Source organism: Tripterygium wilfordii, chromosome 15, assembly GCF_013401445.1.
Source record: "Tripterygium wilfordii isolate XIE 37 chromosome 15, ASM1340144v1, whole genome shotgun sequence".
Lineage (NCBI taxonomy): Eukaryota > Viridiplantae > Streptophyta > Magnoliopsida > Celastrales > Celastraceae > Tripterygium > Tripterygium wilfordii.
In genome coordinates, this window is record NC_052246.1 from 11,075,090 (window position 1) to 11,216,383 (window position 141,294).

At 36.1% G+C, this 141,294-nt stretch overlaps 15 protein-coding genes, 1 long non-coding RNA gene and 1 other non-coding gene across 21 annotated transcripts; 11 read left to right on the forward strand and 6 right to left on the reverse strand.

Moving 5' to 3' along the window:
* The first annotated feature begins 6,042 nt into the window (after positions 1-6,042).
* Positions 6,043-12,661, forward strand: LOC120016881 (protein ALTERED PHOSPHATE STARVATION RESPONSE 1). The gene is made up of 5 exons (XM_038869847.1): positions 6,043-6,442; positions 6,651-8,119; positions 9,108-9,319; positions 10,621-10,844; positions 11,161-12,661. The coding sequence occupies exons 2-5, from the start codon at positions 6,694-6,696 to the stop codon at positions 11,954-11,956; spliced, it is 2,658 nt and encodes an 885-aa protein (XP_038725775.1). The 5' UTR covers positions 6,043-6,442; positions 6,651-6,693; the 3' UTR covers positions 11,957-12,661.
* Positions 12,662-16,287: 3,626 nt separating this feature from the next.
* Positions 16,288-21,085, forward strand: LOC120017039 (protein disulfide-isomerase). Its single transcript, XM_038870087.1, has 10 exons — positions 16,288-16,533; positions 17,260-17,290; positions 17,400-17,687; positions 17,779-17,967; positions 18,082-18,207; positions 18,555-18,692; positions 18,786-18,905; positions 19,133-19,250; positions 19,913-20,025; positions 20,545-21,085. Exons 1-10 carry the CDS (start codon positions 16,361-16,363, stop codon positions 20,761-20,763), a joined length of 1,515 nt encoding a protein of 504 aa, XP_038726015.1. The 5' UTR covers positions 16,288-16,360; the 3' UTR covers positions 20,764-21,085.
* LOC120017040 (two-component response regulator ORR9-like) lies at positions 20,905-23,257 on the reverse strand. Its single transcript, XM_038870088.1, has 5 exons — positions 22,889-23,257; positions 22,580-22,683; positions 21,755-21,832; positions 21,593-21,660; positions 20,905-21,509 (listed from the first exon to the last, which is right to left on the reverse strand). The coding sequence occupies exons 1-5, from the start codon at positions 23,061-23,063 to the stop codon at positions 21,260-21,262; spliced, it is 675 nt and encodes a 224-aa protein (XP_038726016.1). The 5' UTR covers positions 23,064-23,257; the 3' UTR covers positions 20,905-21,259.
* A 9,232-nt stretch (positions 23,258-32,489) lies between these two features.
* On the forward strand, positions 32,490-38,269 carry LOC120016896 (delta-aminolevulinic acid dehydratase, chloroplastic-like). Its single transcript, XM_038869866.1, has 12 exons — positions 32,490-32,924; positions 33,229-33,340; positions 33,488-33,561; positions 35,055-35,123; positions 35,205-35,288; positions 35,389-35,458; positions 36,017-36,072; positions 36,450-36,571; positions 37,222-37,293; positions 37,382-37,463; positions 37,549-37,626; positions 37,843-38,269. Exons 1-12 carry the CDS (start codon positions 32,607-32,609, stop codon positions 38,008-38,010), a joined length of 1,305 nt encoding a protein of 434 aa, XP_038725794.1. The 5' UTR covers positions 32,490-32,606; the 3' UTR covers positions 38,011-38,269.
* A 332-nt stretch (positions 38,270-38,601) lies between these two features.
* LOC120016895 (IAA-amino acid hydrolase ILR1-like 6) lies at positions 38,602-42,470 on the reverse strand. Its single transcript, XM_038869865.1, has 3 exons — positions 41,931-42,470; positions 41,202-41,327; positions 38,602-39,667 (listed from the first exon to the last, which is right to left on the reverse strand). The coding sequence occupies exons 1-3, from the start codon at positions 42,417-42,419 to the stop codon at positions 38,876-38,878; spliced, it is 1,407 nt and encodes a 468-aa protein (XP_038725793.1). The 5' UTR covers positions 42,420-42,470; the 3' UTR covers positions 38,602-38,875.
* A 9,507-nt stretch (positions 42,471-51,977) lies between these two features.
* LOC120016087 (F-box protein 7) lies at positions 51,978-56,906 on the forward strand. Its single transcript, XM_038868680.1, has 11 exons — positions 51,978-52,139; positions 52,634-52,720; positions 52,833-52,939; positions 53,452-53,568; positions 53,651-53,747; positions 54,601-54,674; positions 55,155-55,208; positions 55,318-55,419; positions 55,580-55,638; positions 56,096-56,306; positions 56,526-56,906. The coding sequence occupies exons 1-11, from the start codon at positions 52,127-52,129 to the stop codon at positions 56,583-56,585; spliced, it is 981 nt and encodes a 326-aa protein (XP_038724608.1). The 5' UTR covers positions 51,978-52,126; the 3' UTR covers positions 56,586-56,906.
* Positions 56,907-57,564: 658 nt separating this feature from the next.
* Positions 57,565-61,051, forward strand: LOC119980101 (protein FAR1-RELATED SEQUENCE 5-like). 2 transcript variants are annotated; one of them, XM_038822761.1, is made up of 6 exons: positions 57,565-57,622; positions 57,653-57,714; positions 58,302-60,353; positions 60,483-60,543; positions 60,625-60,702; positions 60,790-61,051. In XM_038822761.1, the coding sequence occupies exon 3, from the start codon at positions 58,309-58,311 to the stop codon at positions 59,455-59,457; it is 1,149 nt and encodes a 382-aa protein (XP_038678689.1). In that variant the 5' UTR covers positions 57,565-57,622; positions 57,653-57,714; positions 58,302-58,308; the 3' UTR covers positions 59,458-60,353; positions 60,483-60,543; positions 60,625-60,702; positions 60,790-61,051. The 2 variants fall into 2 exon arrangements, with proteins under 2 accessions (XP_038678689.1, XP_038678690.1); XM_038822762.1 differs by having other exon boundaries at positions 57,586-57,719.
* On the forward strand, positions 59,569-60,324 carry LOC119979886 (protein FAR-RED IMPAIRED RESPONSE 1-like). The gene has a single exon (XM_038822506.1). It carries the CDS (start codon positions 59,569-59,571, stop codon positions 60,322-60,324), a length of 756 nt encoding a protein of 251 aa, XP_038678434.1.
* A 3,858-nt stretch (positions 61,052-64,909) lies between the features above and the next one.
* Positions 64,910-82,949, forward strand: LOC120016544 (protein transport protein Sec24-like At4g32640). Its single transcript, XM_038869370.1, has 25 exons — positions 64,910-65,204; positions 65,362-66,332; positions 66,815-67,042; positions 67,263-67,337; positions 67,508-67,606; positions 68,542-68,653; positions 69,378-69,505; positions 70,219-70,338; positions 70,631-70,711; positions 72,487-72,564; positions 72,675-72,767; positions 73,547-73,601; positions 74,698-74,774; positions 75,691-75,762; positions 75,851-75,934; positions 77,650-77,769; positions 77,883-77,951; positions 78,250-78,327; positions 78,448-78,586; positions 78,715-78,879; positions 80,215-80,360; positions 80,446-80,625; positions 81,243-81,331; positions 81,469-81,500; positions 82,261-82,949. Exons 2-25 carry the CDS (start codon positions 65,442-65,444, stop codon positions 82,365-82,367), a joined length of 3,318 nt encoding a protein of 1,105 aa, XP_038725298.1. The 5' UTR covers positions 64,910-65,204; positions 65,362-65,441; the 3' UTR covers positions 82,368-82,949.
* Positions 82,950-83,890: 941 nt separating this feature from the next.
* Positions 83,891-84,526, forward strand: LOC119979887 (E3 ubiquitin-protein ligase SGR9, amyloplastic-like). The gene has a single exon (XM_038822507.1). The coding sequence runs from the start codon at positions 83,891-83,893 to the stop codon at positions 84,524-84,526; it is 636 nt and encodes a 211-aa protein (XP_038678435.1).
* Positions 84,527-87,976: 3,450 nt separating this feature from the next.
* Positions 87,977-92,362, reverse strand: LOC120016258 (chlorophyllide a oxygenase, chloroplastic-like). Its single transcript, XM_038868940.1, has 9 exons — positions 92,184-92,362; positions 91,706-91,942; positions 91,425-91,529; positions 90,899-91,174; positions 90,424-90,571; positions 90,062-90,246; positions 89,840-89,952; positions 89,006-89,300; positions 87,977-88,593 (listed from the first exon to the last, which is right to left on the reverse strand). Exons 1-9 carry the CDS (start codon positions 92,259-92,261, stop codon positions 88,429-88,431), a joined length of 1,602 nt encoding a protein of 533 aa, XP_038724868.1. The 5' UTR covers positions 92,262-92,362; the 3' UTR covers positions 87,977-88,428.
* An 8,142-nt stretch (positions 92,363-100,504) lies between these two features.
* Positions 100,505-104,287, forward strand: LOC120016241 (TLC domain-containing protein 2). Its single transcript, XM_038868922.1, has 3 exons — positions 100,505-100,842; positions 102,779-103,056; positions 103,846-104,287. The coding sequence occupies exons 1-3, from the start codon at positions 100,590-100,592 to the stop codon at positions 104,155-104,157; spliced, it is 843 nt and encodes a 280-aa protein (XP_038724850.1). The 5' UTR covers positions 100,505-100,589; the 3' UTR covers positions 104,158-104,287.
* Positions 104,288-105,159: 872 nt separating this feature from the next.
* On the reverse strand, positions 105,160-107,281 carry LOC119979972. Its single transcript, XR_005463780.1, has 3 exons — positions 107,096-107,281; positions 106,810-106,854; positions 105,160-106,545 (listed from the first exon to the last, which is right to left on the reverse strand). It is a non-coding gene; the product is annotated as an uncharacterized LOC119979972 (long non-coding RNA).
* Positions 107,282-108,499: 1,218 nt separating this feature from the next.
* Positions 108,500-108,585, forward strand: TRNAM-CAU. Its single transcript is given in 2 exon segments — positions 108,500-108,537; positions 108,550-108,585. It is a non-coding gene; the product is annotated as a tRNA-Met (tRNA).
* Positions 108,586-108,689: 104 nt separating this feature from the next.
* Positions 108,690-114,379, reverse strand: LOC120016310 (filament-like plant protein). Of its 4 annotated transcripts, XM_038869023.1 has the most exons (6): positions 113,588-113,819; positions 113,184-113,257; positions 112,621-112,780; positions 111,093-111,282; positions 109,535-110,937; positions 108,690-109,403 (listed from the first exon to the last, which is right to left on the reverse strand). In XM_038869023.1, the coding sequence occupies exons 3-6, from the start codon at positions 112,729-112,731 to the stop codon at positions 108,996-108,998; spliced, it is 2,112 nt and encodes a 703-aa protein (XP_038724951.1). In that variant the 5' UTR covers positions 112,732-112,780; positions 113,184-113,257; positions 113,588-113,819; the 3' UTR covers positions 108,690-108,995. The 4 variants fall into 4 exon arrangements, with proteins under 4 accessions (XP_038724951.1, XP_038724953.1, XP_038724949.1 ...); XM_038869025.1 differs by lacking the exons at positions 113,184-113,257; positions 113,588-113,819 and adding an exon at positions 114,125-114,379; XM_038869021.1 differs by lacking the exons at positions 113,184-113,257; positions 113,588-113,819 and adding an exon at positions 113,826-113,949.
* Positions 114,380-131,988: 17,609 nt separating this feature from the next.
* Positions 131,989-135,048, forward strand: LOC119979888 (aspartic proteinase Asp1-like). Its single transcript, XM_038822509.1, has 10 exons — positions 131,989-132,170; positions 132,259-132,376; positions 132,455-132,614; positions 132,727-132,985; positions 133,095-133,234; positions 133,814-134,039; positions 134,304-134,355; positions 134,512-134,706; positions 134,804-134,864; positions 134,954-135,048. Exons 1-10 carry the CDS (start codon positions 131,989-131,991, stop codon positions 135,046-135,048), a joined length of 1,488 nt encoding a protein of 495 aa, XP_038678437.1.
* A 3,987-nt stretch (positions 135,049-139,035) lies between these two features.
* On the reverse strand, positions 139,036-140,017 carry LOC119979889 (protein ASYMMETRIC LEAVES 2-like). Its single transcript, XM_038822510.1, has 2 exons — positions 139,245-140,017; positions 139,036-139,138 (listed from the first exon to the last, which is right to left on the reverse strand). Exons 1-2 carry the CDS (start codon positions 140,015-140,017, stop codon positions 139,036-139,038), a joined length of 876 nt encoding a protein of 291 aa, XP_038678438.1.
* Positions 140,018-141,294: the final 1,277 nt, after the last annotated feature.

Here is a 141,294-nt window from a genome sequence, read left to right on the forward strand (position 1 = left end):
CAATTGTATCTACCTATAGAATAATACAAAGACGGTATATAAAGGCAACGGTACAATGGTTAGTAGTGACAATCTATCAGAATTAACCGTTGCAATGTACATGAAATATAACCGTTGCAAAGAAGACAAAGAACAATTCAAAAAATACAACAAGGATGTGTTGGTCTGAGATGGCCAAGAGAAAACTAACTTGGGCTTCTCAATAAGACCCGTACTAAAGAAAGTAAAGAAAACAACTAAAGCCCAACCAATAATTGGCCCACTAAAGAGTGCCCTAATCATCATCTTCATCAGCAACAAGAGATCGACATTTTTCATCCTCTTCTTCAAAGTTAACGCTTCTTCCGTTATCTAACAAATCCAAAAAGAAAAATGTCATGCTGATCGTTCAATGTACCTGTAGAATTTTCCATGATAAGGAATCCATATTGGGAATTTTCCTGGATAGATGACTTTCTGCGCTTAAGCTCTAGTTAAGTGGAATTTGCTATAGTTTTTTCGATTGTATTAAATTCATGTAATCTAAGTCTTTTTGATCTGTTTGTGGTTGCATCTCCTTGATGTTTATTAGAAATTTTCATCCCATACAAATCAACAATATTTGTCCACTTTGAGTTGTCCGGTTTCGTAGATACATCAGAGCCACACAACTTTGCCTTCCCAGGAGGTCAGCCATCCAATAGTTCTCTCGTAGAAGCACGCTTAACTGCTGAGTAACTACGGGATGAGATTCATCTCCTCTGAAAACACGTTGTTGATGGTAAGGGATTAAATTTATCTATATATGTTAACATTACCCCGCACTTGTGGGCCAAATAATACCAGAGCTAACAAGTGGACTGTACGGGTTAAGGTTACTTGTGGGTGGTCCGTCCATTGAACATTTGAAAGGCCCTACAAGTCCTCTGCACCTGTGGGTGGTCCGTCCATAAAAATATCTGAAAGGCTCAACAGGTAACCCAAATGGGTGGAGCTGCTCCGATACCATATTATATTTCAGTATATTGCGGAAGTATAATCAGGAAGATAAAAGATCAAGAAAGAGGATGACGAAGAAGAACAATAGAAGAAGGTAGCTGAAAGAGCATTATTCATTCAGCCTAGCCAATAACGGCTCTATTGTGTACAATATATAAGGGAACAATTTGAACAAATAAGAGCAACCACAATGGTGAATGGACAATTTGGCCATCAAATGTTTTTTGGAAATTGTGATTTGTGGAGTTTAATGAGGAATTGATGTGTGTCTCTCATAAGGTGCAATTGTTTTCACCTTCTGGCATGTTAAGTGTAGGCCAGCAAGAAAGGATGGGGATCAACCAAACTTCATGCCCCATACAATGCTTGGCCCAACAAAACAAAGTTAATAAATTGACATTGTTGTGCTGACCTTTTGATCCATGACCATCAAATTTAAGAAAAACACCACCCATGGCCAATCAAATATGAACCATTGCAAATGCTCTAACCAACGGTTACTCGTTGGTGTGACTAAAAGAACAATTAAATAGCATAAATACATATTTTCTTAAAACAAGATAATGGGCCGAGTTGATGTGGGTAAGATTAAAACACAAGTGAAAGGCCCAATAATGAGTTGATGAGAAACTTATCAAATGAAGCCCGGCAGCCCGCAATAAAAGAGCCCAAGTAGGCAAGAGTTGGGGCAGAGGGAGACTCCTTTGCATTTTTCTGTTCGTAAAAAAAGAAAATAAAATCACGAATAGCTCAAATAGAACTCATATGTGTGGTATCTCATAGATGACTCGAGTTCGAGTCTCTCATCCACTTCCCCATTATTGGAAAAAAAATATATATCAAAATTGCGTAATTCATCTCAATTTCTTAAAAAATGTGGACATTCTGCGATTTTTCAAGACATGTAAACCAATTGTTGTTGGAATCAAGAACATGTCTCTCTGGTCAAACTGCATAACTTTTATATATAAAGGCCTATCGGTATCAGACCTAGAAAGTTACACAAACTCTGCTGTCCCTAGAAAGCAAAGAAACCCTAAAAAGAAAAAGGAAAAATCATAAATCCTAAGAGAAGCACATGTGATGGGGTTGTGGTGTTAATGATTGCCTTCAGGAATGCAGTATGCCTTGGACGCATTTTTTTCCCCCCTTTCTTTTTACTTTATCAGCCTTGATGGGTAAAGCTTCCAAGACCCAGGTAATTCCCTTTTTACTTCTCAATTGGTACTATGCATTATGATTGCAAGCACTAGGGCTTTAAAAAATTAACCGGTAAAATTGAACCGAATGGTTAACTGACTGAATAGTCGGTTATTTCCAAAACATATTTAGCGAAAACCGAACGGTTAACCGATCAAAATAATCAAAATAACCGCCAATAATCGACTGCTCTGTATGTTAAATTCTTATAAAAAAACGACAGTTTGCACCCCTGATAAGCACAAAGATTTGGTACAGGGATTCTCCTATCCTAAAAGTTAGAACCCCATTTTAAAATCTCACAGGATAATTTATATATATATATAAATTCTCATATAAGGGTCTAATGTAAGAGTGTAAAATAATAGTTTATGTTTACACCATTGACTTGAAACATGTGGGACTCAAAGCAGTGGACCCCATTTGTCATCTCATTCATCCATACCATTAAAAAATCGCACTTATTTTACACCCTTACATTAGACCTTTATATGAGAATTCCTCTATATATACATAAATTATCCTGCGAGATTTTAAAATAAGATCTTAAAATGAGGTCTATTTTTTAGGGATAAAAACATTTCTTAAAAAAATTAGAAAAAATATATTTGTATTTTTATCGATATTAGGAACCCAACGACATATTTGTTATTTGAAACAAAAATCAAATTCAACATGAAAAGTGTATGATAATTATGGATCGGTGGATATAAAACAAAAAACATTTCATATACTTTTTAGATTGCATTTTATTTTTGTTTCAAACAAAAAAATATATCGTTGGTTTCGTAAAACCGATTAGAGCACAAATATATTTTTTTTTCTAGATTTTTAAAAAATATTTTGAATCATAAAAGTTATGATCTCATGAGAGAATTCTCATTATATGAATGGATTTGGTTTCCGGTTGGCCCTTGAGCAAATTACCAAATAAAGTCCCAACTTATCTCAAGTCTCAACCCATAATGTACGGACAAATGACGTGTGATCTCTATCCGGTGTTAAGGGTCTTGGAACATAATTTGAATATTAGTCCATTTTGAGCATCTATTCATATACACATAGGATTCATCGAATTCTATATATATATATATCACTTTCACAAAAACTATTTATTCTCTTACGCGTCTTTGACATGGTAACCAAGAATTTCAGAGCCAACCAACCAAAAGTTTGAATTCCATGCAAGAATTGAACTTTATTGAACAATTTGACGCAGCCTTGATTGGTTGAAAAAAATATAATGGTTTTCCATTCCAGAACTAATAATTCTTCTCGTCCAAACCATGTCTTAATTTCACGATTTCGACTGCTTCCATGCATTTATATTCACACATTGGGTGGACGTCGACCGTTGCGCCTATTCAACCTTCACCCTACCTTACCCCTCCCCGACAATCTTACAAGATTCGTGATCCACTTCTCAAGCAACTCATCATAGAATTTTCAGGATAATGATTTTAAAATGCATCCTATTAAGTTTAGGAACACATAAAATTATAAATTGTTCATCAGATTTTTCTACTAGTAATATGAGATGTTTTCTTAATAGCCGAACCCGAACCAAGAAGGTTTTTTCTTTTTTAAATGGGGAGGATTTAAATCTTAATTATCAGGATGATACATGTCATCCTTGAATCTGGACCAAGAAATTACCCTAATTCTTAATCATAAATCAATCCACTCTTTAATTATTATTTTTAATTTTCGGACCAATTCTCTAATTGTTTTTTTTTTTTTCTTTCTACATACCCAATCTCTAATTTTAATCTTCTATGGATTGTGCTTGTGTCAAATCAAGTTCTTTAGCATTCCATTGGACCGATGATAAAGGAAATTATTAATTGAGACACCCAAGGGTGTGAAAAGTATAACCACTTTTATAGAGTTACCAAAGCGTATGGTACTATTTTATTTAATGGACAAGGTGGGCCCTTGTCCAAATCTAGTTCGTAATGACTTAAGTGGGCTTCAGTGGGCCCACAAGCCCAAGTGGTTGGTCAGAATCAGCCCAATTAATTTCCTTTTGTCCTTTTTCTTTTCATACTACCAAAGGAGAAAAAGTAAAAGAAACCCTAATTAAAAAACAAAACCAACTCTTCTCTCTCTCTCTCTGAATAGTGGAATGGAGAATCTGATACTGAAAAATATTTGTTGTGTTTGTGTTGGTCATCCAATTGAATAATGAGTTTCCATAAAATCCTATTCAAAGAAACAACAAGGACCTCCTTTTATTCATTCAAGTCACTTTCCTTAAACAACTTCCCTTGTTAAATTCTTTTCAACCATGTCTCTCTCCAACAATCACACTATCTGTCTATGGGATTGGGGGAGGACCAATGCACTATGTACGGATTGTCAAAAAAATTTAGAAACAGTAATGATAGGAATCTCATTGATATCATAGTTATCCTAACTGCTGAGTTGTACGTATAAAATTTCATGTGCATCATGTGTGATATGTGGGGTCCACAAATTCACTTAAATAGTATTCATACAATTCAGCAGTTGGGATAACTGGGATACCAAATTGCTGAAATCTTTATCATTTTTCGTTTTGAAAATGTTAGAAAAATAATTAAATATGTAGTATTTTGTGTAACGAATACAACGATATATGTTTTGATCGAAACAAAAATCAAATTTATCGCGATCTGACATGAGAATTTTAGACCATCGGATATAAATTCAAAACATTTGACATTCGATGCTTCAATCGCTTTTAATTTATTTTTGTTTCAAACAAAAAATATATAATTAGATTCATTATTTAAATACTACACATTTAAAATTTTTAAAAATTATTTTGGTGCACCGATTGGGAGGATAATGCACTGGTCCTCCTCAGATCCATGTGTTTACATCAATTTGCATCTTTTAATTCAAGAAAAACAAACTTACTTTAACCTCAGCCACTGTGATTTTTATGGTACTGTAAAGTAGAAATGTTAATTATGTAAGGATGGATCATGGATGCTTTTAATTCAAAGAAAGTTTACTTACTTTTTACCTAAACCACTGTAAATTTCTTATGCCCAAACTAGAAGGTTAATTTCTTAGTTGATTCAACAAAGAATCACTTACTTTTACCTAACTAAACCACTGTAACTTTGTTTAATGCATGGTAGAATAGAAGGTTATAAATTATGTGAAAAGATGATGGTTTACCCTACCACACTCTACACATTTATTTTTCTTTCTTTAGAGGACATAGGATGCTCCCTCAATTAGGACCTGCCAATATTGTCCTACTAGCAGCCTGTCATAAAAATAAATAAAATAAATAAACAAATATGGAGTGATTATTTATTTATTTGGATCATTTATTAATTATTATCATGATACAAAATTGCCCTAATATTATATCATGATAACAATTATTTGCTTCCATAATTTCCCATGGAAGTTACCTAAATCAATATTCAAAAAGAACACAACTAATTCAATATTAACAGGCATCACCATAACCAAGATCTCTTCATTAAATCAAAATCATTTAGAAATCAAATGAGAAATATTTTGTATTTCTTTAGAATTTCAATTCGATAACATATAGATTTTAGTTTCTAACCATCAACTACGTGTTTTCTTGAATAACATTGTCCCCTAGTGACTTTGTAGTTAAACACGCTTCTGCGAGAGCATTATTGGGATGAATGACCTCTTAGAAAAAGAAAGTCGTACAGATTTGATGTATCCACAGGAATTGGACAATCAAATATGATAATATTGTTGATTTGTATTGGATTGTAAATTCCAATACAAACTGTATAATGCTGTCAGTAAAAATGGTAAAAATCTTACAGAGGGTAAAAAAGTAAAAAATAAAACGCAATAAACAAAAAAAGAGACCAAAAATGGAAGTAATAATGACCAAGGTCCGTTACCAAGGGGAGATAACAGAGAGCCCAATGCGCGCGTTCCTCGAGTCTTCCTCTCTTCTGAGTTCTGACTCCTCCTCCTCTGCAACTCTCTCTCCCTCCCCCTCTCTCTTCACAGAAGAAGAAGAGGAAGAAGAAGAAGACAGATCCCTCTCTCTCTTTCTTCATTCACTCTCTCTCTCTCCCTCTGACAGATCTCTCCCTCCCCCTTAACTTCACACATCTCTATGTACTTACTATTTAATATTTTACAGAATACGATAATAATAATTCACATACCAACCAAAAACCCAGCATATATCTCAGTTTTCATCAAATTCAAAACCCTTCTTGTCCCCTGCTGCTGCATGGATGCTCTTCTGTCGATCTCAACAACTTCAACGGTCAGATTTCACGTTCTTCTTTCTTGCTTCGAATCCCCATGTTGTATTATACATAATTGATAATTCATGGTGGTTCTCATGACTGATTCTTCTGTGTTAGGGTTTATTTGATTTGCATTCGATTTTTCACTCTCTTATAATCATCATTGGATCTACCGTCAATTACTGAACCATGATGCTTCGTGTTTCTCTGCATTTGTACGGACAGGCGGCACCATGAATGCTGATTTGGAACTTCTATTGTTGTTGCTATGGGCTGTGGAGGATCCAAGGTTGACGACTTGCCGGTAGTTACTCTCTGCAGGGAGCGTAGGGACTTCATCAAGGCCGCCTCCCACCACCGCTACGCTCTCGCCGCTGCACACGTTTCCTACTTTCACTCCCTGACCGATGTCGGCGAGGCCATCCGGAAATTTGTCGACGAAGAGCTCGTTATTGGTTCTGGGTCCTCGCCGGGATCTCCTGTTCTGACTCTGCCGTCTGACGAAGGGAAATCGTCTAAATCGAAAGACAAGAACAAGATCTCATCGTCTTCGACATCAATTTCACATTCAGTTGATAGTAATCATATTAAATTAGAAGACGAAGACGAGGAGAATGACATTGAAGATTCGCATTTGCATTTGTCGGACTCGGATTCGGATTCTGAGAGGGGTTCTTCTTCGGGTCACCTTCACACTGAGGAAATCAGCCCTGAAAGAGTGGCACCTCCCATTTCCATTGCTTCTCCTCCTCCTAATTATTTCTATCCTTATAGTTATCCAGTCTATCCTCCTCAAGAAGGCGGCTATAGTTGGGGTCCTCCTGTAGGTAATCCGAATCCATACATGTATTACATGAAAAAGTCTGCTACTCCGTCGCAGTCAGTGGTGTACGACCCGAGTACAAATTCGTACGCATATCCGGGTTCCTATGGCAATGGTGGGTTTTTCGGGTATCCAATGGGTTCCCTTCCGCCCCAGCCCAGTGGTTATCCGCAGCCAAGCCCAGAAAGGCCACCCCCACCTGCACCGCCGTCGCCTCCAAGAGTGTCTAATTGGGATTTTCTCAATGTGTTCGATACTTATGATGCTACTGGTGCTTATTCAGGTTATGGTTATCCACAGGGTAAATTCTCATCTGCAAGCAGTCCCGATTCAAATGAGGTGAGGGAGAGGGAAGGTATTCCTGATTTGGAAGAAGAGACAGAGCAGGAAGTTCTTAAAGAAACTCACAAAGCTAAGAAAAAATCCAATGAGGAAGTTTTTAATAAAAACAAAAGGAATATAAATGTAGATTCGGGTGAGGGTACTTCAAGGTCAATACCGATGCAAATGGGTAGTGGTGAGTTCACAGAGTCAGTGAAAGCTAAAGGGATTAAGAGTAGTAGTGGCAGCCTTAGCTCTGATACTCCATTTAGTCCCGATACTATTGTGTCAAGGAGCACTGAAGAGGAGTATGCAAAGAGGAAAAGTGTTAGTTTTGAGGTTGAGGAGGCATCGCCTGCAGCGATGGACGTGGAATCTTCAATGCCAAGTAGCGTAACGACATTGTCAGCCCATGGTACAAGGGACGTTCAGGAGGTTGTGAAAGAAATAAGAGATGAATTTGAGATTGCCTCTAGTTATGGCAAGGCTGTGGCATTGTTGCTAGAGGTGGACAAGCTGCCATATCAGCATAGGAGCCCTATCTTCAAAGGTACTGCTGTTTTGATCATTGTTTGGTTTAGCCTCTTGCTGTGTTTTGCTATTATTTTTCTGTGATTTTTCATGTTTCAAAAATTTGTGATATTGAAGATAGTTTATTTAAGTTTCCTGTTGATTGCATTGAGGGGGTCCTTTGTGAGCACAAGTGGAACTGTGTATTGTAACATGAGTTTGGCAATTGCATTCATAATGCATCTGGATGATGGAGTTTTTATGTCCTTCCATTAGAAGCACTCGCATGGGAAAGTTTTGGTTCATATGTTGAAACTAAGCACTTTCTTTAACACTTTCTTTAAAGAGGATATTCTTTTTCTTAATGAGCAATGTGAAACAGCTTTTAAAACAATATGCTAGAATTGTCGCATTAAACTGCATTTTGTTTTAATTCTATACTGGTCATAGTTTTTCCCATTTATTTTACTGGCAATGAAAGCCTGTCAATGAGGAACACTGAATCAAGGATTGTTAAAATGCTGGCTGTTCTTTTTTTACACTAGACATAATCTTAAGTAGCACATGCTGATGTACCTCATAGTTGGATTGTACCTTCCTCAGTAGTCAAATGTGATGTTTTACCTGGTTGTTTAAATCGGATGTCTATTTTGGTAAGATGGTGTCTACTATGGTAAATACAGTGAGATTTTTGAAACTAATCATTGCCTCTGTAGGATGGAGTTTACTAAGGTCAGAACCGTGAGCTTGTGAAACTAATCATGCCTTTACGCATGTGCCTGAGAACATTGGCCAACTCCTGACTTCTGAGGTCACTCTGGCTCTGCCGCACCCTCTGGGTTGTGAGACACCTGAGAAGTAAACATGATAACATTAGGCAGCAAAGTTATACGAATGTGTTACTAGACATTTTTCACCTGGAACAATTGTGGCTTCCATTATTACATAACCAGATGTATGTTTGAGTTTAATTTTTATGAGCACGTGTTACCGTGCTGCGTCATTGAAACTTATGCATCTTTATACAGTGATCTTTTCCAGGATCTTGTATTCTGTGGCACCTTCCATGTTATCTTCACATCCAGCCAGATCATCACTACGACTAAGTTCTAAGACAATGAAAATGGCCAAAGCATACTGTGGAGAGCCCGGGAAGGACTTCGATATCAAGTCAGGAAACCTTTCGTCCACGTTAGAGAAACTATATGCATGGGAAAAGAAACTGTATAAGGAAGTTAAGGTATTGGAGCTTTTCATTTTCTTTTCATTTTGACAAGGAACTAAAGAGAATGCAAATTATTTGTCCCAAGATACTGCATATTTTCGTGGACATTTATATCCTTCAGCCATCTCTCTCTATCATGAGGAGGGACCTTAGCATCTTCACAAGGTCAATTCATTGTGTTTTTGGTTTCTCAAGTTCGGATGACAAAATAACTTCTTGAATGTAGAGGCAAGGTTGCTTGCATCGACCTTTTTCTTACCTTCCTTAGTGTCACGTGGCCATGTATTTTTTCTCTTTGGTTTTGAATGCTCTGCAATGTCTTCATCATAGATTTCTTTACATGCTGCCCTTTTATTTACTGGCCTAGCACTCCTTTGCCATGTTTTTCTTTCTCTCCCTATATTTTTGGCCTTTACCCCCTATTTTTATGTGCAATCGTGATTGGCGTAAGACTAAATTCATGAAGCAAAATTTTTTTTCTCAGTTTTTTGAACTATAACAGATTGGTTTCATGGTTGCTATATGCTCTCTTTGTTTCCTACGTTTTCTCTTTAACAAGTGTACTAATAGTCCATGCACTTGAAATAGCAATTTGTTAGAAAATTGTCATTTTTTAATTTTGGGGAGTCATTTTCTGTATGTCAACTAATTCCCTATACCTATTAGTTTTCTAGTTCTTAAGTATCTGAAGCATATAATATTCTTTCCTCTATGTGATTCGAAGTTTTATCCTCTAAAATTATCAAATTATTATATTTCAAAATTCAATGCTTTTGCAGTTGTAAGGGAACTATTCTCAGTTGCTACAATTACGACATAGAAGTTTGAAGTTAGAGACTAGAGAGTTTCGGCAGCGAAAGCTTAAAAAGGTCTTGCCGTGTTAATAAACTTAATGGTGGTTGGACTCTAGTGGTCCCCCACGTTACCCCTGCCCTTCGCTGAACTCTTAAGTGGCTTGATTGACATAAGAAGACGCAGTTAAGGGCCTCAGAATGGGGTACCCCAGATTATTTGGAAATGTGTGATAAATAGTCTTCCATGAGCTAAATTAAGTTATATGAGTCATTGGCCTATTAATTATTTGGAATTTCTGATTCTTTAAAACCTCTGAATTTATTAGGAAATTAGCATTTATCACATTAGCATTTCTAGAGGGTGCTTGTTTTACATAAATTCTCATGGTTCTCGAATAGTTAAAAAAAACAAATTGATTTAGTTTTGTGGATATTCTGGATGTTTCAATTGCAGCTTCATTACTATATGATTCATTGATTGTTTGTTATTTTAAGTGTATTGGTGTGGCTCTAATATTGTAGGATGAAGAAAAACTGCGCATTATTTATGAAAAGAAGTGCAAAGAACTTAGAACATTGGATGAAAAAGGAGCAGAAGCCAGTAAGATTGATTTTGCTCAGGCTTCAGTGCATAAGTTGTTGACGAAAATCAATATCAGCATCAGAGGTGTTGATGCTATATCAAGGAGGATACACAAGTTAAGGGATGAAGAATTACAGCCCCAACTCACTGAATTGATTCGCGGGTATGAGATTATTAGTTTCTCGTTTGAAGAATAATTCAATTCAAGAGGCTTGCCTAGTTCTCCTCAGAAATTTCTACTTGCCTTTATAGCTGTTTTCTCATTTCCCCTTTTCTCTAAAGAATTGGAATTAAAGTACTAGGTGATACGACCACAGGTCCACAGCCTACTTTGGTGCTGCTTGGTTTGCAAACCATTTTATATTTTCTGTTTTGTGTCTGTTTTGCATTTTATGTTTTCCATGTTTTGAGCTTTGGCCTCAAAGTGCTTGATGTTTTGGAATTTTGAAGAGAATATTAGTTACTACTTCTTTCTGCAGATTGACGACAATGTGGAAGTCTATGTTCAAATGCCATCAGAAACAATTCCAGGCTCTAATGGAGAGCAAAGCTCGCTCTTTGAAAGCAAGAGGTGGCTTCAGAAGAGACTCTGGTATGAAAGCTACTCTTGATCTTGAAATGGAACTTTTGAATTGGTGCAACCGCTTCAACAATTGGATTAACACGCAGAAATCCTATGTTGACACCATAAATGAGTGGCTTAAAAGGTGCCTTCTGTACGAGCCTGAGGAAACCCCTGATGGAATTGTTCCCTTCTCCCCTGGCCGGATTGGAGCGCCTCCAGTTTTCATGATTTGTAACGATTGGTGCCAGGCAATGGATAGAATTACTGAGAAAGGGGTGGCAAACACGATGATTGATTTTGCTTCAAGCTTGCACCAGTTATGGGAAAGGCTAGATGATGAACAACGTCAAAGGATCAAGGCAGAATATCTCTCAAAGGATTTTGAAACACAACTCAGAACTTTACGAATGGAAAGGGAAAAAATGGAGACAGAGCGTGATGGGCTATCAGAAAGAACCGCTGTGTCTAAGGTTCCTTCTGGAAGTGGAGTTTCACCACTAGATGATCTAAAGGTGGATTTGGATTCAATGAGGAAGAAGTTAGAGGAAGAGAGAGCCCGGCATAAGGAAGCCATTAAACTAGTTCATGTTGCAGCATCTAGTAGTTTACAAGCTGGATTAATCCCTATTTTTGAGGCTCTGAGCAGTTTCACTTCAGAGATTATGAAAGCTCATGAGCAAATCAGGTTGGATAATGATAAAGACTCATAGGGAATTCATAATTAAATGTATCATCCCATAAGTTGTGGTCTTACAAGTACAGTAACACTCGGAGTAGTTGGAGATGGTGGAAGTATGACTATGAACAAAGTGCTATCGACATCTGCAGTGAGTATACTCTGCGTGGTTTCTCATTGAGCAGGTAACTCATCTCTTCGAGCTCCTATGTGCTCTTTCTCTGGTTGCTACTTCCGTTGTCAGACCTCCTGGACTGGACAGGTCTGCAACCATATTGCGAATGCAAACCTTGGGAGCCCGAGGCTTTCCTTCCTTGTACCCTTACCACATATATAGGATCATTGTAGAAGATGATAATGGAACTCTTGCTGACAGAAATTGTAAGTGAGAGGTACAAGTCGGTCAGGGAGTCCCAAATAGGGACTCAAATTTTCTTTGTTTCAATAGTATAGTTTTTGCTACAACTTCAAGTAGTACAATAGGACTTTGTATATATAGAAATTCATTTATTGGTTAATTGGTAGCAGGTGGATAATCTTATTAGTGGACTGTATGGAAGGAGTGTAGTTAGGTTTAGACTTCAGTTGGAACATGATCAAAATTTTGAGTGATATATTTTAGAGAACAAGATCTTGTTCTGTCTCTCTCTCTCATTCTTATATACTTGAGATATGTTTTGTGAAGTAGACAACAGTACAAAGATCTTGCATGAAATATGATGAACGACTTGTTTCTGCATGAGCTCTGATATTGCAATTACAAATGCTTTCTTGGGAATCAACTCTAGTTTAACGGTTGAGTGGGAGTCCCTCTAGAAGTTGTCAATTTGATTCTTACATACTTCGTATATGAAACTGGGTAGTTACCCCGCGCGTTGCGGTGGGTGTTTTAGGATGAAAATTTTACAATTCCCTGTCACACACCAAGAAAAAAACATGTGACTATGAAAACGATCTCTCTTTTTTTTTTGTCTTATTTGACTCCATCATTCTCTGCTTAGTGGCCAAGCTTGGATTCTCTTCAATGAACATGCTTGTTCTACCCATGACGCACAGTCCCCCTCACCTTTGGGTCAGAACGTGCAAACAAAAATGAGAATTACAGCACTAAATAATAACTCAATTTGAAATTTTAAATCATACCTACAGTGCACTCTCCTCACATCTGATTAGATTCCATGGCAACATGTAAGCAGCAATATAGCTCATAACAAAAGAAATTATTAACAAAAAAGTATTCCAGCTAATACCCTGAAGTGTTGGCAATTAGACCTTTGCAGTTATCCGAGAAAAATTGGCATACTCCAAATAAATCTTCATTCTTTGTTAATGATCTCATAACATGAAAAAGAAGATAAGAAGAACAGTTACTGGTTTTGATTTTTCTTGATTAGGTGACGGGCTTCTTCTTGAAACCCCTTTGAAACTTGGGGAATACACTAAAACCAGGAAGAAAGAATTAAATCCATTTCAGATCACGAAACAAACACAAACTAATGCTACTAACACAAATTATCTCACCTGGAAAGAGAGAGACATCTTTACTTAATCTGGGTAGATGTTTTATGCTATACTTTAGTTTACAGCATTGATGAAGAAAATCATATCACAAAAGAAAGAATAAATTGAAAAAAAAAAAACCGTTTTAGCTGCTTGTTTTAGAGTGGGCTTTGACCTCACTGGTTGTCCGCCTTACAAACCTGCCCCTTTTCCATGGTGTTGTTTTGGGAGTGTTGTTAACTGCTGTGAGTTATAAAACTGTGGTGCTGTGAGGTGAGTTGGAACGTAAAAACTGTTTGGCGCATCACTTTTAAAACTGTGGTGGGGTGCTGTGAGGTGCGTTTGACGTATCTAAATTACGGTTATATTAGATGACTAATAATATTAATATAAAATCACTTAACGTTTACATTATTGTACATTAATCTAAAATAAAATAATTGATCTAATTTGATTACGTGGGACAATTCAACATATATTGTAAGCTTTAGGGAGTACTGTGAGGTGAGGTGAGGTGCTGCGAGGTAAAAAGCTATGGTGCTGTGAGGTGAATTCTGTTGTAAAAGCGTTTGACGTGTCACAAAAAACTGTGGTGCTGTGAGGTGAGGTGCACCTGAACGTAATGCAAACACACTGTCAAACAGATACATTGTTGTTTGGTTGGGCGTCTATTGGTTAACGGTAAGACTAATAAATATAATTAGTTATGATTTCTTACTTTCATAGACTCTCTTTTTATAACGATAGAACCCTTAGTTATTATTCTTTGGATGTGTACTGTGTAAATCATCGGGACTATGCAATAGCCCACAAATCACGAAAACCAAACACGCAAATATTTATGTTTGGGCTCATGCCTCCAATAGATTTTAAACTAGTGGGAGAGATTACAGGACTCCTTACCACTAGGTCACACTATCAATGAATTTTCTTAGGGTTTTCATTTTTGTGGAGACTATTTGTTTTCCTAGTTAAGGTAATATGCGCCAAGGCCTGGGCCCGCCTCACATATTATTTATTTCAGGATAATATCTCATCTCCAAACTCGAACCCATTACCTCTCATCATGGAACTTAGCTAGGCTTTAAATTGTGTGTCATTTGTTAACGGTAAGACTAGTAAATATAATTAGTTTTGCAGGACTATAACCATATCAAATATAAATTCTTATTGATATACTTATAAAAAATGTTACAAATTATAACTGTTCGCAACGTTTTTTATTTTATTTTTTGGAAGTGTTGTATGATAGCTTCATTATTGACATCATTAAACACATTTTTCTCAATATATACAATCAAACTATCATTTAATAGGAATCTCCGTCCAACACAATAAATCGCACTACATCTTATTTATTGTGGTTTCTTTTTTGTACTATTGTGGTTATTTGTTATGCCCCACACCACAAAATGCGAAAGATTAACTGAATTGGAGGAACAATTTGTTGTTCGCGGCTTCGCCAACATGGAGTGGATGCTTCAGAAAACATGATCACAATGTGTAATCTAACACAAAACCAAGTTATCCCATGATTCATACATACTACACAATTTGGTGAATTAATCCCAAGAACTCCATACAATATATACTTATACCTATTATATTCGTTTGGATATATAAACGAACACTTGTTGAGCATGAAGTTATTTTCAAATCATATATATATATATATATATATATATATATATATATATATATAGATATGGTTTTTTAAAAAAATTCAGAGGCCCCTGGGGCCTATGTGGCTCCGTCCTTGGTGATGGAAAAGAGAATATCCAACTTACAAAAAAATATCCGAAAGAGTTCTAGCCGAACAGATGAGTCTTATTTTGAAGTGTTCTGTCAGTGTGTAATTTGTGTTCACTACAGTTTTTTTGTTCAATCTTAAACTTTTATCAAAATCTTTGGGAAAAAAGATAAGATAAATAAAAAAAAAACCTACATCACTATGAATTCAAGCATATTGATGATGTTAAAAACACAATAAAAGTTTTTGTTCTTGTCGTCCAAGAACAAATATAAAAAGAAAAAGCTAAATAATGGATTTTTTTAAAAAAATATGATAGACATGATTGTATTCATACCCAATAAATTAAGTAATTGAGACCCGTAGGCATTTGGGGCCAGCATAAAAATAAAGTACAACCAAAAAGATTAAAAAAACAAAAAAAAAATACAGAAAGACACAAAACACTCAAAAGCAATCGTTGGGCACTTCCGAAGACACCGTATTACACTGAAAATCATCAAATGACTGCCGAACGATCTTGATTTCTCTTTCAACAAGAGATGACGATCTCACTCAAATCTGAGCAGCTCACCAGTACAAGGAGTTGTCCACAGCCTTCAGTGTTTTTTTTTCAACCCTGTTACTCGTCCCAATGATCCCAGTCACTGAGGTGTATGGAGGAGATTAAAAGTGCAAGTGGGGCCCTCACTTACACTTTTAATCTCCTCCATACATCTCAGTAACTGGGATCATAGACAGTTGTTGGGACAAATAGCTTTTTCGATTTTTTTATGCTCCACAGAATCCAAATATTAATATATTACCTTATTAAACCATATTCAATATCTAAATATGTTTATATAATTGCCCTATATTTCTAGATTTATCATCCAAAATTTGAAGATATACATTCCTATATTTTCCTTGGGTAATTAAGCCTTCTATAACAGGATACCGTGACACTACATCTCCAATCAAATCACTCCACGTGGACATTAACGATTTCTGGAGCGAGTACTCGATATATATCTACTCTAGAGAGTGAAATCTGTAAATATGGACACGTGTCGTCACGTGGTAACGCCATATTTGTCTCGTTCTCTATCCGCTCACATATCTCCTTTATAAACCCCCAAACCCACGGACTTGACTCCCCACTGAGCACAGACACCGCAGCGAAAGCTTAGGGAGAGGAAATCTACGAAGATGGGGCGTAGGCTTTCGATTTGGTCCGCTGTCTTTGTTTTCGCTTTGATCGCTTCGTCGATCTCCGCTGAAGAGGCTGAATCGAAGGAGCATGTGTTGACGTTGGATCACTCCAACTTTGATGACGTTGTTGGCAAGCATGATTTCATCGTCGTCGAATTCTACGCTCCGTGGTATAATTGATTGATCTATTTTTTTCTTGGTTCTGGTTTTTGCGACTTTAAAATCTTCGTTTGATGGATTATCGGTTCTTAATTTTGCTATCTGATGGAGATGCGTGCATTTATAGGTGTCTGTGCTTGTATGATGTATCTATGTTTATGTATATGTATGTTTGCGTTCACGTTATGAGTTGCTATGTTGAATTGGATCTAGGATCTGGAGTTATGCTAGATAGCTTTTGTTGACTTCTCTATTGGAGGTGTAACTTTTGTTTTCATAAATGGTTATACCTTTTTTCCCCAATTTTCCATGCTGATTCTGTTTCGCCCTCAAATTGAATCATTCAATCTATTGACATGAAGGGGCCTAATTATTTTTTTTCCTCTCCAATTATGGGTACTTAACTTCAGAAGCCCTTGCAGGGGCATATGTTTTTTTTTTTCTTTTCTTATTTGTGAGTCAATATGTTTGTCGTGTGGATTTCCAAATGAGGGTGAATAGGATTATACTGATGATATATTTATGTGCAAGGAGTTTGCAAGCAAATCTATGATGTATGCATGACTGCAATTGCATCATGAGAATGATAGTTGTAAAACTACCCTTGGCGCCTCTGTAAAATACTGCTTAGTATTCATATGTTTTTTGTTGGTATTTTAAGTACTGTAACTCTGACCTAAAAATGTTGATCTTTCTCACATGGCTAATCTCGTTTCCGACCTTTCATTGTGTTATAGGTGTGGCCACTGTAAGAAACTCGCTCCTGAGGTAATTCATTTGGTCCATTGTTTATGTTTGGATTTTTTTTCATAGACTTGAAATTGTTTGAAAGTTAGATTGCATATTTGGCTAATGACGTACTAATATATTTTTGTAGTACGAGAAAGCAGCATCAATATTAAGTAGTCATGATCCTCCTATTGTTCTAGCGAAAATTGATGCAAGTGATGAAGCTAACAGAAAGATTGGTACCCAGCATGAGATCCAGGGTTTCCCCACCCTTAAAATTTTTAGAAATGGTGGGAAGGGTGTTCAGGAGTACAAGGGACCTCGTGAGGCAGATGGTATTGTTGACTATTTAAAGAAGCAAAGTGGTCCAGCTTCTGCTGAGATAAAATCTACTGAAGATGCTAATAAACTTATTACTGACAAGAACATTGTTATTGTAAGCTATCCTCTGTTTTTCTTATGACACTTTTTTATCAAATATTTCTATGGCTTTCCTTGTTATGAACGATCTATACATCTTTTTGCAGGTTGGCGTGTTTGCAAAGTTTGCTGGGGAGGAGTTTGAGAATTACACTGCTCTGGCTGAGAAGTTGCGCTCTGACTATGAGTTTGGTCATGCTTCAGATGTTAAGTACCTCCCACGTGGTGAATCATCTGTGGCTGGGCCTTTGATTAGGCTGTTCAAGCCGTTTGATGAACTTGTTGTTGATGTTAAGGTGCATACACTCTACTAGGTTTTGGATTTTTTTTTATAGTTGGGATTATTTTGTATTAAGAACTCCATGATACTGTGTACAGTGAACTATCTTAACAGTGTTATATGCCCCCAGGATTTTAATCTGGATACTTTGGAGAAATTTGTTGAAGAAACTACTGTGCCAACTGTCACTATCTTTGATAAGGACCCAAACAATCATCCTTTTGTTGCCAAATTCTTTAACAGCCCAAATGTGAAGGTATATGATCCAGCAGGCCTTCTCCTCTTTTGTGTTTACTAAAATTTATTCATTCGCTCCTGTAAACAAATGCTAATTTATTGCTTTGCAGCCGTGATATGTGTTGTTTTAATGAGATCAAAATCAAATTTTGTTTAATATAACCCTTTTTGGCTTTGTCTGTTGGGAGTGAATAGGGCTTGATCACATGAACCATGCATTATTCATTTATACTAATATAATATACACCTTACAATAACTGTAAGGTTAAGACAAAATTAGAATAATGTGCATGAAGATTAAATGTAAAAAATAATTTCCCTTGTATTAATATTTTACTCTGCTAAATATAATTTTCTAATTGGCAGGCAATGTTATTCATGAACTTTACCAATGAAGTTGCGGAAGCTTTGAAGACGAAATATCGTGAAGTTGCTGAGCAATACAAAGGGAAGGGCATAAGCTTTCTAGTTGGAGATCTTGAGGCCAGTCAAGGTGCCTTCCAGGTCAGTTTTTGTTTAGTCCGCCAGTGTGTGCTTTAGGTTGCGCTTGCAACATTTCCTTTTACATGTATTTACTCTAATTGTTTGAATGAACAGTATTTTGGACTCAAAGAGTCGCAAGTGCCTCTCATCATCATTCAGGCTAATGATGGTCAGAAATATTTGAAGCCAAATGTGGAGCCTGACCAGGTTGCTTCTTGGATAATGGAGTACAAGGTAAATACTTGTACTTGCTTAACTGGTTTGCAATGGAAAGAGAATTTCTGTCTTGGTTATAGATAGTTGAAGTTTACTTTTTGGTGATAATTGGTTGGCATTTCACTGGGTTTGTACATGTTTTTGGTGACACGAGTACTCCTAACTTCAGATAAAGCCTGGGGTTGGTTGCCAGTGTTAAGTTAACTATAAAAAATAAAAAAAAATTGCTCAAATAATATATGCAGGATGGGAATGTTCCACCATTCAAGAAGTCAGAACCTATCCCAGAAACGAATGACGAGCCTGTGAAAGTTGTGGTTTCTGAAAGTCTTCAGGACATTGTTTTCAAGTCCGGTAAAAATGGTGTGTGATTACTTCCTCCACTTCTAACTTTTTTCCTGTCTTTATTGTTCCTTTAGAATGTGGTGTGTGATTTCTGCAGAGTTCTCATTAGCCATTGATATTGCAAGCTTAGGAATTGCTTCTCTGATCAGTTTCTGTAGTTTTCTCCTTGAACTACTACTCCAGAAATTATAATTTCCTCATATATTGTTATCGCTGAGATCTATAATATTTTGAAGATAATAGTTAGGGAACACAAGATAATTATTTGCCTATCCTTCAATGTCATGCAAGTTGACCAAGGTTGGATGGGGATTGGGGAAGCAACTTAGCATCCATGAAATACGGCCCATGTAGTTGTTAATTCCAAAAAGACCATAAGCATTTCTTGATCTCTGATATCGCTGTGTAACTTTGGCCCTTTTAGATGTTGTCTATATGTTATCTGAGTTATGGGGTGTTGGCTCAGAGCCTCATAGTATTTATTAACTTTGTTGGACAGCTAATATTATTTCTGTGGAATGTCCTTTGATTTTTATTTCTAGGTTCCTTATGTAAGTTGAATAAATTTATTTATCAAGAAAATTTGATACTCACTGTGCTGTTGCAAGTTACAACATTACCAATGGGAGTACTAGATTCTTATGTAAAAAGTCTTGCATTCGACATTTTTTATTTTTCAGTTCTGCTGGAGTTCTATGCGCCATGGTGTGGACATTGCAAAAAGTTGGCTCCAATTTTGGATGAAGTAGCAATCTCATATGAAAGCGATCCCAACGTTGTCATTGCAAAGCTGGTAAGTTTTATTCTTGTGTCCAGGTTTGAACTTGTATCTTTTAAGTCATAACTCTCAAGTCATGCTCTGGTGCATTATTGTATGCCATAGACTGTTAATAGGAGGATGCATTGTCAGAACATCATTTCCTCATGTTAGCCTTGTTTGTGTTGGGACACAAATGCTACAGTCCTTTGTTGAAAGATTTAAAACTTGTGAAGTACTGAATTGATGAATTTTTTTTTAACGTGGCTCTACAAATTATTCTCCACTCTTTAGTGGTATTGGTCCTTGAAGTGAACCTCCACTCTAGCACCATGAAGAAGACTGCTATTTGGTTCCGAGAACATATTTCTTTAGATCCTAATAAAGAACTCTTTCCTCACAACCATGCATTCAGAAACATTATTAGATCTTTTTTCCTCGGTGTGAGATCAAAATATAATCCTTATTAAAACAGCGGTGCTGGAGATGCATTAGCTTGTCTTTTATGCAAGAGGAATGTGGTGTTAATGCACTTTCATTTTGGGTGATTTTCAGGATGCAACTGCAAATGACATCCCAGGTGATGCTTTTGAAGTCAAAGGTTACCCAACCCTGTACTTCAGTTCAGCTAGCGGAAAATTGACACAGTACGATGGCGATAGGACAAAAGAAGGTATCATGGAATTTATTGAGAAGTATCGGGATGATAAAACTGCTGCCCAGGAACCCATCAAGGAAACCAGCTCAGAGGAACCTGGAAAGGACGAACTTTAATATAGTTGCTATTTACAGTCTTAGATCAGTTTTGGGCAAACGATGTTAGAGTTGTTTAGCTTGGCCTAGCGGAATAATGTTTACTTCATCAAAACAATAAGTTATCGTAGGGGGAACAAAAAGTAGTAATGTGCTTCTGTGTTTTTTTTTTGTTACTCGTTGCTTATTGCTTAGCAGAATTCCATCATTTGCACAGTGATGAATGTGAGAAACTGTTTGGAATCGGAAAGTCCCCTATTCACATGAACCATGGAAAGAGTTCAGATTTTCAATTTCTTAGAACGTAGTGATGGTTAGTGACGACTGTGGTTACTGAATAAAAGAACCTTTTCCTTTCCTGAATTGCAAGGCTGCACCAGTTGCTCTTTCATTGCGCAATTTGTACTTATTTTCTGCATAAATTGTTGGAAGTTTTTGCATATTCAGTTTCTGAAATTATCAGCCACAAGCAGACACGATCCATGCGTGTATTAGAAGCAGAAAGCTAGAAGAAGTTTCATACAAAAGCAAGCCCTTGAACTTTAGGTCTCCGGTCTGTTATCTGTGGAGAAACTACCGCTTTCCTTTTACTAAAGTTACTTTGATTACTGCTCTTATTGCTGCTGTTGTCATTCTCATTTTGGCCGAAAGTGTCGGTGCTTTTACAAGCATTGTCCAGGGACTTTAACAGGTGAGGCTGAAGCTTCTCCAAATCAGATAACTCAACTGGTTTCAACAAGAATTCCTCTGCTCCTCCTTCCAAGCACCTATTATTATCCCAACCCATTAATCTATGTGAAAAAAAGTTCTATTCTTTATGAGAAAAATCAGAGGGGAATGAGAAACTCACATGGTGATTATGGATGGTATGTTATCTGATGACATCACCACTACTGGAATATCTTTCAAACAAGATCCCTGTACACAAATATTTTTACAGATACATATATATCCAAAACTTCCACATTAATTCAGTACAGTTTCTATGGGTTTTGGGGTGTTTTATTTTTACCTTGACTCGTTTCAATAAATCATAGCCATTCATCCCAGGCATACAAAAGTCTGTCATGATCAAGTTTACTCTACTTCCCTGCATTGACCATTCAATCAAATAAATCCAGAAAAAAATAAAGATTGAAAGTAGCAAAGAATGGGAAAAAAAGGAAATGCAGAAAATTAAATATTAAAAGATTCCAGCAAATGACAGTCTTGGTCCTGGAAGATCAGGTCCTTGGTGCAGTATGAGTCAATGGGAAACAATAATTATTAAAAATACAGGGACAACAATAGAATCTATGTGTCTGAGCAATGGCGTCACGACTCTCCATCCCAGGTGGTTCCCCAAAAGGTACCCTATTTCTCTGCTGCATGTGAAACTCCAGTGTTTTGTTTGGTTTGTGTTAGTCTTTCAGACTTCTTTTTCCTTTTTTAAAAAAAAAAAAATTCTTTCGTTTTGTTTTTACAGTCACATTGAAGATATGGGGACCAAAGACTAGTAATCTCATGATTTCTTACACCATAAATGATAACTGTGGCCTAAACCCTATATCATCCAGCTCCTCCATATTTCTTGCCTAGATACAAGATTAGTTCATGAAATCCATTTGCTGTTGAAGAGGTGATCATCAGATGTTAATGGGTGTTTGACAAAAAAAAAATGATTATATAAAACTCCTGAGAGATGGCCGCTTCAATTGCTGAACCAAACAAGACCTTAAATTGTGGGGCTTGATTATAAAATTGATTAGACTAAAATGTGAGTTGAAATGTTGATTATAAAACAAGTGAAATCAGATTGTTAAGAACTAGAGAGAGAGAGAGAGAGAGAGTTCCTTACCTCTTGTTGTATTGACTTGGAGGAAGAAGAGGGAGAAGCTGTAGAATCTTTGTCAAGAAGACCCAGGTACTCAAGAGCTTTATCTACTGAATCCACACAAGTCACTGCACACACATATATATATACACCCTCAAACACATACAAACTAAGGACTAAAACAATCAAACACCCAGAAAAATCTTGAAACAAATAATTAAAGTTATATATATGATCTGATGGATATATATATATATATACCCAGCACATAAAATGTTTGTTCACTGTAATTCACATCTTGATAAGAAAATTACTGTTGAAATTAACAAGTACCTTGATAAGAAGACACTCTAAGAAGTCTCTCCAAAAGCTTCCTTTCAACAACACTATCATCCACTGCCAATACATGAAAATGCTGCTCTTCTTGTTCTTCCTCCTCCTGTTGCTCTTCAACATGTTGCTGTTGTTGTTTGTCTGCAACATCCAAATGATCCAATACCAACTCCATTTGGTCAAAAAATAAGAGAGAGAGAGAGAGAGAGAGATTGTGGTGGTGGTGGTGGTGGTGATGGTGGTGGTGGTTGCCGTAGTTTTTATTAGAAGTAGGTGAGAAGCAACAAATGAGCTAGCAAGGTTACTGTCATTGTGTGTTGTGTTGTTGTTGGTGTTTTTTGTGCTAAAATGTGATCTCTTCTTAGATTCTGTATATAATACAACAACTAGTGTTGGGTACAACCACTCATATCATTCTCTCTTTCTCACTCTTTTGTTTTTTTGTATTATTTTTCTTGGTTTTGGACTTTGTTTGATTGCTAAGGAAAATCCGGAGATCTTTGTTTCCTCTATTTCTTCATCATACTGTTTTTCTTTTTATTTATTTGTTGGGTAGGTTTCATAATTGATATCCCCAAAGACTTTGAAAAAGTTGTGCTAACTAATTAAACTACTAATCACCCTTTAATTAGTTATATTTTTTTCATCATTAACTTAATTTCTCTACTCAGCTTTATTATATAAATATAATTTCAAAATTATTCATTTTTTAGTACCGAGAATGACACTCTACAAGTTTCTCCTTTAAACATCCGATATGGACCTAAACTTAAGCCGTCAGGACTGCACGCACAATAATTCCCCCCTGACAACAGAGACATCTGATATGGGTCTAAACTTAGGTTGTCAGGACTGCGTGCACAATAATTTCTCACCTGACAACACGATAAATGGGTCAAAACTTATAACGTGGCCGTAAAGATATTGTTCCTGGTGAGAATATAACTTTTACATTGGATGCTCGATTAATTTGTAAGTAATTCTTGGTTGGATCAATTTGTTCCAACTAATATGTAGGGATGTGACAATTCCACATATAGGTATATTTATCACCGCATTATATATAGGGATGTGACTCTTTCATAGGTAGATTATTCTTTTATTGGATTTTTATGGTATTGAATTTTCAACGGACAAATGGGACCCGATTAATAAAAATACTAATTAATATGACTTGAAAAGTCATTCCAATCTCTTTTTTCCTTTTTTTTTAATGTTAATTCCAATTTAAAATAATGTGATAAATGGCGCTTTCTCAATCTTTGAATTTAATAAAAAAAATTTCTTCTTCTTGATAGTTACAAATATTATAAGGCTATCGGTCTATGTGAAGAAAAGTTGTTCCTTCTAGATTCATGAGAATCAAGTCATCGGTCTATACGAGAGCCCTGATGTAGAAGTCATTACAATGACTATCACAAACGTTCATTTTGTTTACCAAATTTTAAAAATAAATTGTACGTCTGATTAATAATTGTTATTGCAGGGGCCCTTAACCCGTGAATACTCAAAACTAATTACATAGAACACCACACAAGTCAATTAAATATATATATTGATTTCTTAACTAAACCAATTCCTCATTGGAAAAGTGGAAAACAACTCCTAATTTAATTTATTGCAATAAAAACTATGCAACTATCAACTACACATGGTTGACCATAATTTTTGTATTCCCCACACCCTTCAATTGCATTGAATCACTGACTTACACTGATTTTTATTTCCCTTATTTGAAATTTAATAGGAGAAGATAATTAAATTAATTTGAATTCAATAAATTAAAAGAAAAAGGAATTAAAAATTAATAAACAGAGCTGCATGAGACCAACAAAATAATTAGAATTTTGAGTACTGAAAAGGAAAAATTGGACCACATGTCTAAATAATGGATTGCATGTAATAATATTTGAATTGGGCCCACAACCCCAATTTTTTTAAAAAAACTGTGGTGTGGGTGGGGTCAAACGCCCCGAATACCAAATCTTTGTGGGCCCGAATCTCGCCAAAGTGTCGAATCTGTCCCCATCGAGGAGAAAAGTTGATCATTTCTTTGTTTCAATAGTACTTTCACACCCGTGTATGGGTCCCGCTCCTTGTCGGCCACGTGTTCTGCCTACAGTGGTTTCCTGTGGATCTGACGTGCTTGCACATGAACCGTCAGATCACGTCACTGTCACGGACATCGTTGCCTTTGATTATCCGGTTCTGGTTTTTAGGTACCATGATTCATGAATCTGATTTTTTACATGATATCTGATATATATATATATAAATATATATATATATATAGAGAGATAAATTTATATAATATTTATGTAAATACATTCTTATTTAAGTTTGTAATTAGATTTAAATAGTTTAAATATCATCTTAATATTTCAACTATCGATGTCATCGGTAAAAGATGGGTGACCAAGTGCAGAGCGGATATTGTTGAAAGCATCTAAGTAGTAAGTCCACTAGACCACCACAAGATGAATACATGCTCTCCTATTTTGACTTCTCCAGAGCCTCCGATAGCACAGTCGACGATTCTCTACCCCTACAGAAGGTTAGAGCGACAGAAATTTTGAGAATTGGAAAGAAGATCACAGAGGAGAAAAAAAAAAAAGTCGTTTAGCATTAGCGAATAGTATTAATAAATAATTAAGTTACGTCAAATGCATGATTAACTGGAGGTTGTTGTTTGAAAACCAGTCATGATTGTAGCATGGACATATATAATGCATGATTTATTCAATAGACTCTATACTCACACATCATATGAACCAACCATCTCATAATTTTTTTATGCAATCCTTGTATATGATCAAACAAAAGGAAAAGTGTGATTATTGCCTACCCTTTTTTTTTTCTTTTCTTTTTTTAAATATTTAATTTATTTTGATGCTTTTGGATTGCAAAAACTGTCTATAATGGTAGAACTAGTGTACTACTGCTACTACACTGTTGCTTTTTTATATAATTGACTTGTAAGAAGAAAAGTGGGTCCTATCTAACTAAAGAGATCTTGCTTCAAGAGATCTCCTTGACCCATATTACCTTAATTTGGTCATCCAGAATCAAATTTTAGATCTCACTAGATTTAGGTATTTGGGCCCCACATTGGCTGTTGTTAACTCTTTAATTCAAAGAGAATTTTCAAAAATTTGTTTGTGATGGCCCATGAGACCTTTCATCTACGGCCCACCAAAGACTTAGTTTCTCAAGTCAAAAAAAAAAAAAAACAATAACAACAAAAGACTTGATTGACTTCATCAAGACTTGATTTCTTAATTTGTAAGAATATGTGAAACACTAATAAAGTTAGTTTGAGCTAATTTTCTTAACCGAGAATGACAGCATATAAGTTTACCTCCGAGAATGACAGAATATAAGTTTACCTTTTAGATATTTGATGTAAGTCTTAATTTGAATTGTCAAACACGTATGTGTGCACAAAAATTTCTCACATGATGATATAGTAAATTATTGCAAAGCTCAATGCGTGGCCACGAGGGTTTTACTCTAAGTGGGAACTAAACTCAAGACTTTTCGAGTCTATATGATTTCACACCAAAGAGATTCATCAATTAGATTATCACTCAAATGATTGAGTTAAATCGATTGCGTTAGCGAATAGTAGTAATAGAAGACTTGATTTACTTCATCAAAGACTTGGTTTCTTAAGGTAAAAATATGTGAAACACTAATAAAGTTAGTTTGAGTTAGGTTTTTTTTTTAATTGATAACAACGCCATACAAGTTTGCCTTTAGGATATTCGATATAGACCTAAACTTGGATTGTTCGGTACGCGCATACAGAAGTTCCCCACCTAATGATATAGTAAGTTTGGCTAAAACCCAGTGCGTGATCATAATGATATTGCTCATAGGGAGAACCAAACTCAAGATTTTTTGAGTCTATATGGTTTGACCCAAAAGAGATTCATCAGCTAGGTTATCACCCAAGTGGTTGAGTTAAATCATTTTAATTGAAGAATCTAAATTCAACTCACAAAATTGATATCAAAGGGGTTTGTTTACAAACCTATGGTTCAATAGACTTGTTAACTTAAAAGGGGTTGCTATTTGCTATTATTATTATTATTGTTTACCAAATTTAAGGCGCACAATACTCGTCAATCAAATTTTATTAAAACAAATTTAGAAAAATGTGAAGGAGACTGAATAGGGTTTCGTCCGATTATGGAAAACTTGCAGAGACAAGTAAGAGATAGCCCCCACCACCCCCCACTATACATATATATTTACATCAAATCAGAATCCGATCTTTTCATGTACAAAACTATATATACTTTATTTAGTTGAAGCATGAGAAAAGGCAGATTTCATGGCTTGACTAGTTGTGGCTTAGGAGATCTTTATGGTCCCTCCATCTCTATGCCCACTAATAAAAGCATAGAGAGATGAGTTTATTTTGCGTAGATTGGTAATTGCGTTTGACTCCAAATCACAAACTTGTTGGTCCAAAAATCTTGTATTCTTTATAGATGCTCATTAATTTGGGCCACCCACACACACCCCAAAAAAAAAAAACCTTGATTTTCAACACCCTTTGAAAATTTATTATAAATGGTGGACTAATCAATGATTGATTATGTGAGTTTGGCTTAATTCGTAGATGGGTGTCAAGGGTCTGCTGTAGTTTTTACCACAATAGACCTCACTGTAGCTCTTTTGAAGTATAAAGAATTTTTTATTTAATTTTTAAAAATTATAAATCTGTAGTATTCGGTTTAAAGAATCCGACTACATATTTTTTTTTATTTGAAACAAAAATCAAATTCGTCACGATCTAGACATCGAATGTTTTGTGTTTATATTCGATGGTATAAAATTGTCATGCATTTTTCATGTTAAATATAATTTTTGTTTAGTATAAAAAATATACCGTTGCGTTCGTTATGATGAATACTACATATTTATTATTTTTAAAAATAAAAAATAAAAATTTCTGTTAACTTAAAATTGCACTACAACATGACTTGTTGTAATAAAAATACAGCAGATCCCCGCCACTCATTCGTAGATACGAAAGAATTCATTAATATTCACCAAAAATATCTCCACCGAATATTGTCAAGTATGAAATCATAACAAAAATCAGTAATGAGAACAATATGTGTGTGTCAATTTCATACTGAATTTATTTTGAAATATTGACATCTCTATACTTGGGGATTTGGAGGAATGTTTCTCACGAGTATGAATTTGATGGGTGTGGGTCACAGAAAGAAATAATTTTAATTTAGACAATTGATGGGGTGTTTGATTTGTGTCGACATTCACATTTCTTCTTCATCAATTACTATTTGTTTCTCACGCTTGATATTATTTTCCAACTACCTACAAATCATTAATTGATTCCGTATATTTTATACAATTAAATATTTGTTTAAATCTAAAATACGTTAACTTATAAATTGTCAGGCGTTTCGTGATATTATTTGATAATTTACCAATAAAGATACGAAATGTATGATGTTGATGACAAAAAATTCCTCCAAGAACATTGATTGGCCGGAGAAGTGTGATATAGGGCTGGTCTGAAAATTGGAATTAATTAAAAAAAAAAACCAGTTAGTAGAAATAATTTTGTTAGGCTTGAAATGATTGAGTTAGATTTTGTTCAACGTTGTTCGAATTCGATGAAATTTGATTGATTGAAACGAAACGACGTTCTAAACCGAATTAGGAACCTTTGGCTCCTAGCCCCGCCCTCTTTTCTCAAAATTCCATCGTTTCGTGCCTCAAACGCGCCATTTTCTATTTTGAGGGCATTGTCGTAATTTATATTTTTCATCATGTTAGGGTTGTAACCGGCCCTAGTGGTCATTATCTTATACTTTTATGAAATATAACAAAACCTTAGAGAGTTTTTTTTTTCTCAATTTCTGATGGATTAGAATGTTTATCATTTTAAATGAAACATTGGTTTGACCCTTTATTGTTCTGTTTGCGTCAAAGCGTCACAAACATATTTTTGAAATAAACTCGTTGATAGAACTTATATTTTTTTAAATGTATATGATAGTTTATACGATGCATTTGACTGAACGTATCCATTAGCGTCTATGATGATTTATAAACTAATGTAGACGCTCTACCAAACATACCCAAATGTATCTTTTTAGTTAGTGAGCATGCACATTGCCTTTCACTCACACACATACACACACCATAAATGTCAAAAAGAGCAAGAGAAAAAGAAAAAGGCAAATTAAAGGAAATGTGTAAGCTCTTTAGATATGGTTGAAAAGCAAATGTCCATGTTTGTCATGATTATCAAAATTTTTCATGCGTGAGAATCAAAAGGAAATCTTGTCTACATGGTCCCATCACAACCAAATTTCTCATGCTAGCTTACAAATGAAAGAAAATTGATGTCCATAATTCTGACCAAATTGTTGTTGATGCTGATAAAGGGATTCAATTCCAATCAAGGACCCATGTCAATAAATTAATGTGGAGTTTTATTTCACATGCCCAATATTGGCATATAATTTGTTTGCTAGAAAACATTGGAATCTATGTAGATAAGTGTGTGTGGCTTTTCTTTGTTTGTTTTGTTGTCCAATTTTTAAAGTTATTATTTGATGTTTTGAATTGTCAAATCACTGAATCCAACGACTATTCATTTAGTCATGTCATTCTTGATTTTCTTTCTTTTTTTTTAATGTAAAATTAAATTGGATTATGAAGTGCTTGCATATGGACTACTAATTTATTCAAAACTTTGGTGTGTATATGTTAATGTTCATTTAATAGTGACTGGTGGGGTTCTGTTGTAATTTTATTACAACTGGCCCCACTGTAATGCCTTTTTGTGCAGTAAAATTTTTTTTAAAAAAAAATCATAAATGTGTAGTGTTTATCGTAACGAATCCAAATATATAATTTTTGTTGAAAACAAAAATGAAATTCAACGTGAACAAGACATGACAATTCTAAACCATTGGATATAAACTCAAAATATTCGATATTTTTATCACGATTAATTTGATTTTTGTTTCGAATAAAAAATATACCGTTGGGTTCTTTATGAAGAATATTACATATTTATGATTTTTAAAAATAAAGATAAAATTTTTTGTTACCTATAAAAGGCATTACAACAGGACCTACTGTAATTTTATTCCCTGGCACCCATAGTGAGCAAAAGTATTTTTTTTTTTAAAAAATGATAAATTTGATTGTATTAAATTACCCAATGGATTAAGTAATTGAGACCCGTAGATACTCGTGTCTCCATAAATATGTAGTACAACCAAGAGAACTTAAAATGGAAAACATAAAGACACCCATCACCGAATAATCCCATATGATACCGTATTACACCCTAGTGAGCTAAAGTTTGCACTTTGAGATTGCAACTAGTCGTATTAAAAAAAAAACTCATCTTGGGCTTTCATCATATTGCAAGCCCATGCTTGATGTAGCCCATAGTATAGAGGAAGGAATTTCACTAAGCCGTGACTCATGGTTTTGATTACCTTTTAAGTTTTAAATATAGGAATTATGCAATTATATATTATTACTTGTAGAGTCATTTAGTTTTTTTTAACGGTTCCACTAGTCATACATAAACAAACATTTATAAATGTACATCCACTTATGTGGCATGCCACATGGGACTTGACATGGCAAATTCAAACCACACAAAAATCAAGAAAAAAAATGGATGAGCTTCTCTCACATCTCTCTCCCCTCTCTCCCTTCTCTCTCCAACCAATCTCCATTTACAACCTTTCTCTCTCTCACTCCAACCACTCTCCACCTGCAACCTCTCTCTTTTCATCTTTTGGAGACGATGCCGTAGATCTTGACGACATTACTGTTAGATGGTAATGAGAAAGCCATGGAGAAGCACTAGTGGAGGTTGGTGGTGGTCTTGAAGATTTATAAAAGTGAGATCTTTTAAAGCAAGGGAAGAGAGTGTCAAATTTCCAAAAAAAATTGATTTTGTTTAGGATTATCACTGAGAAGAGTGAAGACCTTGATTTTGTTTGAGAATCGGTTTGTAAATTGGAGGTCAGATACTGTGTAATTATCAATTTAAACAATGTAATCAAGGCTAGATACTATGTAATTATCAATCGAAATAATGTAATTAGGACATGTATAAAATAAGACAGTCATATCTTCATAGCTTGGTTTGTTTAGGTTTGTGAGCCTTTACTGTTCTTTCTTGGTTGGTTGACCACAATTCTTATTTGCGAGGGCGACTACAGCTACTGCGTTAGCTGTTTAGATCTTCCATGTTGTGGGATTGTTTTTTTGGGGTCCTCCATGTTATGACTTTGGTGTTTGGGGTCTTTCATGTTGTAGGTTTGTTTATCTTTGGTGTTTGTGTTGTTTTTGCCTCAGAGCTGATTAGGGTGCTCTACTCTTTCTCTGGACGTTCGAAGCTCTATTCGAACTGAATAATTACACATTGATATTTTTTAATTACATTATTCCAGTGCGTAACACCCAACAAATTATCGTTGCGAATAGTTGCTAAAAATAACAAATACTTATGTCAAATATAGTGTGAAGTAACACCAACGTAGTGTAAATATCACACCAATAGTGTAATACCAACTTGTACCACACTCTGAAATTTACAAAGTATATACATCAAATATAGTGTGATAAAGAACAAAACACGCATAATAATAACAATTATAACGTACTTATACAATCAAACACATAATACCACCTCAAGATCATGTAAATAATAACAAATAGACTGTATTTATAGAACTTATCAAGCAATAGCAATGTACATCAGTGGTATTCACCTAGAATATTCACTGGCACTCTGCATTGTTGATGTTCCTCTTCTATCTTTAGCTCAACTCTAAAACAATAGCAAAATCCAGTTCGAATAGCCACAAACACGGGTAAAAGGAGAAATTTTACAACTGGGTGGTTCGAGTTCAAATGTTCTACTAAGCTCCACAAATGGTCTAGTAGTGTAAACTGAATTTATGCTTCCTCCGCTTGATCTAGATCCGTAGCTTGAAGAGCTGGAGAGAGAAAAAGCTTAGGGTTTAGTTTAGGATGAAGAAGACAAAGGAGAGAGAAGTTCTCTGTAATAAGCAAAAGTGGCACACAGATCTATGAAATTGTCCAATTATATATCTATATGAATATAATGGAATTGTTAAAACAAGTATATATCTATGTGAAAACTCTATGTATACTTATGTATGTTTAGTCTAGGGATGTTTGGTGTTTTCGTTTTTTTAAACGTCAACGCCACGTGGCACTCTGACAGCCACGAGTCACTTTTCGGTGACTGGATGACTTATCGTGAGAAAATTTTCATCTTTGAGTGTCCATATTGAGAAATTTGAAACAGAAGTGACTGAGTTGAAAAACAACTCATCTTTCATTGATCAAAATAAGACTTTATTCTTAAAAATACTGATGCAATTGCTCTTAGAAAATTGTTTTCCTTATATAAAAAAAGAAAACAATTATTTTTTGAGGTCCATGGGTCTTTTGCCATTGCAAATCCTGTGTACTTCTTGGCCCAGCCCGGTCCGAGCCAGCGTGTTATGCATACAAAGCTAAAAGCCCGTTAGGAAGTCCAGGCCGAGAAGGCGGGTGTCGAACTTCACGGTCAAAAGGGTAGGCGCATTATCTTCTCCTCCAGGCTCCAACCACCATCGTCGAGTGTCTGTCGTACTCAGAGTAGAGGCAGAATCGATTCAGATAAGGAGACATGGCTTCGAAGGTTGTTAGTACGTCCTGTTATTTACCGGCAATCAACTCTTTAGATTGCAACAAGTTCGATGGCCTCAAACCGACTGTAGTCAATGTCAAATTATCTGGCATTTTGGGGCCTAAAGCGATGGCGGGGTGTCAGTCACGGTGGCTTTTTGCGGTGAGAGCTAGCGATTCGCGTGATCCAGTGACGAAGAAAATGGGGCTGAGTGATGCCGAATGTGAGGCTGCTGTTGTGGCTGGTAACGTGCCTGAAGCACCTCCTGTGCCGCCTAAGCCAGCTGCCCCAACTGGAACTCCTGTGGTTCCTGCACTTGTGAGTTTATTGTTTTTTTTTTAATTGAAATGCTGGAATTTAATTTGACTATGTTAATTGTTGTGTTCTGGCCACTTTTATCTGCGTTTGAAATTAGAGTTCTTTATGTTTAACTGTTGCTCTAGCCCTCATCAGCTTGGCTGCCATTTTTTTTTGTTCTTTATCTTGTACTTTATCTTTATTTGTGGGGGTTTTTTTAAGCTCCAGTCCTCTTAAGTTTATTGATTATCAAATTATTCGTTTTGATTGTTGGTATTGGTGCATTCTCAACTTTCCTTTGCTGTTTGATTTTGCATGTTATCAGCCACTTAGTCGACGCCCCCGACGTAATCGCAAGTCACCTGCAATGAGAGCATCATTCCAAGAAACTAATTTATCTCCTGCAAATTTTGTCTATCCACTTTTTATTCATGAAGGTGGGTATTGCTATTACTAGGGTAATTTGTTATGCATCTCGCTTTTTATGATTTCGAGCCATTATCTCACTGTCTCCCCCGTTTTTGTTTACGTACTGTCTTAGTTTACATGATAAATGATATTTTGTATTACTTCTGACTTTGTAGGTGAAGAAGACACACCTATTGGAGCTATGCCTGGATGCTATAGGCTGGGGTGGAGGCATGGACTTGTTGAAGTGGTCAGTTGGATCTACCCAACTTATGTATCATCTGATTAAGTTACTTGCAATTAAGATTGTTTTTATCAAAAAGGTTCAACGACTCTGCATTAGGTAGCTGGTAGTCTTGTGAAGGTGTTAGTATTATGTATTGCAAAAATGATGTAGCTCTACTGCTGGAGGAATCGTCTTACCTGAAAACCATTACTAAAAGAAAACTTTAATGAATCTGATGCCAAACTGCCCTTGGCAAGAAACTAGATGAACATAAAATGTTGCGAAGAAGAGTTTCTTCACTCAATCATTATGATGTCTCTACAAGCTTCATATTTGATCATTTTTTAATGTCTTGATTAGTATGACATATCATATAGGTTTGAAATATCAGGCATCTTTTTCACTTTTATCATTGGAAAAAGGGTGCTCGGGGGTTCCTCATTTTTCCATTTATATTTGTTTTGTGCTGTGTTTCTCATTTTAACTGATTATTGTATTTAGTATGTAAAGTTATTTAAGACTGATTTTAAAGATTGTTTAGTTTGAATGCTATTTGTTTCTTGTAACTGGACCAGTCTGCAATATGCTCTAGTTGTAAAAGAGTTCTTTAAATCTTCAAGAAGGTTGTGTCAAGGGGATCCTTTAGGATTGAATATTTTGAGTGAACAAGTAGACGAGTTCTGATGGAAGGGTTTTGAGTAGTTAGACGGGATAGGGAGCTTTGGTGTCACATCTACCTTGAGCCGATGGTAGTTTGGTCTCCCACGGTGTGGAAAGGAGCAAATTCTTAATTTAAGATCTATCATCCTGTGTTCTGAAGTGTTTCCAGATTTGAAGATTAATGTCAGAGTGTGAATTGATTTCTGTAGGAAGTGGTATTGACATTAATTCTTTGACAAGGATTCTCGTATGTGGTGTTGGATCTTTTCCAACGTTTTACTCAGGACTTCAACTTGCGGGGAGGTTTAATACACGTGTATGGAATCTATTGTGGATAGGTTCAAGAGAAGGATGGCAAGATAGAAAAGTTTTAGAATGTGCAATATCAAATGTACTTGTATGCTAAAAGCTTGGAGAATGTCTGAAATGGATTTCTATGGGGTTATTTTAATTATGAACAGAGATGGGACTCGGCAGAATTGAAGATTGTGAAACAACCTTGGCCTGTTGAGGTGTTGAAGCTTTTAACTCAGCTGGTTCTAGGATAATGAATTGGTATGAGTTGTGATGAACGGGCATGGGACTCAGCAGAATGGAAGTTTGTGAAGCAACCTTGGGCTGGGGATAGAGGAGGTTGAGGAGTTGAATCTGTTAAGCTTTTAACTAAACTGGTACTTGGACAAGGAATTGGTTTTGGTACGAGACCCTTAAAAACTCAATATTTGGAATTTTTTGGAATGACTGGAAAGAAGGATTCCATACTGCAGTATCCTATATAAAGATTTTGACATTCCCTATATAAATGTAAAATCCTTTTAGCATAATGCAGAATAATATTGGTGTTTTTTTCCATGCAGGTTGCAAAGGCTAGGGATGTTGGTGTCAACAGTGTGGTGCTCTTCCCAAAAGTTCCAGATGCCTTGAAGGTGTCTGATCTGCATCAAAATCTACTAATCTACTCTTCACTTTCATAGGATGATGTCATGTGATTTGTTTTGGTTTGTTAGTCTCCCACAGGAGATGAAGCATATAATGACAATGGATTGGTCCCTCGAGCAATACGGCTGCTCAAGGACAAATATCCTGATCTTGTAAGTCCAACAATTACTCTTTAAACTGCATGCCTTTGAGAGAAGGGGTCCCGTTGTGGAAATGTGACTTTTTTTAAATCTTCAATTTCTCTTTCAATAGGTGATCTACACTGACGTTGCTTTGGATCCATATTCCTCTGATGGACATGATGGTATTGTGAGAGAAGATGGTAAGTTGAGCAAGTTCTACTTCTTTTTATCTTGTTTGAACATAAAAAAAGTATGGTAAATCATTCTATTATTGGACAAATGTTCTATGTTCTCGTAAACATGTGTGCTTTGTGATCCAAGATCGTGAGGATAATTTGCTAAATGAAAATTTAAATTCTAATACTAATCTAGGTTTCTCCCATTTCATTGTCAAATAATTTCTCCTAGTTCATATAGGTGGTTTCGCTAGGGAGTTACCCCACAAGAGAAGCTTCCTAGTGTTGATGTTGTTAAATGACGTCATAAATCACTGATGAGATGTTACAAGTACGATCAGTCAAAGAATAACTAGAAGATGCAACATCTCAGTTCAAATAAAAAAGGATAGCCAAATTTAAGACTTTTATAGATGGAATGAATTTTTATCATGAGGATTAGAAAATATGAGTGTGCTGTGCTTTTTCAAACTTATAGCATAATGATGCAGAAGCTCCAAATTTTGCTTAAAGACACTGTACAGTCTGAACTTTGCAAAAACACATTTATCACAGAATTGTATTCCTTATGTTGTCCTACAGGAGTCATAATGAATGATGAGACAGTTCATCAATTATGTAAACAAGCTGTTTCTCAGGTAATTATGGATTTCTGCAACTAGATTTTGCAACTTTCCATAGAGCAGATACCTGAATTGGATTCTGAATATATTGTCACAAGGTTATGAGGGTTTGCTGACCTCCACTTGGCTAGTATTTATTGGTTTCTTCTCCTCTGATCCCTAATAGGTGGGGGAGGGGGTTACAAAATAAACGAGGGTTTATATTTTTTTTCACAGACTTAGCAAATTATATCAAATTTCAATTAGTAGTACACTGGGAGATATCTTTTGCCTTTAATCACAAAATATGTGAGCATCGGCGATTGTTTCTTTTAACATATGCTACGTTTTTGTTTCTTCAAGTCTTTTATCTAACTGGTTTTTTATGGTTCATTGTGTTACTTTCATGACAGGCACGAGCTGGTGCAGATGTTGTTAGTCCTAGTGACATGATGGATGGTCGAATAGGAGCAATTCGGGAAGCTCTTGATGCTGAAGGTTTTCAGCATGTTTCCATCATGTCCTATACGGCCAAGTAAGTAGATTAATTTCAAAATTTCCTCTGCTATGTTATATGTCACTACGTGTTGTTTCATAAAAAAAAAGTTCGAGAGAAAGAGCAGACTGCTTGAAGTCTTAATGTCCCATCATGCTCTTAGGATCATTCTTTACTTGCAGATGTCTTCTAATGTCTCATTATACAGATTGTTCGTTCTTGTTTTTAGTGAGATTTGAGGTCCCGTAAATATTGCATTGGCTTATTGGTGTGATGCAAGTCCGTGCTGTATCCTCCAGACTTGATGAATATTTCACTCCATTACACACTCTCTCTCTCTCACTCACTGTCGTATACTTGAACATGCTTTTCTTTCATTTTGGATCCATTATTATATTTGTTAAGAGACTAAATTTCTGTTGGATTATTCAGGCGGTCTCAGATGAATCATGCCCCAGACACTCCCTTCCAATTTTCAACTTTTTCATATACTGCCTGATGTACAACTTTTCATACCACCCCATGCACTAGCCTGTGGACTTGTCTCTGTCTAGCGTATTTCTTGACTGAATTGTATATGTGTGATTTCAATACTTGCTAGTGTAGGTAGGTGCTACATCATTTTTGCTGGGTCAAGGCAATGTGATGGCATTTAACGTGCCAGCCTTTGTCTTTTATTTTATGAACAGGTATGCAAGTGCATTTTATGGTCCATTTCGAGAAGCATTGGACTCGAACCCACGCTTTGGAGACAAAAAAACGTAAGTAGTTCATTAAAATTTGAATTTTTGTTTAATGTTTCTTCACATGTTTGCCTTTTGGACATTAACTTGGCTCGGTAAACAACAGTTATCAGATGAACCCGGCAAACTACAGAGAAGCACTGGTTGAGGCCCATGAAGATGAATCTGAAGGAGCTGATATCCTTTTGGTTGGTCTTGCTTTGTTTGGAATGTTATGACATTGTTGTCAACAATGGAACCTCTCACGCTAAAGTTTCTTTACTTGGTCTACAGGTCAAACCTGGTCTTCCTTATTTGGATATCATAAGGCTTCTCAGGGATAAATCCCCCTTGCCAATTGCTGCATATCAGGTACTCTCCATAATCATACTGTTTATCCCGGACTACTGATTATTTTCTCTTCTGAAACTTCTTCTGGCTTAGCTGTTGTCAGGAACCGAAACAATGGTTTTTGGGTGGATGCCCCTCACCTCTTTTGGATTTCGATGGTTTTTAGTTTTCCGGCATTACTGTCTTTGCATTTGATTTGTTTATACTGTTTCGACTTATTGGATTTCATTTATTCAGGTTTCAGGTGAATACTCCATGATCAAGGCAGGTGGGGCGCTCAAGATGATTGATGAAGAAAGAGTTATGATGGAATCACTGATGTGTCTCCGGAGGGCTGGTGCTGACATCATCCTCACATACTTTGCCCTGCAGGCTGGTAGATGTTTATGCGGTGAGAAGAGGTGAGACATGTTTGATCTATCATTCAGCATTTCAGCATTTGTTAATATGGGCAACTTGAGTGATTTCTTACCTTTTTTTTGCCTCTGTAATCTGCATGTGACATGATGAAATTTAGAATAAAGCTGGAATTTACAATTGATTTGGTCATTGTGTTGATCTGTGGTATATCTCTTTGTAAACATCTTCTGCTCAATGCATGTAACATTAGAATTTGGCTGAAATGAAATATTATTTTTACTATTATAAGAAAATTTTATTGAAACTTATTGAAAAGGCACCAAAGAGGTGGAGCCGTGCAGCCCAAAAGGGCAATACAGGGAAAGATTACAGAGAGATATCTACGAGCTCGAAAAGTGATGACTATTACATGAATGATGAATCTAAATCATAGTAGTAAACCAATTTTCAATGACGGTATCTAGGATACATTGTTGGAGACCTATTTATTTTTCCTCTCAAGGCAGGTGGCCAAGTAGTAGTAATACAGGCTAGTTTTGCTTTTATGAGCTCATGGTAGTAAGATTATAGCATGAAGTTCAGAACTGTTTTAGCAAGCTCAATATGGGTTGCAGGTGTCATTAGGGTTTAGGGACATTGTGGGAAGAGCATTGCCATTCTATTACTGTTGAACCAGACCTTCCCAGTGTCACAAAAAATAAGTTATTTACTTTCAGCAGTGCAACTGTTAGCAGAACAAAATATACTCTAAGGAAGAGGAAATCTAAAATACCTACTTGTGCTCTAAAGCTGTAAGTACACAAAAACTAGGAGACTTGCACCAAAACTTGGAGAGAATGAATCAAGTTTGGGAAACTTCTGTTCTCTGTACGTGCTTGTGATTGAATTCTGCAGATTGTGAGATGCCATATCAACCATGCTCAATGAGATATCTTTCTGCTATAGCTGCATGAGTTGCAGCTCCGATAGGAAGAGCATCTTCATCGATCATAAAATAGGGTGAGTGTCCGGTATGTATGGAACCCAAGGTCTCATTTTTTATGCCAATGAAGAAGAAAGTTGCAGGTATTACTTGAGAGTAAAAGGAGAAGTCCTCAGCACCCATCACCTGTGGAACGACCCGGAAACCCGACGAACCCTGCAAATCAATGGCAACCTTCCTCACATGCTCGTACATTTGCTCATCGTTGACAGTCGGGGGATAAATCCCGGACTTCGTCTCAAAGAAATCGACAGTCGCTGAGCATCTGAAGACGCTCGCCTGACTGACAATCACCTCTTCAATTCGCTTGATAAGCTGATGAAAGTTTCCGCTAGAGAAAGCCCTTATGGTACCACCAAGAACCACTCTGTCAGGCATCGTGTCGAGACTATTGCCTCCATCGAACGTTGTTACTGACACAACCTGCGAGTCCAAAGGATTGGCTTCGCGGGACACAATGCCCTGTAAGCTAATGACAGCAGCGGAGGCAGCCAACACGGGTTCAACGCAGCGGGGATGGTCGTGGCTGATAACTGCCCTGAAGAAGCCGCATCCGGCAAGGAAAGGACCAGGCCTTGATCCAATGATTCCTGTAGGAAGTTCATGGGATACATGTGCTGCAAATATGGCCTCTACATCCTCCAGAGCCCCATCTTCAATCATACTTTTCGCTCCGTTCCCCGCTTCCTCTGCCGGCTGAAACACCGCTATTACAGTTCCCTGTAACACAAGACAATTAAAGATATATTTATCATTAGTTCCACAACCACAAAAACAAAAGTACAAAACTCTTGGTCGTATGCTTAGATGATTAGGAATATTCTAAAGGACCAGTAATTGTTAAATCTTCAAGAAACAGAACCTTGTCTCTGTTACAGTGTTACATCACTTTCAACAGGAACATGCATACACTAATTGACGGACAATCATCACAACTTCTAAAAATGGGGTTAGGTTTCTGTCCATTGAATACTTATTTATAGCAGAATCTTCCAAATGAAGTGTGATTCTTCAAGAAAGCTAGAGTTCCCCCAACCTCTCCACATGGTAAAGGGTCGTAGCTAGTTAGGTCCCAATTACACATAAAGTTGGTGTAACAAACATATATATATATAAATACTATTTTTTCCTGGACAATAAATAAATCATGTTGTGATTGCCCAACATTCCATATATGTGGTCTCTTTTTTTAAAGGAAAATTGATCCACAGAGAGAGAGAGAGATGCAAAAGTTATCACAAGAACACAAGCATTGAAGTTTGATGCTCTCAAACACATTACAAAACAAATTAAATGACAAACCATACTGTGTTTTTTTCCCCTTTTTTTCCTTTCCTTTCTTTCCATGGACAGACATCTCACATTTGATATATGTCGAGAGAATAAGCTGGAAAACAAGAAAGCTTCTTTAGGTCAAGCCTAACGATTATACGATCGACATGGAATCTCACAGCCCATTACTTCACTTTATGCCAATCAGTCTTGTCCATACAATATGAGTTATATATATATATATATACATATTTGTAACTTACGCGACCAAGGATCTTAAAATGTGGTATAGTGGGTGTTCATGCAATCGAACTAAATTCAAGGGATATGACTGCATATCGACGTATATTCTACATATAGTATATATCTACCTCTATATGTAAAATTTATAATGTGTTTTGGCCTGTGGAATTGACTATAATGAGATGAACGTGCACATATAAGGAACACAAGAAATTTTTTTTAAAAAAAAGAATGTGAAAATCCATATAATCAAAAATTTAACACCAACTTGGAAGGCCGTGAATTTTCCCTAATCCTACAACAAAGACCACACACTGACACACACACACTCTCTCTCTGTGTCTATGTATATATAATAAAGATATAAATATAAATCCCAGGTGCCAAAAATGGTAGTATGGTGAGCACGTGTTTTGTTGCCCTAACTACCAAAAAAAGTAGGTGCATGTCATGTACATATACATATACATACATACATATACATATACATATACATATACATATATATATATATAATACATTTTAAGAACCAACAAGGCAGTTAATACTCTAGCAGCCTTAGTTATGCTTTGGGGCAATAAGGCACCATAGAAAAAAATAGTCCAAAGGTGACAAAGCAAAAGCAGCCTTATAATGGTCCTAATTTTATGCTGGAACAAGAAGTTATGAACCTACATATATATAGGTCCAGAATTATTACTGAAGAAACTCAAACTTGTATTATATAATTATAACTAACCTTCAAGAGGTGTTGGCGAGACTTCAAGATCTTGACAGCACCCATAAGCATGGCAACGTGTGCGTCGTGTCCGCAGGCATGCATTTTTCCTGCTACTTTGCTCTTGTACTCCCATTCTACTGCTTCCTACACAAACATACTTTAATTATTACAAAACAAACACAGATAGACCGACAGACGGACACACTGACAGACAGACAGACAAGATTCAATCCCACACACTTGCTCTCCTCTTTTGTCATCATTTGACCTACCTCGACAACTGCACCAAATTCTCATTATCCAACACCACACATGCCTTCATTTAATAAAAATATCTACTTTTCAACTAGTACCAACTACCATATATATGTGTGTGTGTGTGTATATATCACAAACGAATCATGCGTTTGTTTTCTCATCTAAAGACGACAAATTTGATACCATCTACACAGAAAATTACGTATCGCTTAACACCCTCGAAGCCTGATTGCATATTAACCTTGTCATGTATTGAGTTTGAATTTGCGATCTTTCCCACATGCACTAAAAATTTCAAACAATTGATTTGACCATTTGAACTAACAATTTTTTTTTGCTTTGGTTAGATTTCAAATAGACGTAGTAGCCTAAATCCTAATGGCTAGTAATTATCCAATTTTTTCACATGTAATCTTAGTCAAAATTAATGTCAATCTTTTTGACCTAAAGAGAAAAAAGAAAAAAAGAAAAAAAGAAGCAAGTTGAAACCTGAATTGGGAGGGCATCCATGTCAGCCCGCAGCGCCACAAACGGAGGCCCACCAGTTCCGATCCAAGCCCGAATACCCGTTTTAGCCAACGGGTACTTATAACTGACCCCCAACCGGTCCAGCTCCTCTCGCACCAACCGACTCGTCTCGATTTCTTCAAAAGCAAGTTCCGGATTCTGGTGAATTCTCCTCCTAATCCCTTTCACCCAATCCACCGCCTCGGGCCGTCTCGCCAGGCGCAACAACTCTTCCGAACAGGCCTGGCTCCACTCCTCGCAGCCCAAACGCTTCTCAACCACCGGACCCTTCGATGTCTGATTCTTCTGTTGCTTCGGATTCAAGGCAGCGTTTGGATTCACGGAATTGACATCGAAGAAAGACAAGTCACTGTCAGTGGATGGAGAGGAGGTTGAGGGCAATATTGTAAAATTCAGGAATGCTAAGGGCATGATGAGGAGGAGTTGTAGGAAGAGAGCGTGAGGATTCATTTTTCTTTTTCTTTTTCTTTCTTGAGAGAGAAGAGAGAGGGGTTTGCAGGAGAATGAAGAGGTGGTAAATAAATATTATCGGTTTCAATTAGAGCACGTGGGAATTAAAAAGATGGGAGCAAAATAGGGCACGTGGTCGTGGGAAATAATATATATATATATACACCTATATATATATATATCATTACATAATAAATGACGATTATTAAGGAATCGAATGCTTCTTAGTTGGGACCCACCACTTACGCGGGAGTAGTTTCTTAAAATATTGGAGTTGTCATATTAAAAAAAATTCCCACATAAAGTTATAATTTTTTTAGGCATAGTTTTAAACAATTTATCTTCATATAGTAATGATTTTCAATAAAACCACAAAATATGTAATGTCCCAATTAAGATGAATTAAAAGGAAAATTTGAAACTATTTTCCCAATACATATTTTTTGGAAATTGACATATATATGCGTTGCACAATTAAGGCAGTAGTTTATGTCCATACAACTAGCATTAAGAATAACAAAACCAAAAAAAAATATTTAAATATATGGTGATGCAATTTTTCATGAAGAAATATATTTAAAATCTATCATATACTAATACAAGAAAGACCGCTCTTTTTCACTAACAACAGTTTGTCCGTTTAGGGCTCAAGGCCAGTGTGGATTTGTCCCCTACGCTCAATCCATACTAAGTCTAGGAGGTCCGGTCCAACAACCGATTCCCTTGAGATCCATACCTCAGGAAAACTGGATAGGGGATGCTGGAATGATTCCAGTTGAAATCATAAATCTAAACCGTTGGATGCATATTGTGTTGTAGACTAGACACCTAACTGACATCATGAACCAACGGTTTAGATTTATAGATTTCAATGATTTCAGTTGGAATCATTCCAGTCCCCTATCATCAGAAAAACCAGTTGTTGTTAGTTAGGGTGTTAGACCTCTCTTATATTTAGCACTTCACTCCCACATGGAACCATATACATGAATTGAGTTGTTCATAATTTGTTGGTTTTTTTTAATTCACTCTTTCTAAGCAAAATACATGTGTTGAAATAGAAAAAAGTGAGGTTAGGCAATGAAGAAATTTAGTCGTCTTAGAATTTGACTTTGGTTGCAATGAGCAAGATAAAGGTGTTATCGGGTATGTTTCTCGATCATGTGTAAAATGAAGATTGCACGTCATCAATACACGAAGAAAGGTAAAACCAATTAAGCATTTATTTCTCATGCTATATACGTATCATGCTGGCCTTGATTGGGGTCCCACTTTGACCGATTGACCATATATGTAGATACCAAACAAATCGTGCTAATAAAAGTCAAGCACTATATATCTACCCTAGTCATACATAGGTCATTTTTAATTTTATATATATATATATATTCATAGTCTCAGGACGACCAATGTTAGCCAGATAATTCCCTAAACATGGAGAATAATTTAATCCAAATATCTCTCATGTTGAATGATTCTTTATTCACTTTTATCAACTGAAAACGGGAAAAAGAAGTGTATGTTGACCTAGGAAATCTACCTAGGAAAGTAGGGTAATATTTATAGTTGTAAAAAATGGTGTGACCCCATTAGGTCATGTACCGACAAAACTAAGCTGAATTACCTAAGTCCACAGGCCTAATCAATACGTATAGGCCCATACTAAGGCCCACGTGTAACATTCGAGGCATTGTTTGGTGACAATACAGTCACACAAAATCAGACAGACACAGTTGATTAAATGACATAGATGTCCCATTTTCATATAATAAAATTACATAATTTTATGCGTGCGCTCCTCTCTCCCACATTTTCTTCACACCCGTGACATCGTCAGTTTTGACTTTTTCCTTTTTTTAAACAAAACTTCAAAATGATTTCTATCTCAAAATACATGATGGAATTTGAAGAAAAAAAAATACATATTCTCAATCAGCGTGGAAAACTTTTTTAAACAAGATTACTCATCAATATATTATGAGATGAAAAAAAACTTGCATGAAAATTAATTTATCTGCACTACAATGAATTTATCTGTAGTGCATGTAATTTATTTGCACTGAAATGAATTTATTTGCATTGCATATTATTTATATTTGTGCACTGCATATAATTTATTTGCACTACCTATATATTTAATTTACTTGTACTACATACATATTATTGAACTGCACTATAACTATAGGTAGATTTAATTTATCTGCATGTACGGCATGTGAATTTATCTACACTATATATAATACAAATAAATTTAGTACATAAAAATGAATTATCTACGGTTAGTAACCGAGCCCAAAGAAATTCAATGAATTATGAAGAGGAGTATCGTAGCATTACTCTTTGATGCTTATTTGCTACTTTGAAGCTCCAACACCTACATCTCATAGCATTACTCTGATGATACGATTCAGAATTTCCATTGATTCATGAAAGTAAGTATTGCAAAGCTAATAGAATGGAAAGAAAAGAAGCAATTAATTTTCAATGGCAAGAATATCCAACAAAATAATGTAATATTTGTGTTGATTGTCTATTCATTAGAAGAAAATTAACAAGATCTAACTAATTTCCACATAAAACTTAATTAGTCCAGTTACGTTATTAGTGGGAGACATGTGATCTTTGCATGTCCTTTTTTTTTTCTTTTCTTTTTTTATACCAATTGATTATCATTTTGTCAAATCTTTTGCCTTCAAAATGTAATTAACAGGGCCACTCTTTCACGCAATTGTAGTTTTTTTCAACCTAGCTTTTTACTGGCTGCATGGAGAGAGTTATTTCTTTAATTTGCACCATTTTCAAGCTTTTCTATAATTATTACTTGCTATATGGATTGGTTCGTTGTTTCATAGGATGGGGGTGTTTTGGTCAAAAAAAAATATGTTAGAAAATTTGTTCTTAATGGAATAAATCTTATCCATTTACGGATGGATCTTATGGGTTGAAAGAACTTAGAGTGGACCTATTGAAATAAAAGTTTGATTTGAGGGACCTATTACTAATTAATCATAAAATAATATATTTAAAATACAATTTCATATACTAATAATTTGGAAATCACTATTCTTGACATCTAATTATAATAATATAAACTAAATCAAATTTCGTAACCACATAATACGCCACTATTAACGTCTGTCGATTATAAGTGTGAGATATCGTCAAAATTACGTGTTTTTCAAAAGGTATGTATTTAGTTAAAAATGAGTGACAATTCTCAATTCTTAAAAAGGTTTCCTCTTTTTTACGGAGGGGATCAGGAGAATATATTTCTCCTTTGGGAGAAATCTAAATTTCCTTGAAATTATAGATTCTAATTATTCCACTAACTAAACATATGAATTATTGACAAAAGAAAAACTCTTATTCTTGAAAAGTAGGAATCAAACGATGCCTTATTTAGTTTGAGAATTGAATCACTATATGCGAATAAATAGCTATGCTGACATATATCCACTTTTGGCATCTTTCGCTATCTCACGAAGGTCGTCGATCAAGCAAACATTCCTGAACCAATTCAATTGTTGGTGTGTTCGAGAGCTCCAATAGTGTTGATGATAGCTACAACGCTTGGGTACGGTCACAATATTATATGTTGTTTGGTTTCAATATCAATCAAATATATATATATATATATAATAAGAAAAATAAGAAAATAATTCCAATCACAACAACTACACATATGCTACAACAAGCCTTATAAGGCAAGTTTTCTAGTGGTATCCTCTTGATGTTGATGGTGGTCATGGTCTTACCTCTCACAATTTAAAGGTTTGGCTAGGTCCAACCTTTTTATTTATCTATATACAATACTTAAAATCTCATATATTTAGAACTTACTAACAAAAATATGATTTATATGTTAATTATATTTAGATTGCATAAATAAATAAATATATATATATATATATATATATATATATATATATATATATATGATAATACAAACTTAATATAGCACACACATATATTAAAAAAATCAATTTTATATATAGTATTTATTAAAACTTATATTTATATTTTTGTCGACACTTCCAACACATTGAGCAAACTTCTGATTAACACTTACTTATTCATGAGTATCCATTGAAATAAGAGGTATATTGCAAGTTCAACAACACAGAAACTAGGAATGTTCGTGGGCTTGGGAACCCTCAGGCATTCCGGAAAGTGAGCCGACTAGTGTCTTATTTTGTAATTTATGTACATGTAGGTTGGGTTTGATAGTGTGTTTGCACTGCGTTTACGTGTACCTCATCTCACAGCATCACAGTTTTTTGTAACACGCCAAATACTTTTTGTTAGCAGAACTCACCTCACAACATCACAGCTTTTTACCTCGCAGCACCTCACCTCACCTCACAGCATCGCCAAAAGCTTACAATATATGTTGAATTGTCCCACGTAATCAAATTAAGTCAATTATTTTATTTTAGATTAATGTACAATATAAACGTTAAGTGATTTTATATCAATATTATTAGTCATCTAATATAATCGTAATTTAGATATGCCAAACACACATCACAGCACCGCATCACAGTTTTAAAAGTGACGCGCCAAACAACTTTGCGTTTGAACTAACCTCACAACACCACAGTTTTAGACCTCACAGCAACACAATTTTAGACCTCACAGCAGTTCACAGTACGCCCAAACAGACACATAATGAAAATATAGCTTAAAGGGATTTACATTGGATGTGGATCTCTATTAGACTAAACCAATTTATCTTTTTCTATCTTTTATTAATCATTATTATACTTATATTTCTATTAGGGTATCAGAGGGATATATTTTTCTGTAAGTTGGGTACACACCACCACCACCTTCCGCCAACCATCAACTTCCTCTAATTGTTTTCAAAGCAATCAAGAATGTAAGTTCCAAGGGGTTTAACGAATCATTTCCGGACTTTCTCAGATTGTTTACGTCCCTACAATTTGTAGCGGTTATTTTTATTTTTATTTTTAAATATCACTGAGAAATATGTTTCTTATTGGAATCAAAATTTAAACACACATATGTCTAACCAAGTCGATTGTCAGCCGAATCATATCTCGTTAGTTTTGTAGTGGTTATTATTTACACAGTATCATTTATGTTTAGTTTATATTTGGTTAGAATTTCTTTTGAGTATTTATTTGGAAACACAATTGACAACAATGCTAGATATCACAGCAATTGGGATATCGATTGTTGAGGTGTATGTACAGCATTAAAAGTGCATGTGGAGCTCATCACATACACTTTTAATTTTTGTCCATATACCTCAGCAACTGGGGTCACTATGACCGCAGTTGCTGGGACATTTATCTTTTTCGTACAATTTATCTCATTCGACGGAAAAAAATGTTAAAAAAAGACGGAAGAGTGTAAAGAAAAAAAAAGAAAAAGATGTATTGGCCTATTCTTGCTTGTTCCACTCAACCCACTGGGTTATTGTTTCAGCCCATTAATTGGATTTTTTGTGTAATAAAGATGAGATTTTTGTTTGCTCAGTAAAATTTTATCATTGTGATTACTCTTAGCCTATCATGTTTCAAAGGCTCGACTTATCATTCGGTTCGATACTTGCTGAGGCTTAGTCCTCGCTCCCATACCATTAATCATAATCTACCTTAAGGTTGAGAGAGGCTACTAGAGATTAAAAAAAAAAAAAAAAAACAGTACAAAGAATATATTTGAATTTATATCTCATCTATCTCGTTTGTTAGAAATTATTTAGGAGATTGAATTTGTTATTCCTCCATAAAGAGAGGATTAAAGTATTTTGTAATTTATGCACGTAAATGGAGAAAGTTTAGTATAAAAGTTTATACAGTGGATGTAGGTCTCTCGTGAGACTAACACTACAAGAAATTGCTTTTATTCCATCGCAAACGAATAAAATTCCGTCGTTATTCAGGCATTTCATGCTCAAATTTGAGACGACTTTAGTAAATGAAATATTTTTTTTTTTTTTTTTAACTTTGATGGCAGAAAGTCAATGTAATTCCGCCTTTCGTCGCAAGGAACGTGTTTTCTTCTAGTGTAAACTGTAAACCATTTATCGCTTTGTGTTATTTATTTTTTTTATCAAGAACAATAATGTTTAGTAAAAAAAAGTTGAAAAAAAAACAGAGAGTGGTTGATGGGTTATGTCGAAGCCATGAGCACCACTCATTGGATGAACCAATAGCGTGTAAGTTTGGTGTTTGAATTAAAACGAGACACAAATGAATAAAATCAAAACTCAAATAGAAGTAGATAAAGACTACTTAGAATTTGAGGGTTTTTTTTTTAATTTTTTTATTTTTATAATTCAAGTTGCGTATTGTTGTAGAATGTTGTTTCTATTACAACACATTTGACAGAGAATGAGAGGTAGTCTTGTTGGTCAGGTTATCTGTCCAGTACCTTTAGGTCCAAGGTTCCATTCTCACCAGGGAGTTTGGGGATTTGGGTAGTTTTCCATCCGTTGTGGTGGCCTTACAAAGAGGTCATTGTAGGTTGTCTGTCTAGGACCTTGAGGTCCAAGGTTCCATTCTCACTAGGGAGTTTGAGATTTGGATAGTTTTTCATCCGCTGTGGTGGCCTTACAAAGAGGTCATTGTATGTTGTCTGTCTAGGACCTTGAGGTCCAAGGTTCCATTCTCACTAGGGAGTTTGGGATTTGGTTAGTTTTTCATCCGCTGTGGTGGCCTCACAAAGAGGTCATTGTATGTTGTCTGTCTAGGACCGCCTCACAAAGAGATCGTTGTATGTCTAGGACCGCCTCACAAAGAGGTCGTTGTAGGTTGTCTGTCTAGGACCTTGAGGTCCAAGGTTCCATTCTCACTAGGGAGTTTGAGATTTTGGTAGTTTTTCAAACGTTGTGGTGGCCTTACAAAGAGGTCATTGTATGTTGTCTGTTTAGGACCTTGAGGTCCAAGGTTCCATTCTCACCAGGAAATTAGGGATTTGGGTAGTTTTTCATCCGCTGTGATGGCATTACAAAGAGAGGTCATTGTACATTCCTTAGTTGTTTCAACTCAACTTGAACAAGGAATTGGGAGAAATGGGGCCCTTTACACATTTAATTTCAAAGACAAATATTAAAGCTTTTTGCAAGTTATAGCTAGCAACATGTAAAGGCTAGCCATGTCTCGTGATATTATTTTAATGGCTATATGACAAGGGTCACAATGACGCACAAGTCAACCAAGGCATGTATAGGGGTCAGTCAAAGCTCAATTCTTCATCTATTAATAGAACCCTTTCAATATCCACATTTTCCATTGAGAAAACGTGTCTTGTGAGTTGTGACCATCATATTAAAGCTAGCTTTCTAGACGAGCACCTATGTGGCTACCACAAATGAACTTTTGGACAAGGCGTAGCAAAAATGAATGAAAATAATGATTTTCTTCTCTCTCTCTCTCTCTTTTTTTTTTGTGTGAGTTTATTCGCATATCAATAACGAAGTGGTGCTTAATGACTTTTGATAAACTTTAATTATAGTTTTTATTGACTATATGAGATTAACAACGCCCATTAGGACACTCAAGGGGGCAGCCGCCAATGGCGGATCTAGGATTTAGATTTATTGAGAGCATAATTAAATAATAGGGGTTCAGGGACACAATGATGATCGCTAATAATAGTTTCAAACAATAAAATATTACATCTTTACTTTTCACAATTGTTCTCTACGAGTTTTTATACATTGAAAAACGCTCTGCTACAATATCATTAGTAATAGTTTCAAGCAATTCTTTTTCTTTGAAACGTACAAGACAATCATTCAAAAATTGTTAACTCATATGATGGCACAAATCTGCCTTGACAATGTTCATTCCTGAAAAAGTATCTTTCAACACTTGTTGTTGCTATAAGGAAAAATCAATTCTAATTTCAAAATTCGATACACAAAACAAAAATATATATGTTTCTTTGTTTGCACTGAAAGATCACTAATCCCCTTAACCTAACTAAATATGTCATCTGTTCATACATGTGCAATGTATGTCTCCAGTTTACGCTCAAGAGTCATGCCTTGTACATTGTTCTTATGGGCCTATGGTATGGTACATTTCTAATGGGGCTTGATATATTTTTTCATTGGGGGCTTGATACATTTTGTCCAATACATACAATGAGTTTTACATGATTTCACTGGGGACCCAAGTCCCAGTGAAACCCTTGGGATTTGCCTTTGATAGCTGCCCCCTTTTAAAAAAATTAGCGATAAATTATATATATGAACTAAATAAAATGGGTCACTCAATACATGTCTCCCTTATTTTTAATAAAAAATTAATCACATAATAGGCATCTGACAATACATTAATAAAGTATTAGCTCAACTGAATAAGTAAACCCAAAAAATGAATGACAAAACTAATGATGATGATAATTGTCTAATTGATAATTCAACAGCTAAGACACTAAGGCAGAGAGAAGAGATGCGAAGCAGAGACTCATCTATTGGTTTCTGGGATCTTCTGAATCTTCCCTTCCCACACAAAGATATATGAGTTTGTACGAAATACAAAATTAAGCTCAACGACCAGTGGTATCAAAATTTTGTTTTCTTTTTCTTCTTATTTTATTTTGGTATTTATGGTGATCTGTTTGATTAGGATTTCCAGACGCTTGAAGCGATTATGTGTTGTAGTAGGGAAAAAAATTTTCAAAAATTTCTTTTTTTTTTTGATTTGAATAAATCAATACATATGTTTTTGTGCTCTTCTTATTATGGAAATTGTAAAGCAGGGATTGCGAAATTAGATGAGAGATGAATGATTCAATTGTTAAGTTACATATATTGATTAGTGCCCCCCATGTTGATTAATTAACTATTATCTAACACGACTCTCTCTTTAATTTGTACCACAAGATGTGACCAAAAACAAAGCAAAAGCAAGCATGTGTGATTACTTGGCAGTTCATTATGGAACTTTTGAAATTTTAGGGTACATCATTATCTTCTAATGGTAGGAAATTGAGAAATATATATATATATATATATATAAATATTAATGTATAATAATCACATCAATTACCAAAAAGACATCATTGCAACATAAACAACGTGTGTAATTTTTATTTTTTTTTGGTCTTAATCTTGTAATGGGGTGGCTGATACTGACAGTAGCTATGTGTATGAATTCATTGTTCTTGTAACTTTTTTGATTGAAATTACTTGTATTTATAGAAATTATGGTCCTGCTTCCTTAGTGTACCCAAATGGGCCTGACTTGAAAGGCCTTGAATTTACCAAAATGGGCCTGACTTGAGCTGAGTGGGCTTGGCCATTTCATTTGAGCTAAAGAAAGTTCTTGCGTCTCTTAAATAAGATCCAACCTTTCACAAATCCACAACATGGAGTGTGTAATTTGCGAGAAAAGCCCGTTATGTAAATGGGCCAGTATTTGCTCTATTTGGGCTGGGCTTTTCCCACCTGGAACTTTACCATAACAGCATAACGTCATTGAATCTTGTGAATTGTGGTTACAATTACGAGGGGACCACCGTACCCTAAGTCCAGTCAAGGCCATGGCTTTCAACTAAACGGCGTTCACAGTCGGCGTTTGGTAATTATCGCGTTTTAATTGCAATTCCTCCTCTCTCTCATTTCTTTCTTCTGTTCGGTTCTGTTCTGTCCCTCGTTTTTTTTTTCCCAAGAAAATTGAGGGAAGGTCGGAGAAGCTTCTACGAGGCCGAGACCCCATCTTTGCGTTTCCATGACTTCATCAGGTAACAGTTCTACCATTTACGGATTCTATTGCTTGTGCTCTTCAATCTTCAATCTCTCTCTTTTGATATTCTCTTCCGATGTTAACGACACTGTGATTATGACATTCTGATGAACTAGACTGTTTCTTAGGGAATATGGGATCTCTGTTTTGATTTTACATCAAAATTTGCAATAATTCTGCGTTGTTTGGTTGAATTTGTAAGAGATTCGCGTGAAATTGAGTTGAAAATTGGTTCGTATTTTATGCTGAGCTTTATGAAACTTTAATTGAATTTTGGATATTTACATTCATTTTGATTTGTGGATCTAGACGTGAATAATTGCATCTCTATCTCCATTCCATTTATTGTCATTGAAAGAAAAGTTTTTCCTTGTTTTACATAGCCATTAGCAATTACGCATACTTTGGTCTGTCGTTTGAGTTTATGTTTTAAGGTTTGTAGAAACTCAATCTAGTTTTTTCTCTTGTTTCTTTGGGTTCCTTTGTTACCAGATTTTGCATTAGCAATTCCTGCAGAGCTCGAGTCAGCTTTAAGGCTTAAGACGTCACAGTACTTATTCACTCAGAGGCCGTGGCTTGGTAATACCTAATTGTAATTTTTTCCCAATAATTGAACTTTTCGTTTATGCATTGCTCTCTATGTCCATGCAGCTTTTATGATTTCTTATTGTTTCAAGATTTTATGTTTCAGATCTTTATGGAATTAATGTTAGGCCTGTCACGCCATTTGGAATTAGAAAGCAATTTGTTGATCCTGCGCTCATTCATCGTTATCTGCCAGATGAGTTGCTCTTTGAGGTATTGAATGTGAAGGCCAACTTTTATGTGGTTTAATTATTATGAATATATTATTATTTTATAATACTGGGATATTGTTGGAGTTGATAAGATGTCATTGTTCAAGTTTCCTATTGTTATACTCCCATTGCAACAACAATTTAGATTTGATTTGTGATTATCTTTTAACCTGTTTCTTGTTGCATTTAAGCATATAGTCATGTCACTGATAATAGACGAACTACAGTGTTCTAAATCATCTTTGTGGATTGCTATGACATAATGTCTAGGTTTGACGTTAGATTTTAGTTCCATGCTTTAGATGGGGCTCATCAAAGTTTTATTAGTGTTCACTCTATTGGGATTTGTAATGTGATTCGCATCTTAAATTTTTGAAAATGTAAATAAATGATAAGTTCTTAACAAAATTTACATTAAGATTATATGAGATTCTACAGATCATATGAATTAGTGAAATCATGTTTGTGGACATCAACCACATGAAGAGCCATAATTGATTTTTTTTTTCGTAGGTCTTTGCACGAATGGGTCCATATGATTTAGGAAAGGCCGCCTGTGTTTGTCGAAAATGGAAATATACAATTCGGAACCCTGTATTTTGGCGCAATGCTTGCTTAAAGGCTTGGCAGGTAAGTGCTCTCTGGTTGTGAAGCTCTTCTTTTCCTGCACATTTAAATAATCTGAATCTAAATATGGGCCCCTTTTATGAAGCTCTCTGAAGTGGTGGAAAACTATAAGATTGTGCAATCAAAATATGAAGCTTCATGGAGGAAAATGTGGCTTTTAAGACCAAGAATACGTACAGATGGTAGGATGATTTTATTTGCATTTTCTTGTTTAATATTTGAGAACGGAGTTTCTTACTTTGGACTTGTTTGTTACTTACCAAAAAAAAACAGAGAGAGACTTGTTTCTTAAACGTCTGGTGATATTTAATCTTTTTTTGGACTTTTGCATTGTGGAACTATATGATTTTGATCTTCAATATATTTAATAGTGAAAGAAGTCCCCCTCTCTTTGAGATTTCCTTTTCTTATTATGATGCATGCTTGCTAACCTCTAGGTGTTGTTTGTCCAACCTTTCCTGATACAAATCATTGTTATCTTTTCTACTCTACTCGCATTGCAGTACAGGTGGTATAGTTATAACTTGTACCCTCTTCCTTTTTCCTATTCTATCTGTTTCATTCCCTTTCTGCTATCTGTCTACTAGTTGTGCCTCTCTTTCAATGTGCATTGCATAGCATACTTTCACAGCTGATGACATAGATGTCCTTGCTGAAAGTTGCTAGCCATGAGAGAGCTGTGCAGGAGGTGTGTTTTTATTTGCGCATCTGCATATGAAATAGACAAACTCACACAAGAAAGAAGAAAAAATAAGGAAAATATCGTTTTTTAAAGTTAAAGGAGGTTCTATGTCTATTGTTGTTTCCAGTAGTAATGATGCATAGCAATTACGTTCAACAAACAGCAAACTTAGATTAAGTTTCATTCCCGTATACTGGTATATGTACTTTGCATGTTTTTTAAGTACCTCCAATTCAGATTTTTTTTCCTTGATTTTTAATTTGGATGCATGTTTGTGTGAGCATAATCTATCTTTTATGTCAATTTTATAAGTTATGGTAGACCCATGAGATTTGTTTATGTCCATGTTTCAGGCCTATATGTGAGTAGGAACACATACATTCGTGTTGGAGTTGCAGAGTGGAGGGTCACAAATCCGGTTCATCTGGTATGACTCTACAATGTTGTTGTCTACTTTTGATCTTTTTTGCTCTCTCTAAATTCCCCTTTTAAAGTTTGTGGTTCATCTATATGTTGTTGAAGGCATGCCAAGGAAATATCAGTTCGTGTGGTATTGAAGGCCAAACCTTTAATTGTTCAATGTGGGTTCTGTCTAATTAGATGCTTTATTGCCAAAACTCAATTTGAAGTTGTGCACAACTCCAAGAATAGCAGCATTAGCTGATAATGTGAATTGGACACGTCGAAACTCAGATTTTGAAGCAGTTTCACTGTTACTTGTTTCAAAATATTAATTCATGACTCATGAGACAGTTCTGGCAACGTCAACACAGAATTTGTAGGGATTCCAAGGGAAAACTAAGATATTCATTTCATCTAACCTTTTAAGATACTCTTTTTCCCAGTTCTCTTTGTATCCTTGTGCCGTTTACTATCATATTGTGTTTTTTTTTGTCACCTTTTTCAGGTCTGCTATTACCGTTACTTGCGATTTTTTCCTTCTGGAAAATTTCTTTACAAGGTGATCATCTCTCGACTAAGCGCATAACCATAGTCCTTGTTAGTTATACAAAACAGATTTCTCTCTGTATTCTGTTGTAACTGTTTTCCTATTTAATCTGCCATCATAGAATTCATCTCAAAAGGTCAAGGAAGTAGTGAAATGCATGAACTTTCGTGCACCTAAAGGAGATGGTGTTTTTAGGGGCCATTACACATTGTCAGATGACCAGGTTAGCTTACTTTGCCATTTTCCAATTCTTGGAAACTTTTGTGCTATTGTCAATTTTCACCAACTCTAGTGTTGGATTCAACTAAATCCTTTGTAACAAGATTTCGTTTTTATTACATCTCAATTGTTAAAGTTAACCGTCTATATGTCACGCATTGCAGGTTGAAGCTGCTGTGCTGTATCCAGGCAGGCGCCCTACTGTGTTGAGAATTCGCTTGAGGTATTATACTGGCTTAGATGATTGTCAGATCAATTCTTTTTCTAGGTCCAGAAGGAAAGTTTGATGATTGTCTCTAATTACTTTATCAATAAAACAATTATGTTTTAAGGATGAGAAACTTGCATTCCTTAGGTGCAGTAACTGCATGACTCCCACAGTGCATGCTGTGTGGTAATTAATTTTTCTTTAGCGCAACTCATCTTATGCCGAGTGTTGAAATGTGAGCAAGATGGAAATTGTGGTTACTAATGAATTTAACAGTAATAGCGAACTCACTTGCATGTTTTACCTCGTTATAAATTCGTCTAAGAACTCCTTTTCGAGGTGTGCATTTTATTGGTGCTGCATTGAGAAAAGATTTTGGACGTGAACCTGTCAACTATATGTTTTTCATATTAAGCTTTATAGATGGGCATTTCTGTCAGGAGTCACTTTTCTGCACTACCTCCTGTTGTAGGTTAAGAGGCACAACAACTGGGGCTAACAATCGGTTGGATTTATGCTCTCTTGTTACAAGTGGGGTTACGGATAATGAATTTAATACCCATGAAGAGGACATCCTCGGTATCGTAGAACAGTGGCAGGAAGATGAGACACATAATCCAGATGTCCCTGCAGTATCACATAAGAAAGGTCTAGCACCTTTTGTCTTTGTTCCATTTGAAGAGGTACCTGTTTAATCCGAGTTCATTCCATTCCATATTTAAACTATGCCTCTTGGCAAGTGCAAGTGTTCAAGATGCTGAACTTATAGTTTGGCTAAAATTATGAGAGAACATGTCAGACTAATAGTACTAATTTGCCGACAGTTTTCTGTGATTTTTAGATTTGTTCCAATAAAACAGATTTAACACTTGCCTGGCCTTTTATGTTTTCTGGTTGAATAGGTGGAAACATCAGTTCTGAATCTACCCGTGGACAAGATGGATTACTATGTTCCCGGCTAGAATCCTAAAGCAGGGTATGCTCATTCTGTATATATATATTATTACGTACTACAAGCCAGGGTCGTTTTCTCCGTTTTAGTTTGTATAGTGAGAAAAAAGAGAGTAAAATTGATGGCGACGCCGTCAAAGAATTGATGACTTAGTTTTCCTTTGCTGTTGTTGATTATGGTCTCCACCTTCATCTTTTAAGAACGGTATGTATTGGTTTGGTTTGTGTGTGTATGTGAAGTGATGTAATATGTTTCCATAGCATGTATATCCAATGTTCAGTGACCAGGTTTCTGTTCAAACAGTTACACTTAATGCCGTGAGATTCTTATATTTAGTCTTGCCTCTAACCAACGAGAGGTGGCTCGGCTGTAAACATATATATTGTAAACATATATTTAGTCTTATATATGTATGTGTATATATATATATATATGTATATATATATATATGTATGTGTATATATATATATATATGTATGTATGTATATATATTGCAAGCCAGGGAAGACCATTTACAGGGTGAGCATTTCAGCAGTGCATGAAAAACTGGCGTCATCGTAGTCGAAGCCAGTTTGGTGTATCAATTTTTTACCCAAGCAAAAATAAGCTTTTCTGGCACTGATTTATCTAATTGAAAACCAGGAATAACAGCACAAGACAAAATTCAGACAGAGATCTGGTAACATTTACAACAGAACAGATAAGAATTCCTATATGAAAAGATAAAATGATATTATGTGCACCAAGCATCAAAACGCATCGCTAGAACATGGAATAATGAATACAATACTAATCCAATGTATGGAAACTCATCCCAACTCTATGTGGCTGCTGACTCGCAAACCCTTGTTAATTTAACACCGTTGGATGGATGAAATGAATGGTGACGATTAGAACAATTTTTAAGATATTGCTGCAATGCAGATTGCAGCCCCCTCATCCCCATCTCTTCTTCGTAATCGTACGATTGCTTAGGGCAAGATCACACGAATTTCATGAACCAATTCCACATTCTCTCCTTCGCAACGGTCCCTCTTCTCTTCTTCCCACGCTTGCTAGGGCACGAATTCGACGAACCACCATCCCAGCTCTGAGTTCCTCTTCTCTTGTTCGCACGCCAGACACTGGATCGATTGCAGGAGAGGCACGTTTTCTTTTCTTTTTTTTTTATTATTTTCTTTGATTCTTCCATGGATTTTGCATCTCTGAGCTTGAATCTCTTTGGGTATTTTTTTTTTCTTCTTTCAATTGGATGCAATATGAGTTCAAAGTGGTGTTTGGTGGTCAAGGAGTATCCTCCTTCATGTCAGATAGCCAACTGCCTCTGGTGCGCAAGTTCGGCTCTTCTTTTGGCCTATTTTGGCCTCTGTTTTGTTTTCCCCTGTGAACAATGGTCATTTCGTTGAATGCCCAAATACATCTCTCACATATATAAACCAAAACCTAATTTTAATCACCATTATAAGATAATACATAATATGCCCAACTGCCGCTGTTTTGTTTTCCAACTTCATAACCATACAATCTAAGCAGGTAGAATCCCATAGATGTATCATTCAATATCATGAAGTTGGAAATTGCTTGCCCAGGATATTCCGTCTTCTGTCCATCACCTAAATGAAAATTCAGTCAATTGATCTGCAAGTTAAATTTTTCTCCCATTTGTGTCAATTAGTGTGATGAAACTAATTTGTCGGTGACTTTGCTCTTTTAACATGAATTTCAGTGAAAATATGGTGGGGGATAATGAGGTTATTGAAGTTGGGAATAATGACAGTTCAGATGATAACATTGAAGGTCCAACAGACATTGTGGCCGATGTATCAGAGGTACCAATGACTGGAATGTTGTTTCCAAGTGCAGATGAAATGTTCGAATTTTACAAGAACTATGGACAACATAAGGGATTTTCTGTCAAGCGAAGAACAACGAATAAGGGCAAAGATGGGGTTGTCAGATATATAACTTTTACTTGTGGAAGATCAGATAAGCTAATTAGCCGGTCGAAGAATGTTTTAAGTCATCGTCCGCATTCGAAGAATGAATGTAAGGCTAGGCTAAGAGCTCGTCTATCTGCAGGTGAAAAGTGGGAAATTACCATGTTTCAGGACGACCACAACCACGTATTGATTCCCAATAAATCAAGATTTTTTTATGGTAATCGGTATAGTAGCTCACATGTGAAGAGACAACTTGAGATAGATGACACAACAGAGATTAGATCAAATAAAAGTCATAATGCACAAGTGATTGGAGCCAATGGGCATGGGAATTTACCTTTTTTGGAAAAGGATACTCAAAACCTTATTGCGAAAGTTAGGCGTATGCGACTTGGTGAAGGGGATGCTGATGCGATTCAGAGTTATTTTCTAAAGATGCAGTCTCAAAATGAAAGTTTTTTTTCGATGATTGATTGGGATGAGAAGGGATGCCTAAAAAATATTTTTTGGGCAGATCCACGGAGTAGGGCAGCTTATCGAGAATTTGGCGATGTTATTACTTTTGATACAACATATCTCACTAGTAAATATGACATGCCATTTGCTCCTTTTGTTGGTATTAATCACCACGGTCAATCAATACTGTTTGGATGCGGGCTCATTTCCAATAAAGACACAGAGACCTTCATTTGGTTATTTAGAACTTGGCTTGCGTGTATGTCTGGTGTTGCTCCTAGTGGAATCATCACGGACCAAGACAGAGCTTTGAAGAATGCAATTGCAGTTGTGTTTCCTGGAAGTATGCATCGGTTGTGTTTATGGTCTATGTTGAAGAAGGTGCCTGAAAAGCTGTGTTCCTACAAACAATATGAACCCATATCTTATGCATTCAAAAATGTTGTATATGATTCACAAAGCATAGTTGAGTTTGAAGATGGTTAGAAGATGATGATTCAAAAATATCAATTGGAAGAAAATGTTTGGTTGACCTCATTGTATGAGGAGAGAGATATGTGGGTTCCAATATTTGTGAAAAAATACTTTTGGGCTGGAATGTCTACAACCCAAAGAAGTGAGAGCATGCACGCATTTTTTGATGGATATGTCAACTCCAAGACAACTTTGAAACAATTTGTGGAGCAATATGATAATGCATTGAGGAACAACGTGGAGAAGGAATATCAAGCTGATTTCGACTCCTTTCACAAGCAAGTTCCATGTGCAACTTTTTATGAAATGGAGAAACAAATTCAAAGTTTGTACACTACGGCAAAGTTTAAGGAGTTTCAAACTGAGTTGACTGGAATGATGTATTGCGGGATCAAATCAGTTGCGAAGAGTGCGAATGTTTCACAATATGTTCTAGATGAAGATGTTGTCTTTGGAGAGGATGGAATGAAAAAAGTAGCCTTCAATGTATACTTCGATGACTGCAGTTCTGAAGTAAGGTGTACTTGTTTTAGGTTTGAGTTTAGAGGCATCCTGTGCAGACATGCAATCACCGTGTTAATCCGTAATGGTCAGTCTCTACTTCCATCTCATTATGTTTTCAGGCGATGGAGAAAAGATGTGAGGAGATGTCATACTCGGGTAAAAATCAATTATGAGGGGTGGATCATCACAAGTGAACAACGACGATACGATAATCTGTGTAACTTATTCACAAAAGTGGCAGACTTGGCAGCAGATAATGATGATAATTATGGTAGTGTCATGAAATGGATTGAAGATGCTGTAAAGAATATGTCAACAAACCGAGTTATTGGTTCTAGCTCCACCACCAACATCTTCTCCAATGAGCTGAAGTAACACCAACACAAGATGTTGATACAAATCTGGTACAAAATTGTTTTTTTATTTTTTATTTTTCATTAAATTTATCGGTGAAAAAATCTGGTACAAAATGTGATTTGACTTGCTACTTTGGTAATAGTCGGGGGATTTTTTTTGTTATGTTTTTCTTATAGGACTCAAGTCAATTGGACTACCAAATTGAGGACACATCCAACACCATTGATGTAACTCAAGGTATTGTATCTTTCTACATGCCAATGTTCTTCATTTTCTCCAATAGTCACTGTTCTTTTGTTTTTTTTTTTTTTTACTAAGGTACGTATTGGAAGCATTGGTGCTTCAAATCAAGCCATGGGAGGTGGTTTTATAAACTTATTTTTGGGTGTCTCACAGGTACAATGCCTTGTATAATTATTTATGGATTTATCAAGGGCAGTTTTTATTTATTTGTAACCCACACATTTTTCCTTTTGTTATCAGGCTGCTCTTAGCTTGGGGGATGAAATCGTTAGTGATGCCCGATGTACTGCTGAAAGTTCAGGACGTCGTAGAATTCATGAAATACGCCGGATGCTGCTTCTTTATAGCCGGATGTTTATTTGATGTATTGTTAAGGATATTTCTGTTGCTTCTTTGATGGCAATGGGTTTTATTTTTTTTTTGGCTTGAAGGGTTTCCTCACACTTAATGTCTTGTTAAAGCAATGTGCAAGATCATATGATACATCATGGTTTCTTGTGTCTTTGTTATGCCCGAGTCACTAGCCTATGAGAACCATGAGTAGCTCAAATCGTACTCATGGTATTTCATGGAAGTTTCGGGTTCAAGCCTTCCCATCCCCTTCTCCGCAATTGTACTCAATGTTGAAAGCATTTTCTCTAGGCTATACCTGGCCAAGGAACCGGGACCATTATCATCCAATAAGTAAGACAACTACCACCATCAATTTTTTTTCATAAAATGAACAAACATTAATTCAAAATCTTCTCGCCTTTGTCATGTGTCTACTAGAGATTTGTTGACTATTGTATACCAATGTTAGAAAATAGAGAAATCCGAATAACAAGAGATCCACCGACGGAATTGATCTTCTTGTATAACAGGATCGCCTAGGTCTCGGATATGGTATTAGACTCTATCCGAAATATTCACAGCACAAATACCTCAATATTTCGCAAGAGTCACATCACAAATACCTCAATAATTCGTAAGAGTAAGTTAAGAGTAAGTTTCCGTATCACCAAGATTAGAATATTCGTAAGAGAAGAAAAAGATTCATAGTAGTCAATTTTTGGTGTATCTCTTTCTATCTCTCTACACCCTCTATTTATAATTTATAGTGGAGAGATTAAGAGTCCTACTAGAAAGTTCTAGTTTGTTTAGAACTCAGTCTCCAATATCTATACGCTTTCTCACGTGTCTACTAGAAATTGATCCATAAGGTGTCAAAATACAGACCGTCCCATGATGTTTCAGGGGAAGAAAATTCTAATTATTTCCATTTTCAAGCCAAAATAAAGGTCTTCATCTTTTTATGCTTGAAAATAAAGGTCTTCTTTATTTATTTAATTTTGTCTGATCACGAGCATGAAAAGTGGATCATGTATGACGACAAGACTGTCAAGGTAAGTAAACCTTTTGTAGTAGTGCATCCTGCTGTCTTTTATGTGCCTCTTTTCTTCTGTTACAATTTGCGCTTGATGCCTAGGTTGTTGTTGGCTGAACCGATGTTCTTACCATGTGCCAAAGAGGGCACTTACAACCTCAAGGTCTGTTCTTTGAAGCTGTAACCTAGTTTTTTGGTGGAACTTTTTCTTATTTTTTCTTCAGTAAGATACCATTGAGTTAAATGTGGCTTGGGCTTTGGTGAGGCTTGTCCATGGTGAGGCTTGTCCATGGTGATGCATTGCACAGCTTACACCCATGAAAAACTCAGATAGTAGAAGCTCACTGCATTTCTCCTATGCATGATTTGCTTTGGGTTTGGAGATTGACAAAATCTAAACCCAAAAAAAGTTAGTTTGATTGTTGAAAGAAGATGTCTTCACAATTATGAAAAAATCTTAAAGCAGGACTATGAAAAAAAAATTAAAAATAAGTAAAATTCAATGATGTGTAATTGTTTATATAAGAAATGACATCTGACATGTGACAGCGTGAGACCCATAATATACAATGATCAATATATTTCTTGTACACACGTGACAAAGCATTTAGATATTGGAGACTCAGTTCTAAATAAACTAGAACTCGAGTTCTAGTAGGACTCTCAATCTCTACACTATAAATAAGGGGTGTAGAGAGATAGAAAAAAATACACCAAAAGTGGACTACTCCTCTTAATATTTTTCTCTTCTCTTACATCTTGGTTGGTGATACAGAAGCTTACTATTGCGAATTATTGACGTATTTGTGCTGTTGATATTTCAGATATAGTCTATTGCGAATTATTGACGTATTTGTGCTGTTGATATTTCAGATATAGTCTAGTACCATATCCGAGACCTGGGCGATGCTGTTATACAAGAAGATCAATTCCGTCGATGGATCTCTTGTTATTTGGCCTTCTCTATTTTTTCTAACATTGGTACCAATGTAAACCCTAAAACTCTGATATCAATGTAAGAAAATAGAGAAAGTCGAATAACAAGAGATCCATCGGTGGAATTGATCTTCTTGTATAACAGGATCACCCAGGTCTCGGATATAGTACTAGACTGGATCCGAAATATTCACAGCACAAATACCTCAATAATTCGCAAGAGTAAGTGACCGACACCAAAGTGTGTGTGTGTACTTACCCCAAGTGTAGGGTATCGTCAAGTAATAAACCGGTAAGTCCGGTATCGATCCACGAGAAAGCAATGCAAATTTGAAGTGAATGATATACAAATGACTAGCAAACACTAATAAACACAATGAATATCAAATAAAAGCAAGTAAATGAAATGACCCGAATGACTCGGTAGCATGAGCGATTTTGTAATCAAAGTAAGCACGAATTGGATTTAAAACAATTAATTAAAAACCTAGTCTCTAATCCGTCCCGATGGCTACTCGGTTCTCATACTCAAAGTATCATTGCAAACACACACAACCATACACAATGCATTGTGTGATACTATCAATTATGCATATGCAAAGAGAATTAGGATATAAGACTTCAATTCATACATGTAGGCCATCGGGTCTCTTAATCTACGATGAACACAAAGGGATAAGCACCAAATATTATGGATTAATGTTCCCCCTTGGGGCTCGGCTTGGCTAACACCCTAGTTTCACACTCAAAGATCAATTAACCATAACTCTCCCATGCACATTCCTAAATTAACCCAAAACCCCATCATCAATACACATAATTAATAGTTATGCAATGGAAAACTCAATTAATTAAGGAAATCATGCAATGGATTTAACAATTCTCAATCAAACACATTAGATGCAATCCCTAGACTAGACAATCCAAGAATACAATCAAATATGTCATTCTCATATATCCAATCACACAACTATCATGAAATTAAAAGAGAAAAATCGAAGCTACGATTCTTTGAGCATACCTTGAGTAATCGAAACCTTGCACCCACCGTTCGGGACTAGAAACTAGAAAGGGAACTTAGCCACTCATTATAATGAGAATAAACATCAATTTTATAGATAAAAACCAATGTTTACAATCAAGATCACAAGAACTAAGTAAAACCCTAGAGAGAGAAAGAGAGAAAAACTATGGAGGCTAGATGTTGTGTAATCCAATGAATGAGGAAGAAGACCCAATCTTAGGGTTTTCCTCTCTTTTTACAATGAAAAATACCTAATTACCCTTACAATAACGTCCCCCATTGGTTACATAAATGATTTTCCCCAAATGCCCCTGAAATTTCAGTGTAGAAACTTGCAGATTCGCGATAGGTGTCCGGACACTTCATGCATCCTTCAACTTTGTGAGCCTCTGTCTCGATTTGTGAAGAAAGTGTCCGGACGCCTAATGTGGGTGTCCGGACAGTAAGTGTCCGGACACCTTGGGAGGTGTCCCGACACCTTACAGCAAAAAGTGCCCAAAAAATGCTCCAACTTGCCCGAACAAGGTCCGATTCCTACAAAACCAAAGGGAAACATTTGTAAGTGTAAAACTAAGCTAAAATGCAATCAAATACATTAGCTAAATGCTAGAACATCCTAATTAAAAGACATTGGAACCTCAAAATAGAGGTCCAATCAATAAGCTTTCGTATCATCAAGATTAGAATATTCGTAAGAGAGAAAAAGACTAAGAGTAATCCATTTTTGATGTATTTTTTTCTATATCTCTACACCGCTATTTATAGATAGTGGAGATATTGAGAGTCCTACTACAACTCTTAGAAGAGTTCTAGTTTATTTAGAGCTGAGTCTCCAATATCTATATGTTTTGTCACGTGTCTACTAAAATGTTGACCATTGTATATTATGGGTCTCACGCTGTCACATGTCGGAGGTTATTTCTTATATAAACAATTACACACAAATTTTGTCATTGAATTTTACTTATCTTTAATTTTTTTTCATAGTCATGCTTTAAGATTTTAAAAAAAAAACAAAAGAAATGACAATTGGAAAATCTGAAATCCACATGGCTGAAGGAAATCTCCAGGGCAACGTGAAAGCCCCATCCTGGTTAATAAACGTCACTTTGGTTCGTCAATTCCCAGGTGACAAAGCCATTCTTTCCCCATCATTTAAACTACCCGCCTTCCTCTTCTTCCTTTTCCGATCTGCACCACTCCCCTTCCCTTTGCTCTGTAAAACCCCAGTTTCACTTTCTTCTCTCTCATCCTAAAACCCTAAATTAATATCCATTGACCTTCTCCCTTTTCGTCTATTTCGCAGATCCGGCCGTTTATCTAATCCAGGTTCTGCTTTGCCTATTGATATGAAATTTTAATTTTTTTAATAATTTCGTTGAGATTCATTCACCTTATAATTTGAATTGATCATCGATTGATTCGTTGTGTGCGCTACTGTTGAAATATATTTTAGTTTTTTTTTTCCTTGTTTGTCGAACTGTAGATTTTGGATCTCGTTGTTATTGGAACACCTACACGAGGACGTAGTAGGAAGATCTTTTAGGGCTTTGATTTGGTTGAATTATGGCTGCTCCTGTTCCTCCGGGGGCACCTAGACCTGGCTACAATCAGCAGCGTCCACCGCCTAATTATAACCCCAATTTGCAATCAAACCCCACTTCTTTAGCCGATAACATGCAGAATTTGAATCTCAATAGGCCGGCTTCTATGCCTGGTTCTGGTCCCAGGCTTCCCCCTTTTGCCCAGGCAGCGCCTTTTGGCCAATCAGCCCCTTCCCCTGGGTTTCCGGCTGCATCACCACCATTTTCACGCCCAGGTCCACCCCCTGCTGCCCTTTCTAGGCCTGCTGCACCCCCTTCTGGATTTCCACCATCCACATTTCCCCCCAATGTAGCCCAAGCAAGACCCCGTGGCCCTCCTGTTAGTCAGCCTCAGCCGCCTCCTTTTGCGTCCAGGCCACCTCCTGGTTCCTTGCCCTCTACAATGGGAGGACCTGTTGTGCCTCCAGCAGGGGCTCCTAGTAATTTTCCATATTCAGGTATCCCTAGTGGTGGAATTGGAGCAACATCACAGCCGCCGGGTGCTCGACCAAGTCCTTTTCCATCAGCTTTGCCTTTGAGTGCTGCTCCTGTAATGCCTTCGTCTAGTACCCTAGGTGGCCCAGTTAGTAATGGCACCCCACTGTTTGCCTCAGGTCCTTTGACAACTGCTCCAGGGTACCCTCCAGCCAGCAGCTCTCCCCAACCACCAATGGGACCTCCACCAACTATATCATCCGCCAGGGCTCCTCCTCAGGCTCCAAGCATGCATTCTTTCATGGGAAGTCCAACTGTCGGTGCTCCACCAGGTGCTTCCATGCAAATGCCTTCACCATTTTTGGCAACATCTCAAGGTGTCCCACCATCCATGGGTTCTCCATATGGACCACAGTCGTGGCCAATGCAACCTCAACAGGTAAGAACAATCACAATCACAATATTCATTTTTTATGTGGTTTGAAAACTGAAAAGTGATTCCAGTGGTCTGGGAAGATATTTCAAAATTGGTCTCCATGGTGACAACTTCTGACTTCACTTGATAGTATTTGATCATACTGGTCCCTTCCTCTTTCCTTGCAAGTATATTTTAACTGCTGCCGGCAGGTGGATTTTCCGCTGCATCATATCATCATTAAGAACCGTCTATCAAGTAGTACTCATGCTTTAAGATGTTAATATTGTTCAGGCTTAGATCTTAAGGTCAAAATTCAAGTATGTTATTGTTTCTATTATGTTCAGCTTAACAAGAGCATGGCCACGTAGACGTAGGCACAATTAGATTCTCACAGTGATTTGCTCCAATAATTGCTTTCTGGCATTAACTGGGGTATTTTTTTTATCATCATTATTTCCCCCTTTGTTTAATCATCTGTACTATAAATACCTATGATTGAATAGGTGGGTGCACCTCCACCAATTCCTGGTTCAGTTCAACAGCGAAGAATGTTTGGAATGCATCCAACTCTGCCACATCAATCAACTACCATATCACCTGCCACGGGTCAAACTGGTGCCCCAGTGGCAGGTCCATCAAGGATTGATCCACATCAAATCCCAAGGCCCATTCCAAGCGCCACAGCGGTTGTGCATGAAACACGTGTGGGCAATCAGGCCAATCCACCTCCGGTATCTTATTTGGCTTCATTTTAAAACGCAGACATTTTTTGATTGATCCAATTTGGGTGTTCTTTAATATTTCGAATATTTTGATAATAATCTCTCCATTATTTATCTCGGTTTTGTTATTATGTGTAGTTACTTACATTGTGGTAGCCTTCATGGATCCTGTAAATATTTAATTTTTCCTCTGGTTTATTAATTTCTGATGACTTGGTAATTTTTGAAGCCTGCTACGAGTTATTATATTGTTCGAGACACTGGGAATTGCAGCCCACGTCACATGAGAAGCACCATCAGTCAGGTCATTAACTGAATACTTAATGTGCATGAACCTACAATGTTTGCATTTTGTTACATTTTTGCAAAATTTTAAAGCTCCATTTATGGAATTTTGTAGCTTATGCAATTAAACTGCCGGAGCCTTGTGCGTGGGAGTTGCTTACCTTATGAATTATTTTGTTCTTCCACCAGATTCCCTGCACAGTTGATCTTTTGTCGACATCTGGGATGCAATTGGCTTTGTTGGTCCAACCTTTGGCTCTTCCTCATCCATCCGAGGAGCCTATACAAGTAATTATAATTCCTTTGTGTTGCCATCTTGCTCTGATATGGTTGTGGTCTTGCTCTGATATGGTTGTGGTCTTTGTCTATGTACTTTTATAGGTCAGCATTCTCCTCTTAGAGTATTGAATTTTTACAAAAGCCAGACTTATTCGTGGAGATGAAAACCCTGAATATTTAATTCACTAGTTGATACATTTTTGTACGTGGAGGAATGGTTCTTTGGGCTAAGAAATAATGATATTTAATAGCATAAGAAGTTCGTTATTGATAAGTACTGTAATGCTAACAGGAACTAAGTTTAGGTCTACGATGTACCATGTAATGTTTTGTGGAAAACCTGGGAATGGACAATATTCATATCATTTGATGTGGGTCTTAGCTTTTACTTTAGTTTTTAACAGCCTATTTTATGGAAACTAAATTTCTGCAGTTTATTTAGGCTACTAAGTGGCAAAATATGCTTGAGGTTAGGATGAAGTATACTTTTGAGGCAAACATGGAACTAGGAGAAGATCATCAAGGCCTTGTAGTTATAGTGTATAGCAATTGTCTGGCCAGCTCTTTTTATGTTATGTGGCTTGATGTGTGTGTGTGTGTGTGTTTTTTTTTTCCTTCTGAATGAAGGTGTTTTCATTCATTTGAGTTCTTTGATTGTGGCCTTTCTCCGGTCAGCATTTCCTTTTAAATTTTTGTCTTGTTTACTTTTACCTATATCATTTCCAGATGAAAACTGTCTGTAGTCTTTTGACTGTTAATTTTCTGTTCGTGCAAATGATGATTGAAGAACTCCCACCTCCTTTATCTATATTCTTTGATGAAAGTTGTGAATTCTGCCTTTTGAACTTTTTCTGGCATAAATTCCAAAAGAATGCTTGTTTTTTATTTGCTAGTTGAATAAAAACTCAAAATCTCATCTCATATGTTTGCTGAATACTTTGTAGGTTGTGGACTTTGGTGAAAGTGGCCCTATTCGATGTTCTCGCTGCAAAGGGTACATAAATCCTTTTATGAAGTTCATTGATCAAGGGAGGAAGTTCATCTGTAACTTGTGTGGTCAGTATCAACTTATTTCACTGTGATGTCCTACCTTTAGTAGTTCATTGCAACTTTATTCATTAGACTGTCACTTTGTTACGTAACATGTATGTCAATTCTGTTTCCTTCTGTCTAAAATGTTTTGGGGACAAATTTTACATTTTTATTTGAAGGTTGTGGTCTTGCTTTGCTCCATAGTCATGGTTTGCGTCATTCATATTACACTGTAACAGTGACAGAACACGTTGGCTGCTTGAAACCTTTTCCCAATATTTAAATTCAGATTTTGTCTTTGGCGGAAAGGGAGCTCCAATTCAGCATTCTTTAGCATCTTACAATGTGTTTGTTAATGTTAAAGTTGAATCAATTTTTCTCTTTTCATCTATTCTCTAATGCTTTGTTTATAATCTAGTAACCATATTCACTACAAGCATCTCTTTGTTTTGCTTCACATATTTTTGATTGTGTAAATAATGGATAATATCCTTTACTAAATGGGGACTTGTAGTTATTTATGAGATTTTCCAAGACTAAATTGTCATGTGTTCCTATTTATAGTTTCTGTGAGTATGCAGTATAACATTCATGTTTTAGTTGTCTACATCAAGAAGGCCATGTATTTTGTGAAATAAATTCATATTTTTTTGCTGTAGACAGAGTTTTGTGCATTCTGGACTTTGAATGCGCTATTAAGGTGATAAAGGTTATGATTGGTTTGAAATACATACCATATCCATTTCAGGGTTTGCGGATGAGACTCCTCGTGACTACCATTGTAATCTAGGTCCAGATGGTAGGCGTAGAGATGCTGAAGAAAGGCCTGAGCTGTGCAGTGGAACTGTTGAATTTGTTGCTACAAAGGAATACATGGTTAGTCAAATTTACCTGATATTGTGTCTTCTCGATGTTGAGCTAGATGGGCCACATTGCCTGTAGGATGATGCCTATCATGTTTGAGTAGACATCATGGCTAGTCAAATACTATTCAAATGTCTTTGAATCATGATTATGTAAAAAATTGTATGTCAGGTAAAATATGAGGACAATGAATAGAAATTTAGTTGCATGATAATGTTAAATTTCTTTCCTACTTGAAACCTAGGCTATCTTTATCCAAACATACTAGGCCTCTCCCATCTTTAGTCTGGCTCTTACTCAGAGCTTTTTCAATCTTTTAGTTCCCTTAAAAACTTGATAGGGATGCCCCCCCCCCTCCCTTTGCACAGATATGTCTGATAAGGTTCTTCCATTCTGAAAAGAATACATTTTTCTTCTCTTTTTTTTTGGTTTGAAAATAACATCAGTTCTGTTCATACTTGACTTTCCTCATCTCCATTCTAAAGAAAAAGGTTCATACTTGATTTTTAGCGATATGTGCTGATGGAAACTGGATCTTTGCCTTTCTTTGTCCTCCTTCCTGTTTACAATGGGTTTAGAGTAATGATGAACAAAACATTCATATCTGCTTAGACCTCGGGAAATAATTTCCCTATTCTTGTTTTATCTAATTTTTTATCGGTTTATCTTTCCATTAACTTTTGGGATCACAGGATAAGTAATTCTGTGTGGTAAATATTTTTCAGGTGCGGGACCCAATGCCTGCTGTCTACTTTTTCCTTATTGATGTATCCATGAATGCCATACAGACTGGTGCAACTGCTGCAGCTTGCAGTGCAATCAATCAAGTTATCTCTGATTTACCTGTGAGTTTCCTCTCTCTTGTGAAGGCTGAAGCTTTTGGTTGTGACCAATTCTAACAATGTTATGGTATTGTGGATTTCGTAGTCGTTTTTTTTCTTTCTATACTTGCTGAAATAATCTCCACCAACCTCTTGTTTGTGTGTGTGCGTGTATTTGATTTGTTTATTTTTTCAACTTTTCAGTGTAGTGCTTTAGTTGTTTTGTTTGGTTGTTTGTGAATTGTCATCCTTTGTTGGTTAATATGCCATCCATATTTCGAGAGGGAAGATAGTCTGAACTGATTTATTGCTGCAGGATGGACCACGAACACTGGTGGGAATTGCAACATTTGACTCAACAATTCATTTCTACAATTTGAAGCGTTCACTGCAGCAGGTAAATTTTTAGTGGGAGGCTCACTTTCTATTGCACTGTTTTAAAATTCTAAAATGACTTGGTTGACCCTCATCATTTCTCTTTTCATTTCTTAGTTCTCTAAAGGGTTGGCACTTGGCACCCCCGTGCCCTCTTCTTATAATAAGTTCTTTTTGCAACGTGGAAAAAAAATTATTGCATCTCTTTATATAGTTCCTTTTATTTTTCTAACATACTACAAATTTTTTTAATAAGTTACGTAGATATTTTGAAAAAGATTTTGGAGAGGTAAATTTATTACATGGAAACTGTGGCTGGTTATGTGGCAGGTTTGATACTGTTCTCCAAAATTTTTGCTTGGAGTTAAATGCGACATTCAGGAATGAATATAAGACATGGTCCGGACACAGTGATATGACACTATGTGTTTTACTTGGTCTTATCTTTGTGAAACTTGGTGTTATATATGTGAAAATAAGAACTCATTCTCATTAGTCATCGCAACATTGAGATAGAATATCATGAGCAATTCTATGTACAAACAGAAGTTCCCAACAAGAGGAAATTCAAGACTGTTAGCACTTAGCAGTCATGAGATTAAATGGAATTTACATATTGATATTCATAACATTGGCAGATTGGTATTACATCCTAGTAGTATGGGAGGAAGAATGGTTTGGTCTCGGGTTTTCTTTTTGGTTGGGGTGGCATAAAGGAATGGGGCTGCCATTAAGTACTCAATGACCTTTCTATATGGGCTCGGTTCATTTATAAATGAGGTGAGCTTGGACCCACCTAAAGCTCATTTACTATAGAAGTCTGCAGACAGCTTCAGGTGGCCTAATCCGTGAACTGAATGAGCTGAGCTGGTGATTGGAACAGCTTGGCTTGGCTCTTTACACCAATGAATTGTTGATTACGAGTAACCACGGGCGGATTTGATTATAGCTCATGAAATCAGCCAACATAGAGGGGTTGATGTCATCGTTGAGAATTATCGGCCGAGGAATAGTATTACTTTCATTATCTAGGTAATTCCTCCGGATTGTGGATAATAGAAAAGGGTAATATAACTTGATCAAGGAAAAGTTAGTTTGATTGTTGAAAGAAGATGTCTTGTAGTGTGAAAAAATTGTTGTTTTCACTAACATTTTATCTTTTTAGTTTCACATAGTCATGAGATATTCATTACGAGTCTTTAGAATAATGATTCCCCTATTCGTGGGACCTAATTTACAAGCCAGTAACCTGCAGAACAAGTCCTTGAGTGAGTTAATTGCTTTTTCTTTTTTAGGACCAGATAGGCACTGGTCTTTTGTGGCTCCTTTTGGCTTCATGCAGATTCATATGCCTAAATAACTTCAATATATCACGCAGATTAGGTCATTGGGTGTGACAAAAGAATGTTCTTATTTCTAGGAACTCGATAAAATCCTTGGGGATATAATCATATAACATAGCTAATAACACTCCTCATGTGTATAGTGAATCCTTGTTGGCCTCATTCGAGTCCTGCCCTTTTCAGTAGCTATTGAGTGTGTTTAATTCTTAGGAAATAAGCTTTTGGCCTTTGGGGCTTGGTCATGATTATTGGGGGTTTAGGACAATTTTATTGCTAGTAGAGGATGTCTTTGCAATTATATTTGTCTTGCCCCACTCCCACTCCCACCCCATCCCAACGAAAGATTTAGAACTTGCATTTTATGATTCTGATTCTATGTCTATTTTTATTGTTGGGTTATGCGTTTTATCTTTTGTGATTGGAGCACTGATCTTGCTTAGCCCTATCATTGCAGCCATTGATGCTTATTGTTCCTGATGTGAATGATGTTTACACCCCTCTTCAGACGGATATTGTAGTCCAGCTTTCTGAGGTTAGCCGTACATGGTTATGTTCTTTTTTTACGGGAGATTTGTCTGTTTAATGACATGTGGTAATTGTTTTGCAAAATTTTAATATCTGTTGTTTGCTTTGTGGATATAGTGTCGTCAACATTTAGAACTACTGTTGGAAAGTATCCCTACAATGTTTGAGAATAAAAAAACTGCTGAATCAGCCTTTGGTGCGGCAATCAAGGTATGTCATCTAACTTGAAATTTTCTTTTATATTAATGTTGTGTGTTGTATGCTTGGCCAAATGGTGAACTCCAAGTTTGTCTCACGACAACTTAGAGGTCATGGGTTCGAAATACTGAAAGCAGCCTTTCCGTGATAATACGGGTGTAAGGCTTCTTACATTTTTCCCTTCTCCGACTCCTCATTCACTGCAGCAGCTTTGTGTGCAGAATTGCTTATTCTGTGTTTGGCAACTTGTAACACTGCGATAGTACTTGAACATGCCTCATGGTAATATATGAGTGCAGAGCACTGTTCTGGCGTTAATTTGGACAATTTTTTTTATTAAAGAATTGTCTATTATTTAGATGGCTTGGTGTTGCGTTGTGCCCAAAAGAGATTATTGTGTGGTTGTTTTTTACCTTTTAGCTGGTTGTGTAGGTTAGATGTGTGATTAAGGCTCATAAAGAGATTAAGGAGGCAGGCGTGATGAACAGAAGGAAAAGGATGAAGATAGGTGTAGTTGGCTTGACAACTTACTAGGGCGACAAAATACTTGAATTTCTAGATCCTCTGTATAGTGACCTAGCTTTTATGCGTCTATTGGTAGCTTAGGGCTAAATTGTTAGATTGAAGTGGGTTGGGCCTTTCAATTAATTGGGAGTATGTTATCATGGGCTCTTTGTAGTTGTGCTTGTTCTTGTCCTTGTCAAACCTCCTGGTGGTTTATTATATAAAATTCTCTATCTATGCATATATGGCGTATCTTTTGGTATCTTACCACCTTTTCCTTCTTTCAGGCTGCATTCTTGGCAATAAAGAGCACTGGGGGGAAGCTTTTGGTATTTCAGTCAGGCAAGCTGTAACCCTTTGTGTTGATTGCGTAACTTGCATGCCTTTGGGTCCGGTCCTTCAAAATATATAATTGTTGTCTCACATATGTTCTAAGTTTTTTAGGTTGTCTGTTGGATAGAAAGTTGTTGGTAAGGTGTGGGTCCCCCCCACTGTTTTCCTCTCTTCTCGACCGATAAACGAGGGAAAAAAAGAAAATACAGCCAAACCCTCATGTACAAATGATTTATGTAAATGTGCATACTCCTGTACATACATGTAATATATGTGGTGTTTTTCAAAGATATATGATTATATGTAGGGTAGCTGTGTTACCATCGTTAATCTGACGTTGACATTGGTATATAAGGACTTTACCATTTTTACAACTAGCAATTATCAGGATGATTTAGAGAATGTGTTACTGAGAGACATGTAGCAAAAATGAAGCAAATTTCAAATATATGCTGTTTCTGTACAATACCAGGATTGGAGTTGCTGGGAAACTAAAATGGATTTGCGTAGGTTCTCCTTTGTTATTTTTGGTGTGAGGAAGTAAATAATGAGTCTGCGTTTTGATATTTAGAGACATTCTGAATTTTTTGAAATTTGGCATTCAATGTTGGAGCTTTGGCAAGCAAGAAGCCAGATTTATGATGCAGTATGTGCAGTTTTGTATCTGTTCAGGAGAACTTACAACATGCTTTTATTTTCAATAATTTACAAGAAACTAATGATAGCCTTTCACAATCTAAATAATCGAGAGAAACATGTTCATACCACTATACATACATTTGCAAACATGTGCTTGAATGCATGCACACATATATACATAAGCAAATTTGCATATATGGTTTTGTGATTTTTTGCACTTTTTTACTTTTTTTGCATCGAGCTCTTATATGCAAAATCTTGGTTCTGCTTATGCTCTTTCTGACTGCCAATGCTAGCCCTTGCGCTATTGGGTTTTCAATTCTCATTTTCTGTCGGTTGTAATCTTTCCAAGTCAGCAGTTACTAAAATAGTGCTTTATTTTTTAGTTACACATTTATCATGTAAAGCTGCACCACCTTCGACATGTTTTGAAAACTGTATGATGATAGTATGATGCTTTGTACAGTCCTGCCATCAGTTGGGATTGGGTCCCTATCATCTAGGGATGCTGAAGGGAGAACTAACATTTCTGCTGGGGATAAGGTATCTGTATACAACTTTTCTTTTACCTTTTTCCTCTAAGAATCATTTTCTGCTTGGGAATAGTGTGGCATTGTTTTTGCTTGTACTGGGTAGTAATGTACTCTATACAGACAGATAAGAGGTGTAAACAATCTCATAACTGCTCTGAGAAAAGACGGGCCCTGCCAACTTTCATGTCTAACTGATCAGATACCTTATTTTAATTCTGAGATGATGAGCTTTGGTACCCCTCTAAATAGTGGTCACATGGGGACAGTCTGAGTGATGTGTTACGTACGTTTGTGATGATATTGACCTTCCTGTTGAATACTGTGGGAAGTTACTTAACTATAAAGCAACATTGGTCTTGACTTCCTGAATGGCTCTTTTCTCTTGGTTTGGCTATAATAGCTTCTTTGCTGTCTGCGCATCAATTTTTTTTTCTTGTTCTGGTGAAGCTGATGACTTTCATTTTATGTCTACTAACAATGAACTCTGTCTAGCTTTTATCCGGTTTTTCTGAAGCCATTCTTTTCATGTCTTCGTTGTCGTGTTTCTGCTTCATCCCTCTTTCTCTCTCTCTCGTGATTTTCCTTTATTATGTCATTGCAAATTAAGGAAAAATAAATAAATAAATAAAATCGATTACTTTTAAAAATAAAGGAGGAAAAGAAAAGAAAAAACCCTTAATTAAGTATCTGGAAATCTCAAGCCTTATTTACTATCTGAGTGGCCTGCCACTCTGCCTTTTATGTGATGGTAGGATATTTCTGCCATGTAACATCCTGTGAGTGGAATTAATTTCATTATCAATGCCTTAAAATTCCCTTGATGTGACAGGTCAATTTCCTCCAGTTTTTTTGTTGAAATTTCCTTCAGTTTATGATAGTTAAAGTTGTGGTATTGTATTAAAGCTCCCTTTTTTATTTATTTCTAGGAGGCCCATAAATTACTTCAACCAGCTGACAAAACCCTGAAGACAATGGCGGTTGAATTTGCTGAATATCAGGTATTTTTTGTAATTTGAAAATGACATTCTCATTCAGCCTTGAGTTTGTATAAATTTACTAAAATGTTTATGTATCAATATGCTTCAGGTTTGCGTTGATCTATTTATTACTACTCAGTCGTATGTGGACATTGCTTCCATCTCTGTCATCCCAAGAACAACTGGAGGACAGGTAGTTTTATGGTTTTGGCATCTAATTACTTAGTTCAAACTGTTCTTTTCCAAGAGCAAATATTTTTTACGCTGCCAGAAACCATTTGAAAAGTGATGCTTATGATCATAAATGTGGCAGAAACATTATGCCTAATATTTTATTTTCCTTTTATCAACTTAAATGATCCAATTCCAAGCCCACTGGGCACTGGCACAGAACAAGTTGGAAAATTTTCACCCTTTAAAATGTAGAAAAGGCTTATAGGCAGCTTAATCAGTACCAATGTGGTGGGATACTTGTTTTGGTGTCTTGACATTTCAAAACAGGATTTTCTGTTGTTTGAATAACTTAATTAACTTGGTTAATTTTCAGTAATCATGTGTAATTTTTGTCTGATCTTTTATTTGAAATCTTAAACAAATAATGAAAATCTGATGTCGCCGTTCTACGATGCATAATTATGCTACATTTGATTTTACCCTTCATTTTTGTGACCATATATTACTTTTTCAAGAAATTGTACTCCAATGTCAATATGAGCTGCACATTCAAATTTAGGTTTTCAAGATTTTAGGATTGGGTAGGAGATAAAAAGTATGGGCCATACCTCTCCACATCGTGTTCTTTTTTTACTTTATCTAATCCGTCTAATGTGGTATGGACTCGTATCAAGCATAGAAATTGTGAAATCAAGGTTGCATGATTTCCTTCCCAGCTGATGTTGGCTATAATTACGCTGAAGGGTGGACCACAGTGAGAAAATTTATGAAGAAACAGGACTAATTCTGTATTAAATCTGTTTCTCATTAATGCTTGCTAGTTTGTGATTTTAACTATAGTATTTTTTTTAATTCTATGAATTTTCTCTTGAAATGTTAATGAGAGAAACGTTTTTGACAGTTTCTTCTGTCTTATTAGTCTTTTAGGGTTCTTAAGATGGTTATTTTTTTTCGTGATTTGCTTCATCATTCCCCAAAACATTGAATGAACTGCTTTATCGGTTCCTCCTCATTACTAGCAGGGTGGTGGTGTCTCCTTTTATCCTTTCCTCCTTTAACAGAATGGGTAAATATTTCATAATAATGTTGAAATCAACTCCATTGGATTTTAAATTATATTACAACAAATTTTGAACATGCAAACTTGGTTAGCAAGAAAATGATTCTGATAGTATCAAGAACTTTCAGCCAATTTGCTACAGAAGTTACTTTTTATTAATGTATAACCTCTTCCATCTTTATTGTATTGGTTGGAGAAGAAGAGTTGTTACTTGTATTCAAGTTATAAATCATATTATATTCTTGTGAAATGCATGTTCTGTTGGCTATCAACATTGATAGTAAAAAATGGTTGGTAAATTGAATTTTATGGTTTCACTGAATGATATACTTCAGCTACAGAAGATTCGTTTAGAGATCCTATAACTTGTCAATTTTCCAATGAGGCCGACAGTGCAAAATGCAAGATTTGTTCTGGATAGACTTTCTTAGAAAACCAAGGACTTGTTATCTTGATACATACAAAGGAAACTAATAGCTATAAGATAGACTTAATATATTAGTGATCAAATCGTTTTCGTTTCGTCCCCATTTAAGTCGCAACGAAATATTAAATTCATATAGCTATTGGAATTACTGGTTTATATCTTAGCTTTTGAGGTTTAATCCCCCTCCTTCCCAAATGTTCATATGGGTGATTTCTAGTGTCATTGTATAAATTTTCGAATCTTCCAGGTTTACTATTACCATCCCTTCTCAGCACTATCTGATCCTTCGAAGCTCTACAATGATCTCAGATGGAATGTCACTAGACCCCAAGCATTTGAAGCTGTCATGCGTGTGAGATGCAGTCAGGTGATTTTGATTTCTACTGTACTTCTGTTTCATCTTAAGTTCTTAACCATTTTTAATCCAACTTGCAGACACTTGTTGCTTATATTACCTAAATTTTATGTTCATTTTCTTAGGGAATTCAAGTTCAAGAGTACTCAGGAAACTTTTGCAGACGCATTCCGACTGACATTGACCTCCCCGGGGTTTGTACAGCTTCTTAAAGTTCTTAAGTAGCTTAGATATTGAACTGTTTGGTTAATTTCAGGTGGAATCACTTCGATTCATAGTTTTGAGATATTGGACATTTCATGTACACTTTATTGAGATTATTTAGTTCTTGTTCTGCCTTTCTTCTATTTATTCATGCTATCTATCATACTCAGACTATCAGATTATGTTAATTATTTTCAAAATTTAGAATTTTTTTTTTCTGATTCTGTTGGGAAATAGATTATGTTAGTGAGATCAATTTAACATTCAGTAATCTCTTCTGTTATGCAGATTGACTGTGACAAAACTATAATGGTCACGCTAAAGCATGATGATAAATTGCAAGATGGCTCAGAATGTGCTTTTCAGGTACCAGCTAATGTTCTGGCAATCTTCCTTTACAAAGCATGTTTTGTCATCTCTTACTTCATAAAACGACAGTTCTAAACTTCTAATCCTTCTATTTACTCTTTGCGTGTTCTTTTTCAGTGTGCCCTTCTTTATACTACTGTGTATGGCCAAAGGAGAATTCGAGTTATAAATTTATCTCTACCATGCACAAGTATGCTGAGCAATTTGTTTCGTTCAGCTGACTTGGATACCCAATTTGCATGTTTCTTGAAGCAAGGTATTTGGTTCTATGTTGCATTTATTGGCTCCTTCATTCTTTTTTTTTTCGAGCTACAGGTGATGGTTTAAATCTTATAGTTTTTGTGTCCAACAATGCTGACGTTACTCTGTAATTTTTCCCTGTAGCGGCACATGAAATTCCATCTAGTCCGCTGTCAGTGGTCAAGGAACAAGTTACAAATCATTGTATCAACATTCTGCCATCATATCGTAAATTTTGTGCGACAGTGTCATCATCTGGACAACTTATTCTTCCTGAGGCACTTAAGCTTCTACCGCTTTACACTCTTGGTATATATCTTTCCGCTACTGTCTACTGAATTATATTAATATTTTTGTTCAAATTTCCATATCTTATTAGTTATGTCTATGGTTCCTGCCCTAGAACTTTAAGATTTTCCAGGTTATATCTTACAAAATAACTACTACATACATTGATGTGATTTTGTATTCAAAATTTGGAGCAATGAGAGAGGAGCGAGGTGGTTGCAACTACTTTTAATCCTTTCATGAATTTAGGGTGCTGTTAAGCTGCTAACATATGCCTTCCTCATACGTCACAATGGCTGGAGCCTTTTCCATTGTGTCTGCCTTTTTTTTAGGTTTGAGTTTAATAAAGGCTATTCATACTTGTTCAAATTGGATGTGTTCAATTTTTTGTTGGAACTTCTCTAACTGAGGCCCAGCTATGCTCTTCCACCACCCCCCCCCCCCCCCCCCGGCCTCACTGATCCCCTTTTTACCTCTTAGCACAATACATTTGTTAGAGAATAGGTCTTCCTTGATCCAGTTTTAGTTGAATGTTTAGAGCTAAAAATGAGATGAGTAAGTCTATCTTAGGCTCACTCAGGTGCGGGGGCTCACTCTTGGTAAAGGGTGGGCAATTGCCTACCCTCGTTTTCTTTTGGTTATAGGAAAAAAATTTGGGCCTTTAGCCCCTTTTGGGCCACCCTGGATCCCATCCTTTGTCCATCCTGGTATGCTTTGGCCCAGTCCAGCTTGTCCCCTCCTCTTGATCTGCCTCTTTCGACAACCTTTCTCACGCAAGTCTTTCTCTTCCGCCTCTTTTGATGTTATTCCAAATAAGGTCATCATCATGAAATGATTTCAAAATATGAATTTTTTTTCGTTGAGGGCATTAAGGCATTTGTAAATTAACTGTCAATTATCATTTGTCGCTGTTATATAACTTTTGTTTTTAGTGTTATTTTTCGTACTTTCAAAGGCATAATTAATAAATAACCCAAAAAAGGGGTGATGTCCTCGGACCCCGCTTAACTTTGCACTACGTCCGCCCCTGGGCTCATTGGTTTTGTTATTGTTCTTGTAAGGTACTAACAGGCTCTATTGGTGTCAAACTTTGGTCATATTCTTATCAATTGCAATATCTAATCTTTCTTTTGCCCACCTAACCACTTTTGATGACCATATTTTTCGCTTTCTTGTGCTATTTCCTGTTATGAATAAATGAGCCATTATGCCAATGCCCACATAACTTGTATTTAATATAGACAATCAAAGAAAATTTTGCATTTGTGCACATTATCTTCTAAGGCAATAAAAGAAAAAAAAATCACAATAAAAAGAACAGAATAATGATAATTTCTTATTTTATTTTCTTTTCAGCGTTAATAAAAGGTACAGGTTTGAGAACTGATGGGAAAATAGATGAGCGATCTTTCTGGATCAATTATGTTTCCTTTCTCTCTACTCCTTTGGCAATTCCACTGGTGTACCCCAGGATGGTAGCCATCCACGATCTTAATTCACAGGTGTGTAATACTTCTACTAAGTTGATGTACGTTGTTTGGATATGTTCCTTATTGAATTGTTAGAATTTTTTTGCTTTATTTACAGGATGATGATAAATCTCTTATCCCTCCTGCAATCCCGCTTTCTAGTGAACATGTGAGTGATGAGGGAATCTATCTACTTGAGAATGGTGATGATGGCTTAATATATATTGGAAACTCAGTACATTCAGATATCTTGACACAATTATTTGGCTTTTCCTCTATTGACGAAATCCCCACCCAGGTAATTTTATTCTAATTGTTTTGGAATGCGTATTGGTGGCTTAATTTCACTATGATATATAGTGGTATTTGCATACAATCTTACACCTAGAGCATTTGAACACGAGTCTTGGGACATAGATGAGTTATTATATTTTGGCAAAATGATCTGCCCTTTTTTAGATAATATTTTGAAAAGGGTTATCTTGCTTACTTCTTTATACTAGTTCATGTCTCTTAGGCATTCTTTCAGCAATTTCTGTGCTTCTATAATTAATTTTTGTGATTTTTCGCTAGATTCTTCTTTTGTTGAAACATTTTAAACAATAAATGCAAATTCGTAATCACAAATTGGCATAACCGGATAGCTATATCAGAAAAGCCTTATGTGCTGCTGAATTGATAATATATTATATATATATATGTATGTGTGTATACGTAGAATTCTTGGCCTTCAGGTTGATTTTTCAATTTCAGCTCCAATTTTTTCTTTAGGTTTCATGTTTATCTTTCCATGAACAATTGTTCCTGTTGTTGAAAGATGCCAATGATTTTTATTGATGATTGGTAGATTTATTTGCTAAATGAATTTTTTTTTTACTCAACCGTTGGTTGTTTTTGACACAATTACTTTCTCAGTTTGTACTCCAGCAATATGACAATCCCTTGTCAAAGAAGCTAAATGATGTGGTTAATGAGATACGACGCCAAAGATGTTCATATCTCCGGTATGACTTGATTGTTTCTTTTACTTCTTCAGTTTTTTGGTTTCGAAATAAAGTTCCATCTGTTTTGTTATTTTAAATTTTAAATTATGATTCTCTAAGACCTTTCCCTTGTTTGACATCATTTCATTCCTTTGCAGCCTAAAATTGTGCAAGAAAGGAGATCCATCAGGTAAGTGCCATAGCACACTACACCCTTTTTTTAAAGAGCCAAGGGACTTGACCACATTTATTGCTAGAGAACAATACATATCTCGTCTTTTGTTGCCCTTTGTTTTGTTTTATTGGGTTCTTTTATAGTATCCTTTTAAATGAATAACAGTTGCATTGGTTCTAAATCCTCCATCTTAAAGATATCCAAGCTTCTTACCAAGTTCTCTTAGGCTATCTCTTGAATTTTGGGCCTCTTCTTGTGTTTGCAATTTGGCCATTGTGAAAGTGATCTCTCTCAGCTGTTTGCATATCTACATTATTGTTTGGAACACAAGATCACGTTTTAAGTTCATATCAAAACAGTAGGTACATCCGTACATGTTGTAATAGCCTATGTAGACAGTGCAAATTGTGTTGCAAATGCATAGTCAAATCATTTGGGCCACCTGTGTCAAGCACTGATGTTAATTTAGGCTAGAGGCCCAGTAGAGGTTTCTATTTGATAATGGAATTAGTTTTTTCAAACCAAATTGTTATGAAGTTGATTTAAAGAGTTGTCTTTGAATAATACTAACAAGTCCTTTTTTGTTTGTTCTGCACTAAGTGAGAAACTTGTGATAGGTAGTAACGAGTGACTTTCCTGCTTGTAATCTCACATGAGGAATTTTTTTGCATCATTATGTTTCAACCTTATTTAAATGATTTCTAAGAGAATAAATTCTTGGATTGTACCATTCATTTTTCATCCGTGGATTGACCTTTCATTTGTTTTCACACAGGAATGCTATTCTTGTCGTATTTGGTCGAAGACAAGAACTCAAGTTTACCCTCCTATGTCGAGTTTCTTGTTCATATTCATCGGCAAATCCAATTAAAAATGTCGTGATTGTTTTGCACTTCTTCAGCCTGATTCACATATGATCAAAGCAGAGGGAGGAAAATTTGAAGCCGGGATCATAGGGAGCCCCCAATTCTTTGAGTTCTTCTATATAAATAGGGGTGTATCAGAATTGTATTGTGGCTTCAACTTGGTTTTCAGCTTTGGCTCATTTTTCTGTTGGGGCACATTTCGATCAGAGCGTTAAAGATATGTCCTTTCCATCGCAATTGCATGAATTGTAGTGTCTGCTTCATCTGTTTATTTGATTTTCAAAAGCAATCTAGTTAAAAGTTTTGCTATTCAGAAGCTCACTCATAGTCTTGTTGATATCAGAAATTTTTGGAGGGCGTAATAAGTGTCTTTTGTTACTCATTGCGGCGGATTGTTCTTGTTTGTTCCCTTGTGCAGACACATTTCATCTCTCTCATCTGTTTTTTGAACATCCCCCCCTTGAGCTGTGATTCTAAATTAGGTTTACCACCCAGTATCCCAGTATTTGATTAGGTTTACCTTCCATGAATTCTGGGGTGGGAACATGTATAAACGAGTCTGGCCAGTGAATGGACTGATTAATTTGTAATTTACTTATGGATCTCTCTCTCTCTAACATACACACACACACATTTTGGTGTGCGAGGGGAAGTTTACAGTGGACCCCGTGTAAACTCATTATATATATATATATATAATTGTGTTTTTGATTAGTATTACTAGTTCAATGGTATGTTTTTTTGTCCCAATCAAAATTTGAATTGGATCTGAGTTTAATTTGTCTTTTTTAACATTCAATTTAATCTGGATTTGGGATAACATATAACGTTGGACCTAAAAATATGATCAAAATACAATGATGATTTTTTTGAGCTGGAGTGGAGTTTTGAGCTCATTTAGTACATTTATTGGGCTTAGTACCTTTCCTTTTTGTACACTAAGAGCCATGTAGGTTAATTATAGTTTTGGGCCCATGCTTTTGGTATTTGAAGTCTTGGCCCACACTTTTGGAAGAAAATTGAGGTTTGAAATATTGTGTTTAGGGATCAAGAATAAATAAATCTAAAGGGTTATTACTTTTCAAACGAGGGAGGGTTTTGGAACCCTGATTATAATCAATAAAGTGATACACACAATTTTTATTATTTTAACTAGTGATTCGGGTATTTCTACTAGATATTTTACAACCCAAAATGTTTAATTGGATGGTAAGATGGTAAATCCTCTTGAGTTCGACTGTAAGTGAAGGGGGAAAAAATCAATTTTATAGCTTGGAGAAAAAATATTTTCCTATAAGTTACAACAAATAATAACATTTATTGTGCAATTTTTTACCATTAGTTAATACAAAATTACCTTTAATGATTTTCTCCCTGTAAAAAAGTCTAACCTATTATTTAAGTCGGTTAATAATAATTGGATATAGATAATTAGGAATTTAGGAATACTTAAAACAATGATTTTACGACATTCAGTTTCATACTAACGAGAAAAAAAATAAGAAGAAAAACTGTGTGTATCTGCACTTTGCTGTAACAATGGCGTCTGTGTACCGTTATCACATGACACAAGACCACCACGACGAACTCGACGAACAAAATCTCTTCACCATCAATTTACATTTCGATCACGTTCTTGAACTCTACTACCCTCAAACCCTACACATACCTCTCCGCACAATCCACCAATTCTACACCGTCCCTCGCCAGCTCCTCCTCTCGCTTGAGCTCGCTCAAAGATTCGTTCGATTCTTGCTCTCCGAAACCGGCGCGTCGATGGACTTCGTGGAGGCGGCTGCGACTGATATTTCCTCTTTCGCATTGGAGATGATCGTGAACGACGCATGCAACGCGAACCGACGCGTTCTTTCAATGGTTCTTATGGTTCTTGTTGTCACTCCGTACGACGAACACGGTGAAATTGAGCGCGCGATTGGGGAATCGTTTCGTGAGGGCGTCAAGTTTAGGCCGGCTAGTAAAGAATCGATAGAGGGATTGTTGCGGTTTGAAGATTCGTGTGGCGTGAATAAGTGTGTGATATGTTTGGAGGAATCGCTGGTTGGAGTTAAAGTGGCGAGAATGCCTTGTGGTCATGTGTTTCATCGTGATTGCATTGTTCGGTGGCTCGAGACTAGTCATCTGTGCCCTTTGTGTCGATACCAAATGCCGTCGTGATTGACTCTGAATTCAAGATTTTCGTTCTTTAAATCTGATGGTCTTCAAGGTAGAATTGTGTTGTCTGCAATTTTGGGGAAAGGTAAATTTCTTGTTTTCTGGATGTTCTTGATTTATTGATAAAATTTCCTTGTAATTTGGGTCTTAGCGTTTATGTTTTAATTAAATTCTTGTTCTTTACTCTTTAGCTTCTTGATTTTGTGGAGTAAAATTTATCTTTGTTGTTCTTATGTCAATATTCATGTTTCGTGTACAGATTATTAACGAGATGATCGACATGGCTGATGCTGAAGATACTGTAGAATTCAATGGAAGTCAGGATAACCAAGTGGTTGCTTTCTACTCATCTGATGATATTCCTCAATGTTGGATCAGTGTTTCTGCTAATTACTCGCATTAGCGCTGCCTTGTCTGACAAGAAGAACATATTATCCTATCCGGTATGAGTTGTGAGGGACATCAGGTATAATCAGAGGTGAGAATTACAGTACACTTTCATCTCTGTAATATGATAAAATACACTTTCATTAGGAATCACTGCTGCATTATAATACAATAGACTTTCATTTATGTAATATGCTAAGCTCAATGATGTTGCTACCATGTTCCGTGATGTCTTCTGTTTTCATTGTCAATATCTTTGTTCTTTGTTTCATCTGATGGCTAGTTTGTGTGATTATTTGAGCTTCATCGCTCCATCTGACCGGAAGTTTAATTTCGGGAAAAAATGTGTGAATGCATCCAAAGGGTCCTTTTGTGCCATTAGGTCATTGGTCCAAGTGATATGTGCATAAGATGCCTTGCTTGACTGTCAAACAATGGCTTTGTCAGGGATCCTTAACATTATATTGCCTGTTTATTGGCTAAACACTGCAAATCCTTTAAAGTTAAAAGAATCTCATACAATTGTTACACAATGTTATTTTTTATTTTCTCAGTTTACTGAATTTTGTAGATCCTTGAGTAGGTCATTGCTTGTTGATTAAAACCTTGATTGAATAATGTCAGCTTCTTCAATTCTGCATAACATGGTTCTATGCTTTCAGGCTTTACTAAATTTTTCGTACAACAAGTTCTTTTGTAAATTTGTTGCTCTCTGACTGATTTTAAAATTCTTATTTCCTGCCAGCTACTGAAAGTTGCGTTTTATACTCGTGTCTTTCATGTTACTGAAAACATTGGTGCCTATCGTGTTCCTTATTCAATTGGATCAAAGGAGATCCCCATTGAAATGTACTAAATTCTCAGTTCTCATAACATATTTCTAAATTGTGCAGAACACTGATCTTCCATCGCTAGAGAACTGAGGATTGGAAAGGAGATAAACGGAGTTTCGGTGAGCAAGAATGAGCCAGAGAGAACAGCTGTGACACGGTGAGGAATATCTTCAGGGATTTGGAGAGCTAACGAGGCGGGCAGGTCAGCAAAAGCAATTCAAATGGCTATGAGACAGTGAGAAATAGATGTTGCTGTGGCGAGGAAATGGGGACGGTCCTTAAAAAAAAAAAGAGAAAAAGGATTCATGCGGACCAATATCACCATAGCTATGGGCTACAGGACAGAGCTGTGAGACTGAAAGTTGAATACAGGTTTGAAAGTGAGTGGGGATACCCATCAATGCATTCACTTTAGCAATATTACAAGCTGGGTGTGGTGGTGCTAGACTTAGTTATGCAGTGATGGATCACATGCATAAACAGTTCTATTTACTGCTTAAAAAGTTCCTGGTTGTTGTTACTTCATTAATTTCAGAGATAATGAAGGAGAAGAGAAACAAACCCTTTACAACTCCTCTGTTCAACAATAATACAAAGTGTACCTTGAATTTGGGTTAGTTCTTGAGTTCAAGAAGAGCTTATCTCTTTTGTAATCTTCTTCATATTAGTGGAATTCTTCATTGTTCTTCGCCCGAGGACGTAGGCAAATTGTGCCGAACCTCGTTAAATCTTATGTCTTCTATCTTTTTTATTTTTGCAGTTTTCTATATTCGAGTTTAGTTTTGTTTGGCTTAAATTCACAGAAGGGACCACATGCACAAACAGTCCTATTTACTGCTAAAAAAGTTGCTAGTTGTTGTTACTTCATTAATTTCATAGATTATGAAGGAGAAGAGAAACAAACCCTTTACAACAACTCTGTTCAACAATAATACAAAGTGTACCTTGATTTTCAATGAGATTTACTTTCTGCATATTCTTCCTGATGTATGAATTTTTAGCCAAGTCATGAAATGTGGTCAATTTTTAGCTAGGAACTTCTAGTTTGGAGTTGATCTTGTTGATCATGGGATTGTATATCTGGATGTTCTGAGCACAATCTGTGAACAACTAGTGAATTCTTTGTTCTCATGCATGCATAATGGACTGAAGCTCCTGCTACTGCGGATGAGCTGAGTGTCAGCCACAAAAAATAGAAGGATGTTAATAGCAACCTTTCTCAGCATCACTGCACTTTTGTAGGTCTGCTTGCTTATTCAAGGTGGATTTGTAGAGTCATATGGGTTTCATGAGTTGGAAATTATTTATTGGTCAGTTTGCGTTAAGCCAGAACTGGAGGTTAACACTAGTAACAAAATCATCCATTAATGATGTTCTCTCTAATTATTGATTAGTATAATCCGACGTCAACCCTAATCCCATTTAGGGAACTTATGAAGGTTAGTAACAAAATCATACATTAATGATGTTCTCTCTAATTATTGATTAGTATAACCCAATGTCAACCATGATCCCATATAAGGAACTTCTGAAGGTGCGATGCACGAGTGCTGAGTTATTATATCAGAATGGGTCCAAAGGACCTTGTCTTGAAGATTTCCCAAGATATTTTAAAAAAAATTACCATCTCCCAGCCCCCATGAATTATTCAGATGGTCCTCATTTATTGTAATATTTCATTTTCATCCAAAAAATTAATTATGAAATAAAATATAAAAAATCAATTAAATCATTATTTTATTCAAATTTATTTTGAGAACAATTCGAATATTTGGGTTGCACCAAAAAGAGAGAGACTCGACGCGATGCTCTTCTCTGTAAGGAGGTCTAGCGCAGCAGGTCCGGCAGGTGCTTAAATCCGGTGCGGGCAGGTGCGTCAGACGCGTCTCCCGTGCTCCTTTCTCCCTGTGTGGAAATGGCCTGGCAAGGAACCTTTACCGTACTGTGATAACTGCAAGCTCTTATTCTCTGTGTCCTACTCTCTGCCTCCTTCACGAACCGATGACGTCTCACCTGCTATTGCTCGGGATTTGACAACTGTAATCGGCTTGTGGAGCCTGAGTCTAGCTACTGCCCCTTCTGTGGTGAAGCTCTGTAATGGGTTTTGGTTGTACATGATGAAATGGAGTTAAAAGCTAAATTCAGATTTTTTTTGATATAAAAACTCACAAAGCTTCAATCTTGAACAATGGCTTTTCTACATCACATATTGAAGCTGCAGTGAAGTAAATACTGTCACTCAAGAATCAGTTTCAATCAAATAACTTCTTCTCTACAGAGGTTAGAAGATCCTTCATTTTATTCATTGTTCAGAATGTTAGTGTGATACTACATCGGGAGACATCCGATGCTTCACTACATGGATGAATTCTCAAAAGAACAAAAAAAAAATCATGCCAAAAAAGAAAACAACTGCACACAAAAGGAAATAAGAGCAGTGTACAGTTTTTCTCATCTTACAGGGGCTTCAGCTGGAGTCTGCATCCTCTCTTGCCTCGATCAATTACAGTTTCCGGTGAATCTTATGCGGTATCCTCGGCCAACGCGGTATCCTCGGCCAACGCTGGTGCATAATAATCATCAGCGGGTAGTCTGCAATTTGCTAGCGTAATCTGTACCTTCAAGTGATGAGGGAAGCTCAGTTTGGAAAGGCATTAAAGAAATTCATGTCATCCAATTCTGAATTTATTTGCTAAAGGGTAGTTGCTTTTCTCCTTGCTCAACGGCATCTCTCCATAACCTGTATCTTACTCCTAGTTTATCATAGACTACTGGCCGATTCCATATATTTGCTCCATTGATCATTCGTTCTTGCTGCCCGAGTACAAGTCTTAGATCTTCATTCAAGACCTGCATTGGTTCATATTTCAATTAATGGCTGGCAGAAACAAAAGACAAGCCAAGAGATCAACTTTTACTCACAAACATGGAATAAATTGGCACAAACTGAGTTTCAATTAACTAAAGTGATATTTTATCTTTCAATTAAGTAAAGCATAGTCGGGCTTTATTCAAATGCAATGTCTAAGGTATTGCTGATTTGTCAATGCCCCAGATCCAGCAGTAGATGTTTACCACCGCAACAATATAGATTCTCTTGTAACTAGGTCTTATTTAGAAATTTTGAACAGATAGATTTGCCTGTGAGAGTTTCTGAGTGTGGATGCAATGTCACAATGTACAGATAATCCCGTAGGATGTTGACAGACTGACTGACTGCCAGTAAGGAAATCTGATTTTTGTTTCAGAATAAATATGGTACCTGTTCAGCAAAATGCCTCCAGAGGTACTGCATGAACGGAATGTGTTTCAGCACGGGAGCGAAATCCAGGGACATCCTATACAATAATCTTGTTTTCTGTCTTGACGAAGGTAGGCATACGTGAAGTTGGTGAAGATGGGTTGCACATTGCTTTGCACTCTGCCCTTCAAGTTTTCCTGGCTTTGAGATCCCAATGGTTGATAACACCATACAAGGTGGTCGAAATTCCATATCGATTGGATAAGGGTCCCAGTAGCCTTGGAGGCCAGATGCAGGCGTCAAAAATTTTACCAAGCTGCAATTCAGATCATAATCAAATCAATCAGCAAATACTGGGTAAATTCCTCAATTGCTCTTGTGATAAAATTTTCATTGATATTACTCACTTCATTCTCACACTTAACACACTGTTTTGATACACACGGATAGAATATTGATTACAGATAACAGCTTGAAATCCATGGAAAAGTACTATCAGATAATCTTGTGGAAAGAATGAGAACAAAGTAGGTATCGGAAATGGGGTGAAGGATTGTATCTGAAGCATCTAAGATACAAGGAGCCTAAACACCAAACAAGTAGCTTATTTATTTTTATTTTTTTCATTTTTTTCTATTGGTTAGATGTTGCTTCTAGATATTGCGTAAGTAATGTACATTGAACACTAAAAGCTTCATCATAAAGGTTTATTCGGTCCATGAAAGTGAGACATCCATAATTCTATTTTTTTCTTTTCTTTTTTATGTTCCTGGAAAACAAAGACAAAACCCTCTCTTCCAACTTCTCAATTCTTCTATAAATTTCATATTGACCATGAAAAGTTGTAGAGCAAACCTGGGAACAGCCCAACCCTTGGCAAATGTGGAAGTGTGAGTAAAAGGGGCGTGTGCCAGATCTAACAGGTTATCCAGAAGTAGTCCATGCTCCACAGGAAGTTCCATGACAATCTGCAACACGCAAGATCATTAAAGAGATAAATTTCTCATGCAAACTCATTTAAGCATAGATTTCAACCTTCCTGCATCAAGAAAAGATGTTGATGTATCTACAGCATACCTCAGCATGAACACAGAATCCCGAAGGAGGTTGTAAAGAAGGAAGAGTTGCTGCAGGAGGGTCATTGCCAGGCCAAATCCAGATTAATCCCTCTTGCTCAAAACATGGCAATGATTTGATCTTCACATTAACTAATCGAGTGGATGGCATCTTTTCACATTTCCCATCTGTTGAATATTCCCACCCTAAAGTTTGTTTGGCACAAAAATTCAAGCATTATAAGTCATGAGTGTTCCAAATTTAGTCTTTAACAGTAATAGAATGTGTATTTTCAGCATTGTATGCTTCATTGCTAAATACTTAAGAGTTATAAATAAGTAAAAGATATAATCTTCTAACTTAATTTTTTGGTCCTCACTGACCATGGTACGGACACTGGATGCGGCCTTCATTTACAGAACCAAGGTCGAGAGGACACGCTCTATGTGCACAGGTGTTCTGAACACATCCAGGCTTCCCATCTTTTCCACGAAAGACAACCCACGGTTCCTCAAAGCACTCAAGTGGAATCTGCAACAGAAAGCAGTAAGGCACTCAGAAGAAGAAATCTGGAGCTAAATGGTCAAAAGTCAAGGATACTTCATGTATGGATGAGTCCTCTTCCAAAATATCAAATCCTCCCATCCCCCACAACCCCAGAAAGATAAAAAAAATATATCCTCTTGTTTGCTCAGTAGAACAGGAAAAGGGTATTGAGATTCTTAAAATAAAATCTGTTTCCACTATTTTCAAGAAGTCTGTGGTAGCATCAAATGATGTGATTTCTGCAGTAGTTTCATAGAAGACTAATAGAAATGAAGACCAAATTCAAAATATTGTGTATTACTAATAGCTTACCATAGTATCATCTTTCAGATCAGTGGAGAAAGCCACAGGGTACCAAAAATTCTTTAAGCGGGGATGGTAAGGTTGAACTGGACCCGACACTGAGAGGGTTTTCCCAGTAAGCTTTTTGTTCACGGCATCTAAAGATGTTGATGACGTGCTGGGAGAAGGAGACAGTAGGTTTGCTTCTGCTGTGTTCCTGTCTTGTAAAAGCCTATCGTTAACCAATTCTTCCATGTAAGCTAGTTTATCTAAAGCAGTTTCCACCCTTGCTTCCGATATATGAACCTGGGTCAGATGCAAATCCGCTTTGAGATCAGAATCGAAGAGTGATCATCCAGTGGTCATAACTATCAAATTTAAAGGTATGGTAAAGTATTCATTGATGTGTACACGTCAGAAAGGATCTATGTAATGCATTGGCATTCAATGCATTGACACTCAACGGATTTGAGTATGTAATTGTTTGCAAGACAGTTGATTTAATGGAAAGCATATTTTTTTGTGTTCATGTCATCATATTAGCCTACTTTCATACCTGTGTATGAGCTTGTGCTAGTTCTTCTTGTAACCCTGCAAGCTCCGTCTTCAAGGTCCCAATTGACTTGATCTCTCGGGCAAGGGGATTTAGAACTTCAACAACCTAAAACAACATTAATAAGCTGAGATCTATCAGCATAACCAAGAACATTTTCAGTACAAAATGATTTTATAAGTAAATAAGTTCTTGAAAGAATATCAGATTCAATGACCAGTTTTAGATGTATCAAATGGAATTAAAGTATTCAGGAAATCAAAAAGACTTATATGAGTGAAGACCTTTTCATGGAGATGCATAATAGTGAGAACGTCTTGCCGAGCTCGCCAATCACAGTATTGTATATCAAATCTTGCCACTTCAAGGGCTTGATTTGCATCCAAAAACTTCCCTTTACATTGTGGGACTTTAGACCTTGGATCTTCCACATCAAAAATTGTCCCCAAAACACTTTTCTTCGCCACCAACCCACCTTCCTCACCAACTACAGCAAACACCCTAAACCCTCCTATAATACCCTGAACCCACAAATGCACACAATCTTAGACAGAAATCAACATTTAAAAAAAGATTACCATATGAACTATCAAGATAAGCAAGCATAAGATCAAAATCTTTGCAAGTTGAGCTCCATAGACAATAGGAGACTAACTCATCCAAGCTTCAATTCAACAGGAAAATCAACAATCCAAACCAAAATTTGATGCAGAATTATCAAATACCCAGATAGATTAATAATCTGAAGTAAACAAAAGGTACCTTCTTGGAGTTAAATTTGGAAGATTTACAGAGAGAAATTGGTAGAGAGAGAGCTCCGGCAGAGGCGACAGTGGTCATGGCGTTTGAAAACTACCGTGACCAGAGAGGGAGAGAGAACCAGAGAAAAGAAATGAGGGGTTTATTTGTGGACAAGAAGGGAGAGGCCTGGTGTTAAGCGGAGAAAAGCAGTGAGAGTTTATTATTTGTGGACGTGAAGAGGGCAGTGTTCCGCGCGATCTCGGTTGGCCTCCCAAGGATTGCCACGTGGAGAAACGTGGACACGAGTGTGATCCACGGGGCGTGCCTCGCATCCACATGCTCCTTTTGGGGCGAGAGGAAGTATCTTGCGTGTGTGGCCTTTTATCTCTCTGCCAGTTGCCAACTCGGATTTTCAGGATATCTTTCTCTATCTACTTCGGCTTACGTGGCTCTATCGTGGTTTAAAGAATTTGACCATCTGGGTTTCCTTATAGTGAGGTGGGAACTATTGTACACCAATCAAAATGATTTTGAATTTAAACCGTTGATCTTGCACTCCTATCTTCTGATAGGATTTGGGGCTAAGCAATTTCATAAGATCTACAATTTACATTTAATAATAGAGAAAAATTTATACAAATTTTAAAAATTGAAAAACAAAAATATGGTGTGATGTTACACATCTCCCAAACCACTAAATTTCAATTGTAGACTCTATAATTTTAAACGAATTGTGGAGCCCCAAATCCCTTCTGGCAGGCCATGATCCAGACTTTACCAATTAAAGAGTTGGTTATTTTTGCTTGTACTTTACGTGGGTTATGGTATAGGAGAAACTCTTTCATGCACAAAGGAGATTTCACCCATCCAATCCAGTTATCTAATATGGCTAGAGTCCCAACTATGACTTTTATTGATACTAAAATTTTACCCCCTTCCCAAGTGTACAATCACCAGTTGTTGGTTCCTTGTGATTCTCCTACTAGCATGTAGAGACCTCTGAAAAATGGGTTATGAAACTCAATTGGGATGCAGCTATCAGTACTTAGAATTTGGTCTCGGGTTTTTGTTTTCTGATGAGGGATGGTCATTATCGATTATTTTGTTGCTTTGACTACTTCTAGGTCCATTTGTTGTGCTAAATCAACAAATTCCCACACAATAGCACCAACTAGGTTAATCAATCAAGTATCCAAACACTAAATACGCAAGAAATACAGAGACACGAGATTTACGTGGTTCAGCATAAGGCCTAAGTCTACGGGTAGTAGAGATTATTTGCACTATGTTGGAGAAGAGATACAAAGGAGAAATCCACCCAATTACAACAAGATGAAGCCCAAATAGCTCTCTTTCACTCACAATTGCGTTTTTCTCTCTCAAGTGTTTCACTCAAGTTCATCTGAAAATAGATTTTGACCTAAAACAGGTCTGGTCCGACAAGCCAGATTGATCAGGAAACACCACTGGTTCAAAACTGAAAACTGATCAAAAGAGGCTGTCCAAACGACTCCTAGAACCCGTCCGATCAATCAAGACCATAGGCCAATCAATCGGGCCAGACCTGTTTTAGGTCAAAATCTCTCGTCCGAACGACAGAAGAGAAACAACAATATCAGTAGGAGAAACGAGCCAATAAAATCACAAATTAATCTACATCCTACAGATGCATAGTCACTTTTAGAGGCTGTCAGATTTGCGAGTTCATTGGGGTATACGAAGTTGGAGTTGGAAAGGGATTCTAAAATCATTGTGCAAGCCATTCAAGGAGGATTGGGCTATTTACAAAGTTAGAGGAATGTGATAGAGGAAGCCATTAAACTTTTGCATTCTGTGGAGGAGTGGATAGTGTGTCATGCGCGACGATCTTTCAATAAGACAATAACTATGCTCATTTTCTCGCAAAGGAGGCTCTTTACAGCGCATCTCCATTAGTCTGGCTCATTGATCCTCCTCTCTTCTTGCGAGAGTTGTTGATTTGTTATTCTCTTGTAATTCATTTTGGTTGATTCATCTATTTTGCCATGGCTCTAATATGTTGTCTTAGTCTATTATTATTCAAGACATTTGCTTGTTTGCATGTTATAGTGGTGAACAATATGTTTTCACTACTGGACCATGTTCATCTTCTGGGATGTTTTTTTTTTGGCAAGTATCTCTTGGGATGACTTTGCCCACCCTGACATAAATTTTTGTGTTTGCCCCTAGAGTCATCGGATGACACATGACAACGTGGAATCCGCCAGTTACATGCTCATAAGTGATCGGTGGCAACGTTGGACCCGTCAATTACCATGCTCATCCAATCGCCAGTGAATACGTGGTGGAAGCAAGCGGATTTTTGCACTAACGTTTGATTATTTTGCATGTAATCTGGTATTATTTGACCTAAAATTTAGGGATTAGTTGTTGCAAAATCAGGGTTGTCTAGTTAAAAAGCATGTACGGAAAGGTTAAAATATAGGGACTTCATGTTTTAGCCGTTTCTCCTGTTAAGCAATTTGTTACTAAATGAGAGATATTTTAGCTGGATAAGCTCGACAGAGTTCAGGAAAATATGGAGTTTGTAATTTGATGCAATCTCATATCAAAATATGGGGAAATTAGATAGAATGACAAAATACAACATTTGTACTCCAATAAAGACAAAGCGGGAAAAAGTTTAGGGAAGAGGACAAATTATATTAAGTGACTTAAATGCCCCTACATATACATATATTCTCCTTTCTTATTCTTCTTCTTCCTTCCGCTTTTTTCTTTTCTGCAACAAATACTCTTATTCTTTCTTCTTTCTTCTTTCTTCCACTTTCTTCTTCCTTGATTGGTGCCTCCTCTCTTCTTCATTCATTGCTTCTTCTCTTTTTTTTCCTTTGCTTGCAACATAGATCGGCGTTTATTCTTCTTCTTTCTTGCGACTAAAATTGAGGTTTCTTCTTCTTCCTTAGCTTGGGACAAAGACAGATCTGCAAAGCAGAGCTCTTGATCGAGAGAGAAATAGAGAACGAAAATGAAAAAGCCGTCATTCGATTGTCATCACCAAATTTGATATTTTATCTGTTTTGGAGCTGCTAATATTATATCTGTTTTGCATATGCTGTAATTACATATGATAAGGCGCATCATCTATCTTCATTTTTTGTATTTTTTTCTTCTGATTCTGGTTATGATGGATCTGTTTATAAATTATCAATTTTGGATTTGTTGAAATTTTATTTGTTTTTCCCAAATATTATCCGTTTCTCCAAAATATTTTCTGTTTTATCTATCATAAATTTTCAAATGAAATCTGTCTAAAAAACATAACAAAATTAAACCAAATCAGTTTCACCTGCCTAAAAATTTACAGATAACATATACATTCAACAATCCAGAATTTCATTATCTATCATAATATGTTCATGCATACAATCATAAAATCCAAAAAAAAATCACAAAAAATAATATGACAGTATTACATGTCTTTCTATCGTGGTTTCCTAACTTTTCACATCTAATACACATAATTTTCCTTCTCCACTATAAAAATAAGATATCTACTAGAAACAGATATTATATATTAGAAACAGATAACATATCAATAGGTGCAGGTCGAAACAGATAACAAATTATCAGATTCGTGGGAATGGTGGATCACCGTCGTCCGACCACCGATCAAGGTCGCCGACCCACCAAAATGAAGCACCGAAGCACCATGACCAATCCCCAACCATCATTCGCTGCCATCAATTGCTGATTCCATTGGATTTTGCCCTTGAAGTCGCGGCCAACCGTGAAGAAAAGTGCCAAATCCAGCCACCAGAGACTTTGCCGCCACAAGCAACCACCACGGGAGTGTAACCCATACCTAGACGCACCATCCCTTCCCATTGGCTAGTCGGAATAGTCACCGAAAAAGGAAGATTCAATTTGGGTGTCAAATGGGGAAGATAAGAAGATGAGGGTATTTCAGTCAATAAAATAAATATTTATAACTTTTTGTCCTTTATGAAATATTTTTTTAAACTTAATGGACCTTATGGAACAAAACTTATTGGAGTGTCCTTATTGGAACAAAACTTTTAGTGGAGAGACTTATCACTAATTTTCCCTCAATATTTGGAGTGACAGCAAGTTCTAACACACATGAACACACATCATATCAAACATTTTTATTCCCCATAATCCAAGATAGGTGGTGGATCTTTTGTCCAGCGATGTAGAAGATTTCCAACATATTTTTGTCACGCTCGGTGGATTTCCGAGGGTCAAATGCAGTTGATCTCCTGCCTAGAGCAAAAGGATAGTTAACAACTTGGTTCAAATCATATAAAATCACATTAATTTATATAACTGATTATACTTTATGAATAATAAATGGGCACCAGTAAATTAATCAATTAAAATTGCACTTTTTTTGAACAGATTAAAATTGCACTTAAGAATAGCAATTAAGTGATTCTTTGGATGTGATTATTGCGGTTCGAGACCCATCTTTCTCCTTACATCCTTGTGGTGTGATTGTTCTTGACATTCAGGAGTTGTCTAAGCTTTTTCATATTTGTTGTTTCTCTCATGTTAAGAGGTCAGCCAATTGTGTGGCCCCCCATTTAGTTAGATTAGCTCAAACATCTGATGATGTGTATTTGATTGAGGAATGTCCTCCTTCGGTTCTATCTTATATAGAATTTGATCTTCGTTAATGAAGTATTCGTCTTTTTCTCAAAAAAAAAATTTATAAATAAATTATCCACTTTTTAAGGAAATCACTTAATTACAATCACAACCGTAATTTAAATGTAAATATTTGTACTTAATGCACTATGTAATTCATATATCTATTTATACGACAAAATTGGAATTTGGGAGATAGCAATCATGTATAACACAGTCAATTTGCTTATATAATAACCCAAATCATATCAGAGATAGTAAACCGTGTATATAATCATATACATAGTATGATTATTGAATAGGAGAATGATTTTGGTGCAACCACATCAGCTTTTAGGAAAACTCTATGATTGCCATGTGGATTAATAGAAAAGATTAATTTTTATTTATTCAAGTTATACACAAACACACAAATAACACGTATTAATTATTGATTTAATTAGAAAAAATTAAATCATGTATAACCATTACAAAATGATTTTAATTTAACCATTTCTTTCCTATTTCAATTTATCAATTGATTTGTGTCATTAAAGTATCATGCATAACCATTAGAGAATGATTATAATTTAACAATTTCTTTCCTATTTCAATTTATCAATTGATTTGTGTCATTATAGTTGATTTTGTTTTCCTTTCACATTTAATTGCTAAATGGCTACCATATAATTTAATCCATTAATTGGGTCATTATTCCATACACAACCTCACTCATTTCATTAATGTTGATTTTATTTTTCTTTCACACTTAATTGCTAAACAGTTACCATACGATTAAATCCATTCATTGGGCCATTATTCCATACACATTCTCACTCATGTCTTCCATGTTTTCATAAAATACGTTTATCAAAACATAAAATACGTTTTATTTGATGTCTTCCATATTTTCGGCAGTTTGATTCATGTCTTCCATGTTTGATAGACCAACCCCATTTGTAACTGTTAATTCTCAAAAGTAGTGCAACTACGAAGAAATGCAAGAGAAGGCTCCCATTAAATTCTTAGAGGTTGGTTATTTCTATTTGTTTCAATTTATGATGTTTAATACAAAATATTTGTTAATTGTGATGATTGTTTAACCTCTATAAATTAGTAAATCTTTGTGTTCTTTTCAACTTTCAAAACACCTTAACTTATTCTTTCTCGTACAACATATCATTATGGCTGATACACTGAAAAAAATTGATGGTTAAAGGATGAATTGGGAGATGATTGCCCGCATCAGCCGGCGATGAGATTCTAAGAATGTCTGAAATAACAATGACCTCCTGAGTGTAGATATGCTTCTTTCAGATGCAGAGGTGATGTTAGACTATTCTATTTTTTAACTACTTGGTTCGCATGTTGGTTTAAATCAATTAATTTTGTAGTAGGTATACTTTCAATTAATATTATGTAATTAACATTGATATAATTAGTATTTTTTTCATATCACATAACCCAACACATTTGCTCCACTTGTGTCAACAAGAAGTTCCAGTAGGTATGATTTCACTTTATGGAATTAGTTTCCCATAAATTGTTTATTAAATGATTGCTCCTGGTTTTCCTTACTGTGATGGGTCTAAATTGAGCTTTTTATGTTGTTAATGGTCTCTATCTTTTCACTTCGTGTATCTTGCTCCCCGATGACTTGAAGGGTAACTTGTATCTCGCATGTTAGACTATTCTATTTTTTCGTTAAATTTGTACCATATCTTTTGAAGCCAATGTATTGCTATTGTTTATTTTATTAAACCTAAAACACTTATTGGATGTATTGTCTAACATATTGTTGTTTGTGTCTTTTTTTGATGCATTAATTTACAACTTCGGCTATGCAGGGAACACAAATCCACAGAAAAATTCATAAGAGTCAAGTCGAAATGTTTCACAATAAAATCAAAGAGGGACATATCTACGTGATTAAAAATTTCAAGGTCGTTGGTAGTAATAATGCATACAAGCTTGTACCGGGAGATGTATCAATCAATTTTTTGCCCATTTCTTCATTCAAAGAGCTATCGGGGTATGATGGTGCTCCCATTGAGCACTACAAGTTTCATTTTCAAAATCAAGATGAGATAATCAAAAGGGTAAACAACCACACATATTTGACAGGTTTTCAATTTCCTTACAAATTTACGCTGCAATATAATTAAAAAGAAAAATTACATGCCACTTCCATCCTTAAACCTAAATTTGTTCAAATTTATATACGGAGATTGAAATTACATGCCGCGCAAAGCGCGGGCATGGCCCCTAGTTATATATATATATATATATATATATATATATATATATATATATAAACAAAATATTATCCGAATCACATCAGACATTAAAATCGGTGAATGACATATACACTAAAATATGTAATTAGTTGAATGACAATCACATTGCATGTAAAGGATCACCCACCCATTAGTATTGAGTTCGAATCCTACCCTTCTGCAAACGCTGTTTCAAAAAAAAATGCCAATTCAAACCATGTCATCAATTTTTATATTTTTTTAAAGATTTTAAATATAGACAAATATTTTCACTTTTTTTTTTAATTTGTTTTGTTTTAGATTATTATTAGTTGTGAATTACTACTGAATTGAGATATTGTATGGGCCAAAAACCGTTGACCCGAAATATTTGAACATAAGTAAAAAGGCCCGATGAGGCCCATGGTTGGATCGGCCCAAATATCCATCAGAATGCATGATTGGCCCAAGCCCATAGGCCATAGCCCACGGTCAGAATGGGTGCAAGAATAGATATTTAAGGCCTAAGGCTTTAAATGCCAAATGAGTCACAGGCCCAATTATAGCCCAACAAAGAAGTCCGTCCGTAGGTCGTCACGTGCTGATCACGTGACTTGCAACACTATAAATAGAGGAGGACCCCTCCTCGTTTACTCTCTGAACGACCTGATATCGCTCTTTCTCTAAAAGGTCTTTCACTTCTCTCACTTGAATATCTCCACCGTTACAGATTTGACCGTCGGAGTTTGTTCGGCCGACACCACACCTGTGTCCAAGTTTGACGATCAACCTTCTTTTGATTTTGCAAGGTTGTCATAGGTCTCAATCGACGATAACAAATTGATTACAGATTTTAAGATCTATAGATATTAGATTGTACTTCCATTTAATCGTCCCTTTATGGCTCCACCCCTAAATGATATGTAATATTGGATATATAAATATTATAAAACTAGTTAAGAGAGCCTGTTGCACATTGCGGGTTCACCACTAGTAGTCTAGTACTCCTAAGAAGAGCGGATTGGGGTTGGTTACTCTCGTTAAAAAGAGAGCGACCTCTCATTTTTTTTTTTTTTTACTCTTTTTAAAAATAATAAATTTTAAATATCATTAATTCTGAATATAATATTGTATTTTTGGTTGAATAAAAAACTAAATTAATTAAAATATATATCAAAAACCTGAGTAGTTCTAAACTATTTAATGCGAAATATATAAGTAAAAGATTCAAAAATTAAATAAATAATTTAAGGGTCAAAATCTTACATATTTCTTTTATTATTTTTTATAAAATTTTAAGAAATATATTTTATACCTAAAAATTAGGAAGAGTTTTGGCTCATCTGGCTGTTAAAGCGGCGCAAATATTCTTGGTTTGTCGGCAACTTATTCCGGGTCGGGTAATTTAGCCCAGTTCATAGAAATGGGTCAAAACTGACAGATGGAAGCTCAACCAGTGCCAACCACAAAATTAGATGAATGTCATGAAATCCTCTACAAATTTCTGTTTGTATGAAGAAGACGACAAGGGACGGACAAAGATATGGCAAGGCCAAGCAGCAACCGAAACGACACCACACAGGCAGGCACTTTTTTCTTGGCCACTCTCGTTCTGTGGTTTGTGTCCGTTTGTTTCGAGATACTGTTCAACAATCGCTGGGAGTTGCTTAGCATCGTTGCTGGTGTTTTCTTTTATCAAACGGCTAATTGGGTCATTCGATTTTTCGTCTCTCGTGATCCCCTCTTTGTTAACACCTCTGTTTCACTGCTCCACTCCACCATTACCTCCGCTTCAGGTACCCATTTTACCTTTCTTTTACAATTTTGAAATTTTTTGTTACTTTCTTACTGAATTGTTCTTGTTTTGTTTTATTGGATTGTTTTGGATCATTCTGTGTTCTCTTTCTAAATGTGCACTTCATGATTTCTGTGGGTTCTTGCTGGTTGGTTTATTATGAATGAGATTCTCCATGATTGGGTGGGATTTTTTCTTTTTCATTGCAACTGTTTTTGCTGTCATGTTGATCTAAAATCCATGCCGGGAACCCAGTTCATAGCTGAGTGAAGTTGGTGTTTAGCGTTTGCATATTGTTATTGGTTACCTTATTGGTTACCTTACTGTGGTTGATGTTGATTCTTCAAGTTGTGACAAAAAGCTCAAGTCTTCTTTCTTCACATACAACAATGAAACGTGAAAAAAGAAGAAGATGAAGGATCTTCATACGTTCCTTCGTGTTATTAACTGATTATATTCGAACCATTTGGGATCTTGAATTTAGGAATGGATGGTGCTTTCATGTATTAATGCGTTAAGGGTGGAGAGGACATTTGTCTGTAGTACAGAAATTCAGAGGTCTTGTATAATGTAAAGACTTTAAATGAAGTGATTGACTAATTTTGAATTTTTGATGATGAATGTTGAGGAGGAAGATGATGAGATGTGCTGGAAATTCTCCAAAGACAGAAAATTCTCTGTGAGATCGTATTACAATGAGTTGATTAAAGATCGACATCATCTCTGGAATCTTTCCTTCCCTTGGCAGATAATCCGGAAGGCTATGTTCCTCGCAAAAGTGTCCTTTTTCCTTGGGGAAGCTCTCTGTAGATATGGACTTTATAAGAAGAATGCTGAATCAGTTAATCATGTTCTCCTCTGATGTAACTAGAGTAAAAAGATCTGGGGGACTATTTGGAACTTGTTTGCGGTTAACAGGGTGACAGGCAAGGACATACCATCAGAAATCTTAGCCTCTAAGATTCTTTGGAAACGAAAAGAAAACATGAGTACTATTCAGGGCATCCCAATGATCACATACTGGCTAATTTGGTTAGAAAGGAAAACCATAATTTTCTTAAATAAAGGGATTGATCTAAACTTGTTCTTACGTAATTGACTTAGTATCCCTTGATTCTCTCTTTCCAGGATTAGTAGCGACTTACTACACCATAAGTTTTTCTAGTTGAATGTTTCTTTTTCTGCTTTGGGTTCTTTTCCTTTTTGTGATGTATCTCTTGTCTACTCTTCTCATTTTGGCCGAGAACCTGCATAATGCCTGACCTTAATAAAATTTTCAACTTTCAAAAAAATGTATTATACCCTTGTATGTTCCTTTCCCTTTTAACAAATTATTACTAAGAAATAGTAATACTTATGATGATGATAGATTTATACCATTATTGTGCTAATTCTTTTCATGTGATCAAGGTATTTCATGTGGACTTTCATTAATATGTCAGGTGCAGGCATATGCGTGAAGTCCAAAATTGTCACCCTGTAGCAAACTTGGCTTCAATCTAGCATGCATGTTACTTTTCAGAAATTCAAACATCAGATTTATTGGAGATGTGGGTTATTCAAAAAAGAATTCAGTGAAACTTCTGAATAGCAGTTCTGTTCTTTTTCATTTCACTTGTGCTTTGTTAACATCTAGGAATTAGCATATCCACAACATACGTCACACTCTGCTCAATGTTTCTTTTTATTACATCATACTCTTATCCATTCGTGTTCTCAGTGCTATTAGTATAACTGTGAGTTAGCATCTTGAAGAGTTTAGTGTTCCCACTAAGACATGTTTGTATAGTTATTATATGCTGTTATTGGCTGATCTCACCTGTCAATTTCTGACACGAAAAAGTTGGCTTTGGTTTCATTTGAATTTAATATACACAAATACATTGTTGCTTTTTGTCGTTCTTAAACAATGTCTAACTCATGTATGCTTTCTGCAGTGGTTTTTATCTTGGTCAATCAGTATGTAGAAATAGGCTCAAACACAATGTTTGAGCACTCAGAATTGTTTGGAGGAACTTGGCGTTGGGCATATCCTGCTTTGTGTTTTTCGTGTGGTTACTTTGCCTATGATCAGTTAGATATGCTGCGATACCGGTTATATAGGGGTTTGATCCCTGCCATCCTGGTGCACCATCTGATACTCCTTGTTTGCTTTACTCTTGCTCTATATCGAAATGTCACAATCAACTACCTCATTCTGACTCTCATTTGTGAGGTATTGTTTAGTATCTTCAAAGTTTATTCCTTGATCATGTACTGTAGAAATAGATATAGGCTTTTATCAATGTCTATTGTATTGATGCATGTCTCATGTTTTTCATTCGACTTGCTAAAAGAATTAAAGAGCAATGATTTTGATAATCGGAGGAGTGGATGTAGAGTTACACACCTTAAATGCAGATTTTGAATCTTGTATGATGAACTAGTTTGTCTATTACCAACTCAAAAAACATAGAATGGAAGTAAATAAATTTTGGAGAGAGAGAGATAGATGCCAGCTCAATGGGAAGGTCCAAGGTTGGTGTCATGGACAACTAATTTGAACTGTGCAAGGGAATTTTACTAGAACTTTCAACTTTTGTAAGTAGAAAAAAAAGTCATATATAGCCTCTTCTTGATTCCATGGTTAGGGGGGCAAGGCACTATATGTTTGATGATTGCGGATGATGACAGGAACGGAATGGTGCAGAATTATGGTTCTCTCTTATTATTTCTTTGTGTTATGGGCTATGGGAAAAGTTTCTGTCAAGGCACTAATTTGAGCATTTGTTAAGAGTTATTTTACTTCAGTTGGTTTAGTTGTAAGCCTACGATTTTTGCGCTGGGAGCCTGGGAGCTTGAGAACAATGTGGGCCTTTTTTGGATTTTCTTCTCGCTCAACGTAGATTGAGATGAGTGGATGTCGAAAACAAACTTCAAAGTTTTTTAGTTTGTTCCATGTTTCGATTTGCTCTATCATCTAGTATTGAGGGGTGGGGGGATGAAACTTGTGTTGATGTTGCAGCTGCATTCAATCTTTATGCACGTGAGAAAAGTGCGACGGATGGCTGGTGTTCGCGATGCTAAGAGCAGAGTTGTAAAGATTGAATGGGTTTTCAATTGGGTCACCTTCGCTTTCGCAAGGGTCGTGGCTCATGTTCTCATCACCATCAAGTTGATTGTAGATGCTCCCAAGTTTGGCAAGGGAGTGGAGTTGCCACTTGCTTTGTTTGGGATGTTTGGAATGAACTTGCTTAATGCTTTTCTAGGCATTGATTTGTTGAATGCTTTCGCGAGGGAGAGAAATTTCCAGCAAAATAATGAACACAGTGAATAGCAAAAGGAAGAGGCCTGATTTGGAAATTTGTAATCATACCTTGATTCTTCTTCTTCTTTCAGTTTATTTTTTTTTTATTTGGCTTGCTTGATTTTTCACTACGTTTCAATTATCACAAAGGTAGTTTCTGTATTTGTGACTTGTGAGTTATATTGATGAGATTTCGTGAATCATTCAAATTACACTTTTTTTTAACCCAGTTGTTGACATAACTAGTTGGTATACCCGCGCTACGTGCGTTTTTGATTAGCGCATTTTTTGAGTACATTTTTATATATGTACGTACTAATAAAATGTGAGTCATGTTTCAGGATTTGAGAAGCAGGGCATGTATATATTCTTACATGATATTTTCCTGATGTTCATTGGAACCTCTTCCTTTGATGCAAAAGCCAAAATTCATAACTGATTCATGAGCTACAGAAACAGAGGCATAGCAGTATCAAAGCTAAACATACAATGCAAATTGTTTCAGATGAATGTATAATTGCTCGAAGTGATGAGTCTCGATGCAATAGGATTGAATATAGGAATACTCTGTGCGAACCTCCCAAATGCAGAAGCAGACATTTCCTTAACCTGCAGATCTTGAACGTTAATGAAACCAACAGCGCATCATCTGAAATCCAAACAGCCAACCAATGTATCCGTGTGAAACCCTTGCATTTTTTCCCTATTATTTAGCCAATCATTCATGGGAAACCCCATTATTTAGACTATCATTAGCAAATCAGGCAGTGGAAGTAAGTGTATCTTCTTCTTACAAGAGAATGAGAACTTTGGTTCATTACTCAACCCTTGACAAAAGAGTGAAGATTATCCCCTTGTGACGCATTGATGTCTCCATGTATGAAGAAACAACTGTTTACTCGGGAAGGACGCAAAAATAGGCCACATGATACAGCATTTAAAAATCAATGAACCCATTCAAAAGCTCAGAAAAAGATAGAGGGGAAAGAACAATTTGACTGCAAAAAGTGAAACAGATGTGCAAAGAAAACATAAATTGTATATTCGTCTCTGAAATTTATTAAATCTTAAGGAATTCAGATGTGGCAGCTACAAATATGTCAAAAAAGAACAAATCAATATAGATCTTAAGCTGCATAGCATTCATAATTATATCTTGGGTTAAAATCAGTGGCAGCCTACTACCAGTACCACCATTGCTTATGTTTCTTCTAAATGTCGGAATTATTCGAGGTTGAACCCAAATGCTGTGCATGTATTCTTTAGTGCCAGACAGATCTTCACTACAGTGGTCACTTCCGAAACTCTCGTACTCCAAGTTTCGAGAGAATAGATAGACATTATTGCCATCCTGATCAAGGTTGAAAACAGGAAAATATATCTTGTTCCTCATTCCTACATCCTTTGTTGCCAAAGCAATGGAAGAAGATTCACTAGCAAATAACATCCCATCTCCCAAATCCTTTTTATCAATCCATTTTTTTGATAAAAAAATCCCACCTTGAAACACAAACAACTTTTCCTAAATTGCCAGGACATACCGATATTAGTTCATCCTTAAATGGAACCAGAAAAATCCGACTCATGGTTGAAGAGTTACTAAATGGCGACTGAGGACCGCCCAGGATACGAGTATACGACAAACCACCATCTGTCCTCTCTCCATGAACTTGAAAACTCTCAAGCTTCCATCCTGACCCAAGTAATAAAAAGATCCATTCAAGAACACAGGACTGGTCCATGAAGGAAGCAATGGTCCAATCATTCGGCAATTTAATTAACAAATGCCAGCGTGTTGTTCTGCATGAGGGGAGGTATAAAATAGAATCACACAATGGGGAACTATGAACAATGGCAAAGATAGCAGAGTTGGAAGAGGGCGGTGATCCGGAGATGCAAATGCCATTAAAGTCATAATCTGATGGCAAGTCAGGAAGCTGGATTTTGGTCTTAGTGAAGGGTTCAAATAGAAAAATTGATCGTCTACCTTGACCAGCAAGAATCCAACCATCTTTTGAACAAAGTAGTGCACAATCTGATAATTCGGGAGTATTCATAAGGTAGGTGAAATTTCCTATCGGGTCAAAGAATTTGCATACTCCCTTTTCTTTGTTTTGAAGGAACATTAGCCATGGATACTGGATGGCAAATCAGCCAATAGAAACTGAATCAGAAGTCCAATGAATTGGAGGGGCAACTGATCTCCATGTTCTGCAAACAAGACGAAAATTCATATAATCCTTCCCCAACGGAAGATGATTGGCAACCGCACTCCAAAGATCAATGTGAATGTGCAACCTAGTTTCTGCAGTGATCAAGATGTTGCCCTCTAATTCACCTTTTCTCTGCGTACTATCCAAGTTTGATTATTCGTCATGAATAATTATGGATTCATCACCCCTTTGAGACTCAGGTATCCTGCAAACATAGAATATAATTAACATGCTGGAACCCTTTTTTTTTTGGTTAAAAGAAAATATCAGCGACGACCATATATAAATATATATTTTTCTATCTCCAGTCTACCCATGTCTCTTAGATTCCAAGAGAAGCATACATCAATTATAGATATTTTGGAAAAGGCATCAAGATGATTCAATCGAGACAGGAAAATTTTTCATGCAATCAAATTTAACCCATTAAGTAATCTGCAAAAAAGAGAAAGAATTAACACTGAACTACCTTCTCACCATTCGGTTCTGACTCTAAGTTAATCCCTTATGTAATCTGCAAAAAAGAGAAAGAATCAACACTGAACTACGTTCTCACCATGCGATTCCGACTCTAAGCTATCTTTAGTCATTTGTTCATGGAAATTTACTTGACTAATATTGGATATGGGGCGGGGGAGTTAAGTTCATTTCCACAAAGATAAGATGGACAGAGTTAAAATTCCAGGGAAAAAAATCAGAGTACTCTTAACATATTCCTGAACCCAAAGCTGGAAAATAATTTACGAAGAACACACCTATCAATCTGGCCTTGATCCATCAGAGTTCTCCTAACATATTGAAAAGACTGGGACTTTCACAAGAAGAGCTCAAGAACAAGAAGAACAGAGAAGATAGAATCAGAAGATTCAGATATTTCTCATTAAAAAAACTTAAACCTAGAGTACAGTCTTAAAGCTATCAACTCAAAGAATAAAACCGGACAAAAAAAAAAAAAAACTCAAAGAATAAAATAATAAGAAGAATGAGATTGCACAGTAAAGAGCTCCAAAAGAACCCGCCAAAACAAACCTAACGAAAACTAATACAACGACATCGTTTCACTCCTTTAACACATAGTCTTGCACCCAAAGCTGGAAAATAATTTACGAAGAACACTCCTATCAATCTGGCCTCGATCATGGATCCAAGAATCAATTGAAACAGAATATATGGAAGCCGTCGATCTGCATGAAGAAGACTGGGTGTGACACGGCTCTGCCAAGCACTGGAAGTCACACCCCAGAAACTCCCCTGTCCTCCATTTTAGTATATTTATAGATAGATAGATTAGTGATTGCTACACGGGATGGTTGAAATATATTAGGGTTGTTAAAAAAACTGACAAAACCAACTCGATTGGTCGGGATTTTTCCTTACAAATTTTACATATTTATTAACTAAAAAGTAAACCGAACCAAGAAAATCAATCAAAAATCGAAAAATCGACAAAACAGACCATTTGATTGGTTTAATTTATGTCCAAAAAATCAATCGAAACCGATAGCAAACATTAAAGTATATTAAGGTTTTGTTTGATAAAGCTTACATTAACATCTCATGATGGTTGAAATATATCAAGGGTCTGTTTGGTAAAGCTGACATCAACTTATTAGTGATTGTTATTGTGAATCTTTGATGATGTAAATTTGTTGACTTGGTTTTTAGTGTAGTTGAGGTGAGACCCATTAATAATTTTGATGTAGTTGTGAGTATGATGGAAGTGGAACCCATCTAAGTAAACAAACATAGGGGCAACCCATTGTCCATACACCGATGTTGTTCCCAACAAATTTGGGACAACATAATTACCCCATTGTAAAGCTTTTTAATCCATGCCCCATTATATGAGACAATATATACCATTCATGCCCAAGCAAAATACAATCATTGTTGTTGCTATCGCTTTATCAAACGCTTCATATACACTAAGAAATATAAACTCTACCAATAAGTTTATTTAAAAAATACACTAGCGTACAATAAAGTTATCTAGTATAAGCCTCGTTAGTTTTAAAAGTATCATCAAATACTTGAGTGTTTATAAATTAGTTTATTTTTTTTCAAATATAAAATTTTCCCCAAAATATGTACAATGTTCATAGATCAAAGTAATGAATTTATTTCGCAATATAATTTTAATGTCGAAAGTTCACAACAAGGGGGTGGTGGCGCAGTTGGCTAGCGCGTAGGTCTCATAGCAATAAGAGTTATCCTGAGGTCGAGAGTTCGAGCCTCTCTCACCCCAACTTTCTTTTAATTTCATTTTCTTTTTTTCCATTTTTAGATAGAGTTTGTGTTGTTGATATAACGATGTCGTGAGATACCTTTTGTTATACGGTAATCATCATAGTCACAGACCAATTCATCTGGTATTAACAATATTACAATACATATGAAGGTGGCATGGATGATGAACCCTATTTGATCATTAACAAATTGGAACACTCAATAACTTTAATAAATAAACATAACTAGTATCAACATAGATCATCAATCATGTATAAATGAAAATGAAAATGAAAATGAAGCATTGAAAAAAAAAAAAAACTCCTAGAGCCTGATTAAATAGAATTTAATCAAAACCTCCTAGATGTTCAAATTCCCTATTTTTACAACTAAGAAAATCCGTGTAATGTAATGCTCTTCCACTCTTCCTTATTTCTCCAAATCAAGTTGCATCCCATTCTTACTCCGCGAGAAAAATTTAGCAAAACCATTGCGATTCTTCTCAGAACTAACATGATTCATTGACACAGTTGATGAAGTAAATGAAGATGAAGACTGGGGTGAGTTCCCCTCGGTTTTATTTACTGAAGGTCCAGAACTATCAATGGTGATCCTGGAGGAATAGGAAGCTGCTTTAGGTGAATATGTTTCGTTGGAGTGTAACTTCCATGGTTCGCATGGCCTGGGGATTGGGGAGAATCCAGTAGATAATTTGGGCAGACTAGTGGTGTCGAGTAAGAAGTCTTCCAATGTTGCTAAAGACTTGAGTTGATTCCCCAGTGATGCTATCGTTTTCTGGCACTCGGCTAGTTTGCCAGCAGCTACCTCTAGGTCCTCCTGCCATCAGAAGTCTTGGATTAGCATTGGTTTCTGATAAACTTCTCTACTGGTTATCTATTTTGTGATAATTAAAATTAATTTCTAGAAATGTTCTTGAAATGCACATAATATAAGTTGGTGATGATTACCTGCTTTATCTTCATTTGGCTATTTGCACTGGCGGTCTGCTGTAGCTCAACCTCGAGTTTCTTTCTTGATAGCTCATTCTCCAGTTGCCTATAATTCAATGCAATTTCCATTGATGAAGCCTTCTCATTTTCGACATCTGCTTCTAGTGCATCAATCTTTGCTGACATGGTTCGAGTCTCCACTTCCATGTTAATCAGTTGAGACTCCATTAGTTGCTTTGATTGATTTGCCTCACATACTTCTCTCTGCAGCTCCTCTAACTTCACACCAGCTTCCTTCAGCCTCAGTAGTGATGCCTCGATGTGCTCAGTTTTATCTGATAGAGCAAACTCCAATTCTGCTTTCTCTGCTTCCATCTCCTGTAGTTTCCCTTCCAATTCAGATTTCTCTACTTCCATCTCCTTTAGTTTCCCTTTCAATTCAGCTTTTTCTACTTCCATATTCTCTAATCTCTCTTCCATTTCAGCTTTCTCAGCTTGCGCCTTCACTAACTTTTGCTCTAGGTCAGTTGTTTGACATACCATAGCTTCAAGCTCAGCTCTTAATGATTTTTCTGAATCAGATAATTGCTTGGCAACAGCTTCTTCAGAATGACTTATTTCAATCTCAGGCAATGCAGCTAGTCGCTCCATTTCAAGAAAATCGTCCATAAGATCAATTTCAATGGAAGCATTTCTGTTTATAGCCTTTTCATTCTTAAATTGATCAAGTTCAGCAATTAAGGCAGATGCCCAAGAGTCGGAGAAATTTGGTTCTGACTTGCGCAGCTCTGAGCTACTCATTTTGTGGGTGTCACTCTCTATCGTGATATGATCTCCACCGTCTGACTGGCTATCAGTCAGAGATTCGACACACATTGAGGAGGCAGCAGTGGACTTATGGTCATTAACTGGGGAAGACCTACAAGCCGTGGCTTTTAACCTCCGGCACTCAGCTTCAAGCTTGGCCACTTTCTTTATGCTCTCTAAATTTTGTTTGCTGGCTGTTTCAGCTGCTTGAGTGCTCAAATCCCTTTCAATAGTTCGGATTTCTAACTCTTCAGACTGAGAGCAGAGCTCAAGCTTGAGGGCTGCGTTCTCACTCTCCAAATATTCAAGCTTCTCGGAAATTTCAGGATCAACATGAGCAGGAGAATAGGAATTCAGAGTTTCAATTGTACTCTGGAGCTCCAGAAGCTGGTTTTCAAGTTCAGATTTAGTGGATTCCCATTCAAGGGTTTTCCTTGTCACTGCTTCATAGATCTTATGCTCCTGCTCCTCTCTTGCTTGTCGTAGCTGCCTAACACACTCCTTTAAGGCCCCATCAAGATGGCTCACATGATCTTCCAGTGCTGAGTTTTTCTTCGTCGCATCCTCAAGTTGTTTCTTTACAAGCACCAATTCATTTTCTGCCTTTTCCCATCCTGAAAATTTGGGAATACGTGTAGCTGAGATGTAGGAATGAGAGAATGAAGATACAAGGAAAGAACTACCAAGTTAACAGACTTGTCCTTTCTCTGTTTAGTACAGACAAAGGAAACAGAGAAATATACCCTGAACTCCATTGAACGACTAATACCTGCAACAGCTTCTTCTGCAACTTTAGAATGCTGCTTTACCAAATCATCTTTGGCACTAACATTCACTAGAGCAGCTGAAAGCTTCTCTGTTAAATGTCTGACATTATCATTTACATCTTCACCAGCTGCTACAAGGTTTGAAGTAACTTCAGGTGACTGGCTGTTATTAGGAGAGGCTTTAAAGGCTTCCTGTTTCAATGATGTTAAAGATGATGAAAGTGATACAAAACTCACTTTGAATGAAGATTCACAGAAATAGAAAAATGCCTTGGTTCTCAGAGAACAAGCTAGATGACACAAAATAACTCAAGATGAAGAAGAAAGTAATCATAGTTTAAACTACACTGAAATTAAAAGCACCAACAGGATCACAATTTGGCAAAGTGACAGAACCCACTACTGTGACTTTGACTTCATGGGTTCAAGTTCCTCTCCCACAAATGCCAACCCAGAAAAAGAAAAGAAAAAGAACACGAGCAACAGCAAGCAAACTCAATCCTTTATGACATTAATTGTTTGGTATTTGCCACATACAATATGTTAAAACTCAACAACTTCAATGAAGATCCGGCAAATATTTTAAAATAAAGATTTGTGTGGAGGTCTGCTAGGACGCATTCAATAATAGATCTGGAATTTTAAACCTGCCTTCTCATATTTTGGACTTGCAGTTTATGGAAACAGCACTCCCTAAAAAGCTTCATCAAATTCAAGGCTAGCAGGTGCCAATCCCTTTAATTATACTTTTGATCAACTTGCCCATGTTTGAACACTATCTGTCTTAACTTATCAAAGCTCCAAGTACTATAAAAGTGACTTGAGCAAAAAGATTGAGGTACACCTCCATGGTACCTCAAGTACTTTATCATATGTGGTTCTGGGGCAAGTCATCCAATTGGCCAATTCTCCCTCCTCTTAGCCGAATTCCTTTTTTCATTTTATTAAGAGGCTAACTGATATTAACGATCTCACTGTTACACGTGTTCAAAATAATGAAGCTGTATGGTAGTCGTTGTGTACCATTCCAATGATACATGAGACCTCCAGCAACTGAAGTTTGAAAATCCACGTAATGTCGGGGTAGATGACTATAAGGACAACAATAACCCCCTCAAAGATGAAAGATGATTTTTCATATCTTGCATGATGTCAAACAGTGAATTTTATCTTGAGAATGAGAAAAATGAGTATAAATAAACAAGCATACAATGTAAGCACTTGGATTTTATTTCTCCATCCTTGTTCTCCCACGAGGAAATATTCAGTTCTAAATGATAGTGAGGGGGTAGATGCTATGCACTTCCTTAGTTTTTCTAAACGCAGTACTTTCAAATTGGAAAGTTGCAGCTTAAAGTTAGGGTAACAGGTAATAAGATCACATCAAACTCGCCAAACTTCAAAGAAACTCAAAATCTTGCAAAGAGGTTCAGATTCAGTGGAAATATGTTATCTGGTGATTATATTTTTAAAATCAAATTTGCAAGTCAATATCAACTCAAACTTAGTGCGGATAGGTAAGCCACCGACCTGATCATCAGAGTACCTCTCGGAATGTGAAGACATTGACCCAGAACTTTCTGTTTCACCTGGGCTCCTCTCAGAAGACCTTCTCTTCCACAACCATTTTCTCTTTTCCATGGTGATGTAAAATACTCCAACTGCAACTAGCACGTTATAGTACGTTCATCTGCACACACACAATTGTTTAGCATAATTAAGAACCCACAATAAAGCCTATTCGAAAATTGCAGATATGTCTGAAGCAGGAAGCACAAATTGGATATGGTGGGGCAATTTTTCTTGCCAAACAGTTGATGGCAGTTCTGTAAACAATCAGCCAACCCATTTAAAAGCAGATACATATCCTCTCAGAGAATAAACAAAAAGATGACTTGGCTTATCAATTTTTCAGCTTTGCTTCAAATACACCCTAATAGTCATCCAACCCCAACAACAAAAGACTATACACTCAGAACAATAAAACTCCAACAACAAAAGACGGCAGCTTAAGTGACAAATGGTACCACATAAAGAGACAAGGAGCAGAAAAATGAACAAAAGAATATTTTGAACAGGAACGAATGGCTTACTGAAACATCACTTCTCTCACCAACAATGGTCTCTGGAACACCACCAAACTGTAAAACCACCAGAGACCCATATCCTGAATCTCGAGATGGGAAGAATCTAAGTGAGGGAAAAACTCAAACATTCAAAAGCCCCCACACATAGACAGCTGTGTCAATATCAATGAAACAGTAGCTGGAAGACAAAGGTGCACAGGAACAAGAATTCAAAATTCCAGAGACCAAGGATTCCAGATATGAGAGACCCATTTAAGATAAAGTGCCAAATTTGGTCCTAAACTTCCCAAATCGCCATTATATATTTATATCAAACCCCAATAAGATAAAATCAAAATCACATATCGATTTTTAGGGGTTTTGAAATACATATAATAACAAAGAGAAAGAGAGAGACCCAGATGAAATACCTTCGACTGGAGAAAGAAAACGACCTCGACTGGAGATCAGACAGGATCCATTGATAAATGAAAGCCGGAGAGGGGTTCAGATTTGAGATTGCAGAAAATATTTCAAACAACGAAATAAAAAACAACAACAATGTATGCTAAGGAAATCTGAAGAATGTCAGTTGATGTAATCAGTTAACAACTAAGAAAGTTTGCAGATAATGTGGGTTTCTATTTCTTGTTTGTTTCCTATCTTTACCTTTTCTTTCTTCTCTCTCACTCCAAATTATAAAAAAGCAGCAGAAGCGCATGTGATGTGGAGCTCAGCTCAGAGCAGAGAGAGTGACAGAATAAGAGTGAGACCCCCAAAAAGAACACTTTCCAGGCTTTTGTCGTTGTTATCAAATCAATAAATTACTTTCAACTCCAAATTATTTAATTGGATTTTACAGATTTTCAAATTGTCCCGCCTGAAAATGAGGATTCAGTACTGCCTGTCTGGCCCTCAATAATTATGTTCAAAATCAATACTAAATAATTTTGATTTCTTTATTATACCGGAGAAAGGGAGCCTCAAGTGTGTGGCTTTGGTCTCTGGTCTGCGTATGTCGTCATCTCTCTCACTGTGCGTGGCAGCTTTTTTTTAATTCCTGTTTGATTGTATTGGACTTGGGAAGTAGTGGCGGAATCTAACAGGAGCGCGCTCCGTCGTTTCTCTCGGTGATAGGTGTTCCGTGTTTGAAATTAATGGACGAATCCACACTGATTCTTGAGATCTGTGCGCTTGCTTGTGTTACTCCGAGTCTCTCTCGAACGGCTGAGGGAACACAAAAAGGCTGCGAACCCTTCACGCTGAAGTTAATTCCCTCATCTTTTAAGGCTTGACCGCTTGACGCTTGCAAACATGTATTTATTTATGAAGAGGAAAATTAGTGTACATTTGGTTCTAATAATAAAATATCATAATACTACTTAAATTTTAGGAAAAATTAGAGTTTAAAGTTTTGTTTCATAAAATTCATACAAAATTAGTAAAACACTATTTCATAAAGGACTATCTGCCCTTCCTTCTTTTATGCTAGATGAAGTGCATGCTTCTCTCGTGCATGCTTACCTTGCTGATGTATCCAACTTTGGCTAATATATCTCAGTTTTTCCTAAAAAAAGTTATAAGCATTTGTTTTATTGATAAAAATATCCTTATCTTCCCCATTTGATACACAAATCGGATGTTCCTCCTTCGACGACTATTTTCGCCAATGAATGGGTGGAGATGGTGCGCCATGCCAGCGCTAATTGTATTAAAATTGTCACATCGTACTCCAGCGTCCACATCATTTTTGGGTTAGGGAGTGACTTGCCGTAAGAAGGATTTCAATAGTGAATGACCGAGTTGAGAGTTTTTAAAATTTGGTGATTGAGTTGAAACGAGACTCTTCTTTTCATAACCAAATTGGCTATTTACTCGTCAGTTTGGTAACTGACTAACCGTGGTTGTGTGACTCTGTGGGTGGCTACACATACTCTCTCAATGTATTTTTGTTTATAGCACAATCTAGCTATTTTGTGTCCTTATATTAGCAATGTCAATGGTAAATTTAACCTTATGATTATTGCCCCAAACTATGATTATTGACCCAATAGTCTATGACCTAAATTGCATACCACTTGAGCAACAAATGGGCATACATTTCATGATAAACCTACTCTTTGGAAATTAGGTGCACATTTTGGGTACCTTTGTTCTTGAAAATTGAAATTAATTGTGTTCAAATCATATGATCACGATGGGGTTCAAAGTAGTGCTCCCCCCAATAGTTCGATTTCCAGATCAAATTTGTGACTTTGAGAGAATTTAAAAAGATTACAGAAGATGGTGATCATTCAATTATTCATCTCTGGTTTGTGGGTCAGACTTCACACATTGTCATTGTGGAAATAATTGCAAAATGTGATATGGGTCCCCAAAAGGATTACCTTTTACTTTCTTTTTTTTTTTCTCGCCACATTTCTGTTGTCATTTCAAAATGTGAAGATTAGAGATGAGGTGGGAAAATTCTAGGTTCGGTTCGTGCTCTCTAACAGAAAGTCCAGCCCACTAACATGATATTGTAGGTATTGATCAATCTCAGCTCAAGAACAATTTTAAAACGCGTCTTGCTATTTAAGAGCGGGCTTGTCCATATAAAACACTTCACAAACCCTCACCCAAGCGATGTGGTGTGGGACGAAAGGTCTATCACTATCTATTTGGAAGCTTTACGTCTCAGAGCAATGTATATCGTATCGGGTTTGTCTTCATACAGGTCCAAGCGGCTTTTGTTTCAGCCTTCCATTATGGGTTTTTTCGGTTTGTCTTAAGTCTGATTGTGGGCTCATATTAAAAGGCCCACGTTCTCATTGCAATGCTTGTGGAGGAGCTTTATTTGAACCACACCATTTTTCAACTACACTCCCAATATATCTGCACCCCAGGACAACATGAACAAAAAACAAAAGGCATGGGCAGTACTCTCAAGTCTCAACAGAAGAAAATCAATAACACAAGTCACTAGCCAGAGATAGAATACAAAGAAGAGGAATTGCCCTAACGCCAGAGATGCAGTTTATTGTTATTCTACCTTAGTCTCTAGTCTCTAAAATTAGGCCCAACAATCATACTTATGGGTAAAGCCCTGATGTAGCATGAAATTAGAACAATAAGATTACTCTAATTTCATGCATATCATATATGCATATACTTGTTATCAAATGAACTGTAGATTTGTTTGCAGGTACTAAGAATTAATCAAGTCTCACATTTAGTTATGCAGGTGTCTTCTTATTCTCATTTTGGTATTCTCATATGCATATCAATAACACATCGAAACCTTCTACAATATCTCTAGATTCGTCCATAAGTGTAGATCTAAAAAAAACAAAAAAATAAAAACTCGAAGAAAAGAAAAAAAATGAAGAGAGATATATTCATAATTCGAACTAAAAGAAAGATTGAAGAAAGGTATAGGCCCATTACCCATATGTTTATGAAGTCTGTAAAACTAAAAGCCCTAATAGACTAAGGCCCAGCTAAGCCCCTTGGCCCCCTTCATAGCTCCTTCGCGAATTGCGATTCTTCCGGCGATTACCGTAGGCCCCTATTGGCTGAAGTTTGGCTCGGCTTGCACCGTTGCACGTTTCACAGACCATGCAGTAGACCACAGTCCATTCGAAAACTCTAAATAACCCAACTTTTTTTACGGCGGGACTATATGGATCTCTTTTTTTACTTTCTTCACCCCTATAATGTATAGGACATAGCTTTGTAAGTAATCATAACAGAGATAAATTCCTTCATTCATTTTTCCCTTTTTTTGGTCCTAATGTTGACTAAACGTCATCTCATCTCGAACTCAACATTTTTTCTCTCTCACCTTTTATCTCATCTCTAACTCAGCATTTTTTCTCTCTCACCTAATATCTTCCCTAACTCTCTCTCACCTCATCTCTACTAAGCTTGCTTGATAAACTCTATGTATGGATTTAATAATTTATACGATAATAATGTATATGAATTAGGTTTTTAGATAATTGTGGGTATTTCCAGTTATATATATATGTGTGTGTGTGTGTATCTATATATGTATGTGTATATGTATGTATATATATATGTGTGTATATATATATATGTGTGTGTATATATATATATGTATATATTAAACAATTAATAATTCCCTCTCTCATGATCTTTCTCTCTCTTAATCAGTGTCACTAGTCTTGTCTATCTCCCTCATTATTACCTTTACTTTATATTTGTCACTAACACACGTAGATAAGACAATCATACATCAACACGACTCCAATACTCAGAATTGTCTAATCAATGGGGGTCTAAATAGCAGCACCCCTTTTTTTAACTCAACAAATCTCAAGTCTAGGTGATACCTAGGTGGCATGTTTGTTGACATGACACACATTTTTGAAAATCAAATTTCACTTCTATCTCTCACTCCTATGATGTTTAAAATTTGAAAATCAAATACTCCCTCTTTTATCTATTACTTTCCTTTTTCTCTTTCATTTTCATGATTTAATAATATCTCATTTAAGTACAAATAGATAAGTAAATCATTCATATTTACGGATCACATTGAAAATGAATGTGATTACATTGGTTTTTTTTTTTTGCATACATACATGTAATGACATTGTTTTTTGTCATACAGACCTGCGATTACATTGTTTTTTTGCCCAACAAACTTGCATTTACATTGTTTTTTTGCCAAATTTATAAAACAATGTAAATTGTCCAATTTATCAAAACAATATAATTTTCAGTTTTTGCCATATAAAAGTTGGAAAAAAAATAGTCTACATACAACTCAAGAATAACAAGATAAAATATATTGTCTCAAAAGCATATTGCATTCAAATGAGTGTCAAACATAATGTTACAATGTTTTAGATACAGTGAATTCCAAAATATGAAAAAAAAAGAGCAAGAAACAAATTACATTATTGTTGGAGGTAGTCGGAGAGTTGCTTGAAATGGAAATGGATGGAGACGTTGTTAGAGCCGGCTGGATGCATCTAGCAACCCATTGCAGATGGGTGGTGTGCAGGGTTGGAAAATGAACGTGGTGGTCGGGCGCTTCCGTTCAGTGGGTTGACAGCTCTGATCGGTGGCTAGACAGAGGAGCTCCAGTGGGTAGTGGTGGTTCTCGTGAGAGTGGGAGGGAGAAAAGGAGAGAGGAGAGAGAAAGGGGAAAAGAGAGAGAAAGTGAGTGTTATATAGAGACAAAAATGTTTATCTTAGTCTCTCAGTAAGCTAGTCCAATTGTCCAAATATGAAATCCCTAATCTACAAATTTGCTAATTGCTAATCTTAGGGTTATGGATAAGTTACCGTTATAGGTAATCTCCACTCTCAGTCTGTCGATAATATCATCTTAAATTGGTGTACTGTTGCCGATAACCCTAAAAAAATTTCTGAGGGTGCTACCGCCGGATCCCGTAAACTTCTAGTGGCCCCTAACTCAATTTCTGGCTCCGTCCTTGAGAAAGAGAATAGGATCTTAGAGATGAAGAGAGAGAGGCGTGAGGTAGAGAGAAAAGAGAGAGATTAGGTCAGGAGAGATCGAGAGGAGAGATATGTGAGATAGAAGATAGTACAAAAGTGTTTTTGGGTTGTGTTTGTATAAGGACTTTTTTGTCCAAATAAATTTCATGTAGTTAATTTAGGGTTCAAAATATAAGTGGACCTGATGCCAAAAAATATTTTAGCAAGGGATCGCTTAGCAGAGCGGAAAGCTGGATTTTCAATGCTAACGAAAATGCTGTGAAAAATATGCTGAGCTTAAAGCTGTGAGGTGTTTGGTGAACTAAAAACTGACGCTAATGGAAAAACTGTTGAAATAAAGTATTATAATATTAATTTTATTTTTATATTAAAATTAATCTAATAAATATAATTCTTATTAAAATTAATTTTAAATATTAATTTAATTAATCAAATATAATTTATATTTAAAATTAATTTTAAGTATTTTTTAATTAATCAAATTAATTAAACTTACATTTATTGTATTTTTTAATTTATATTTAATTAATCAAATAAATTTTGTTACATTCATTGTATTTTTTAATTTATCATTATGTATTAAAATTAAAAGTCTTAAAGTATAAATATTTTATTTGTATTTTTAAGTTTTAATTATTTTATTTCAATAGTAAATTTATTGTTATAATAATTATAAATGCATAAATATAATTAATTTATACTTTTTATTAAAATATAATTATATTTAAATCATTAAATAATAATATTTTATATAAAAATATGGGACCACACATTAAAAAATTTAAAAAAACTACATCTTTTAGGCGTGGGACCCACGCCAAAAAGAAATGTTAGTAAGAGAGCTTCTTTTGCGCCAGCGGATCCGCTTTCACTTTCGCTTTGCCATACAGGCAGTTAGTAGAATTATAATGATAGAGTAATTTCATAATAATTCAATTTGAACTCTCACTAGTACTAATAATAAAGTAAAAAACCTATTATGATAATATAGCACTATATTTACAATCCATTTAACTAATTAAATAATATTTTGGAATTATTTACATAAAATTATTATGCTTTATTAGAGGTAAAAAGTTACTTTTCATCCCTAAATTATGGGATGAGTTTCATTTTCGTCGCTAAGCTTTTTTTTTTCCTCTTATTTTCGTCCCTCAACTATTGCAAAGTATCATTTTCGTCATTCAAGTGAGATTTGGGTTGGGAAATGTTTGCTTGGCATCTATGTTGCACGCCGAAAAAATCTGATATGACGAACAATAGGATGCCACGTTGGATTTTTTCATCTCCGGATTTATTTGAGAGACAAACGGGATACTTTCCCATAGTTGGAGGACGAAAAAGGGAGGAAAAAAATTAAGGGACGAAAATGAAACTCGACCAATAATTGAAGGATGAAAAATATCATTTTGCCCTTTATTAGGATTAGTTTTATATTAGTAGCAAAACCAAAAACAAAAAACCAAAACAAGAACATGAACAAGAATAAGAACAATAATCGCTCTACACCCATGACGAGATGGCAAAATAGCACAAGAAACTTGTGCTAATAATACCATCCACATTGTTTCGAATTCTCTTGGTTAGCATAGGTATAGAACAATTCAAATAAGTCAGCGTACGACTCTTTTAATTAGTTTTTTTTTTAAATATCGCTTAGAAATATATTTATCATTGTAATCAAGTTTTGAGCATATATAAGTCTGACTTAGTCGATTGCCAACCAATCAACCTCTCATGTGATTCTTTTAATTAGTTTACATGGCACAAGGCCACGAAAAAGACAATATGTGAAGACGGCCAGATGGTGGTGGTGTTCCGGCAAAGAATCTTTTGTTAATATTGGGGATCATACAAGGAGAAGGATTGGTGCCGGCATTAATTCTTGTAAATTTAAACATCTTAGCCCTGCTCACCTTCTTCCTAGGGCTAGGAGTGAGAGCTTGCAAACAGAAAGTCTTAAATTAAACCTCTCAAGCTCTCATGGTGTCCGACATATATACAAATTCACGGATGATGGAAGGCAGACGACCAGGTCCACTGCCACCCATGATGATGATTGTCGTGTTGTCATTTCAAGGCTTTCTTTCGGAAGCCAATCACTCTGTGATTAGCATCGGAAAGTTAGGGATCACTACTAATCTCATGAAAACTTCCTCCATCGTTCTTCCTCTCACTGGAAATTTTTATTCTAAAGGGTACATTGAATGTCTCAACATTTTCTTTACTTTTTTTTACAAGATTTATTCTGTTCTTATTGTTGCAGTGAGTGATGATGATAAATTCAATGATTGTGAAGGGGTTATTTCACAACGATCAATATAAGCAATCCAGCCATGCCTTTTGAGCTTCTAATTGATACTGGCAGTACCCTCTCCTGGGTCAAATGTGAAGAACCTTGTGAGAACTGCATTCCGGTAATTGAACAATAATATAACTAGTAACATTAATTCGTATTATTTACTCACTTGGTAATAATACCTGCATTGGGTTGGCTTAGCCTAAGCCCCCGGGACTTCTGTACAAGCCACCAAAAGATAGTATCGTGCAATGCCAAGATCGCTTATGTGCTGCTATCCAAGGAGACAAACACAATTGTTCAAATCCACTAGAACGATGCGACTATGTTGAGGAATATCTTGATCGCAGTTCAACTCAAGGTTACTTAGTCAAAGATGTTTTTCAATTACGATTTGTGGATGGCTCATACATTGATCTTCCTTTGGTCTTTGGGTAAGTATATTTACATTTCATTTTCTTTAATGATTACAGTATTATTAGATTCATCCATGCTAATAGTTGTTAGATATTCCAACCCACCCATATCAAAAATATTATCCGTTTTGAATTTATCGATTATCGTGAATAGATTAGGTCCGTACGACGTTGTTCTTCATGGGCCGTCTCACTTAATGGTACTTAGATCCAAGGAAAATGCATTGTTGGAGATTGAAGATTTGACCCTCTCACACAACAATATTATCTGTGCTGAGGTTCTTGTTTACTGCGGATACATTATATTACCCTCATGGCTTTGTCCTTATTATGAGACCTTGTTAAAAATAGGAGATTTGGCCTGCTCAAACAATAATATACTCTGCTCTAGGGTTCTAGTTCACTATGGATACATTGGATTATCATTAGTGCTATGTCCTTATTATGGGGACTCCTTATAAACCACATTGTTTGGATTTACCTAAGCGATGCAGGATTTTTTGCATACAAAGTCTTGACAATAGCTACGCTCCATTGCAGGTGTGGATACAAGCAAATTGGACATTTTCCAGGTGATGGAATGATCGGTTTAAACAGGAATTCAGCTAGCCTCTTGTCACAGATTCATGAACAAGGTCTAGTAAAAAGGGTGATTGGCCACTGTTTTAATAGAAAAGGAGGTGGGTTTATAGTCATGGGAGACAATCTTGTACCTTCTTTAGGAACTTCCTGGACGCCAATCATAGACAAATACCCAACGTAAGATATATATATCATCAACCCCAATTAAGCTCTATCTATCCTCTATGCAAAATTGGATTTCTATATTTGTTTATGTTCTTCAGGCAGTACGTATCGGCACCAGTTGACTTGTTTTTTGAAGGAAGTGAGACTCAGGTGCGGAGACTTGAAATTGCCTTCGATAGTGGATCCGCCTTAACCCACTTCAGCCCGCATTCCTACGGAATCACACTTGATCGGGTAACACAATTAAACAATATTTCATTTCCCTTAGTCATTTTAATCGCTATCATGATCAGCTAATTATTGATTATTCATGTTTTAGATTAACGATGTTTTGGAAGGAAAGCCACTCGAATCTGCACAACCAGAGACTGAGCTTCCAATATGCTGGAAACGAAGCCATGATAAACCTATTAGATCCTTCGGCAATATTAGACACTGCTTCAAAAACTTGACTTTGCGCTTTCCTAATGATGAACTGAATGTTGAGCTTGACTTGCCACTCCAAGATTATCTCATACTTGTAAATGTAAAATACTATATGCCATATTTATTTAAGTCATACTAATCTCAATCTTCAATAAATCTTGAGGAGCATCGATCTTTCACTGCAGGGAAAGGTGTGTTTGGGGATTCGTGACGGCAGCATATTAGGATTGAAAGATGTGAATGTAATTGGAGGTACGAGATACCAATAAAGGAAGCTGATAATTTGTTATACTCCTAGCTACTCTGATTTAATCGCGTTCATCGTCACTCTCGTTCTTTTCAGCCATTTCGATGCAAGATAAGCTCGTGATGTACGATAATGTCAATCGTCGCATTGGGTGGACTTCCAGAGAATGTAAACTATAAGTGGTCATATTTAATGCATCCTTTCAGAAGTCAGTGGAATCCTACCACTTACTGCTTGACGTTTCCTTAACGGCAATGCTCGAAGAACCTTTTTATCAGCGGTAATTTAAAAAATTACTTTTATAAGACAAAGACAGAAAGGATAAAGTGAAGCTCTCCGCCTATAAATACCTCTCCTTGAACACTCTCTCCCAGCTCTTCGTCTTTCCTCAATAGAGTGTTAGTTTCATCTTGTTTAAGCAAGTGAGAAGTATAGGGTTGCCAAAATAAAGAAATGTTTATTGGAATTAGAACATTATTGTCCATAAATATTTCAAGGATTTATTGGAATTATTGGTTTGGAACTTGGACCTAATGGTATACAACTTTTAAATGAGAGATCTATTGGTTAATTCCCCTTAATTTTATAAACACTAACAGTGTTACTACTTAAGGAAACTCTTCGTTTAGGAAATTAAAAATTCTTCTCTTAAAGGATTTAATATAATCTTTAAAATTTTGCATATAAGAAACCTTATTTTTTGAAATTTAACCCAAACTAAGAGAAAAATAAAGGTTCGAATAATTTTTTAATATAAAAAATAAAGAATTTAAGAAAGGTACTGCATAGAAAAACAGAAAAAGATATGAGGTATTTAATTGGTTTAAATTAAATTAAATTAAATATTTTGAATATTATCTAATTGATAATCATTTTCACATATGAATTTAAAAATAATTATCTAATTAAACAAGGGTATTACGTAGTTTTGTTTTGGGGTTTTTATATATAAGGGCAAAACTTAAAAGTAATATTCCAACAAGGACAATCTAAAAAAACCTTTAGAAAAAAGGACAAAGTCTAACAACTTACTAAAATACCATCGCTCCTTCTTCTTGCTACTCTTTCTTCTTCCATGCACCACCATATCAGAAATTGGTCGTCCGACCATCATTTTCAACGAACGAACTACCTAAATGAAGCTCTATGACAGCCCGATCAAAGCCTAGTCATCACCAACAGTAGAAAATCACTTGAGTCGCCAAAAAAACTTCGTGAAATCACGGTCACCATTTGAAAAAATAGCTAGATTCGGCCAATATAGCCAACGTCGGTGACTATCAACACCTCCAATCAACTCCACAAATCAAGACGCATCACCTTTGAGGTTTTATTGCTTTTTCAAACCTTTTTTTTCCATATGAAATCGGATTTGAATATGCAGATATTATATCTATTTCATATATGATATTATATCTATTTCGTATATGATATTATATATGTTTTGTAGCTGTCAATATTATATATGTTTTGTATCTGTCAATATTCTTCTTAAATCGAATATGAATATGCAAACATTATATCTGTTATGATATGCTATCAGTTTTGGTCCTTTTGTTATTTCAAACAGATAACATTTCATTAAGAACAAATAACATTTTAACAAAACAGATAACATTATAACAGATCTCAAATTAATCGAAACAGATAACATATCATCTGTAGTGTAGATCTCACATTAGAACCAAAAAACCACGAAAATCACCACAAAAATTGCTGAAAATAATGAAGTGATGACAAATCGAAGGAAAATAACAAGATTTACAAGTCTCGTGGTGAGTATGAGTAGATCTAGTTCGAACACAATAAAAATTCGGTTGAAAAATCACTAAAAAATGTCATAGAACTCTCGAATAAGCCACGAGGGGTTGAGAGGAAGCTTCCAGCAGCAAAAACAAAGCTTTCGGCGGAGGTCCAAGATGAATCATGTGTAGGAGGCATGTGCTATGTTTGAGGATGAAGATAAGGGTATTTTAGACAATAAAATCATATATTTTGGATTTTTGTTCTTCTTGGAATATTAGTTCAAACAATATGGATTTTATGGAATAAGACTTTTAAGAGTGTCCTTATTGGAACAAAACTTTCTAATGAGGGGCTTATCTTTAATTTTCCCTATTTTTTTGGGGTAAAAGTTAGTACAAAGAATCTTTTATTCTCGCAAGGACAAAGGGCAAGGCCAAGAAAAGACAACACTGCTGGAATTCCTTTTTTGGATTCTTGCAATTAACATCTTTCCGAGTCATGCCTCATCTCATAGTCTCTCTGTCTCTGAACACCCTTGCTAAAGAAAAAGAAAAATGATGAAGATGGCGGTGTTGTGTGCGAGTTCAAGAAGAAAAATACAAGAACATGAAGAATCATTGTTGTACACACGTGAAATGGATGTACCTTTGGCAAAAGAGTACAAAATACAACTGTTTGGGTCGATTTTGTCTGAGTTAAAGAGAAAACAGGTTTGATTTATACAAAGAAGATTTTGTTATCATTAGGACAAGGCCGAGGCCAAGGAAAGAGATTCGGGGGTCAAAGATGTTTTCCAATTGCGACTTGTGGATGGCTCAGTCATTGATTTTCCTTTGATCTTTGGGTAGGAATATTTACATTTCATTTTTTTAATCGTTAAAGTATTATTAAATTACTATTTCATCGATGCCAATAGCTACACTCTACTGCAGGTGTGGATACAAGCAAATTGGATATTTCCCAGGGGATGGAATCATTGGTTTAAGCATGAAGGTGGCTGGCCTCTTGTCACAAACTCGTGAACAAGATCTAATAAAAAAAGTGATTGGCCACTGTTTTAATGGAAAAGGAGGTGGGTAATTTATAGTCATCGGAGACAATCTTGTACCTCTTTTAGGAAATTTGTGGACGCCAAACATCGACAAAACGTAAGATACATCACTAAACCCAATTCCATCTACCCTCTACGCAAAATGAGATATCTATTTTTGTTTATGTTTTTCAGGCAGTATGCATCGGCACCAGTTGACCTGTTGTTTGATGGAAGAGCGACAAAAAAAAGACGACGACTTAAGTTCATCTTCGATAGTGGAGCCGCCTTAACCTACGTCAACACGCAAACCTACCGAAGCACACTTGGTCAGGTAACATGATTAAAACAGAAAAAAAATTTGCTGAAATTATTCTATCAATTTCACCAAATCTACACCATTGAATGGTGGGATGGAGTGTTGTCAAATTCAATGCAATCATGCATTGAATGGTGGAGATGTGAAGGAATTGACTGGACTAATTCCAGCCCCTCCTATCCCGATTAAAACAACATCCTTTTAATTGTTATCATGAACTAATTATTCGACTATTCATCTTTTAGATTAAACATGTTTTGAAAGGAAAGCCAATTGAGCCTGCACAACCAGAGAGCGAGCTTCCAATATGCTGGAAACGAAGCAATGGGAAACCTATTAGATCCTTCAATAATATTAGGCTCTATTTCAAAAACATGACTCTACGCTTTCCAAATGATGAACTGAATGTGAAGCTTGACTTGCCACTCCAAGCTTATCTCATACTTGTACAAGTAAAAATACTAAATGCCATATATTTATTTAAGCCAACACCAAGTCATACTAGTCTCAATCTTCAACAAATCTTGAGGAGCATCTTTCGTTGTAGGGAAAGGTGTGTTTGGGGATTCGCAACAGCGGCAAAATAGGATTGAAAGATATGAATTTAATTGGAGGTAAGAGACTAATAAAGGAACCTGATTTGTTATATATACTGCTACTTTGATTAACCATGTTCATCATCACTCATTGTTTTCAGTCATATCAATGCAAGATAAGCTGGTGATGTACGATAATGTCCATCGTCGTATTGGATGGGCTTCCAGAAAATGCAATATGCCCATCGTGGCTTAAACAATTCTTGGGACAAAAAAGTTTTCACAAAGAATACTATTTTAGATATGAGGAACCTCTGAATATATGCATACAAAGTTCAGTCGTGAGCACTGTAGTTGATATATCTCTCATAACCTATATGATGTAGTAAATGTAATTAGACCACGGTGCAAGAAATATATATTGTCAATGAAATGTTTCATGTGTAAGTGAATTCTCAATGTGTTTACACACAACACTTCACATCTGCATTAGGAAGTAAATCAGATAGCAGTGCACTTAAAGGAGAGAGACCTATCAAAATCCAAAATAGCTGAAGCAAAGAACAACCCTAAGCCTATGATTCCAAGTTATGCCAATAAGTTTTGGCACTACATTGTCACATTTAGGGAAAGATAAATACCTAAGGAACAAGCGGAGCACATGACATCCGCCGCCTGATCTAAAAATTCAGAACTAACTGTTGGATTTCATGCATTTGAGTATGATGAATTGAGATTTCTAATTCATGGAAATCATGTGCTTGAACTTAAATCTAAAAGAGTTCTATGTAGAAAAGAAAGTCAAGTATTCACTAGATCATATTCATGATACGTATGAATGGAAAGTAGTTTCAAAGTGTGCTGCTTGAACTAGATACATCGATTAACATAGCAAAAAAGTGGGGTAAGAGAGATAGCCGCTCGAGCGACTATGGTCTATGGAAGCGCTCAAGCGACAACAAAAGGATGTCATTTTCAATTTCAGAGAGTTAGCCGCTCAAACAACTCCAAAAAGGACTTGAGCAAAAACCAAAGACAAGAATCTTTATATAGACCTGAGAGCAAGCCGCTCGAGCGACTTTGCTAATAGACACATCTTTTGACTTATTTCTTCCAACATACATGTATGTGGAGTTTTGGCTCAAAATTGGTGCTGTTTGGAGCTATTGTCAAGACACCTAGAGTTGTTGTCCGGATAGTAGGCATGCAACAAGAGACAGAGTGTCCTTCCTAGGGGTGTCCACAACCGATCCGCAACCGAGAAATCGATCCGTAATCGTGGTTATTCGACTTTTGGATATGGTTTTTCGGTTATGGTTTCGGATATGGTTATGATTTTAGTAAATGTTTGGATATTTTTGCGGTTATGGTTTTTTCGGTTATGGTTATGGTTATAACCGAAAAAACCGAATAATATGAATATATATTAAATTTGAATATATATAAGTTACATATTGGAATATGAGATGAGACTATGGGAGGCAAAGTAGTATTTATAAAACTGTGATTATATATTCATAACAAATTGTAAATTTAGATACCAATTAACCTAATCATTATGCAAATTATAAATTAAAATTGATTAGTTGAAGCTCATGGTGACCTTATCATTTTAAAATTCATATAAATTAAGATTTGATTATTGCTAAAGTGAAAGTGGGGAGACATTTTCATGGCTATTTTCTCACTCTATTTGAGATTTATTCATACTTTTTCATTTCTTCAAAAACCGAAAACTGATCCGATCCGAACCAAAAAATATGGTTATTTCGGTTATGGTTATCCAAACATAATGGTTCGGTTATGGATTCTAAAATATCATAACCGAATCACTTTGGATATTTCGGTTATGGTTAAAAACCGAACCGAAAACCGAATAGACACGCCTAGTCCTTCCTGATTGAAGACTAATATGGTGGAACACACTAATAAAGCCTATAAAAGGAAGTAAACCAAAAAGCCTGGGTCCTAAAGGTTGTGGTGGTGGGGGCAACAATAAGTCCAAAGGGACTTGCTTGGATGCAATATACCAGGACATAAAGCCAAGGCCTGTTGTCATCTCAAAAGGAATGATACGCATGCCAATGTTGTTGAGAACATTGATAAGGAAGCTATAGAGCTTACCACAGTGTACAACCCAAAAGAGTGCGTATGCAAAGTGTGCTGAAACTAATTAAATCTTATCTATTTTGTTTCCACATATTTTCTATATTCGAATTTTCTCGTCAAGTTCAAAACAAAGAGAGAAAGAAAGCTTACCAAGAGCAAGAAGAATCATTGATCTACACATAGACACTGTATAAAGAATTAACCAAATTGTTAAGGATATAGTTCCAACAAAGAAAGTCTTTGTGCTTCAAGGCCTGCAGCGCACCAATAGTGGTGACATCTTTCTCCCCTGATCCTAAGATCGGACATGTCTCCAATAGGTACTTCACCAGATTTATCGTGGTTAGATAGAAGAACATCTTCTATTGCCAGTGTTTGAATGCAACTCTAGTAAACTTTTATGGTTTTTCAGTTGGAATCACTGGGTATGACACCACCAATCTGTTGGGTCATCTGAGATCCAACACCAGAACCAAATGCCATATGGGCTACACTAGCCTGCATGCTAGTCTCGAGTTCAAAAGCCATATGGCTTGAACCCATTTCGGCCTATTGGCCTAAAATAGTCACACCAATAGCTCTTGCAGTAGCAGTCGCACCAGCAGCTCCTACAGCAATAGAGGAATCATCACCATAAACTAGAGTTGTGGGGAAATCGTTGTTGGCAACCATCTCCTACAACACCACATGACAAAAGTCAATATCGTCTTTAGATTGTTGTTGTATGCAGTAATAAAGCAGCAGATGCAAGAGATAAATAACAGAAGAAGCAAATAAATAAATTTATTAAACTATATATATATATATATATATATATATATATATATATATATATCAAGTACAGATTGTAAGAAACAAACATAAAATTGAAGTAAAACAAAAATAGATTCTGGTATCTGATTCTATAAGGTGAGATATGGGGAACCCGAATCTCCTTAAGGCGATAGCTTCTGCCAATTCTGGTACTTAGTAGGCTTACGAGTTTCCCCTCCCATGATACAACACCTTTTAATCTGATTTACGTAACACTACGTGTATTCAGGTCTGAATTGAACACCCTTGAATTTGGCAGCACTCAAGAACAAATATGGAAGAAAAGAATAGCGAAAGCTTCTGTGCTCTGTACGAAAAATAATTTTTGAGGGAGAAAGCTTGTGTCATACGAATGATATCTTAAGAAGTTGTCCATTATATGGGTTATATAGATCCATAGTTTAAGACGAGTTAGAACTACTTTATAACTACAAGTTTGACACGAATTAAAACTTATATATCATGTCAAGAGATTAGAATTTGACATGAGATAGACTTTATCTTGTTATGAGATAAGAGTTTGCAACTTAATCACTTAACCAATTCTTATTGAGTTAGGACTCTAGTCAAACTTTACTTAAAAATATAATAATATATTTTATTTATCTCGTATCTGGACCCATGTCCAACCAAGCACGCATGTGTATGGTTCGGCCCATTGGCCCACGGTGTGGGCCTTTGAGTTATTGAGCCATCTACCCTATGATTTTTCAACAATCCCCCACATGAATGAATCAATAGAAAACATTTTATTTTGTATTGAAAATGTTGTGGGGCGTCATCTAGAGTGGGGAGAGGGGTTTGAGAGTGCGAGAGTCCAGAAAAAAAAGAAATTTGGGTTAGTTCATGAGTTAAAGAGCTGTAAATCGTCTTCATATTAGTGGAATTCTTTGTTATTTTTCGCCCAAGTACGTAGGCAAAGTGTGTCGAACCTTGTTAAATCTAATCTATTTTGTTTCAACATATTTTCTATATTCGAGTTTTGTCATCAAATTCACACAAAAAAAAAACAAAAAAAAGAGAAAAAAGCCGACCAAGGGTAAGAAGAATCATTCATCTACACATAAATGCATAATAATAGCAAAAACCTAGAACCTTGTGATCATCTACTTTCAGCATTCTTGTACAAGAACTAGAAGAATCAATTGAATAATTATTGTACGCACATGAAATATGCATGTTCCATTGGAAATATTGAATACGACTGCAGGGGTTACAAAATCCAGCTGTTTATTTACATTTTGTCTAACTTACAGAAGAAACATGTTTGATTTATACAAAGAATATGTTTTTATTAGCAGGAGCATTTATTGGTTTATTGGGATCCCAGTCATTCCAGTATATATGTCAATGTCTGATTCAATCATTAGGTTTTGTGGGCCCCTACACTTATATCAATTAAGTATCAATTAAGGGACAAGATGAATTATTGAGATGACCGTGATCTCATTTATTGGGATCGCTAATATTTTTGTCTTATTATTAGGACAAGACCAAGGAAAAAGCTCACTTTCCTGGCATGCTATGTATATATATATATATATATATATACAGTCTCGTTCTTATGCGGGATGAATTTGCGGGATGATTTTGCGGGATATAATAACAACCGTTGGATCAATCTCGCGGTGTAACAAAAGTCAAGCTTTTATCCACTTTAACTTCTCTCTCTTTGATCTATTCTCTGTCTCTCTCTTGTGTTATCCCAGCTGCAGCCTGCAGCGCCTCCTCCTTCAATCGGTCACCTCCGATGGCCATAGCCTCTCTTGTCTCTGTCTCTCTCTTGTTGCTTGTTTTCCACTTCTCAGTATTAATCAAAGTCAGTTTCTCAATTATATTCTTGTTATCATCACTTTTACAGAAAACAAGTGCTTGGGTTGTTTAGATGCTGGAATGAGAGAGGAAGTCCAATTTTGGTACAGGGTAACCCCAGAAGGCACAAGAATATAAAATTCCAAAGAAGACGATTGAAGAGCCATCAAGTACAGTTAAACAACAAAAGAAGATGATTGAAGATCCATCACTGACAATGCAGCCAAGAGATTCATTATAATAGTCCTTCTAAACACATATTTCAAATTCTCATCCTAAACTATATATCTCAGAACAATAAATTACAACATTCTTTGCTCAACTCTTGATGGGATGGGGGGTCGATCTGGGGACTTGGGCCTTCGGGGAGTTCTTACTGTTGAGTGTTTTCGGCCGATTGAGTGTGGTCGGCCGGCCAGAGGTGGCTCTCTGTCGGAGGTGATCGATTGAGAGAGGAGGCGTTGCAGCTGGAATATCACGTTGAGGAGGCTATGGCTGTCGGATGTGGTCTTTCTGAGGGTCGGAGGTGGTCGAATGATGGAGGCTATGGCCATCGGAGGTGACCGATTGAGGGAGGAGGCGCTGCAGGCTGCAGCTGGGATAACACAAGAGAGAGACAGAATAGATCGAAAGAGAGAGAAGTTAAAGTGGATAAAAGCTTGACTTTTGTTACACCGCGAGATTGATCCAACGGTTGTTATTATATCCCGTAAAATCATCCCGCAAATTCATCCCGCATAAGAACGGGACTGTATATATATATATATATATATATATATATATATATATATATATATATATATATATCTGTATATACACCTCGGTCAAAGCCTCTCTACCTCACATACAGAGACACACGCAAGATGGAAGACAAAACACACAATCCACTGCCACCAATGATGATGATTGTTGTGTTATCATTTCAAGGCTTTCTTTCAGAAGCCAATCACTCTGTGATTAGCATCGGAAAGTCAGGGATCACTAGCAATCTCATGGAAACTTCCTCCATCATTCTTCCTCTGACCGGAAGTTTTTATTCTAAAGGGTACATTGAATGTCTTAATATTTTCTTTACTTTTCTTTCATGATTTATTTTGTTCTCATTGATGATGATAAATTGGATGATTGTCAAGGGGTTATTTCACAACGATCAATATAAGCAATCCAGCCATGCCTTTTGAACTTCTCATTGATACTGGCAGTACCCTCTCCTGGGTCAAATGTGAAGAACCTTGCGAGGACTGCATTCCGGTAATTGAACAATAATATAACTACCAACATTAATTCGTATCATTTACTCATTTGGTAATAATACTTGGGTTGGCTTAGCCTAAGCCCTCAGGACTTCTGTACAAGCCACCAAAAGATAGTATCGTGCCATGTCAAGATCGCTTATGTGCTGCTATCCAAGGAGACAAACACAATTGTTCAAACCCACTTGAACGATGCGACTATGTTGAGAAATATTTTGATGGCAGTTCAACTCAAGGTTATTTAGTCAAAGATGTTTTTCAATTACAACTTGTGGATGGCTCAGACATTGATCTTCCTTTGGTCTTTGGGTAAGTATATTTACATTTCATTTTCTTTAATGATTACAGTATTATTAGACTCAAAGATGCCAATAGCTGTTAAAAATTCCGACCGACTCACATCAAAAATATTGTCTGCTTTGAGTTTATCGATTGTCGTAAATACATTGGGTCCGCATGACATTGTTCTTCATGGGCTATATCACTTAATGGTACTTAGACCCAAGAAAAATGCTTTGTTGGAGATGGGAGATTTCGCCCTCTCACACAACAATATACTCCACGCTTGGGTTCCGGTTCACTGTGAATACATTGGATTATCCTCATGGTTTTGTCCTTATTATGAGGAGTTCATATAAACCACATTGTTGGGATTTACCTAAGCGACGTAGGATTTTTTGCATACAAGTCTTGACAATAACTACACTCCATTGCAGGTGTGGATACAAGCAAATTGGACATTTCCCAGGTGATGGAATCATTGGTTTAAGCCGGAATTCAGCTAGCCTCTTGTCACAGATTCATGAACAAGGTCTAGTAAAAAAAGTAATAGGCCACTGTTTTAATGGAAACGGAGGTGGGTTTATAGTCATGGGAGACAATCTTGTACCTCTTGTAGGAACTTCCTGGACACCAATCATAGACAAATACAAAACGTAAGATATATCATCCAATGTTTTCAAAGGCGAAAACGTAAGGCGAGGCGTTATCGTCTCTTCAAGGCGAGACGTAAGCCTTGATGCGTTGAGGCGTAGGTTTTTTGTGAAAAATATTTTTTACATTAAAAATATATAAATATAATAGAAAAAATAGAAAAAATAGAAAGAAATAATAATAAGTCATTCTTCTATTAGAAAATCTTAGCTACAAGTTTTTAATAAATAATAAATATTTAGCTATAAAATAATAAATAGTAGTAAATCTATTAACAATTTAACATTAATTAGTATAGATAAATATCCATAATAAATGCAACTTTTACACAACACTACCAAACTAATATATCAATTGGCATTAATTAGAAAATAATATTCTATTAACCTAGCCCATTTGGGTTATCAAAAACCAGGCCCATTTAATCTAATTCAAGCTAAAAGCCCACCAAAACCCTAATCTTGTTTCCATCTTCTTCTCCCTTGGTCTATGCCGCATCCAGCCATCCACTACCGCACTACCGCCTCACCTTGTCTTCGAGTCTTCGAGTTCAGCGGTGGTGGTTCGATTCAGCCTTCAGGTCTGTGTTCGACTATCACGAGTTTCATGAAACAGAACATTGCAACTCACCTGGAGTCGCAAATCGTCAAGGTGGAGTCGCAGACAGCAGCCGCAGGCCCGCAGATGGTCTTCGACAGCAGACAGCAGCGGATAAGGGGTGAAATGATGTAGTTTGGTTGGATTCTGGGTAAACGCACGCCTCATGCGCTTCATGCTTCAACGTTTTTCATTGCGTTTTGTGACGGAAGGCGTACGTTTAACTGGCAACGTTTTATCCATACGTTTTAGTTCTTTTTTGCCCAAAAAAGCCCTAAAACGCGCCTTAAAACGCAAGGCGAAAACGCCTTTGAAAACACTTATCATCAACCCCAATTAAGCTCTATCTATCCTCTATGCAAAATTGGATTTCTATATTTGTTTATGTTCGTCAGGCAGTACGTATCGGCACCAGTTGACCTATCATTTGAAGGAAGTGAGACTCAGGTACAGAGACTTGAAATTGCCTTCGATAGTGGGGCTGCCTTAACCTACTTCAACTCCCATTCCTATCGAATCACACTTGTTCGGGTAATACAATTAAACAAACATGCCTTCAATCGTTATCATGATCAGCTAATTGTCTGGTTATTCATCTTTTAGATTGACCATGTTTTGAAAGGAAAGCCGCTCGAACCTGCACAACCAGAGACCGAGCTTCCAATATGCTGGAAACAAAGCAATCGGAAACCTATTAGCTCCTTCGAAAAGATTAGGGACTACTTCAAAAACTGGACATTACACTTTCCAAATGATGAACTCAATGTTAAGCTTGACTTGCCACTCCAAGCTTATCTCGTACTTGAAAAAGTAAAATACTAAATGCCATATTTATTTAATTCATACTATTCTCAATCTTCAATAAATCTTGAGGAGCATCGATCTTTCACTGCAGGGAAAGGTGTGTTTGGGGATTCTCGACGATAGCAAATTAGTAAATATGAACATAATTGGAGGTAAGAGATACTGATAAAGGAAGTTGATGATTTGTTGTACTCCTAGCTACTCTGATTTAATCGTGTTCATCATCACTTGTTGTTTTCAGCCATTTCAATGCAAGATAAGCTGGTGATGTACGATAGTATCAATCGTCGCATTGGATGGGCTTCTAGAGAATGCAATATGCCTATCGTTGCCTAAACAATTCTTGGGACAAACAAATTTTTCACAAAGAATACCATTTTAGATATGAGGAACCATCATCAAAGCACTGTACTTGATTTCTCTCTCATTATATATATATGATGTAGTAGATGTGACTAGCATAGAGCACGAAATACTGTCAATGAAATGTTTCATGTGTAAATGAATTCTCATTGTGGTTAGTGGTTACATGAAGCGAAGCGTGGTTGATACTAAGGGATTTCGAAACGATAATAGTTTCTACTAGATTGATCCACAAAGAATTGAACAAGTAGGATTAGAGAAAAATCTGATTTTATTAGAAGTGGACAAAAACTGCTCTTTCATGAGAGGTTACAACCATAAATAATGAAATGAAACTCAAGTCGCACACTAATTAATAAAAGAAAATAAATAATTAAGTAGGGAATTCTCAAACTTACGGATGATAATAAAAAGTGGCGAAAACCTATTGAAATGTTCACTTTTGAGTCCAAAAAATGCGCCTAATGGCAATTAGCACTATGCTGTCGGGTTCAAAACAAGTTTCGATTTGATATATTATGAGCCCAAAACGAACAAACAAGCCCAAAGATATGGTCGTTTTAGCGAACATTCAGGTCAAAAACCCCTTGCGATCTCATTCCACATAGAACTGATTAGCCACTGCATCTTTACACAAAACACTTCATCTGCTCTACAAAATCAATCATATGGCAGTGCACTAAAGGAGAAGACTTATCAAAATCCAAAATTGCCAAAGCAGAGAACAACCCTAAGGCTACGTTTACATAATTACATTTATTTCAAGGCTACCAATGCCCAAAAACATTGTCTTTCATCTTGGGTCGAAACAAATCAATAAGAAAAAGCCCAGATCAGCAGGCATAAGGTAGTAGCCCAAATGTAGTCTTCAATCTGCAGTTACTTGAGCCCAAAGACCAAGCCCCAAACAAATTAATAACAGATCTGTTTATGCTTCGCGCAGACACGGACAAAAGCTCGACAGTTTCGCACTTCTTTTCACTGCATGCGGTATGAATTGAAGCTCTTGGCCCAGGTGATTTAAGGCTTGACGTCTTCATGTTGTGAATTAACGAAACAAAATTTGAATATAGAAATGATGGGGAAATAAAAGAGAGAAAGATTACGCAAAATTTAACGAGGTTCGACATAATTTGTCTATGTCCTCAGACGAAGAACAACGAAGAATTTCACTATTATAAAGAGGATTTACAAAAGAGATGTGCTATTGAACTCAAGACCTAACCCAAATCCCTCTATCTCACTCTAGATAGCACTCTCCCAGTATTTACAACTCAATACAACCCTCACAAGTCGTCTCACTCAAAATCCTACAAATAAAACCAATTTATAAGGACATTCTCGAATGCAGAACTGTGAAATCCGTCTGGACGGCTCGAGGAGTTGTCCGGACTGTTGCTAAACTATCTCCCAAAAAACACATGTCGTCTGAACGGTCTCCATTGCTGTCCAAACGATTACACCTGACTGCAGCTCTTTTGAGCCATTTGTTCACAAATTTGCTAAAATACCATAATAAAATAATATTAGTTAATTAATTTCCATCTGCATCAATGAGTAAAAAAGATACTACTCCTAAAAGATGTGACTTATTTAACAAACAATAAACTTCCTAAAATAGAATAAAAAATATCAATAGATAATTAATTTCCATCTGTATCACTGAGTAAGGCACGCAAGGCTGCAATTACAACTCTGTTAAAAGCTGAAGGCACCCAAAGATGGAAGATGAAGTATGAAAGGACCCAAACCAAGTCTCGGTCTTGTAACTTTAATTAAGTTAGCACATTGATTAGTAGGCCCACAATTTTAAATTACAAAATTTTTATCTTAAACGAAGGGCAAAAAAAAGAAGCAAGAAGAAGGGGCGACGACAGAGAGGGGAAGAGACGAGAACTATTGTGTTTGGGAATCAACCTTAGGCTTAATATCATCTTCATTAAATCAGAAGGTTAAGTAGACAGAACCCTTTGTTTTAAAAAAAATAATGGAGTTTTTTTGGCTCAACACATCTGAACATAATTTTCGAAAAGGTTTTGTCAAATGATATCAAGGGTTTGAATGTTTTCAATGCATGCTTTTTCTAATGAGATATGGATAGAGTTTTAATTGTGATTTCTAATAATTTCGTATGGTTTCATATCGTATTGTTTATACGAAACTGTGAGTCTTTATTGAGACTACATTGATTAATGTAAGAAATGATAGCAAGATTTAATGTGCAATGTTTTATGTCTCTATTATCTTTGTAAGAAGTACTGACACGTGCCTCAGGGGCTCAACTGATGATGTATTGAATTGTGCTACATGGGGCTAAACTATTGGCGTACTGACTCATTCCTCAGGGAGCTAAACTGAGGGTCCTATGACTGAGATTACTGTGTGACTGTAATATGGATTACAACATGGCCACGGAGAGCAAAGTTTAATTTAATGTGGTGGAATGCTCACAATTTTGTTTTTCAAATATTTTCAATGTTCTGATTCGTCTACTTATGGGCTTGCAGTTCACAGTTTTGTTTTCTTTAATATTTTTCCAGACGGAGAGACTTGAGCATGGGGTGCATAAAAGAGAGATTGAAGTCATGTTCTTTTATTTTGTTGAAAACTTAGTTTATTTTATTTACTTCTGGTAAGAAGTTTTGAGTTAGGCGAATTTGAATAAGGGTCGTCCAAAAATGGACTGATTGCAGATGTTTAAATTTATTAATAAAGTTCGTTTCAATTTGGATATGGTAGAGTATTGCGTTAATTGTATTATCAGGTTAGGGATACTTTTCAGCCTTGTGAGTGATTGAATTGAACAAAAATACTATAATAATGTTCTTGTAATACGAGGAACTAATCTTCTCTTACTAGGGCTCTAATGTAACCTAACCATGAATACTTTATAATTTTGGTTATGCTAATTCATAATTATTATTCTTTGTTTGAGTATCTATTTGTGTGCTTAATTCTTTCAAATACTTGATCAATTATTATTCTGGACTGAGACTGAATGGAGATGTTTGGATTTACACTTTTGACAATAGATACTATAGGTTGTATGAACCATAGGAATGTAGGGGCATGACATATGTGGTTGCTACATGATTGTCCATAAAACTTAATGAATTTTTACTAGTTCAGTTCGAATGTTACGAATAAAAGGAATTCCTAATAAAAGTACTTTCGATATAACCAGAATATAGTATTGAATAGGTTAGGGAAATCAACTGTCAACATGGATGATAATTAGAATTAGTGTGCCAAAGTAATATAGTAGGATTGATGATGGTGAAATTAGACGCCTTAGTGTTTTTCTCTTGATTCTAATTATTCAATTTGCTTGTTTACGTTTTGCTTTCTAGTTTATTAATTTAGTTTAATTACAAAATCAAATTCTGATCTTTTAAATAGAATTTAGGGTCAAACATAATTGATACTTAGTAAATTTCAATCAATCCTCGTGGGTTCAAGACTCTACTATTCACTGTTACTATTTATTCGATTTGTACACTCACAATTTTGTACAACAATTTTTTTTGTGACGACTCTTATGCGCGTTTATATGAAGAGTTGAACTCGAGTCATCCAGTTGAAAAGGATGCATAAAATTGTAAGTTGAAATGTAGTTTAATGTGGTATCAAACAAGTTCTAACATTTTAACCTATAGGGATCAAAGGTAAGGTAACTAAATAAGCGAAGAACAAGTGAAGAAAGGCATTCAGAAAAAAAAAAAATGTTATTTATAGCTACAAATCAAAGAATTGAAATGTGATTAAGATCAATACAGGGCTGGATATACCCAGCCATTTCTTTTCTTGATATATGGTTTATCAATCACTAACAGCTTATTAAAGAATAATTAAAGAATTAAACAACAAATGCAATTGAATTAACTAAAAGAATCTTGACAAAACAAAAACCGCACTGAAAACAAAATTTCCTCAACTCTGGGTTCTCTCTTCGATCTTGTATCAATTGACTCCTGTGAGAGTCAAGCATGCAGCAGCAGTCCTAAGCTCATTTTCTGTAACATGTTGTATTGATTGTGTAGTATCCTTCAATCTCGACTCCGCGCTGCAAAATGAAAATTCATTGAGAATCATGAGTACTTGATGATCACAATGACTTTTAATTTCCCAAAACATATATATATATATACTCTCTCAATACTTATACATACCTCGACTCACAAGATTCCTTAGATTCAATGTAAGATTGTCTGTCATCCGCGATCGTATCGAATGGTATATCATCGTAATCATGAGAAACCTCCGTCTCTTGTTGCAGAGGAAAACCTTGTGGAACCATGAATGGAGATTGAATTGGGATCGCATTGTTATAGAAACCGTGTTGTTGTTGTTGTTGCTGCTGCTGCTGCGTAGTCCTTACTGGGTTCATCATATCATGATCATTCGATTCAACAAACATACCACCAATACCATTGTTTCCATTCACCATAAAGTCATTAGGAGATAGAGGAGCCATTGTAGCCACTCCCGGATGATTATGATGATGATGATGATTTTGGCCGTAAACCGGGACAACTTCATTACTCATACCTATCCCTAACGACGAAGGCGAAGGAGGAGGCATTTGGTAACAATATTGATCTTTACAAACGGCCAGCCGGGTTGTGACGTAGCGAAGTTCTTCCATTGCTTGATTGAATTGTCTCTCCAGCTCACCTATAACCCATAAACAGCCATAAACAGGAAATCTGGCCCGCATATTAGATTCGTAGATAATCGACCCCATCGCCTCCTCCTTTTGATTCGGATGAACTCTTTTTAGTACCCTCAAGATGTTGCTAACACCATACAATCGATGCGCGTTCTGAAACTTCTTGGGTTGATCGGCCGGGAAGTAGGGAGCCAAAGCACAGTCCTTTGAGCATCTCCTCCTCTGGTACTTACAAGCTGCACAGGCCTGGCTTGTGCCTCCTTTTATGGTCATTTTGGGGAAACGCAAATGGAGAAGAAAAATCAACAAAGGATGGCAAAGATGAAGAAGATTGGTGATGAGTGAATTGATTCATTAATAGTGATGAAAGAATTAACAAACTGATGACAAGTATAATAGTAATTTTGACTTTGATTGCTGAGAAAGGTGAGCTGGAATCACAAAGACCAAGTAAAATTTTGAAACTCCGATTCTAAAGGTAGATCTTGCTGTTGTTGGTGCAAGTATCACAGTTATAGTCATATATATGTGTGGGATCTTGTGCTGATATTGATATTGTAGAGGTTTTTTTTTTTTTTTTGTGTGTATATATATATATATAAGTAGATATATTTTTGGGTAAAATTGACTCACTCTGTGCTGTTGTGGCAGAGTAATCTGTGTTTGACTTCTTCAAAACCACAACAATAGATTAATTAGTTAGTATTTGTGGCTCTTGCACTCATGCACGTGAATTAATGGCATGCACAAAAAAAAAACCATATCTTTCAATAAATAGTTCATTATTTTGAGACTTGAGTTTTCCAAATGAATTCGATTTGTCATTTCTTGTGTGCTTTTTTTTCTTCTCCATGTAAGTGATAGAGATTTCACTTATCCCAAGGATTGACATGTTGGGATCCTTAACATTTTTGTTTTCTTAAGATCTTGAAATATCAAACGATAAAATTTTAATTGCTCTAGAACTTTTTTTATTGTATTTTGAATAGAAAGATATTCATGATATCATTCTAGTAGTAATGATGGTAATTGACTAATTATTTGATTTCGAATAAGAAGAGAAGAAAAGAATTCAAGTATTCCAACTTAATTTAGAAGTCTTGAAAGGTTATTGATGAATAGTTAATCAAAACAATTTGATTAGATACATAATAAATACATAATGCTCGAGTTAAAAGCAAGTTATGGGCTAAATTAGGCAATGAGAGGTTTCTTAATCATCCATAAAATGTGTTATCTAAATCCCAAACACTAACCCTAACAAAAACGAGTGAGTTTATGAATGGGTTCACTGGGGGGTTTCCAAGTACAATGTAAGTCTTTTGTCTTTTCTGGTGGATGTGTACGGGCCATGTTATGGATTGGAGAATGAAAATATAACTGGCATTACCCACCTGGTAATGCATGTACATTCTCCCCCACTTTTAGTATCGGGATCTACAAGTGGGGCACGTGACCGGCGCATGACTTCGATGGATCGAGGGCTCAATGAGGTTAAGCAAGCCTCTGAATAAATTAAACAAGAATGAATAACTAAATAAGAAATCAAA

Excerpts from the sequence above, each read along its gene's own strand:
- LOC119979887 (XM_038822507.1), top strand. The coding sequence starts at position 83,891 with ATGGCGTCTGTGTACCGTTATCACATGACACAAGACCACCACGACGAA.
- LOC120017039 (XM_038870087.1), top strand. The coding sequence starts at position 16,361 with ATGGGGCGTAGGCTTTCGATTTGGTCCGCTGTCTTTGTTTTCGCTTTG. Across the intron at positions 18,208-18,554 it reads TTAACAGCCCAAATGTGAAG|GCAATGTTATTCATGAACTT; the intron begins GTATATGATCCA and ends TCTAATTGGCAG. Across the intron at positions 20,026-20,544 it reads ACGTTGTCATTGCAAAGCTG|GATGCAACTGCAAATGACAT; the intron begins GTAAGTTTTATT and ends GGTGATTTTCAG.
- LOC119979889 (XM_038822510.1), bottom strand. The coding sequence starts at position 140,017 with ATGACCATAAAAGGAGGCACAAGCCAGGCCTGTGCAGCTTGTAAGTAC. Across the intron at positions 139,139-139,244 it reads AAGGAATCTTGTGAGTCGAG|CGCGGAGTCGAGATTGAAGG; the intron begins GTATGTATAAGT and ends TTCATTTTGCAG.
- LOC120016310 (XM_038869025.1), bottom strand. The coding sequence starts at position 112,731 with ATGGAAAAGAGAAAATGGTTGTGGAAGAGAAGGTCTTCTGAGAGGAGC. Across the intron at positions 110,938-111,092 it reads TGCAGAAGAAGCTGTTGCAG|GATGGGAAAAGGCAGAAAAT; the intron begins GTATTAGTCGTT and ends CCAAATTTTCAG. Across the intron at positions 109,404-109,534 it reads GCCAAATGAAGATAAAGCAG|GAGGACCTAGAGGTAGCTGC; the intron begins GTAATCATCACC and ends TTCTGATGGCAG.
- LOC120016895 (XM_038869865.1), bottom strand. The coding sequence starts at position 42,419 with ATGAATCCTCACGCTCTCTTCCTACAACTCCTCCTCATCATGCCCTTA. Across the intron at positions 41,328-41,930 it reads TGGATGCCCTCCCAATTCAG|GAAGCAGTAGAATGGGAGTA; the intron begins GTTTCAACTTGC and ends ATGTTTGTGTAG. Across the intron at positions 39,668-41,201 it reads CTCGCCAACACCTCTTGAAG|GGAACTGTAATAGCGGTGTT; the intron begins GTTAGTTATAAT and ends CTTGTGTTACAG.
- LOC119980101 (XM_038822761.1), top strand. The coding sequence starts at position 58,309 with ATGGTGGGGGATAATGAGGTTATTGAAGTTGGGAATAATGACAGTTCA.
- LOC120016544 (XM_038869370.1), top strand. The coding sequence starts at position 65,442 with ATGGCTGCTCCTGTTCCTCCGGGGGCACCTAGACCTGGCTACAATCAG. Across the intron at positions 66,333-66,814 it reads GGCCAATGCAACCTCAACAG|GTGGGTGCACCTCCACCAAT; the intron begins GTAAGAACAATC and ends ATGATTGAATAG. Across the intron at positions 75,763-75,850 it reads TTGAATTTGCTGAATATCAG|GTTTGCGTTGATCTATTTAT; the intron begins GTATTTTTTGTA and ends AATATGCTTCAG.
- LOC120016241 (XM_038868922.1), top strand. The coding sequence starts at position 100,590 with ATGGCAAGGCCAAGCAGCAACCGAAACGACACCACACAGGCAGGCACT. Across the intron at positions 100,843-102,778 it reads CACCATTACCTCCGCTTCAG|TGGTTTTTATCTTGGTCAAT; the intron begins GTACCCATTTTA and ends TGCTTTCTGCAG. Across the intron at positions 103,057-103,845 it reads TTCTGACTCTCATTTGTGAG|CTGCATTCAATCTTTATGCA; the intron begins GTATTGTTTAGT and ends TTGATGTTGCAG.
- LOC119979886 (XM_038822506.1), top strand. The coding sequence starts at position 59,569 with ATGTCTACAACCCAAAGAAGTGAGAGCATGCACGCATTTTTTGATGGA.
- LOC120016258 (XM_038868940.1), bottom strand. The coding sequence starts at position 92,261 with ATGACCACTGTCGCCTCTGCCGGAGCTCTCTCTCTACCAATTTCTCTC. Across the intron at positions 91,530-91,705 it reads TTATGCATCTCCATGAAAAG|GTTGTTGAAGTTCTAAATCC; the intron begins GTCTTCACTCAT and ends ATGTTGTTTTAG. Across the intron at positions 88,594-89,005 it reads GGAGGCATTTTGCTGAACAG|GTCTTGAATGAAGATCTAAG; the intron begins GTACCATATTTA and ends GAACCAATGCAG.
- LOC120016896 (XM_038869866.1), top strand. The coding sequence starts at position 32,607 with ATGGCTTCGAAGGTTGTTAGTACGTCCTGTTATTTACCGGCAATCAAC. Across the intron at positions 35,124-35,204 it reads AAGTTCCAGATGCCTTGAAG|TCTCCCACAGGAGATGAAGC; the intron begins GTGTCTGATCTG and ends TTGGTTTGTTAG. Across the intron at positions 35,459-36,016 it reads TGGTATTGTGAGAGAAGATG|GAGTCATAATGAATGATGAG; the intron begins GTAAGTTGAGCA and ends GTTGTCCTACAG.
- LOC119979888 (XM_038822509.1), top strand. The coding sequence starts at position 131,989 with ATGGAAGACAAAACACACAATCCACTGCCACCAATGATGATGATTGTT. Across the intron at positions 133,235-133,813 it reads CTGTTTTAATGGAAACGGAG|CCATCCACTACCGCACTACC; the intron begins GTGGGTTTATAG and ends TGCCGCATCCAG. Across the intron at positions 134,865-134,953 it reads AAATATGAACATAATTGGAG|CCATTTCAATGCAAGATAAG; the intron begins GTAAGAGATACT and ends TGTTGTTTTCAG.
- LOC120016087 (XM_038868680.1), top strand. Across the intron at positions 53,569-53,650 it reads CTTGCTTAAAGGCTTGGCAG|CTCTCTGAAGTGGTGGAAAA; the intron begins GTAAGTGCTCTC and ends CCTTTTATGAAG. Across the intron at positions 55,639-56,095 it reads GTGTTGAGAATTCGCTTGAG|GTTAAGAGGCACAACAACTG; the intron begins GTATTATACTGG and ends CTCCTGTTGTAG.
- LOC120017040 (XM_038870088.1), bottom strand. The coding sequence starts at position 23,063 with ATGGAGTTGGTATTGGATCATTTGGATGTTGCAGACAAACAACAACAG. Across the intron at positions 21,833-22,579 it reads CCAAGTCAATACAACAAGAG|GGAAGTAGAGTAAACTTGAT; the intron begins GTAAGGAACTCT and ends TGGTCAATGCAG. Across the intron at positions 21,510-21,592 it reads ATACCATCCATAATCACCAT|GTGCTTGGAAGGAGGAGCAG; the intron begins GTGAGTTTCTCA and ends GGATAATAATAG.
- LOC120016881 (XM_038869847.1), top strand. The coding sequence starts at position 6,694 with ATGGGCTGTGGAGGATCCAAGGTTGACGACTTGCCGGTAGTTACTCTC. Across the intron at positions 9,320-10,620 it reads AACTGTATAAGGAAGTTAAG|GATGAAGAAAAACTGCGCAT; the intron begins GTATTGGAGCTT and ends CTAATATTGTAG. Across the intron at positions 10,845-11,160 it reads CTCACTGAATTGATTCGCGG|ATTGACGACAATGTGGAAGT; the intron begins GTATGAGATTAT and ends TTCTTTCTGCAG.